The sequence below is a fragment of the Epinephelus fuscoguttatus genome, linkage group LG16, assembly GCF_011397635.1.
Source record: "Epinephelus fuscoguttatus linkage group LG16, E.fuscoguttatus.final_Chr_v1".
Taxonomy (NCBI): domain Eukaryota; kingdom Metazoa; phylum Chordata; class Actinopteri; order Perciformes; family Serranidae; genus Epinephelus; species Epinephelus fuscoguttatus.
This window is the reverse complement of record NC_064767.1, coordinates 10611901-10724689: the sequence shown is the minus strand read 5'-3', so window position 1 is coordinate 10724689 and position 112789 is coordinate 10611901. Positions and strand designations below refer to the sequence as shown.

The 112789-nt window shown below is 41.5% G+C and overlaps 1 long non-coding RNA gene across 1 annotated transcript; it reads left to right on the top strand.

Annotated features, from left to right (window-relative positions):
• Window positions 1-43761: 43761 nt before the first annotated feature.
• Window positions 43762-112331, top strand: LOC125903221 (uncharacterized). Its single transcript, XR_007451250.1, has 5 exons — window positions 43762-44376; window positions 44519-44606; window positions 68725-68974; window positions 111848-111920; window positions 112267-112331. It is a non-coding gene; the product is annotated as an uncharacterized LOC125903221 (long non-coding RNA).
• The last annotated feature ends 458 nt before the right edge of the window (window positions 112332-112789 follow it).

The window sequence follows — 112789 nt, the reverse complement described above, 5'->3', positions numbered from 1 at the left end:
GGTCATGTAAACTTTAAGTGTTTTGTCTAATGCTCTCATCCATCTATCCCACCATCACTTTCCCCTTTTAATTGCCTAAAACACTTCAACCACTAAACCCTCAACCCGTTCACATTAGATGAGCTCTGTTTGTGCTCTGATAACCTCTCTCAGGCGGCTTCTCAACAGGAAGGCTGATGAGAGGGTATATTAAGGCTGTTAAACAGTTGAGGAGGGCTGGGGGCTTCTGGGAGCCCAAAGAGACAAGAACCTTTATTGGAAATGTAATTTTTGTTTGTCTGCAATTACCTCCCCGCTCATTTGTTTTACAGACGCTGTTGTTATAGTGAGGAGAGAGTACGGTGGATTCTCCCTAGGATTGCTCTTCTGAGAGGCTGCAGTTTATTACAAATGGGAAAGCTTTCATTGCAGATAGAGGTACGTGACCCATCTCAGGCATCTGGGGTCGGCTCTATAGGGGCTGAATTTACTCAGAGTGCACACACAAGACGTCGATTGTGTTTGTGTACGTTTGTTGACATATGCATGTGGATTCTGCGTATGAGTAATGTGTTTATAAATGAGTTACTATGAGCTTTGGGTTTGGCGGCATGAAATTACTGTGAGAAAAGTGTGTTTGTCCAGCACACCACGAATTATGTGCATATGGTTTATGCATCCATATGTGTGTATGTTTTATGCATCCATGTGCTTTAACTAGTGTACTATGGTGAACAGTGGGCTGGCTTACATTAAGCCTGCATGAATTTCTGTCTTACATAACATAGATATTTTTATTTTAGTAAAGATTTTTATAATTGCACATGAAACATGTCACCAGAAGTACTGAAGAGCTTGATTTTTAAGTGTTATGCAACCCAAAGTATGGTATTTGTTGGTATAATATAGAAAGGGTTACTCATAGTGACGAACCAAGTTTCATCTTGTTGTTTTGGTTTCATGGCTTGCAACTTTATTGTTTCACACTTGCTGCTCCCGTTAGTGTACTCTCAGCTGTTTTCAGTGTAAAAAGCTCTACAAGTATACTGTATGCTACTTACTTGGCGCAAACAGTTAGCGACTTGTTGGTGAACACAGTGGGATATTGTGCAGCTAAAGAGTCAGATATTCCACTCTGGAGTTGACGGACACCAAACAGAGCTAAAAAGGAGAGTGATTATTGGATCTACACCCCCCCACATGGCCACAAACATGACAACAAATAACTACTAATGTCGCTCCATATCTACCAGATGGATACGGAAGCAACAGTTGGCTAAAAGATTCGCTTTATCAGCTTCATTAGATGATAATATGTTGACAGGTGCATTTCCACCCACCTGTTTCCATGTGTATTTCCAATTTGCAAATAAAATCCTCAGTGGAGAAAAAAATCTCTAAAGTTTCTCAAAAAGTTATGACACTTGGAGGAGGTGGAAAAGATGGTGTATTAATAGAAGGCAAATGCGTACCATCATTACATTGCCTCCTGTGAGCTCTGCCTGTCGTCTCTGCAGGCTTTTAACAGCTCTTCCAACAGCACACAGCTGTAATGTTAGTTGTTTCAAACTCTGTATTTCCATTGTCCAGTATGGTTTACCATATTATACATCCATCATATTTCCTCGTTTGAGGTTTGACTGATGCTCTTTTAATTACGTCATCTCATTACGCCCTCTTCTGCAGTGGCCCTGATTGGAGAATTAGTGCCACGTTCTACTTATCTCGGTGAATCAACTCCCAATATTTGCACAACAGTAGTGGATGGGAAAGCACATTTGCATTTTCTTCTGGCAATTTTCTTTCTATTAAAATTTGTGCTACATTTGGATGGAAACCTATGTTGTGTTTACAGTTTGTTGCACTGCCCCCTAGTGGCCAAAAAATAAAATAAAACCACTCTAAATGTAGGTCAAAATATGACCCCCTTCATTTAAGTAGTATTGTATTCCCATCCCATTCAGAACTATTTAAAGACAAATGAAAACAAATGTTTTAGACATAAAAAAGGAACAAAAAAGCCTGTCTGTGGTTCTGTTTTCTCATTTTCTGCCACTATATACAGCTAGTAACGGCTAATCTCTTTATCATCAGTGAAAATGTCTTTAATAAGGTCACTGCCCCTTGACCTCTGCCCTTATAAAAGAACAGGAGAGTTGTAGTTATTAGTCTGCCCCACACTGGGAGGCACCATTATCGCTCTGAGGATGATGGGAGGTTGGGGGGGAGCTGAAGGGGTTGGGGAGGGGTCTGGGGAGTAGGTAATTTGATTGGAGCAAAATTAGGGACTCCTCTGCCGAGGCATTATGGGAGAGTTCCTGGTGGGTCATTTTAGCTTCACTTCCTCCATATTTCTCAGCTTGATTAAAAATTGATCGGCAACGGCAATGTGAATATATTATTGGGGCCATTATTCACCCCTGACAGATAATTGGATGGTACACACAACTCTATTTTCTTTGAGGGCAATGCCATCACTTGTGTGGCTCTGGTCTGTGTGTGCTGTGTGTGTGTGTGTGAGTGAGTGTGTGAGTGTGTGAGTGTGTGTTTCAAGATGGAAGAAGAGAGTGAGTCAGTCCTGGGTGGATAGATGGTTTAGCTGAATCCTTTTTTCCTTTTTTTATTCTAAGTCAATAAATCACTCCCTCTGCTCTGCTTTCGAGCCATCCCTCCATCCAATTCCAACCCTGCTGTCACTGTCTATGGCCACGTATGATGGATATGTTATTGAAACATCATGCAAAGCATATAATCATTTTTCTGGTAATCATTCATAACCTATTCTCATAAAAATTTGGAATACGGCCATGAAATACATTGTTAGATAAACCCAACATGGATTTGGATTTGCTTTTTAGTTTGTGCTCATGCTCCATCTCCAATTCACTTATTACCAAAGATTGAATTTTGCTCTAAAAAGCACTCGAGCTGTGGAAAATGTCTGTGAATAAGCCAGTCTGATAGCAGTTAGCTAGCATAGCTGCAGGCGCAGATGGATATTGGAATGAGCAGAATGCAATGTGTGCTTGGTGGCTAATGCTATTTGCTCTTCGCCCAAGGCTTAGCTTGCTGCCATTTTCACGCCTTCTTAATGTCTTAAACTGCATGAAGAAAGAGATGGCTTGCACAACATGGTGTGAACCCCTGCGCAGTTGTCTGTTGGTCTGCAAATAATGGAGGGTGTGTTGTCAGCAGTGTGCTGCCTTTAAGGGCTATTTTGACATTTTGCATGGTTGTTTTGTTTTCTTTGCGGGCCACATTTAGTTGTGAGGGAAAAAGTTTGTAATTTTTTCCCCTCAGCTCACTAAAAATCTTCTTTCCAGCCATCATACCTATTATAGTTTGGGCTAATTACACAGTTCTTCTTGTTTTTATTCTAAACAAAATAGTGATTCCAGTGTTTCAGGGTCTGAAATATACTTTTGGTGGTAGCTGGTAAAAAGGGCCATTTTCCAGCATTATGTGCTGGCACAAAAATGGTCAACATGTGACAAACAACAAATATGTTTGACCTTTAACACAATATTTTGATGTATTGAGTATATCTATGAATTTTACATTGACCTACATGACATCATTGTGCTTTTTTCTAATTACATGTAGAGCTACTCTCTATAATCTCTGTCTGTCTGTCTCTGTGTGTAAGCTCATCTCTCTCACTCTGTTTAGATACAAATGATGAATATGTGGTATAGTTAGGCAACGTAATTCAAAAATACCATAACAAGCATAAGCGATATTAGGCTATTTGTAATAAATATAGTTCCTGGGCAGATTTTGAAATTTCATCATGTGTGGGGTAAAAATCCAGGGAACTAAAACTCCAGGAGAACAGCGGGGACTGGGACAGGTAAATCTAAAGGGTTGGCAAGCATTGGATGCATATTTTATAATTTACCTGAATCAGATCAATTATATCATATATTATATGTCTCATGCATGGTTTGTAGTGATTATCAGTGTGTTTTTTGCCAGGTTTGCTTACGGCAAAAATAGACCAGATGCTCAAACTATCGCTGCAGATTGTGACCTTCAGCCTCAGCCAGAGTAGCAGAACGAGCAAGTACAGGATATAAGATATAATATGTTCCATTTGCAATGGACAGTTGGAATTTCCAAGTTCTCTGTTAGAAATTTTAACTGAAGCGCCCCAGAAGTTAGATTTCTAACTAAGAAATTTGCAAGAACCTCACCAGTCCCAGCTTCAGAGTCCAAGATGGCTGCTCTCTGCATCAACAGTCGAGGAAAGTGTAGTAATGTACTGTTTATTAGACCGTCTGTCTCATTTATGTCTCATCAAATCGGTCCCACACGAAAACAATCCACTGCATATCTGTGGACATGTTGCTACGGTGTTTGTATGCCCAGAATGCAGCGTAATGCATTGTTATTAACTAGCATCACGAGCAATGGCTAACCTGGCTAGAACTAGTATTGCTAAAATTTTGGTTTTCTGACTTGTACTGGAACACAGTCAACTCAAGTGTGCCGACATTCCCAAGCAGCAACCTTCAGGGCTTAAAAAATGAAGCCAATGCGGAAGTGCCAAAAACTGCAGTTCCTCTAATGTCCACTCAAGGCTGGCTCCAGAAGCCAGTCAATCCACACAGACACCGATGTTAAAATGCCCAACTTTACAGCTGATATAAAGATGTTTACAGCCTGGTACAGAAAAAGGTTTTGGTCTCTAAAGCTAATTCAACAATCATGACAACTGTACAGGGCTAAATTTTTATATAACTCATGTTTTATTAAAGCTTAAAGTTATGCATATTTAAAGGCGTGGCCGCTTTGAGTGACAGACTGTCTGCAAGGCGTCGCTACAGTCTGTGAGTCAGATCCACCCCTACTCATTCACAGCTCCACCCCCTCGCCCAAATATCGTTGCCCCTGGCGATGGCCAAAATGCGTAATTAAACGCTTCAAAACAGCTGTCCACAAACGTCATGATAGCTACGTCCATCATTTTATAGAGTCTGTTGTCTTTCCTACCTTCAACTGCCGACTTCCGAGACAAATGGAACACAGCATTACTTTACCAACACAAATGGCGCCGTTCTCTTGCATGGATAAAAAAATAAAAATAAAAAAAATGCTGAAATGGGCGCCAGATATACTTTGGCGACTGTTAATATACCTGGGCGACACGCCCAAGTAAAGTCTATGTTTGGGAAACACTGGCTGACGCTGGATATGTAAAATATATCCTTTCCTGTGTGTGAAAGGATTTTTCCAAGGAATGTGCTCCTTAATTCTGTGAGTTTAGAAACTGCAAAAAAATGCAAATGTAGACTCAGGAGCTAGGTACAAGCTCAATCATTTTTGTGTTACATCAGTGTGCAATAGAAGCAAGGAAAATGGACGGATTTTTTTTTTTGCCAAAAAAACCCCCCAAACATTCATTTTTACATTTTCCCCCCAATTACTAACAGAAACATCTTTAGAAATAATAACAAAAGTTGTCGATCCCCTGTAAAGCTTTATTAGAGCAGATCTGGCTCAGTCGGTTTCGCAGCAGGGCAGAAAAACAGGGCCTGTTTTAACATCACAGTATTTAATTAGTGGAATATACAGATTCCTGTTGGGCCGTGTTTCTGATGCCAAGAAATAAAATAATAGCAGAGCAATCTAGAGTGAGATAGAAGGAAAGATTCCTGGAGGTAAGTTGGCAGCGTTGGTTGTTCCACACTTCTGACACCACAGAAGTCATGACTGGCAGCTCTCGCCATTTACCCTAAGTAAATCTTTCTCTACAGAGGCAGTTATACCAACCCCCTTCCCATGTACAAATCAAATTAGCAGCTATGATCTCACTGATGGAAAGGCCTCTCAGGAAATGACATGTGTCTGTAACATTATTTGCAGCCATGCTAGCTCCCACATGATCCATCCAGTGCTGTTCAGTTAACTTCTCTCTCTTCTCTTTTCTCATCCTGACTTTCTTTTTACTCTGTTCCTCACTCCTCCTCTCTTTATCGCTCTTTCTTCCTCTTCTTCTTCTGCATGGTTCATTCATTTCTCCTCCCTTCTCCTCTCATAACTTTAATGTAATGGCACTTCTCCAGCATCACTCCCTACTTCTCCTCCTCTCTCCATCTCTCCCACTCTCTCCTTCTCTCCTTGTGGGGGGGAAAAACACTGCTTTCCCCTCACAAAGACGCTTCTCCTGAGTGGAAATTACCGGCGGAGATTAATAACGACATTAGGCAGTAATGATGCTGCACCGAATGAAATATTTATTAAAGATCCCTCTGCTAGCAATTAGCATGGCATGTAATCGTTCAGCACAAGAAATCAAGATGATTGTGCCGCAGTCCCCCATCCCCTTATCGCTCTCTTCTCAGACCCCCTCCCCACACTTGAAAACAACCCCCTGTACAGCCTCGACTCTCGCAACCCCCCCCCCCCCCCCCCATCCCTTGCTACCATCACTGCAAACATTTGCAGCCTCTTCCCCTGATGTCTTCTCTCCATGACAACAGTAGCTTTGGGAGGTTATGGAAGTCCGTATGTCTGTGATGAAGGGTGGAGGTGCTGGTTGTGGTGGTCCAGGGCATCCAATCTTAATTACAAGCACTTTGCCTTAAGCTGGGGAGAAGACTCCACCAGGCAATTACATTGTCAAGGATGCAGACTTCAGGAATTGCTGTTGATCGGCTCAGGAGGATGTTGAAATCAGACCGCAGGCACGTCAAAGAGTGCCGGCGTTTCGTCTTCGTTCCAAATTCCTGCCAAGTTGTCCAGGGCAGAAGCGAAGTGAGAGAAAATCTTATTATTGGATGCCTGTCTTGGGTCTTGGAGTCCACTCACTTCCAATGCCGAAAGGGACAGGTTATCACAAGTTGCATAGAAGTTTTTTATCTCAGAGCGTGCAAACTTTTTGAAAAACTTTTGAAGATGCACAGAGTATGCCCCATGTATGCACCAAGGATCCACCGGTTATTGTTACCATGCTTTGCTGAATGCTTAGTTTGATATTTGGAAGATGATGTGTCTAATCAGTGACATGAAAAGAAAATCATGGCTCAGAGGCGGTAAAATCCCGCACTGAATCATTTCAAGGATGGGCTGCCCTTGAGGATGCGTGCCCTTGTTTGTGTTCACACAAGCATGACCTCATTTTCAAGTCGTCACCTGAGAAGGACAATGGAGAGAAGGAGGCGTGAAGGGGACGATGAGGAGGACAAGGAAAGGCAGGAGGGTAGGTGGGTGGGGGGGTGAGCTTGTTGTTACAGAAAAGGTCAGAGGTCAGATAATCAAAAGTGTCCGTTTATTGGCTACATCATCAAACCTCAAGGAGCTCATCAATGTAACCAGTCAGGCGTGTGGCTCCGCTAATCAGCTCTCAAACCAGTGTTTAGCCATGCCGATGCCGTCCACAGAATGACAAGAAAGAGACAGAATGAGTGAAAGGGAAGACTGGAGAGGAGGGAGGGGTGGGGGTACAAATCGGAGAGTGGGCTAATGTAATAGTAGTTCACTTCACAAACCCTGACAAAGGGTGGCAGGGAGAGACGGATCAATTTGCAATATCGTGGGCTGCGGCCCTGGCAACAAAGGCAGGACATGAAAGCAAGCACATTAAGTGATGCTCTTGTATGAACTCTGGCAATCAATAAACATCAGGGGCGGGGGGGGGGGCAGAGTGTGTGAGGGAAAGAGAGGGAAGTAAAGGAGAAAAGAAGAGAGGAAACGGCGAGGGAAAGAGGGTGAAAGAGGGACGAGAGAACAATAGCTCTGAGAAAGTGATGGTTGAAGATAAGGCTTTGATATCTAACGACAGAGTTCTTTGTTTGACAAACTTTGTCGCTGTTCTGCACTCATAATGTTAATTAGATGGTTATCTTTAGCCCTCTGATAGATTAGATAAGCTGTTAATTAATCTTTGAATCTAATTAACTGTCTTGCTATTAATAGTTTTGGCCACATTATTGTACCTTTGACAATCAAAGCACTGAAATGAGAGTTCATATCCGCAGTTGAGGAGTGAGGCTTTTTGGGCCGTTGACCGTTTTAAAAAGTTTTGTTGAAGATCATATTGCTGTCAGTAATTTATCATTATTTTAGAAACATAAAAAAAATCTGTTTAAACAAGTAAATGACTGGCAAAGTGATCACTGATTGATATCATATAGTGTGCACTGTAGTGTTTTATAAAAATCTAAATTGAACACTGTGTCTTTATGCCTTCATTCCAAGTCAGACTGGTTTTCTGATGTTGATCAAGTGTTTTTACATCGTCCTCCTCTGCTTGTACAGTGCAGTGAAAAATAAGTTCACAGTAATTACACAGCTGAATTAACAGACTGTATTTTAAAAAGTATGTAGTATTTAACCTCAACACCGGGTAAACGGATACCCACACTGTCAGTCTTCCTCCCAGCATAATTTACCACCTTGTTTCACATCTCTGTCTAGAAAGATCCAGTGTGTATATTTCCTTTCTCCTTTGTTCAGTATTGACTTTAGCTTCCACCCTCGAGATATATTTCTTGTTGCCATGTGGAGACAGTATTTCCTATAACCTCTCTACAGAAGTAATTTCCCTTTGGGACAATAAAATCTACCTTGACCTTGATCTTAAGAATGTGGATGATATGGGGGGAGCTGACGGAGAAGAGGACAAGGTGGAGTTAAGTGAGAATGAAAAACAGAAAAGGTTTTTTCACTCCTTTAAAAAAAGCAATGTCCTCCGTCTTTTATCCAGATGAATCCTGCTGAGATCAAAGGTCACTTTTACAAGGGAGCATTGAAAGCTTTATTTATAGAAATGTCTTCATATTTCATTTTACCTGATGACATATTGAGAAAGTTATGACAAGGAGTCTTTATAAAGCCTCTGTTTAACAAGGAGATGACTGAACCTCGGTGTGCTTGCATATATAGCTAATATGGTACATCAGCATTGTTTCAACATTGAGGTGATACGTGTAAAATGGGAGGTTTGGGGCTCTTATGCAAGAAAAATTGTAGCATCAAACATTCTGGTGAACTTTGATGCACCAGTTTGTGTATTTTGTGCCTCAATTTATGGTGTAAATGTCTCAAATCTTGCCAAAATAAAAGTCCTCTGCTACTGACAAATGCACATGTTCCAAATATTGAGGGGGATATTCACGCACAACGATGCAGTACATGGTCATATACATGTAGGAAAATAGGTGGTATTGACGCAAAATTTGATTTAAAATGTTAATGATTGATCAATCATCAAAACTATCTTCATCCTGAGAGAAAAAGTTGTAGGTATTTGAGTGAATCTTATTTTAAGACATGAATAATTTCACTAAAGACGGGTGGATATACAGCATCTTACTGCTACTGTAATAACTCATACTGTGTATTTGCATAATTATAAATACTTGGACATTTTCATTTGAAATTAAAAGTGAAGTAAATTTGTGATTCATGTAAAAGACTGCTGAAGGGTTGCCTCCTGGAAGTGGAAGATTCAAATAATCAGTTGGAAACCCCTTAGTTGATTGAGACTCTTCAAGCTGAGCAGTGTGCAGTGTACTTATGGGGGTATTTTGGTCCTCAGCTGCTCCTCGCTTTTACATTTCTTACCTGTAAAGGCAGCTGCTGACCCAGGGTGAGTCTGAGTGGGACGGAAACAGCCACCTGGAAGAGGAGAGGCTTTGCCCTTTCAAGCTCCAAGATAATGCTCTCTGCTCAGAAGAGGTGTATAGCTAACAGCTCAATACGAGATAGTGTCTGGCTTTTGTTTGATATCTAGCACGAAGGTCAGAGAGCTAATTTGGCTTGTTTACTATATCACTTGAGCGTTGTTGTCATCCTTGACGTCCCGCCAAACCCTGTCTAAACTCTCAAGCTCTATATGAGGGGAAAAAAGGAATGAATAGTCAAATATTTGTAGTTAACAGCCAAATCTGATTCGACTGATGTAATTCTGAGCCGGGCACAGCCCTAGATTACAGCAACAGTGTACACAGCTTTACTAAAGTAAATGAACAGCTAAGTACAGTGTAAAACAACATACATACAACATACAGTACTTTAAAGAGTAATATGTTGACCCATGGAATAAAGTTTCTGCCTGTATTGTGTGCCATCAGACCTGGGGAAGTACATGAAGTGAGAAAAAGGAAAAGTGGGCTTGGAGGACAAAGTGAAAAGGAAAAAGCAGTATTAATAAATTGTTACCGTAGGCAAGTGGAGTTTTAAAATAACTCCTTTTATTAATATGAAAGTTTGTAGGCCTCAGTTTACAAGCTTGTTTTAAAATTCTTCAGTGCCTTTGCTGCGGTGTTTAGAGAAGAGAGAGGAATACAGGGTCAGTGTCAATTCCCCACTTTACTTTACATGGTGTCATATCTCAGTCTGCACCAATGGACCTCTGTTGTTCTGTGTGCGTGTGTGTGTGTGTGCGTGTGCGTGTGCGTGTGCGTGTGCGTGTGCGTGTGCGTGTGTAACTGGACCTGGTCCTGAGCCATTGTGTTAGTGTGACAGAAGCCTTTGCCCACTCTTTGATGCCCCCTCCAGAGCTTTCCAGCATTCTCTGTCAAGGGCCTGGCTATTACACACACACACACACACACACACACACACAGAGTATTTCCCTGCTGCGACCAGGGAGCTTCATTTGCATTATGATGGCAGGCAGATTAAGTACATTCCACTGCACACTAAAGGGACTCAGAATAACACGCACACACACAACAGTACACACATACACATACACACACACTTGTCTTTGGGCCAGTAAGGCAGGCTTCGAACAAAACTGGTGCCCAGTACAGGGTACCAATCCCATTACTTGCCCCGTCCTCTGTTGCCCCCTCCCTCTCAAGAGAACAAAGGACGGAGACATCGAAAGGATCTAAACCTCACTGAATCAGGGCGGGAGGAGGAAGAGGAGGGCTCAGAGATGGGGGGGAGAGGGGAGAAAGATGAGAGGAAGGGAGGGTGTCAGGGTGGGGCTGGTGTTGTAGAGGGAGAAATAACTCTGACAGGCAGCTAGAGGGACTAAGCTCATTTAGATAAATCGACATCCCCAGCTGAGATAAAACCAATGATGATTTGTACTGTATCTTCAGGGGATAAAAGCCATTCTATTGGATTTCATAGGGCCCCGGCGTCCTGGGATTTCACAGGCCTCGGCGCAGAGCGATTGTGTGGGTCTCAGCATGGAGGGACAGGCTGCTGGAGAGGGGAGGAAGGGTGACTCCTGCTAGGAGAGGGAGAACATTCCCATCATTACTGGGAAATGTCAAACACAACACACGAGGAGGTGATGCCAGTGTTTCTGTCTGTCTTTCTGCCTCTCTCTCAGGGCAAAGGACTCAGTGAGTAATCTGCTGTAGAAGTGGTGTTAAGGGTTCAACATTCAGCCATGGTCATGTCTGAGACATGGATGGATTACTGTATGGGCCTACAGGGCACAGGCCCAGGGGTCAAATGTGGAAGGGGGCCCCCTGGGCATCACCTGCAAAATGTCAATCTTATATACTTGTACTGACCAAGGAACTGCAAAGAGACACAAAAATCTACAAAACCAGGGAAAACAACCACAAAGAGACACAAAATGACCTCAAGGAGACACAAAACCTCACAAAAAATAGGCAAAAACCACCACAAAGTCTGTCTGTGCTCTTGTGTAGGAGAGGTTGGGGGGCTTTTGCATATCTGTGTCCAGGGGCCCACGGCTTCAAAATCTGCCTGTGGTCCCAAGTGTGAATAATGTAGTGGCTGTTTTTAGTCTGCATTGTTTTCATCTTTGCCTTAACTCACTCCTACTAGGACGTATTCACACTGGTGGTATGTGGTCAGCTTTAAACGAACCCTGGTCCGCTTCCACGGATAGTTCGGTTCGTTTGGAGTGGTGTGAACGCTCATTTGAACTGTGGTGTGGACCAAACGAGCAAACCCTGGTCCGCTTGAAAACTGGGGATCTCAGTTCACTTGCAAGTGAGCCCTGGTGTGGTTTGCTTACAGTGGGAAATGCAAACGGACTATCTTGGAACCAAAGAGAAGAAATGACGTAGTGTGCAGTGCATTTTTGGTAGAAAAAAGATGCGAGCAGAGGTAAAAAAGAAAAAGTTGGAAAATGTCTCGTGGGCAGATGTGGAGTAGTGAGGAGGTGCAGGCGCTTACATACACAGTACAGGCCAAAAGTTTGGACACACCTTCTCATTCAATGCGTTTTCTTTATTTTCATGACTATTTACATTGTAGATTCTCACTGAAGGCATCAAAACTGTGAATGAACACATGTGGAGTTATGTACTTAACAAAAAAAGGTGAAATAACTGAAAACATGTTTTATATTCTAGTTTCTTCAAAATAGCCACCCTTTGCTCTGATTACTGCTTTGCACACTCTTGGCATTCTCTCCATGAGCTTCAAGAGGTAGTCACCTGAAATGGTTTCCACTTCACAGGTGTGCCTTATCAGAGTTAATTAGTGGAATTTCTTGCTTTATCAATGGGGTTGGGACCATCAGTTGTGTTGTGCAGAAGTCAGGTTAATACACAGCCGACAGCCCTCTTGGACAACTGTTAAAATTCATATTATGGCAAGAACCAATCAGCTAACTAAAGAAAAACGAGTGGCCATCATTACTTTAAGAAATGAAGGTCAGTCAGTCCGGAAAATTGCAAAAACTTTAAATGTGTCCCCAAGTGGAGTCGCGAAAAACCATCAGCGCTACAATGAAACTGGCACACATGAGGACCGACCCAGGAAAGGAAGACCATGAGTCACCTCTGCTTCTGAGGATAAGGTCATAAGTGTCACCAGCCTCAGAAATCGCAAGTTAACAGCAGCTCAGATCAGAGACCAGATGAATGCCACACAGAGTTCTAGCAGCAGACCCATCTCTAGAACAACTGTTAAGAGGAGACTGCGCGAATCAGGCCTTCATGGTCAAATAGCTGCTAGGAAACCACTGCTAAGGAGAGGCAACAAGCAGAAGAGATTTGTTTGGGCCAAGAAACACAAGGAATGGACATTAGACCAATTTTGAGATCTTTGGTTCCAACCGCCGTGTCTTTGTGAGACACAGAAAAGGTGAACGGATGGATTCCACATGCCTGGTTCCCACTGTGAAGCATGGAGGAGGAGGTGTGATGGTGTGGGGGTGTTTTGCTGGTGACACTGTTGGGGATTTATTCAAAATTGAAGGCACACTGAACCAGCATGGCTACCACAGCATCCTTCAGCGACATGCCATCCCATCCGGTTTGCGTTTAGTTGGACGATCATTTATTTTTCAACAGGACAATGACCCCAAACACACCTCCAGGCTGTGTAAGGGCTATTTGACCAAGAAGGAGAGTGATGGAGTGCTGCGGCAGATGACCTGGCCTCCACAGTCACCAGACCTGAACCCAGTCGAGATGGTTTGGGGTGAGCTGGACCGCAGAGTGAAGGCAAAGGGGCCAACAAGTGCTAAACACCTCTGGGAACTCTTCAAGACTGTTGGAAAACCATTTCAGGTGACTACCTCTTGAAGCTCATGGAGAGAATGCCAAGAGTGTGCAAAGCAGTAATCAGAGCAAAGGGTGGCTATTTTGAAGAAACTAGAATATAAAACATGTTTTCCGTTATTTCACCTTTTTTTGTTAAGTACATAACTCCACATGTGTTCATTCATAGTTTTGATGCCTTCAGTGAGAATCTACAATGTAAATAGTCATGAAAATAAAGAAAACGCATTGAATGAGAAGGTGTGTCCAAACTTTTGGCCTGTACTGTATATATATATATATATATATATATATATATATATATATATACATACACCTGAAATGGTTTCCACTTCACAGGTGTGCCTTATCAGGGTTAATTAGTGGAATTTCTTGCTTTATCAATGGGGTTGGGACCATCAGTTGTGTTGTGCAGAAGTCAGGTTAATACACAGCCGACAGCCCTATTGGACAACTGTTAAAATTCATATTATGGCAAGAACCAATCAGCTAACTAAAGAAAAGCGAGTGGCCATCATTACTTTAAGAAATGAAGGTCAGTCAGTCGGAAAATTGCAAAAACTTTAAATGTGTCCCCAAGTGAGTCGCAAAAACCATCAAGCGCTACAACGAAACTGGCACACATGAGGACCAACCAGGAAAGGAAGACCAAGAGTCACCTCTGCTTCTGAGGATAAGTTCATCCGAGTCACCAGCCTCAGAAATCGCAAGTTAACAGCAGCTCAGATCAGAGACCAGATGAATGCCACACAGAGTTCTAGCAGCAGACCCATCTCTAGAACAACTGTTAAGAGGAGACTGCGCGAATCAGGCCTTCATGGTCAAATAGCTGCTAGGAAACCACTGCTAAGGAGAGGCAACAAGCAGAAGAGATTTGTTTGGGCCAAGAAACACAAGGAATGGACATTAGACCAGTGGAAATCTGTGCTTTGGTCTGATGAGTCCAAATTTGAGATCTTTGGTTCCAACCGCCGTGTCTTTGTGAGACGCAGAAAAGGTGAACGGATGGATTCCACATGCCTGGTTCCCACTGTGAAGCATGGAGGAGGAGGTGTGATGGTGTGGGGGTGTTTTGCTGGTGACACTGTTGGGGATTTATTCAAAATTGAGGGCACACTGAACCAGCATGGCTACCACAGCATCCTGCAGCGACATGCCATCCCATCCGGTTTGCGTTTAGTTGGACGATCATTTATTTTTCAACAGGACAATGACCCCAAACACACCTCCAGGCTGTGTAAGGGCTATTTGACCAAGAAGGAGAATGATGGAGTGCTGCGGCAGATGACCTGGCCTCCACAGTCACCGGACCTGAACCCAGTCGAGATGGTTTGGGGTGAGCTGGACCGCAGAGTGAAGGCAAAGGGGCCAACAAGTGCTAAACACCTCTGGGAACTCCTTCAAGACTGTTGGAAAACCATTTCAGGTGACTACCTCTTGAAGCTCATGGAGAGAATGCCAAGAGTGTGCAAAGCAGTAATCAGAGCAAAGGGTGGCTATTTTGAAGAAACTAGAATATAAAACATGTTTTCAGTTATTTCACCTTTTTTTGTTAAGTACATAACTCCACATGTGTTCATTCATAGTTTTGATGCCTTCAGTGAGAATCCACAATGTAAATAGTCATGAAAATAAAGAAAACGCATTGAATGAGAAGGTGTGTCCAAACTTTTGGCCTGTACTGTATATATGTATATATATATATGGTCAGAGGACTATAAAACGCAATCCCAATTGATGAGCCAGGTTTTCTTCTTCCTCTTGCTTTTTTTCTTCCTGGACAGTGGTTGTTTTGGGCAATACCACCCCCAAATGAGCATCTGTTGTAACTGCGTGACGTTGTCCAGGTGGTTTGGTCCGCTTTAAAAAGTGCAGTGTGAAAGTGAACTGAACCAAATGAAGGTGTGAAATTTTTCGAACTCAGTCCCCCGGACTATCCTGGTGTGAATGCGCCCTAAATAACCACATCTTAATGACGACAGAAGACTGCTTTACGCGGCTCAGCAGCAACGCCAGTGGAATAATCTTCAACTGAACATTTCACAATAAAGGCTTCACTTCCTGTTCATCACATATCTACGATAGCCACACAGGGCCAGTATAGATTTGCAGAGGTCAGAATATACAGGAACAAAGTAACCTCTCACATTTAACAATCTCTTCAATATTACACTGAACGTATTACTCTCAGTATTATAGTAAGTCATACCATCTAACAATAAAACAAACGTGTCACTGATAAATGGTGCTTACAAATAAGTACTTAATAAATGTAACTTTGCGATAAGATCACTTAAGAGTCATACTTCTTAATGACCAGCAGTCAATCCCTTAGTTATATAAAAATAATCTTTATTACCATTTTAGCAAAATATATAAAAGGAGTTTTTTTGGCACAATACAAAAATAGAAATTTGAAGAAAGGAGACAAACTGGACCTTGTTCCACAAATGACAAACACTACCGTACTAGCACTATAAGTGCAATAGTGCTTTAAGGCTCACAGGGCAACTAAGCTCAAAATGAAACACATACAGTGGACTGGAGCAGATTACTGGCTCGACGGTCACTGTCAACACAAACAAAAAGTTCCCTTTTAAACCCACATAATGTATCTTGTTGTAGACAAATGAGCATACACTAAGTTATACAGTCAATTATAATAAACAAAAAGAGATGACATAATTTACATATTAAATATATCGCAACAAAAAGGTGCACACTCACCTCGCTACGGTGCACTCATAAACACATCCAAAAAGCAACTCAGGACCTGGGTCTGGCAACTGGTCTCACACTGTGCAATCAAAAGGAACCACACAGCATTAACCTCATGTCACAATATCACAAATGTCATACAGAAATAAAGAAAAACAAAAGTTCAACAATAATCAGAATACCTGCGAACCCCTGGCTCGTGCATACCGGCTACCTCCCCTTCAGTGCGACTGCTTGGCCGACAGCAGTGCCCTGAAGAAAGTTTTACACTCGGTTCAACCATACACTTCACTATACTGCGAGCACGTAAATGTGATACAAGCAAGTAAATACAACAACACATATTATTATAAAGACGTTTTTAAAACGCTAAAAGTACTCACACAGCAATACAACAAGACGCTAACACGATGCCTGGCGTCTTAGCAGACCGCGAGGAGAAAGCGTTTTACTTCCGGTGTTGCAGGTAATTATGTCAGCCCCTGGCCAGTCAGAATGTCCCACCTGGCCACATAAACATTTGTGAAGCAGTTTGAAGCAGTAGTTGTTGAGATAGTTTAGAGGTTCCCTACTTCTCTGAGCCCTGCCTCACGCCAGGGCCACACCGGACGCGGAAGCGCTGCATATAGCCTCGAAGCGCCGAGAAGTGAAGCCAGTTTCCTACACATTTCCTAACTGCGGGTCATAATAACTTTGCACTTGCCATCTCAGCTGCAGAGATTAGGAAACATGACTCAATGTGCAAAACAGCATTTATGAGGACAAGCAGGCCACGCCTCCTAAAAACTTACATTGCAACTTACAGTTGCATTTTTTCAGTAAAATAATAAGAAGATAAGAAAATACAGGCAAAGGCAGAGTCTCTGCAGAAAAATACACCACCACACACTTCTAGTGGGTCATAAGTGATGATTGAGAGGGATTACTTCTGTATGAGTCTATACATATTTTTAAAATCCTGCATACTTTACAGCAGAACCAGAGGTACTGTCTTTTCTATTTCACCAGTTCCTCTTCCATTTCAAAATGCACAGTGCAACTCAACAAGTTTAGTTGGCGGTCAAGTGTGTAGCCTTGAGCTGCTACAGTAGCCTTGAGCAGAGATGAGGAGCGGGCAGCAGAGGTCTGAAAAGCTAACTTCTTTCTAACTCCACACCCCAGTTTTTTTGTTTTGTTTTTAAACTTGTAGTCTTCAGACCCAACCGACTCTGACTCAAGTGAGGTCACGTGACGACTTTTAATAATTGAAATTTTTCACAGCTCCCTCTGGAGTCTCAAAAGGCTTCATGCAACATTTTCCCGCACATTATTTGTAGTACTGCTCACCAAGAAATGGTTTACAGAGCATTTAAATTTTAGATAAATAATTTTAAATGCTCTTCTCTGAGTCCAAAGGAATGCAGCTCCTCAAGTTAGCTATTGTAGCTGAAATTAAAAAAATAATTGATCATCCCTAAACTCTGTATATTTTAATATGTTAGTGCAATTGAGTCTTAGCATCAAGTACCAGCAGGTGCATAGTGTAGCAGCACACACATATAATTAGTGGGCAATAAGCGGACATTATAACAACATGTTCTTAGTTTTCCATTAAGGATTTTTATTTATGAGATAATAAAATAGTGCTTGGCTGAAAACAATTCTTTGTAGATTCTAGATATGGGAAAATGTAAGTACTAGCTTAGTTTTGCAAAATTTGGGCTGCATTTAAAAACTGAAAACTAGAAAACTGTTTCTGAAGTAAAAAAAAAAAAAAAAAAATTAAAATAGTAATATTCAGATTTTTTCCCCATCATTGAACCTCATGACACACTCATTACTCTGAAAAGTTCCTCTGGGTCTATTTGGTTTTGATGGCAGCAGTGCTTTACTCATTAATAATGTAGGCAGCGTGATCATTTTCTACATCAAAAACTTCTACATTTAGATGTAGATCTTTCCTCCCCACCTTTCGCAGCCTCAGGTAAAGAGCCCTGGGTCTGAAAAATTAAAGAGTCTGTAAAACCCTCCCTACAAATTAAAAAGTAATTAATGTCTCTACCTTGAACGTACAGTACCGACCTCACTCCATCCTCACTGAAAATATGGGTGCACTGTAAAGTGGTCCCTTCACAATCCTGCGTTTAAGTAGAGACCTGGAAACTAGCAGACTCCACCTTGCGAGGAAAAAAAAATCACCATTGCATTAGGGCAATTAGACCATCTTGGCCTAAATAATAAACTTAAAACCCCACAGTCTATGTTCAATATTTCATCTTTTATTCAGGTACTGGGAGTGCTTCTATAGTGAATACACTTTCTCCACAGCATGGCTCTGTAATGCAGGTATTTTTCTTGGGAGGCTTTTAGGGGGGTAGTTAGGTAAAAGCCATTGAAACAGCCCTCCCCTGCCCATTCCTGGGGCTGAATAATGAATCTTTTACCTGAGTCCTGCACAAACGTTTCTCAGGCATATTTGGCTGGCCAAATGGGAAGGAGAGTTAATATTAAAGGTCAGTTTCTCTTCAACAGACTGAAAACTGCAGGAGTGCTGTGAACAAACTGGTGCTGCATTGTCAAATAAACCCAGCATGATTTACATTTAAGTAGGTAGTGGTTCAGTAACTTTTTCAAGGGAACATTGGCTCTAGAAGACATCGAATGTACAGTGGTGGAAAAAAGTTTTCGGACACCCCATGCATTTGTGAAATATTGCATTAAGAGTCACTCTTCAAGTGCAATTTCTTTTAGTACAGTCACAGCTGAAATACTAAATAAATCCTAAAAAAGCCATTAAAAACTTAAAATTGATTGGTTCCATAAAAATACATAAGAAATTTTGAGTATTGGGTCATTTTGGTACCAGTGATGAAGGTCGTTCTTTTTATTAAAAGACACAATTTTTGTTGCCAAGCTTTGTGTCTACATAAAGCCAGCACATTTGAAAGTTCTTCAGACACAAAAATGGCTAAAACAAGGAACCTAACGCAGGAAACACGCCTGAAGATAAAGATTCTCAGCCAGGAAGGGTACAGCTGCCGCCAGATAGCCAGGAAGTGCAGATGCAGTCCTTCAGCAGTTGGATACACTCTGCAGAAATACAGACGAACCAACAGCTTGGAAGACAAACCAAGATCAGGGCGTCCAAGGGTTTCTCCAGCAAGAAATGACCGTATCCTGATCCACATGTGCAGGCAAAGCCGCCGAATGACATCACAGGAGCTTCAGCAGCAGTGGTCAAACCAAACTGGTGTCCAGTGTTCCACCCGCACTGTACGTGGCCGACTTTTAGATCATGGCTTAAGGTCCTACAAGGCTATCAAGAAGCCCCTGATCAATGAGAGACAGAGGTTAGCCCGGCGTCGTTGGGCCCAGGCACACAAGAACTGGACAGCCAGGAACTGGAAGAAGATTTTGTGTTCAGATGAGTCCAGTTTCCAGCTTTATCTTCCTCCTACTAATGTGAGGGTACGCAGAAGGCCAGGCGAAGCATTATCTCCAGTGCTGCTGGTGTTGGTCATCTCACTGTCTGTGATGGCACATTGAACTCTACCAAGTATTGTACCATTCTTGAAAGCCACATGCTCCCTTCTGCGCGTGCACTGTTCCGTCGAGGTAAAAACTGGATGTTTCAACAAGATAATGCCCCTTGCCACACATCCAAGGCCAGTAGAACTTGGCTGCAGGAGCACAGTATCCAGGTCTTAGAGTGGCCAGCTCAATCCCCGGACATGAGCCCCATTGAAAATCTGTGGTGGATTATCAAAAGGTCTGTTTCAAAGCATAAACCAAAGAATTTAGAAGAATGAAAAGCAGTAATTCAAGAAGAATGGGACAAGATTACCCCTCAACAGTGTGAAAGGCTCGTGGGGAATATGCCAGCCAGGATTAGAGCTCTACTACGTGCCAATGGCAGGACTACTAAATATTAATTTGATGATGTGATGGTTTATTTATTTTTTGTTCAGTTTTGAACACATTCTCTGTTATTTGTTGACTTTGATACTGACAATGTTGAGAACTGACATATTGAAACTGTCAAGAATTTAGTTTTGTTAGTTTTTCTTGTAAACAATAAACAAAACAACATAATTTGTATTTGTTTGTATCTGTCTAATGCAGCCACACCTTTTGAAACACAAAAAAGATTTTTCCACAAATATTTCATGATAATATTTGAGATTGTGTAAAATTTTAAGGGTGTCCGAAAACTTTTTTCCACCACTGTATGACTCCTCAGTAATGTCACAGTCTCCTCAAGTATGTGACCATCCAGACATATCACTTAATGATTTCAAAGTCTTGATAAGTGACAAATCAAAATGATGTATGCATTAATCTTTGCAAGAATGCAACTCAAAGATATGCCTTTTCTTGTAGAACAGGGTAAGTTAGCTAGTTTACAGTACCCAACTTGAAGAAGAGTAAGGCCCTTGTCGGATGGAGTGTGTTTTAGCAGCCTGGGGTTGGCTTTTTGCAATTACTTTTCAATGACAGTGAAGCATTTTGCTGCTGCTTTTGTGTTACTGAGGACCTCGTGTTTTATCGCCCTGTGTCTTGCATTTTTCACGCCTCGAGTTGAAAAAACTTCAACTCGGAGTGAAAAAGTGCTCAGCGTCATTAGCTTGGGCCTTCTGTGGTGGTGATGACAATAAGTTGTTGCATACATGATTTGTGTTATGCTAACGTTAGCCCACATTCAGCTTTGCCCTATGTAGGCGGCCATATCTGAACAAATTGCTGCCTCAACAACAACAGAAAAGGTAGTGTGGTGCAGGTTGCAGAATGCGCTCTGTCTGTTCGGGGTCTTTAATAGTGAACTTGCTGCATAGATGGAGTGTGACCAGAGTAATGACCAACACCTACAGAAACTCAAAAGTTTGTAATCTGAAAATCAAGGGTACCAGAGATGTCAGACAACACATGTCTTCCACAATGCTGACTTTGTCATACTTGACATTCATATTAAACATTAAAAGAGCAATGTACTGCTCTGAGGTGGACAGTCTCTCCTTAACTTTAAAGTGCGAGACGTTTATGAGAAAAAATAGATTGCAGAGACATATCAAAACCACAATCACAGTCAAAAGAAGTATTGTTCTTCAATATATGGGTGGACAAAGGGTTCAGCATGATCACTGCAAAAACCAGCTAGGTTCCCAGAATAAAATGCTGGCATTGTGAATTTCTGCAAACCACGGATATGATTTTTATGTTTCATTATATGTACATATGTTTCTAAAGTGACATAGTTCTGAGCTGACTTTGTCATCAGAAAGAGATGGGGATAGTAGATGGTGTCACTCCTAGGCGAGACGGATGCCAAGCCTCAGACCACTGTACAAGACGCAACAACAAAACCAGTTGTTTCTTAGCGGGACGTTAGTGGCCTTTCCAACTGCGATTGTGCCACAAAAGCTTGTGATTTTAAGTGAGACATTGCAATGATTTTAGCCTTGATTGTGGCACCAACCTCATGTTTTTCAAGCCAAAACATGTTCTTTTTCTAACCATAACCAATTGGAGTTTGTGCCAAAACATAACCACACGTTAACCACGGTGTCATTGACACTTAAAGACAATAAGTTTCAACATATCAGCTACATAATAAGTTACATATTCATGGTTTGCAGAAACATACAAAACATACAAAACCAAAACCAATATTTATTCTTGCAATTGGGTTGCACTGGCAATCGGGTGAGTACTGTCTGCAAAAATGATAGTATACACACACAGAACAGAGATCTACAGCAAGCACACAGGATGGTAGAAACCAGGAAGCTACATGTTCCTTTGTTAAAAGCTTATTTTACGGTGCGTGAAACCATTGTACGGCACTTGTGTTGTCTTGCCATCTTGTTTCCTTGTTCTTTGCATCCTTGAAGATCAGTTGTCTGTCTGATTTTTGTTAAGCTTTAGAAGGAGGTGAAAGAGAATGTCATCAAAATGAGTAACAAGTGTTGCAGCGTCCCTTTGCTTCGCTTCTGCATGCCCGCAAAAAGTATGTAATGGTAGAGGTTTGCAGGTGCACGTGAGGGTGAGTGTGAGAGACATGCAGCAGGCCTAAGCATTCTTTTAAAGTTACTCATGAAGAGGAATTTGTTAGTTAACAGCAGTATGGAGAAACACCTCACTAGGTAAACCTCAGACTAACACCCAACAAAACATCCACCAGCAGGCCAAGAGGTGAAGGAAAAGCGATCCAACACAGAAGTCTTTTCACAGAGACAGTGACCAAACTAACATAGAGTAGTGTGCGGGGTGAGCAGTAATTAGCACTGGTGGGTGCCCCGTTAAATTGAATTTAACGACAACACAGCAGTCTTACTGAGTGCGAACTAATCCCGGACTCTGGAGCATTATGGTTAATGGGCCCGAAAGAAAATGATGGCCTTTCAAAAGCAAAACCAATTAACACAGAGTGGAGATGTCTAGTGCTGAGCTTTCCAAATCTCATAAGAACTTCTGCCCTCGTATTATATAACTGGATTTCTCTTCATTTTGAATAATGAAGGAGGTAGGGAAGCATGACATAATATAGCTATCATAACTCTGAGTCCAATGAAAGAAAAGTGGAATATGTTTCACACAGCGACAGTGGAAGCCAGATAGTAATGTTTTACTCCTGCAGATGTCCTGCTGCTTCACTTAAGTCTGAGTATTTATCACAAAAGAAATACTTAAGAAGAATCAGGGACCCCATAAAGCCTTCATATTCTCTATTATCTATATCATCATTATCTATTCTCACTTACATGGTGTACATTATAGTCGGTAAAAGCCAGGCAGAACTACCACAAAGTATTTGAAATTACTTAAAAAAAAACTTTACTCTGGGCAATTAAAGGTGCCCTCTGGAGCTTTCTTGTAAACAAACAAGAGTTATGTTAACATTCAGAGTTACTTACCCAAACACATTGTGTGTATCCCTGAGCGCTACAAATGAATGCATTTCTGTCCCTTATAAAACATTGGCACAGCTGATCCAGAATTGTTTACATCCATGTTTACTAGCTTGCGGTCTTCTTCTTTCCTGGCTTTTCTGGCATATTGCAGCATATCTCAGCGCCTGCAGATCAGTGTAAAATTATTGGCATGGATGTATTGGGCATGTGTGAGTGTGCATGAGATAAACAAAATGGGGACCCAGCTCCATAGTGCAAGTAGAGGTTAAAACTAGACAGAGAACATTGAAGTAAGGGACAGAAAAATCAGTTGAGTTAGGCTTTAGGCACATTTTACCTTAGTAGAAAGTGCCTTAAGTATTGAGTTTTTTGCCCAGCTGATACTCCAGGCAGACAAGGTATTATTTCCTGTTACTATTTGACTATAAAGTCTGATGTTTTGGTTATTCAGAAACCCCTCAAGGGCCTTTTGGAAGTCCTTCTCCCCGTCTCAGTTGGAGAATACATTTTGAAGTGAACTCATGAATAGTAATGAAACACAACAGTACCTTTTTCAAGTCTGTTGTCACCCAGTCAAGTTGCTTTTTCCGATCTCACCAAGACTTGGCCTCAATTTCCTATCTGTCCTGAGATTCTCTCTCCCACCTGCTGTGCGGAGAAGCATGCTGGGATTGAAAACACTATCCACACTTCCAGTGGAGAGTTTTAGTGTCTAAATGTTGTTTCAGAGGCGTCTTCACCCTGACAAGGAGGAAGCATCGTACAAAATTTAAAGACTTGTAGGTTTTGGTTATAGAACAGCTAAGTGTACAAACAGTGCGATGGAAAATTAAATGTAATATTGGTACAACATATTGGCTGTCAGCTGTTTCAGGACAAGAGAGCTGGCATTGTCTCTGACTCTTACCTACTCTGCAGAGATATGCTCGTGTGTGTGATATAGAAAGTAGGAGACTGAAGTCCGGTAAGACTTGGTGAGTTTCTGTGGTATCGAGGCCCGTCCCAGAAGCCATATATCAACGTAATTAAAGGCTGGTGTAATGACGCAGGGCCTCGGCAGCATGATTTCTGTCTGATCGCCACGCTGCTTCATTAAGACCACTCAAGCTAACGAGCTGTGGCTGTAATAAAGTCCTCCCCCCGGTCTGCCGCAGTGATGAAGGAGCTACCCAAAGCAAGCTGAGCCAAGGCCCTAGATAGAATTAGTACTGGAAAAGCTTCAGCTGAACTTACTTTGTGACTGCTGGTGGCCTGGTGACAGGGTCAAGGTGCTTTTTGTACTAGACTGTCATAGAAAGGAAGGTATTTGAACTATTTTGTTCTCGGGGTATGACGGAAACATACTGATAGGGCGTCTTAGCGTATTTGGCAATAACCTACTTTGGAAGTGTGCTGGCAGGTTTAGTTTGAGTTTCTGTTGTTGCTGTTTCATATAACCTGAACAACAGATGTTAAAATCATGCCTATGCTTTATTTCTAAGAGTAATTAAAGCTATGTGATGTGTTGTGCAACTACAGTACAGACTACAAATTAGCTTGAGTGTAAATTGCAATAAGTGTACCTTATGAATGAGGTGAAACGGTAGTTACCCTTTTAATGCCAATTCAGCATTCGTGCAAAGATAATTGTTTGGTTGTTCAAAGACGGGATTGCTTATCTTTACTGAAAAGCACCTTCCGGTTTATTATATATCCGGCATGCCTTACATTCCTTCGTTGAAAAGTTTGTCCACACCACCAATAAAGCCATCCATCCATCCAACGATCCATACTCCCTTCCTTCAATGCTTACAGTACCTCGTTGGGTTCGCAGTCGCAGCACACTCAGCACAATCGCCCCAGCCTTTTTCCCAGCCACGTCCAGCTGCTCCTGGGGGATCCCGAGGCGTTCCCACGCTGGCCAGAATATGTCGACCCCTTCAGCATGTTCTGGGTGTGCCTTAGGGTGTTCTTCCCGTCAGACGTGCCCGGACTATCTCCACACTCTGGCAAACATCTACTGGCATCTAATGTAGTGTGATTCTCATTTTATGTTACTGGATGAGACCAAATATGAACATGAAACCTTTCTTTAAGTGAGGTCCTAGTTTGATGTTAAACTGAGTGGCACTGAATCAATGGGAACATTGCAAGAAAAGAGAAAGATGTTGATAGAGACAATTGAAAATGTTGGTTATAGCTGGTTTGATTACACGGACATTTTTAGGGGCGACACAGACTAAATACTGGTACAGTTTCACATATTGTCGCTGGAAGGTGAAGTCTCTTGCTATAAATGAAATAATCAGTTTATACATCTGGATTGGAAAAGTGCTACCTAACATATAATGTTACTGAATAGATCTTCAGGTTGTGTGGGATTAGGTGAATCTATCCAATGAATTTAAATTCTCCCAAACTTGCATGTGAAAGTGCTTTAATTGAATAAATGAGGAAACGCGTGGAGTAAAGTAAGATCATTAATAATTAAAACTTGTATTATGGGACAGGTGACGTTCTGATTGGCCAATAATGGCTGTATAATGGGTCAAATAATTGTGAACATTCAATAGAATTTGGAACTGAAGGATAAACTGAATTTAATAGGTGTATAGGTGTGTTTACATGGACCCTAATATTCCACTAATAATCAGAGTAATGACTCAATCATAGTAGAAATGTCTCATGTTGCCACCTTGATCCAAAGAGACTGGCCCAACTCAGATTGGAAGGAATTTTCAATCAGGTTGAGATTGGTGTTGTAAATGTTTTAAAATCCTTTCAGTAGGAAAATATTTGCTCTTAATAACCATATAAACGTTTAATCCGATTGTTTCTGTCTGATAAGAATAAGTATTATCTCTCTGTGCATGATTGCCCCACGTGGGGAAAACATTAGGTGATATGGAGGTGTAAGAACCTCTGCTGATTTGAACAGAATTTTGTTCAGAAATTCAAAAAACTATTTAATGCTCTGCTAGTGCTTCAATTAATACATGTATTCTCTCATGTTGAAGCAGCAGCCTTATCTAACGTCGCTACAGTCTAAATTGTGAATTGCTGGACATAACAATCCTCTGTCACTACCAGTAGCCTTCGTATGAGACGTTTAAAGAAAAAAAGGCGAATAATAGTGTCTACCGATAGTCTGCATGTGAGGTGTTTATGTTACTTACTACCACTGTTTGAGGGTTACTGGTTCGAACCCAGGGTGGAAGATGGGATTTCTCCAGGTACTCCAGCTTCCTCCCACAGTCCAAAGACACGCAGGGTAATTGGTGACTCTAAATTGTCCGTAGGTGTGAATGTGAGTGTGAATGGTTGTCTGTCTCTATGTGTCAGCCCTGTGATAGTCTGGCGACCTGTCCAGGGTGTACCCCACCTCTCACCCAATGTCAGCTTGGATAGGCTCCAGCCCTTCCACAATAAGCAGCTACAGAAAATTAAGTATGAAGGAGATTCGGTGATGTTTCAGCAGATTAGATGCGTCACAGCGGGTTGCACCACTTTGTGCAAGTCAGAAAAGTTAGATTGTGATTAAATACTTTGGGGTATGTAAACGCACATCTTATCAGATCCCTTTATGTAGCAAACAGTTAAGTTGGAACCTCAGTTGGATTAAAGAGATATTGTCCATGTATCGGCATCTTATGTTTGGTTGATAGTGTGTGTGTGTGTGTGTATAATACAAATATTTACTGCAACCGAGGAAGTTTCCTGCAACTTCTTTCTTAGCTTGCTCTGCTCTGACATCAGCTGTGAATGGATACTATTGTGAAGATCCCCTGCAAACATCAGAACATATTTTTTTTTATTTTTACCAGAAACGACTATTCACAGCGTTTCCAATTTGTTGCAGCAGCCCCTGATTCCCCCCCGATTTCCTACTGGTTCATCGAAACGGTTGGCTGTGATTAGTCACACAATACGACATTAACCTGTAAATTAAAATTCCTCCATGCAATTTGATGGGTGATTTAATTCCAGCATCGTGCCACCCCTCCCTCCCTTGCATCCTCCCACCCGCCCTCCCTCTGCCCATTTCTCCCTGTCCTCATCCTCCAGACATCTACCCACACTCTCTTGTCTCTCTCTTTTTCTCCATTCGCCGTGGGCTAATCCCATTATGAATTCTTTATATAGCCTTTTCCCTTAATGATCAGTGGGGCCTACTCCAATCCTGATTACTATTGTACACTTAGCACTACATAAAGCAGGGGATTAATATGCCCCGCTAGGATCGTTGCTATGGATCCACTCGTTGCCTTCCGAGGGATGTTGCTGCCGCTTCAATTGGCCATAAATCGCTCTCCCCAGTGGCTTCCCACGTACCAGACAGGGCATGGAAGAATAGGGGGTGAATCTCTCTCTCTCGTGGTCTCTCCTTCTCTCCCTGGACCCAGACGAAAGTGATCTGCTCTATAATTCATGACCCAGCGTTTTCTCTTTCTTCTCCCCTCAAATTTTTTCTCTCCTTCCCAAAGACGCTGTAGTAACCCTCCCTCCTCAGTAGCCTTTGCCCCCGTGAAAAGGTACCGTAAGAGTGGGTGGGCATCATACACGGACACAGATTGTGAAAGAAAGAGGGGTTTTGAAGATGTAATGTATTCAGAAAAGAGCTGTGTGATGTCAAACATGAACATGAGGATGGAGGGTGTTAATGGGCTCAGCTGTGTGTCTTGGTTTCAGTGAGGAATTCTGTTGAGTGCTAACAAGCCGTTTCAAAGCAACTGCAGCGAGGAAAAAAAAAGTACAGTAAGAACTTTTTCCCATGAGTTTCTACTGAAGAAACGCCTTCAGTTTTGGTCATGAAGATGTATAGGTTAGACCTTTAGATGACTTGACACAGGTAATTCCAACCAGCTAGCCCTGTTTAGAATTTATGACCCAGTGTTTCAAAAATGCAGGTGCTTCAATCTTGAAAAAATGTGTTCTTTAGATAAAGGTTGGAAATATTGACTCATACTCCTCCGAGTTTCACTTTCAAGTCGGGCAGTTGCAGTATTTTGTAAAGCTATTTTTACCTCTTTCAGATTGAGAATGAGTCATCCCTGGGTGAAACTCTTTATAGGGGAAGAAATGGAGGAGACAGTGGAGGGAGGCAAAACACAAATGGGGGGAAAAACTGAGGAGCCTCCTCAAGCCTTTATGGTGTCCTGTTGGCTCCTGTAGCGGCCAAGGAAGAGTTCTCTTTTTCATTTGGCGCGAACACATCCCTCCCCTTTCTTCTGCGGTTTAAAGTGAGCACTGAAACAAGTCAAATGGCGTAGTTTGAGGCAAGGCTCAGCAAGCTCTGGGGACACCTGCCGAGAAACAGCAAGAAACACCTCTTTCTGATTCTTGTTTCTTTGTAGTTACAGTCTACCCTGTGAGTATCTTCATCACAGGCCGACTGCTTCCTGCTGTTCTCTGCTTCTCCTGTATTTTCCTGAGAACATGAGTGGTAACAAACGAAGATTGTATTGCACAGCGTTGAGCTCTGTTATTTCTCTGTGAGAAGGGATTGTGATTGCGTAATCTTTTCCATTGTGATCCCACCTTCAAAATGGACTTCCATGGCTATATGACACAGCAAGAGAACAAAGATGTGTCGGCACTGTGATAGGGAACGTGGCTTTGATCACGCTCGAAAATCAGGCACAACCCCACATGAACTCACATAGTTTCTTTCCAAGCCCAACAAGGCCGAACCACAGCAGCAGTTTTGTACCCAAACTTGATTAAAAACACAAATTTCCACTGTAAAAATATTTAATATTTAAACATTCATTACAAGCTAAGAGCTGAAGTGTTTTCTTGCACCACTCCTCCTTCTCTTCCTTCTGTTATTTCTTGCCTTGCACCCTCCCCTTTCTCTTCTTTCCCCTCCAGTCTGATGCGACTCTTGATATTTTCGTACGAAAACTCCCAGTTTGACGTGTTTCCTGTGCAATGCCATGGAGTTTGTGTGTGGTATTTGGACAAATGATCCCCTCATTCTTATGTTTTGTCAGCTTAAATCCATTTGTAAATCTCAGCATGTTCATTAGTTATAATGGGTTGATGGCAACACAGCTCATACATTGATCATGACATTACACAGACTATAAGGTATGCATTAAAAAAAACACTGGCAAGGTGTCGCAAACCCATCTCAGTTCACCCGAGGGAATTTTGAGACCCAGCGAGTTGGACCAAATTGAGTTTGGGCAGAGAATCAAAGCTCTAATAGGAACCTTGTTTGTTCACTTAAAGTTAGTGTATTCACAAGCTGCCTTTTTGTAAAACAAAATCTGGAAGACAGAACAAGATGATATAGATATTAGAAATTTTGTATTTAATAGTTTGCTGTTAAAGAGCACTCTCAAAACTTACGTTTTTGAGCTTCAGACATATACTGTACTTAAATCAACCAACAAGGAAAGTTTTGAAACAGTGCCTGCTCTCAAGTGCTTCACCATGTGTTGATAACACTGTAAAGCACGGTTTATATGTGATGCAAGGAGGGAACAGGACTCTGGCCCAAGGTTTGACAGTGGGCTGCAGATATACTTATAAAACTCGACCTACATCCAGGTTACTTCTATTTTGCCTTGTCTCGTTTTACTGAGTAGTCTACTGCGATGTCTCCAAGTTTTAAATTTGCTGTCAGATCTGCAACAGCTCTGCTAGATGTATCATACTGAAAATGAGCAACTAACTGAGCCTTTCGTAAACTGTGTGTTACCTTCACTGTCAACAATCTCTACTGGATATCCATAGCTGTTATACACCCAACATGTAGTTAAATTTTTGCAGTGGTGCACGTCAGCTACAGACGCTACATACTGTGCTGATATAAAATTAAGCCACTGGCTACCTTGAGGGCAGGAAGCACACATTAATATATGTATGTATGTATATATGGTCATCATTAATCTGCAGTAGTCACTGTAGTTGACACTGACGGAAAGCAACAATTTAGAGTGGTCGAAGCACTTGTTTGCATCACTTTCTACTGTTTCAGTTTTTAAAAGCTCTCGCTAATGTCGGCTTTAATGTTCCTGCTTAGTTCACAACATTTTATGAGACATCTCTATGCTATGCAACCTTTGATTATTCTTTGTGAACTACAGCACCCTTCCTGCTTCCTCAAACCCTCGTTTTCCTTTCCCCAGTGGGGAGATTGGCTCTCTTGGTGTAGTGGAATCATCCAAGGTGTATTAGCTTTTGTGCAATAGCCAAAGCAGCAGCTGTGTGTGACCATCCGGCTGCCTCTCTCTCTGACACGCCAGGTCACATGTTCAAAAGATCGATGCCCTAGATGAAGTAAACAAGTGTGAATACAGAAGGCAGGTTTCAGAGCACATGTGCTGCATTGTATTTCCATGCTGTTTGATTACTGTAAGCTGCCGCTGATCTGCTCAGTGCTCATTGCTTTGGTGTTTTGGTACTGTACCTCCCAGAGATTGCCTGTCAGTTAAACAGTGTGGGTGGCACCATGATAAATTGTATTTTCCTTAGATTTTTCTGTTAAAGATAGACATTCTGCAGGTGTCTCTTTAGTTGTTGTAGCTCTCACGGCTCATGTTAAACACCCATTTTTTTCCTTAAATGTAATCGTAATCGTAATTAAATTTAGCCAAGTTGGTAATAGATTATATGAAATGTTTTGCATTATTACTTTAAAACAGATGTTTCTGCAAAGCACAAAAGCTCAACCTGCACTTCACTGAGTTTGCCCTCCTGTCCCTCCACCTTCCCTTCCTCCACCCACTCCTCTATCCCTCCATCCTTGAACCCCTACAGCATCTCTGCACCTCACAACCTGACAATGTCAAGCCTCATTGCCCTCCGTGGGTGTGACGTAGTGTGGTGACTCCAGCGCAAGACAGTGAGACCCTAGAGTTGTGGTTATACAGTATATGTAACACCCCATAACACACACACACACACACACACACACACACACACACTGTCATCCTGGCCAGGTCCACCACCTGCCCTGGCCTGCGCTGCCTTTCCCCCAGCCAAGGAAGCTCATGCCTGGGCACTCTGGGCAGCGGCCCAGCCTTTCACATCCAGGTCCAGGGCCAAGAGACAGGGGCCAACAGCTGGCGGTATGCAGAAAGAGCCTGGAGGCTTCCACAGCAGATGAATCACCACGGATTAATATTTAACTCCAGACTCCTGCTTCCCTCTAGCATCTCTCCTTCCTCCCCCTCTCTTCTTACCACCGTCCTTCTCCCTCTATCCATCACTCCATCCCCCAGTCCTGCAGGTAACTTGGCGTACGCTCAACAGATACTGTAAATATGTGATGGGAATGCTCTTTTTCTAATATAAAAGCATTTTCGAGCATGGTAGTCTTGTTTTGGAATTTCTGAGAGATTAGAAGCAGCTTGCAGAGCGGGAAGGTATGTTACATTGTTGAATAAACTATTTGCAACCCAGCTTATATGGCACTATATGAGAAAATCAAACCTATTCCTACATGTTTTGATATTTTTATTACAGTTTAGCCAGCGGTACAACAAATGGAAGGAACTCACAGATTTAAACAAAATAGTGTCTATAAACAGATATTTGCATATGTATGCAGAATCTGTATGCAGCAAGACAAGATTTTGGAATCTGAAGAGTTCTGGTTTCCTTTTGTAGTCTGTTTGTAGTCCGAGTAGTTTTGACCCATCACGTTTGAGTGGCAAATAAACAGTCTGTGTGGGGGGGCGAAACGCATTGGCTGAGATGTAATCTCGAAACCTATCAGCTATTGTGTAACAATTATTTATCTTTATTATAGCTTTTTGAAAGGTATCCACATTCATATGCAGATATCTTTTTATAGAGATAAGCCGAAATAGCTGGCACAAGGAAAAGGAAGTCTTGGCCTGGGTATCCGCAAGCTACACCAGATCTCCCAAAATATTGGCTGTTGCCCCCGGAGGCTTTATCATCGTCACACGACAGCCGATTGGTTCTGAGATTGAAACAAAAGCATCAAGCCAGTATAATGAGATTTACAATGAGTAATAAACCATAAATGAAATGAAGTGTTTTAGCAGCTGAGAGTCGCTCAGACAATTTTAAATTTCCTGCTCTGCCCAGAATGGTTTTCCTGATTTAAAAAAAAAAAAAAAATTAAATGGGAATTAAAAGTAGAGCACAGAGGAGACTGGAGTGGTGCTGTTCAGTTGGAACAGCATTGGGAATAATGTATAGGTGAAAAATTGTTGGTGTGAATGCAGGTTGGATGGTGAAGCTGGTTTAGAATTGTCTACACTCAGACATGTCTGTGTTTGAGTGTTATTTTCTGAATGAAAATGTTCGTGTTCAGCTGAGGTGGGCAAAAGGCAAACATTTCACACATGCTGTTTTAAGGCAGCAGTTTTACTTGCAGTGCTACACCACTGCAGCCTGGGAATCGATGAATGCTCAGATATTAAGCAGGCACAGTTTTTTAGCAGGTACTAACGGCAGGTCATGGCTGAAGTAGAAAGCCTCCGCGCTGGTGCTGTAAGCCCAGTAGCGTTCGCCACAACCAGAGCCAGGCCTGTAATAGCATTCTCAGATGGGATCCGTTATGATGACTGCATGCCTGCCTCGCTCCTTCAGCTCTGATTTTGCGATTAAAGCACCAGACTGCTTTTCTTCCAGACTGTCTCTCTGCCTCTGTCTCTTCTCTTCTCCATCACAGCCCTCCCTTTTCCATCTCTGAATCTTTCCCTTTTCCATCCTGCTTACTTTTTTGTCTCTCTTTATCTCTGTCTCTGGATCTTTCCATCTTCTTTTCTCCTGCCCTCCTTCTCCCTTCCTTTCTCTGGCTCTCGCTCTCTCTCTATGTGCATATATGTTTGTAAAGATATATCGGTCCCCTGTGGTTCCCTCTCATTCGCATGCATGTTCTGTGAGCCTCAGCCATTCGAGTGTACATAAAACCCGCTCTTTATGGCCAGACATAAAAGAGAAAGGAGGGAAGGAGAAAAGAGATAGATTTTCTTCTGTTCCTTAAAGAAGGGACGCTCTGATCTTGCTTGTAACGGATTAACCTTTGAAGCGCCCCCTTTTCGTTTGGCTTTTTGTTTCGCTTTTGCTCTTCTAACTTTGGACACAAAGGCAATTTTGTCCTGACTAAAAAGGGCAATCTACTGTTATCTGGGTCATGTTGTGACGGTGAATGAAATATGATTTTTTTTTCTCTCTTTCCATCTCACTGTACGCCCCCCTCTCGTCCCTTTATGACTGCGTTCAAGGGGAGCACGGTGGCGCATCGCTGAATAAGTAACCAACCAACGGGCCAGTGGAATTGTGGGAATTCATGGGAATCGCCGTGGGGACGGGGGTTCTCGCAGGACCACTTCCTGTCTGTCTGATTCAGGGACACTCAGGGGTGCTTGAGCTTCCCTCCACGCCATCTCTGACTAGGCCTCAGCGGAAAATTTGTGTCTTTGTATGGGACGGGGCTGAATGCACTCAGAGGGGCCAGCAAACTTCGGAGTCCCCATTGTCTTTCACACCGACCAGGGTCCAAATATGAATATGCATATTCATAAGCAAGAGTTCAGTTTTCATGGCCCCCACAACCCCTCCCCACCTCCCTTTATTCATCTTTTTATAATATCCCTCCATCTCATTTTCTATTCCAAATGAGGCATTCGGCATATGAAAGGTTATTGTGTCACACCCCTAAAGGTTTTACAGTGGTAGAAAAAGAAAAAAATTATAATTACATCCTTTGCCTATGTGATTCTGTGATTAGTATCGGGTGATTATTTCCGGAGATTGAACATGTGTGGGTTGATACCACGAGGTGAGTCTCAGTGGGCTTCGGAGAGACAAAAGTACTTAACTGCTCAGTTTTTCATGAGGTCAATATGATATTATTTCCTCTGAACTCGTCTGTGTAGTTAAATTGTGAGAGACCAAATCCCACGCTGTCTGGCACAGGGAGCCCTCACTTTCTTGTCAGCACTCATACTCAGTGCAATCATGAACACCCTAATAGATCCTGATCTCTCTCACTGAATGTGAAATGTGCCCTTAAAAAAAAAAAAAAAAAAAAAAAAAAGAGGCAGCGCTTTAATATCTCCTACATGTTTTAGTTGAGCGTGGAGGATTGGAGCAAGCTACTCAGTGAAAATCAATGGCGCTATTACTAATCATAGTTAGCGTCTTCTCCACAGAGTGATGAGAAGCTGCTGGGAAGGCCCTCATCGCTCCGAGGGATACAGTTACATGTGAAGACAAGGCATGTCAAACTTACACAGTGCAGACAACTGAGGGGAGTTGTTAGATCTTTTCACCCGTGGAGAGCATGTAGATGGATACGAGAGGACGGCTGGGAACATCTTGTTGAATTTCATTTTAACACTCAAAGTCACTTCAAAACACTTCTTCAAAGATTATTTTAAAGGGTTCCTGCCTCATAAAATATGACAGGAATATTTGTACAGAGACAGAGGGACAGAATTTATAATCTGGATCCAAAACCACAACATGTACATGCACTGTGTATACCTTCGTCTGTTGATCCATGTGAACTCAGTACTGCTTTTTAACTGGGATGTAGTTGTTTCATCTGAACACTGAGTACATTCATGAATGAGTGTATTGGGGACAATTGAGAGTGAGTGCTTTTAGAGATCAGATGACTGTATTATTGTGATATCTTTATTTCTTGTTTTCCCTGAAGGGATAATTAAGGTTAGCTTGCACCTTGTTTAAAACTCCTCGACACCTGCAGAAGCCGGTGGGAATCGGCTACAGAGGGCTTCTTTGGCTGTTTCTTGATTATACTCATCAACCCCGTCTACAGTGTGGATACATACTGGACATGTGAATATTTATGGGACGTAACAAACTTGTCAGTGCTTATTTTTGCCACTGACAAGCTCAGACTGTTATTAAAATTGTCTGACAACATTATGGAAAGGATCCCTACAGAGATAGACCTTTTTATTAAACAGTAACACCCTTTTTGTTTAACCAGAAAAAGCTCTGAAATCGCTGATTCCACCAGGCTCCATTTAAGTAGTTTTAATGTACATACAACCAGCATATGTTCACAACTAACTGGGTGAATTGTGGGTTTATTTCAACCAAATCAGAGTTGGTGATTGTTGAAACAGTGGAACGATGAAAGTTTTTGTGAGTTTTATTTTGTTTCTGTCGACTTTGAATGAAGTGACATCATTCAAAAGCACATGACCCATGTACAGCACTGTCAGTTCTCATAACTTGGTGCAGGTGATGGCAGGAAACATCAGATTGATAATAAAGATTAAATTAAAAGAAGAAGAAATTCAGCCCTCCTTTGAATGGAGTGTGTTTTACGACACTTAATTGTCAGACACTTAAAATAATAATCTGAACATGTCACCAGCAAAAGCACTATAAATTGGCAGTGCCAATATGCTCTTAATGCTTACATTGCAGCTTGTCTGCAGTGCTCTCGCTCAATACTCTACCAGTTTCAAGAACTGTTGATCCCATTTGTCACTTAGACACAAAAACATGGGAAGGCAGGGTCCAGGTTAAAGTATACTAAACCTACTATGTAATGACCTGTGACACTTTAAAAAGTGACTTATCTTTCATTTGTTGTTCCTTTCCAGCAGTTAGTCTTTGTGTTCACAGTTGTTTTCATTTGCTATTTTCATAAGCTTTTGTCTTTCCTTTGTAAAATACTTTGACACTGCTGAAAGGCAGAGATGCTACATAGATCTTGAGCTACTGAAAACTGAGGACATTTAACTGAAAAGACATCCTCACTGAGGAAACTGTTTGACTGGCGAGTATATTTGCAGAGTTCGGTTCAGAAACGCCACAGCACTAAGTGCTGAAAGGTTGAAGATCAGGTTCTGCTGCAGAGCCGTAGTCTTGGAGGACAAAAGGAAGTTTTTTTCCTCTTCTTAAAAAAAATTGAGTTGCCTATAACAGTTATTTGGTGCTGATATTCAATATTGCATATTTTTCCAATTTTCACGCCAAAAAAGCAACATGTCAGTGACACCGTGGAAAACATTTTGAAAGAGCATTTTAATTGTCATGTGATACTTACAATGGACATAGACACAGACTACTGAAATTCTTTTAGGTCTGTTTTCAGCTCTATAACCCTCAATGTCCCCCGGACCATGTCAATCGCAGCTCTGTCGTCTCCAAAGTTTGTGTCGCAGGAAAAAATAATGCTATGGTTTTCCTTCTGTTGATGCACCATTAAAGAAATACAGATACAAAACAAAGATAAAATGACGTGCTGCGTGCTGCAGTTTAAACAAGCGAAATACAGCCACATAGTATCTGTTACCACATCTTTTATAAATGAGCTGCAAATGTATTCAATATGCTTGTAAAAGTCAAGAAATGCAAGCAAAACAACTTATAAACAGTCTTGGAAGTGTGGCTGCAGAATAACAGACTAAAGACACTCAGTTTCTGAAATGCTTCCAGTGGACATTGGAACCACGATGGAGATATGACCTCGCTGCGGCACATCCAGTGTGACAGACCAGCTCAGTCCCCAAAATAAAATGCTGGCACTGCAAAACACGATTATCTTATGACGTAGTTCAGATTACATGTATATGAACTTCTTATCAGGAAGAGGATGGGATGGTAGATGGCCTGACACCTAGGCAAGATGACTGCCAAGCAGTAGACTGCTATTTGAGACCAACAAATGTAGGTATTTTTTAATGTCAAGCCAAATTGTCACATTTCCAGTGACAAATGCAGGTATTTTTTAAACAATAATGTGGAACATTCCCAGCTTTGTCTGGAGCAAAAAATGGGTATTTTATAACAAGTTTGGGACATTTCCAGCTGTGTTTGTAGCAGCAAATGCCGGTATTTCGAAATGAAAGTTTGGGACATTTAAGGCTGTGTTTGTAGTGAAAGAAGGGAGTATTTTTGAATGGGAGGTGGGAATATTTAAGCCACATCTGTAGGGACAAAAGCGACTATATTTTAACAAGAGGCCAGGACATTTTCGGCTGTGTTTGTAGTGACAAAAGTGGGTATTTTAAGCCAAGACATGATGTTTTCCTAAACCTAACCGAGTGGGTTATGTACCTAAACCTAGCCACACATTAACTACAGCATTGTTTCAACATGAAATCGAAAATTGAAACCTATAGAAAAGTAAAGTTTCAACATATTTGCTTCATATAAAATGTACAACTGTAAGCTATCTGTGGTTTGCAGAAATGCCAACATTTATTCGGCACCTTACTGGACAGAACACCGCCAATGAGTGAAGAATTAATGCTCAAATTTTACTGACCAGTTTAAAAAAAATCAAAGCCGTTTTTATGTCGCAGTGGAAGCTCCATTATGTCACAGGTGGACGTGTAACTGGCCAGTATCTGCAGTTAAAGGACAAACCCAGTTCAGTATGTTGACGACACTGCGTTTTAGTCTAATGCAGGCTAGAACTTGGCTGCGTATTTTTTTTTACCCTACTACCCCAGTTTTGAATTGGACTTGATGAGCATGGGATGAGTGTGTGAGGTCTCACCCTGGCTCTTTGTGTCTGGTCCACACACAGTGACAACAGCCTTTTGTGGGTGGGGTTTGACATCAGTGTGTGACACTAGAAATCTGGACGTGATCATTACTGAGGCCTGAAGTCAAGGCCATTAGCTCCACTCCCCCTCCGGTGAATTATGGGTCGTCTGTCACGGGGGCCCAGTGTCCGAGACCTGTCATTGTGAAAGATGAAGGGGTCCTTGCACTCTCCAATGAGCCGTCCGTGGAGATGCCCGCGACAAACGACCCATGAGCAGAGACACACCTTTCATCAGTGAGAGCAATGGGAGCAATGGGACGACTCTGTGTGTGTGTGTGTGTGTGTGTGTGTGTGTGTGTGTGTGTGTGTGCGTGCGTGCGGAGGCAGTGTGCGGATTTGACCTGACCCTTTAAATACCCTTCCCCCTTCTCCTGTGATCCATATTTTTCCTTTTTCTTCAAGGCAGAAAGGCCTTGGGATTGCTCAGAACATTTTCTTGCTCCCTGCTGACAAAAATGTAATCAGGCACTTCTGTCTAGTTTAAGAGCGTAGTATCAGTGATTCATACAGCACGAGTCCTCATTATATCGCTCCTGCTACAGTGGGAACAGAGGAAGAAGAAGGATGCAGATAATTAACTGTACTTTAGTGGGACTGGCCCGACTGTATGCACAAAGAATGCTGAATGTAGATATAAGTGGGGTGGACAAAATAACAGAAATGCCCAGCAGTATGATACAATCTCAGCCGAGGAATTACTTCCATCCACATCACAATTTATGTCCAGTGCCTACATCCCAATGCAGGAAGTAGTGTGCCCTATATGTAGAGAGGCAGAAATTAAGGGTAGCTTATAGGCATTTCCTCCAAAATAATATTTGAGACCATAGTTTGTAGGGGTAAAGTATGTATGGGATTGAATTGTAATCTATGGTATTCTAGTGAATTTGTCTACCCTGTGTGTGCAGTGTATATAGGAGCATTTGTTGCAAAGTGAGGGATGTGTGTTTTGATGAAGAATGAATAAAATAAAAATATCCAAGTCACAATCAAATCTTTTTCATGTTGGCATGTAGCAACAAAAGGGCTAAATCAATGCTTACGCAGAACATTTTCTGGCTCCCTGCTGATAAAAATGTAATCATGCACCTCTGATTAGTTTAAAAGTGCTGTATCATTGATGACTGATGTGGGTGAGTGCTTTTAGACTTGAAATATCTCAGCATGCAAAACAGAGCTGCAATGATTATTCAATTTGTTGTCAACTACTAAATAAATTGGTTCGTTTGAGTAATTTAAGGAACAAAATTCTCAACTTCCATCTTCTTGAATGTGATTTTTTTTTTTTTTTCTGTTTTTGATTTTTTTACTCCTTGACAGTACACTGAATATCCTCCTGAGACCCGAGCCTTTGTTTTGTATGCATTATTAATTTCTTCTAGATATTTGGGATCAATAGGATCTGATAAGTATAAAAAACGAAACATTGTCAGTGATAATGAAGTCCCAGTGTCCTTCAATGAGCTAATGATAAATTGTTAGTGTTATTAAAATGAGTACTTCCTAATTATCAGAGTCTTAGCTTTTAACTGTCACTAAAATTGGTCAAATTTGTTGCCATATCAAACCGCAAACATTATTAATCATAAATAAACTGGTAAATGTGATCAGGTTTTGGACCTTGTCCACTTTTGTGACAGGATCGCCTTCAGACTGACTTGGCAGAGATGGCTGCCATCTTGTTTTTACATGGATTAGTGTATTGTGCTCTTACTACCACTAGATGGCACAAAAAAAGTGTCCACAAACGAGGACAACAGGTCTGAGTTAAGCACAATGAAAGGTCCAGTAAACCCAAAATGTAATGTCCTCATATGAGGACACTGTCTCAGGAGGATGTTTGGGTTGTGGACAAAGCAAGACATTTGAGGACATCATCTTGGGCTTTGGAAACACTATGTGACATTTTTTACTATTTTCTGACGTTGCAGACAAAAGAACTGATGAATGAATTGAGAAATGATAATTTGACAATGAAAACAGTCATTAGTTGCAGCCCTGATTCAAAAGATTCCACTATTTTATTGTACTATTTCTTCCCTTCTTTATAACCCAGGAAATAGAAGTTATAATTAATAATGCAGGTCTTGTGCAGTTTGGTCTGTTGGGGGTGTAAATAGCTGCATAATTTTATGACTTTTTAATTGTCACCAATTAGTTTCTTTACTTAATTCATTTTATTTTGATTTAATGAATGATTTCTTCCTCCAGAATACATGCATGGCATTTCAAAGTGATATAATTTACTGGATGTCTTCACTGCCCGTTTGTCCTTGATCCGGGCCCTTGTGCTACCAGCTTAACAACGATACTGTTCCAAGACAAATCCCTGTTCATTTACTACATAAAACATGTATTTTCATGCTACTTACCGCGGCAACTAATTTGGATTCAGGAAAGACCGCAGATGTATTGGAACATGATTCATAGAATTATTTTGTACGGTCTCTGAATACACACAGTAATTACACCCTGAGTCAAAGCAAACAACAACAACTACGGCACATGAACCCCCTGAAGGGCTGTGGCATGAATCACTGAATATATAGACTATCAGTTTATTTACAAACAAGCGGTATATCCCTCATGCGTATAAATAAACATGACCATTTTATTATTTTCTGTCTTAATAAATGTTCTGAGCCAATACGTTAAAGGCATGTATGTGTTCATGGCAGTCGTGTGTGATGTCATCATTTATTTACATATTTCCAGGTATCATTTTTCATCCTGTCTGTCATAGCGGAGTAAAAATATTCCCCGGTGCGGTTTGGGGCTTCTCAGAATATGCAGCAGGAACTCCCGGCAAGAGGAAGTGGCACTAACTAATGCGCTTATTTGGAAAAGAGCAGCCAGCACCCCCCTCCTCTCGTTTGGCAGGAGACTCCACTGTTGCACTGGTTTCTATTAGGACTCACTGACTCTCTCCAACCCTGTTTCTGTCGGTCTCTCTCATTCCTTCTGTGTCTTTTACTCATTTTTCCCTCCTTGTGTCATACAGCTTGATTTCCTTCCCCCCACATCCCTCCATTTCTTGTACTTTCAATCATTATCTCATCCTCTTTAATTGCCCCCCCCCAAAAGCTGAGATCGAGACCACACTCCTCTCTCGCTCCTCATTCTTATCCTTTCCATCACACTTTCCAGTTTTACCCCTTTACCCTCTTCCTAACTTCCCCTCCATCTCATCTCATTCTTCATCCACCCCTCCTGTACCTCCTTTCCCTCGTCTGTAGTGGTAGTGTGTAGACGGTGCTGCAGTACGCTCCGGGCAGAAAAGTAGGCCAGGATTACTCTTGCTGGCTTGTCCCCAGTGAAGCGTGTGTTGCATGTGTGTGTGTGTGTGTGTGTGTGTCTGTGTGTCTGTGTGTTTGTGTGTGTAGGTGTGTGTTCAGGCCTGGGAGAGAGTGGGCATACAGGCTGGCCAGCCAGCAGTCAGCCAGCAGTCAATGTAGAGCTGGGCATATGGAGCCTGAGTATTGGGCCAGCAGGTATTTTTCAGCGTCTGCTCTCTCCTCCTTTGTTTAATATTTCCCTGCTTCTTGGCGTCCTGGCCGCAGAAGCCTGTTTGCACTGCCAGCACAGACCTACAGTATGGTATAAGCTCAGATGGAATATCACTTCTGTCAGATGAACATCATGTACGATCAAACATCAAAAAACACAGCCTTTTGAGCATGTGCTTTACGATGGGTTTGAATTGTTTGGACAGGATCCTTCATGAAAGTTCTCTCAACTAGAAATGACCAGGCAAACTCTGAGTATAACAAACACACCAGAAAATAAACTTATTATGATTTTCTTTGTGGTATCAGTAGGGATATGATGGCAAAAAATAGGAAGGTATTAGAAAGCTGTTTGAGTCATGTTTCTTTTTATATGTCACTAAGTATTATAGCATATTTCTGAGATGTCTTAAACTGGTGATAAGGGGCAAAGCAAGTCTGTATGTGTACCATCCTTAAAGAATGAGGCAATTTAAAATGCTTTACATGATGTATCACGATGTCCTGGGAAGAGTGTATGATATATACATCAAAGGTGTGGACTTGAATCACATGACTTGGACTTGGACTTGGACTTTGAGTCAAATTTGATGACTTGCAGCTCCACTTAGACTTAAAGACCAGTGACTGGTGACTTCACTTGGACTTGAGCCTGTTTACCTGAAAATATGGTGAATGGACTGCACTTGTATAGAGCCTTTCTAGTCTTCCGACCACTCACATTATACACTACATGTCACATTCACCCATCCACACACACATTCATGCACACTGGTGGCCGAGGCTACCATACAAAGGGCCACCTTCTACTCAGTAACCATTCACATGCTCTCATATACTGATGGAACAGCCATTGGGAGCACTTTGGGGTTCAATATCTTGCCAAGGATACTTCAACATGTGGGCTGGGGGAGCCGGGGATCGAACGGATCATCCTCTGATTAGTGGATGACCCGCTCTGCCTCTGAGCCACAGCTTTGATACCTTTCCCAAAGCTCAAATATTAGAGTGTATTATTCAAAAACAGTGCCACAGATCAATTTCCATACATTTCCAGAATCAGCTAATGTGAACGCTTTTCATTCCCAGCAAGTTGACACTAATTCCCCGGATGATCCACTTTGTTTGAACGATCCAGCAGCATCCAATCATGTTCCAGGAGAGAACCAAGACAAACAAATGTTATGTTAGAGAGCGCCGGTTGGAAAAATGATACCAAAGATAATTATGTTAGCGTACGAAAACGATGTGGTGGTCAACAAAAAACGAAATCAGAATGCAAACGTGCGGGTCAAAAATTACAGATAGTGACGCAAAAACTTCCAACTTCGTTTGGCATTTGAAGTTACACAAGAATAGTCTGTGGAGACTAATAATAAGATCGCAATGCTTAGCTAATATTAGCTTAACAGCTCAGTCACTTTTGAACAAACTTGCTCCAACAAATGAATACAAATTTTAAAAACCATTCATGATTTTGTAAATTTAATGTTATTGCTCTGTTGTTAAAATGTCATTACATTTGGTAAAGAGCACATTAGGACTTGTTTAGGACTTGAGACTCAAAGTTTAGGACTTGGGAATTGATCGTAAAGATTTGAGACTTAATTTTGACTTGCAAAACAATGACTTGGTCCCATCTCTGCCATACAGTAGAATGCAGTAAGACAAAATATGAAAGACACAAGATGATAAAAATACACATAAATGAGATTAGAAAAGAGCAAAATAAAAAACATCTAAAATAAATTACAGAGTTGTGCAAGATAGGAGAAAATAGGCCCAAATTTAATCCAATAAAATGCAGTGGCAGACCTCAGCTCCAGGATAACAGGGCAAATGCCTGACATTCTGGCAACAGGCTTTATCTTTAGTCAGATACTATGATGGTTACACACACACACACACACACACACACAGAGCGGCCCTCATTTCCAATCCTCATCGCCTCAAACTTAATTGTTCTCTTAATTAGGTTGCAGAGCAGTGCTTATTGCTGCAGGGAACACGTGTATGTACAGTAAGTGTGTGACTGCGTGTATGCATATCTGTGTATGTGTATCCGTGTATGCATACAAGTGTGTGTGTGTGTGTGTGTGTGTGTGTATATAGATCTGTATACAACGTATTTCTATCACCTCTGTGTATTGCATGGTGCGCCTGGAGGAAGTGGAGCTCTGATGTGTGAGCACCAGTAGCTCCACAGAGAGCGATGCATGCCAAAACCCAAATTCCCCCGTACAGTCTGACACTCACCCCCCCCTCAACCCCCCTCCTGAACATTATCTTCCCTAGATGCAGTGCTACAGCTCTCTACTTCCTCCCTCTCAAATTGTGAGTCTTGAGTTGTTTTGTCCACTATCAATCTGTAATGCACTGCTTTTTATTTACATGCCTTACTCAATTTGCTTTTTGGGAGTAGGCTACACCACCTTTTTGCATCATGAGCCATGCAGGATGCTAGGTTGCTTACATTTTAAAGCTGCCTCTATGCCTCTGTGTAAGAGCCTAAACCTCCCTCCCGATGGTCAGACCCAGGCTTATCTGTTATGTGTAAGGTATTTTGGCGTTTACCTTTTGCTTTGGGCTTGGAGTTAGTGGCCACAGTAAAGGTAACTCACCAACAACAATGAAGAAAAAAAGGAAAACAACATCAGAACTAAATGTGGTAGAAACATTGTGAAAATATTCTTCTGTTTTCCAGGAAAAATGTCCACACTGAGGATGAAGATTTTCCACTTCTACAATCGCCATCCCCTCCTGAGAGTCACCCCCAGAGCTTTCTGAAAATTGCTGCCTCACCCTTCCAAGAATCCCAACCTTACTGAGGTGAATAGGTTTGCATGCCTATCTGGTTGGTCCCAGGTGAGGGAGCTGGACTCAGAGCTGTTCAAAGAAATATTTGGAAGAGTGCATGTCGGAAAGAGGAACCTCATCCAGACACCGAGGGATACTGGAGCCCTCTATACCCAGGCTGGCGGGGAGCTCACCTGATAGTGCCTAGTGTCCTGGCCTGCACACATGAAATCTGGTGCCTGTTGTCATGTGGACTCATCACCAGGAAGATTAGATGCAGCGATCTGGTGCATCGCAAGTTGGCATCTTGGAGTCCTGATTCTTGGCTACAAAAAAATTGTGATGTGGATTGACACCACTCTGGTAGGAAAGGAGCTGGAACATTGAGGAGATGAAAGAATACCAACTAGATGTGGTTGGGTCCACCTCTGTGCACTGTACCAGACCTGGAACTGAACTTCTAGATGGAAGCTGGACTTCACTGGAAGGAAGGGGATCAAGACCAGCTTGCTTCACATCCTGCCTCTTGCCTAAAGGTGAGAAGTTTATAATCTTATAGTGCATCCAGTGTTGTAGTGCTGGTAACACTGTAAAATATCTATTAGGGTTTAATGAAGCATACATGAGTCAGTATGCTGCCTTAAAATACATACTCATGCGGTGTATTTCCCCCCTCAGCAGCAAGGCCTCACGACCAGTTTGCTATGAAGTGGATATGCACTGTCCACAGCGCGCGCATCCCCGTAATTATGATGACCATTTTCAGGTCAGTGTTACCCTTTGACCAACACTGTTTCTTCCATGAGTTTACAATTATCCTGCATCTGCTGTGGATGTTTTAAGTTCCTAGAGGATGAATCCTTATATTTTTGCTGTCCACCTTAACTTTCCTCTAAAGCTGCCACTTTCCACCTGCCATCAGGCTCTCCAGGGGATAAACCTTCTTAATTTTAACAATCCCATGCCTTTGCTCTACTGACATCCTCTAGACAAACATAACTTTTTTAGCCCCAGTTTTAGCAACGTTTTTCTTCTTTGTTTGCTGCTCTGTTTTAAAAATTAGTACATGAAGCATGTCGTGTTTCCCAAAAAATTACAATCTCTGTGGCATTTTTAATCAGTCAATCCAACCAGAGTTGGTCAGATTCAATCCATAGATGAGAGGAGCAGGTGTTTGTGAGTAAAAGCAAACTTTAGAACCAGTGCACTGAAGGTTGAGTTTCACTTTGACTACACCTACCGCTGCGCTGCTCCAACTATGGAGCAAATACTATATCCTCCTGAGACCCTCTGTCCTCATATGAGGACATCACATTTTGGGTTTACTTGACCTTATACTTCTTTCTACTTGACTTAGACCTGTTGTCCTCATTCGTGGACACTTTTTTGCAGCCATTTCTGCCGAGTCAGTCTGCAGCCGATCCCGACACAAAAGAGGACAGGGTCCAAAACCTGATCACATTTTATACTTAATAATGTTTGTAGTTTAGTATGGTAACAAATGCAAACAATTTTAACAACAGTAACAAGCTAAGACGCTGTTAATTAGGAAGCACTCGTTTGAGGACGTTGGGACTTAACTGTCATTGTTAAGTGTTACGTTTTTTATACTTATCAGGTCCTACTGATCCCAGATAGCTTGTAGAAATTAAAAATGCATACTAAACAAAAGTTTGGGTCTCAGGAGGACATAATGAGCAGTCCAGCTCCAAAAATAGAAAATATAAATGTGGCGGCAGATGTTGATGATGTAGCCACCACAAAAAAATGAATGTGTGGGAGACCCTGGCATGAAAATGTCATTCTGCTGATCTGTAAATGAAATGTGAATTAGAACATGTTGTTTCCAAAACAGCCCTATTCTTATACTATCACAGGCTACCCTGCTTTGCACCACTAACAGGCAGCAGTGTCTTAAAGTTGGTAAAGGACTGTCTATTTTGCCATTTAAGACACTACTGTAGTCAGAGAACAGTTAAAACCGATTATTGAACCAATAAGTCTGTTGCTCTTTGAGATCTGCCTCTCAGCATTACCCCCAAATTGTCTTTTATACCACTGCTGTACGTCTGCTACAAAGTACAAAGTCATTTCTCCGCAGTAATTCGGCTCCCTGGTGGAAATATGATTAAAACTTGAAAACGTGGCTCCGTCCAGGTGAAAGTGTTTAGCGCTGGGTAGCATTGCTGTGCAGGTGAAAGTGTTTAGTGCTGGGTAATGCAACCTCTCTTGGCCCCCTGCTTTTCCAGCTGCGCATAATTATAGTCTCTCTGTCTCTCTTTTGATTGTTTCCCCATGTATGTACAGATTAGCCAAGGAAAAGACATGTTATACAGTAAAAAGTACTGTGTGCTGTATTGATCCCTTCATGCTGATAACCTCAGTGCAGCCATCATTGTCTTTCTGTAATAGCTAATCAAAGAGGGCTGCATCACTTATGATAACCCTGTGTGAAAGTTTTTATTCAAGAGTGCCAGATCGGACTGGTTCCACTCTGACAATAGTACAAAAGGCAACGGTTACAAAACAAAATGAAAGCTCTGAGTCCGAAAAACTTCAGTTAAAGCTTAGAAAACAGCACAATAAATTATACAGTATATTCTCTTCCATTTGTCTGTTCATCCGTCAGTGTTTAAATTAGTTCTGCCTCCTCACTGGTCTCTGTGTGTACAGTATACACAGATCTGTGTGTATAACAGTGGGTGGAAGGTCAGGGAGGGGGTGGTTCCATCAACCTCCAGCCTGTGGCTTTCTGCTGGCTAATTAACCATCATTTTACCCAGAGCCTGAGCTGCACTGATGGGGGATAAGCTAGCCTTTGACGGGGTAAGGCAAGCGTGGCGGTTCCTAATCAGGGGGCCTGCAAGTGGGGCGGAAAACACCTGTTCTGGGTACAGGTGTACACCCCAGCACATGGCTGCACTCTTTTGCCCCCTTCTCCCCCCGAGCTCTTTTTCTTTCTCTCACTCTTGTTCTCTTTTTACAGGATTTCTGACTCACATTCCTGCGCTCTGTTTGACTCATTTTTATTCATTTTTCTGCTTCTTCTGCATGCATGGAGTAACCCAGTTGTTGGCCAGTGTTGAAGGAATATTCCACCCCTAAACGCTGTTAATTCAATTCAGTTTTATGTATAAAACCCACTATTACAAATCACAATTTGCCTTTGAGAGCTTCACAACTTTACCGCTTTATGACATCTGTCTGTCCTTGGACCCTCACAGCAGATAAGGAACCCCCCTCCTTACTTGCAAATGGAGAGACAGAGAGGGAGAGAGGAGCCAGGTGTATCATAGTGGGTCCCCCAGCAGACTAGGCCTACATCAGCCTAACTAGTGCAAACCAGAGCCAGCCCTAACTATCAGCTTTATTTAAGAGGAAAGTCTTAAGTTTAATCTTAAATGTAGGGATGATGTCTGTTGTAAATCAGCTATTGATGAAGAGCATCTGAATTTTTAGTTGTGGCGCTTTAGTGGTTCTGGTCGAGGCTAAATTTATACAACTGAGGATGTGATATTTGCAGTATTTGATTGCAGAAAAATCTTAAGCAGTGTGAGAAATCTACTGTAATCATTAGGTTTTGGAAATCAATTCTAGGACAAACCAATTTCTGCACCCGGTGCAGTTTCATTAACCATAACATAATGCAGTCAAAAGAGTCACAGCAGTCACTGACTTCTTTAAATATAAGTTCATACCCCCTCACATGGCATTGTTCAAAGGTCTGGGTAATGTAGGAATTGGCTAAGTGAGGTAGGCATAAAGACGTAGGTCAAGGGAATAAGGACACATAAAAACTTACAAAGTACAACCTCAAAAATAAATTTGTGTGAAAGTAACTGAAGATAAAATAACAAGATTTTTTATTATAATGTAAAATTAAAATTGTATGATGTAGGGCTGCACAATTATTTGTATATTTATCACGATCACAGTTAGGTTCTTGACAATTAAGTGGACACGATCAACTGTGAAACTGATGTTTAAATTGTGTCCTCTGCTCATAGAAAACTTCACTGCTTATCAAATCAAGTGCCTTCTAAACTAAAAGTCAGTTTCCCAATTTAAAGAGATGTTATGCTGCTACATATACACCCTGCTGTGGCAGCCTGTGAAAAGCTTAGATGAATGTTGCAACTGTGGATGGGCAAAATGAAAACCATTCGTTCAACAAAAACAATCAACAGCTGTTGTTTGGAAGTATTTCAGATTTAACAGAGAGAAAATCATATGCAAGGAATGCGACTTGTGACCAACACAACTAACTTGTTAAACCACCTGAAAAAGTACCTCAAACTGTGATACAATGAATGCATGAAGGCCAAGACAATTAATGTTGTTAACATCACCTTACCTTCCTTGTCCAGCATCAACTCAAAAATCACAAGGCTGTAAAGCATGTCATGGTATAGTGACTGCTGGAAAACTAAAATAAAATACAGCGGTGGATACTTATCCATCCAGTTCTCAAAGACAGTCTGGAATTAGCAATGCATTTTCTTTACATCTTTGTTAATTTGCAGGAATGCAGCACAGTGTGACAGTAAAAGCAGCCCTTTGTTGATGTAGTTTGGCCTTATTTTGATGCAAAAACATCAGCAGGAATGTAGCACAACATGGAAGTGAAAGCAGCTCTTTGTTAATTTAAATGTGAAACTGCAATGTAAATAATTTGTCCTATAAATCAATGAACAATCATGATAAATAATGGTGATCTCAGTGTTGACCAAAATAATCGTGATTATTATTTTGGCCATAATCGTGCAGCTTGAATATAACAACATTAGTTTATCATTTTTAATATTGATTAGTATACACTGCTCATTCTGCTCATCTGGAAACTGTGAAAACAGGTGATATTGAACTTACATGATTGTTTACTTAAGACTGGAAAACAAGTCAGAAGAAATCATATGCTCAGCTGACATAACATGTTTTTGTCTTTCAGTCTATGTTGAGAGGTCAAGTGCTGCTCAGCTGACAAGCAGCCTGTGTTTTTACACAATCAGATTTTGTTAAAGTTTCATGACATTCATTATTGCATTCTGTGTCATAAACATTTACCAATAATGCTATGTCAGACAGTGAAAACAAATATATGAGTAAGGCGTCATCCTATCATTCACATTAAGGCACTGGCTCTAAAACTGTCTTGCATGTGATCACTTATATCTGACCAAAGTCGACTTATGACCCCTAAATGTAAATTGTGAGCAGTTCAACTACATGGGAACATTTTCTTTTGTAGATATATTGGTATTTGTGCATATGGCAGTTGATTCCTAACAAGAAGTTGCAGTATAGAAATGGCAAAATGTGTTTGAGGCAATTTAGAAACTGTCAGCTTTAAATAGTGTGTCATAATTCTTTAAAAAAATTAAGTGACTTTCATAAAATAATTTGATAATATTAAAAAAAGGCGATTTGTTTCTGCCTCAAAAACCCGGTCAGTCGGTTGAGTTATATTCTTTATCCCTTTAATCATCTTGTGACTCGTCATATTTATCTTGAGATCTTGGGGTTGCGACTCGCAGGTTACACTGCTTAAAGCAGTTACATGATGTTTTTATCCAGAACACCTTGAATGAAACGGTAAAAAGTTTTCTTCTGAAAGGCATTAAAAACATTAGCAAAATACATTAAAGGGAGATAAAAGCGGGAATGAAAATAAAGAGAGAATGGGTTGAATAAGGACCACAACAAATCAGGCTTTTTATGTTGCTGCAGTCGGGGTCAATACTCCATCAAACTGTTTGCTGACAAAATGAATGGCAAACATTGATCCAGTGTATCAGCAAACTGATGTGTTGCTCAAGCTTTACTGTTAAAAATAAAAATAGAAATACTCAGTGAGGTCTACTGCATGTTAGGCTGTGGTAATGTTGAGTTTATAACTTGTATTATACTGTGTTTCTTTAAAATGAGTGAGCAATGTAAGTAGTGATGTTCCTGATGCATTCAGGGTCCTGATGACAAGGCATTAGTGCTCTCAGAGAAGGTGTATACTTGCACGTCTGCACCGTCTCTCCCATCCTGAATTTCCTTCCTCTCCTCTTTTGTCTTCATTGGAAACAGCCTGCATCTTGCTTTTCACTGAAGGAAGCAGTGCATGGATAATATGGTTACGCCGTTACTGATGCATAAAGCTGCGTGTCTGGTTCTTGTCAAGACCTTGCCACCAAAGTCAATTTGCCCATGCCCTGGCAGAATGTAATATTTCTTTAATCAGATCAACACGGAAATTACGTCGGTGGACTGTATTGATACGAGAGGAAATAATTAAACTCGGGGCTCCAGGAATAATTTCACCCTCTGAGCATTACTGTAAACCCCATAAAAATAACAAATCCGCCCTCTCCTCCCTCCTTTGCAGGATGAGATAAAGAGGAAACCAGGAACGTAGATAGACGGATGAGATTTCATTTACGCAGCCTCTGTTTTCCCTCCAGCCTTTCAGCAGGTTCCTCTCGCCCAGTCTTCCACTACTACATCATCATCATCATCATCATCATCATGCAGCATGATGTCCAAAACCGCTGCGAGTTTCAGCAGTGAGATGTGCAGTTTGAGAAAACACTAACACACACTGAATACACTTTAACATTAGTGAAACAAGTTTATACATTTGCTAATGCTTTTCAGTGCCAGAGGACACAGAGATCTAATGGAGAAGTTACGTCTCTGTATAATGAACGAAAAAGCCTGTTGCTCTGTTGTTGCTTCTTGTATACCGTCCCACTCTGTGTAAGGTTGTTAACTGTGACGCTCAAATGAACCAGACCAGACCTCTCTAATGGCTCTTATTGGATCTCACTGGGAGGAAAGATTGGCCCCACCTGGGTTACCATCACCAACCCTTACCCATCATGCCTCCCTAGATAATACCAGGAGGGGGTAGTGTCAATGACACAAACCTTCTTCATGCTTTCATCAAGGTCATAGATAACAAAAATGTTTGCACAGAGAAATAGCTGCCTATATTTAACAGGAAACTAACAGTTCTGGTAATCTCGACAAACAGCATATAAATGTACAATCTGTAGTCAACGGGACAAGATTTCTGTAAGTGTTAAGCCCAATTCAGACCAAAGATTGGAAAGAGATGAATTGAAACAGGCAACAACTCTCTGTAGTTCTGTTCTGATTTCAGCTTTTCAGGCTTATTTTGTGGCTGAATATAATTTGTAGCTTCCTAAAATATGAATGAGGACAGTGATAGTGAGATACTGGCTACAGTTGCATTTGTGGTAGTGATGAAACAGTATAAAAAGGAAAATCAGACGGACTGTATTCACAATAAATATGCCACAGTAATATAAATAATGAGCGCCAATTAGTAAGGCAATGAATGTGTTTGTGCAGGGGACATAAGCGCATAAAACGAGCAGCATCAACCCACCATCCGACACTAGTACACGTACGGTAACAGAGGGTTTATGCTGTCTGTGGTCATTTTACCTGATCAGTGGACTTCACTACAAGCTGATTGGCTGCAGAAACAGGTGACGAGCTTCACGTTCTAAAACCAGTTGCGGACGATTTGACCAGCTGAGTTGCAGGTGATACCATCAGCCAGCTTGAGTCAACCTCAGACAGCCAGTTCGCACCTCTGCAACTTTTTTCCCTGCTTCCCTGGTTCTGAAACTGCTTCATCTCATCATGAATCATTGGTCTGAACTGAGCTTTAAGTGGTCTGGTTTCCGTTTGTAGTCCAAGTAGTATGGTCCAATCAGGCTTAGGTTGCATGCAGCATAGTAGTGTGGAGAGTGAGATGGCCAGAATGCAATCTTGGAACCCATCAGCTATCGTCTGATGATGATTTAGCTTTTTCTTAGCTTTTTTAAAAAACTGATCTGCAATCTTATACACATATTCATTTACAGAGATTAGTCAAAATGTTGTCTGGACCTGTCTCAAGTTGCTAATCGAACTGTAAACAATGAGCAGAGTACAGAAGAGGAAGTCTTGGCCCAGATATCCATTATCCGGATATTCACTGGCTACACTGGAGCTCCTGACATATGAGTTGTTTCCCTCTGTGACTACATTGTCCTCGGATCAAGATCGCAGTTTTAGCAACAATATCAATTCATTTTAAAAAGCCTTTAGCAGTGGCATTATATGAAAGGTATAAAGACGCTCGCCAGCACTTTCACTTGTGGCCTTTTAAATAGAACTGGCATGTGCTGTAAATTTTAGAATGAAAGATAAGAAGTTTATTTTTTATTGATGAAACTAGTTTTTAAGTAATGCACAGGTGAAGCCTGGCACCCCACAGTATTTGCCTCACTTTGGGCGTTTGCATAGATGCATTAGCTTGAGATAGATGTAATTTAATTTAGCTGGTGACTGACAGTTCTCTCCATCTGTTAGACATCAATAATTAGAGGCACCTTTTTAAGTGTTATCCTGTACTTGATGACAGCCCACAAGCCTGATGGTTGTCAGGGGCACCCTATTGAGTGTCATCCACTTAATGTTTATTTTTTGTTTATTTATTGATTGGCTGTTCTCTTTTTTCCTTCTTTTTCTCTCTGGGGATATGTATTTAGTATAAATTCACACGTACAAAGTTGAGACATTATGTATTTATTTCGATGTATACTATGCAGTTGTGAAGGTTTATACATGGATACAGTGGTATGGTACATTCACATATACTTTAAGCACTTTGGTCACATGTTTGCGCATGCATGCTCCTATTTATTTAGACATAAGTGATAATCCTTCCTACACCTGACTGGAGGAACTAACTCCTTCCTCTTATAGAACAACATGGCAGCTGTTCAGGAAACTGAATGTCACAGCAGTCCTAGATTATCCACCAGCATCTCTTTTTTCCCCAAATACTTGAGGCTTGATGTGAGCAGTTGGCTAGGTGTACGATATGTAATCATAAGATATGGGTCATGTAATGTAAATGCTCTTACTGATTGGTTGGTACATATCAGATCTGGCTCGGCCCATGCATGTGTAGTTGTTTCCAGACTGTAGTCTCGTAGCGAAAATTGAGCTTGTGCGATGTGTTCTGGCTGCGCGAGGCTTTATAGGTCAACACAACAGCAATGTGTCAGAACTGTTGCCCCCTAAACATCTTGTTTTTGTTGACGTACATTGGTTCAACTTCTCACCTTACTGAAGCAAAGTACACTTATGGCCACACCCAGAGAGGTGAGGTCAGGGGTGAAATGAGTTTTAAACTTTCAGCCAGAGTGGGCAGTTAAATACTGATTTTCAGCCTTGTGTTGAGTTACTCTTAAAGGAAACACCCTAGAAACCATCGTCATGCATGTCCTTTTTTAGTAACACAATGCTTACACACACACACACACACACACAGGCTGTAACAACCCTAGTGTTTTATATTTGGTCTCACTCGAGGGGCTCTTGATGCTATTTGTTAAAATAGAAGAAAGCATTATTCATTCAGTCTCCCCACAGCACCTAATGGGTTTGGTTACGACCTGTTTGCGTTGTGTCAAGGTGACTGCAGCTGCGGTGACGCTCAGCTGCACTTGATACAGCTTGTTAGTAAATGAAGATTAAGTGTTAGCAGGGATAAAACACAATACACCTTGATCAGGCTCTCAAATGGAAGATTAATTTACTGTTCTCTTGAATGAGCAATCCTCGCGGTCCGTAATTATTTAAGTTCCATTTTGGGTTAATTATGGTCATTAGCATTATGTGTTCTAAGTGAGGGGGCTAATTTTGAGAGAAGTGGCTTGAGATTTAAAAAAAAAACAAAAAAAAAACACACGAGCTTTGAAATGAACAGATCATTTGGTTTTGAGGGGCGGAAATTGGTAGAAAACAGCAGGGAAACAGCTGAGGAGGGAACAATTATTCTAATGGTGTGACAAACGCAGATGCTGCAAATTAGATTTAGTTTAGCATAGGTGCTCCCCTACCAGTTACTATTGGGAGGCTGAAATTGGTGATGGTGTGATGTGTGCATTTCTGTGTGAGTGTATATGAGAACAAATCTTAGTCTTTAAAGATGGAAAATTCAGTGCACCTGTGCTGAAAGGGCTGTTGAAGATGTTCATTACAAAATTTGGAAGTTTAAATGAGTAGAAATGTATAAGGATGCCTTTGATCATATCACACTCATCATAGTACAACATAAAGACAGTAATGCCGACTTTATGCACCAAACCTGCGAACTCAAATCAAATGTGCATCCATTGCTCTGCTTGGTGTTCCCTGATATGAAAGGTTTGGGAATCCTTGTGCTAACAGAAGATGAAATAGAGCGTGTTGTGTGCAGTGAAAGGAAGGTTGCAAGGGACAGGATGATGAAGGCTTGTTTGGCTCTTCTCGTTTCTCCTCAGTAGAGCAGCCCAGCGTGAGGAAAAGCTTGTTAAAACCCTAATAGTAGCTATCAAAGGCTATTGATTATCTTTCCTGCCCTGTTTGGGTGACAAAGTGAGCATTAGCTGGAGCCACAGAGAGCTTTTTAAGACACGTTTCCTCAGAGGCCGCCCAGTCCCCCTGGGCTGTCCGCTGCTGAGATCACACGCACGCACACACACACACACACACACACACACACACACACACACACGTATGCGCGCACATGCACACAAACATCCACACTTACTTGTGTCTCTTTTTTTAAAGCTAACACACTGCTATCCTTTCACCCTCCTGCCACCAGATAATCCATTTTACAGCCAGGGATCAAACACTGAGCCCTCTGGCTGTGTGCTGCAGTGACTACTGTAATACACACGCACGCGCGCACACACGAAATCAACCATGCACACACAGTAGTAAGCTTTCATAAACCTTGGTTAGGGAAGTTTTTTGCCCCATGCTGTTCATTCACTGGTGTTTTATCTTTTTCTTTTTTGTGGCCATGATGCATAAAGGATGTTGTCCTTGAAGAACCCAAAACGAACATAGCACTAATACAGAGAACAATGAGCACTCTCTCGTAGGTCCCGGCCGGTGATGTACAGACCAAGCTGCATAGCTAATGAGTTCCCATTCTTCCTGTTTGAGTGCATTTTTCCTCTGGTGGTGTCAGAATACTCAAGGAAATGCAGTAAAGTATGTTAGAAACAGGAGGGGAGGTTATGTGAGGCAAGTTATACATAAGGCATTATAACAACCAAATTAATGGATGTCTGTTGAAATATTCACAAGATTAACCCCCAGATTTAGGGTGGGCTACATGGAAATTTAGAAACTTAAAAATGGCGTGTTTGTGTCTTTTTCGCTCGGCTGATCAGCATCTAGTTTGCAGACCTGGAGATGTCAGGCTGCTGCGAGCACACTTTCTGTGTATGAAGGACTTTGACGTTCTAAAACAGGCAAAGTCTCTACTGTAGTGTTTTTTGAAGGCTGTATATTTTAGCACAAGGCTTCATTTGTTGCTGGGATACAGGAGAAAAACCTCATGTGCCTCATCTGTAGGTTAGTGTAAAATCCTTGCTTCAGTGGTTCTTAGTCAGTTTCTGGGTTATATTGTGTTTACACATAAGTATTGGGCTTTATTTTAACCTGCTCAGGATGGCAGGTGGAGCATTTACTTTGAGAGCTTAAAGGAATACTTTGTGCCCTAAATGACCATTTATATATCAGCTACTCGCCCTGTGTTACATTAGAAAACTTGTTTTTCTGGCATGCCTGCACAGTGAACGAAGAATCCAAAAACAGAAAATTCTTGATCAAAACTTTCATTTACAAACTGTCACACAACTCGTGCAGTATAATCCAAGTCTCACTCAACCAGTCGTATGCTCAGTACTTCCCAAACACATGCACATTTGCTAAAACCTTATTATTTCAAACGGAGCTGGAAGTGAGACTTATTGATACTCTCTTAAAAGCCAGACTCCACTGACAAAAACAGTAATTTTACCACGCTGAACATGGGAGCTGATGGTCTACCGCTGCCTCGATCAGTTACTTTGTGTTATTGTGTGACTTTGGTTAACACTATCCCCGCCATTGACCTGATTTATTTTCCGTCATTTATGACTGAACGCTTTCCTGCCATTGATGAGATACTCCGGCAATTTGTGTTTTCACTGTTATAAGACAGAGGATGAACAGCACTGCAGTGTCCAAAAACAAACGAGGAAGAATATCCACTGGAAACTGGAAGAAGATATTGTTTACAGAAATGTAGCAGCTTGTATACTGCAAGAAAATACTGTTGCAGACGGAAAACTTTAAGGTTGCGCAAGCCGTGGAGATGGTGATGGACTCAGACTCCAACAATTTCTGTTTAGATCAACATTCCGAATCCAATTTGGACGAAGAAGCAAACGAGTTAGGTGGGACGAAACGGGATCTCCTTGGCGGTGACAGTGACACATGGACAAGACTATCATAGCAGAGAGGGAGAATGCACAAATTCAAGTATTGATAAAAAAAGAATGGAATAAGATGGAATAAAGTTATTATTTTTTTTTTGTATTTAAAAACAGGGTCTGCTCTTTAGTTTTGTTACCGTTTACATGGTCACAGCACAAATTATTCTGTGGGTCTTGAAAGATTAGTGAATATGATCAAAAATGCTAGTGGTGGCTGGCAACTTAAAAATGATACTCTGGTGGGAAAAGTTTAATCTGAACTAACCCTTTAACACAACAAAATTGCACAGTGACAGACACAAACTAACTGACTGAGGCAGTGTTAGACTAGCAGCTCCTGTGTTCAGTCAGGTAAAATGAGGTCTGGCTTTGAAGAGAGCAAGTTTCAGTTTTAGTTCAGTCCCCCATCAGTAAGGGTTGTCTGTTTGGGAAGTTAGTGAGCATGCGACTGGATAAAAAGGACTTGGATGATGCTGCACGAGTTGTGTGAGAGTTCGCAAACTGATGTTTTGATATAGTTTTACTGCCGTCAAATGTGGTTGCCTATGACTTCAATTTATAAAGATTTTCTCTATTTTTGGATTCTTCTCTCTGTGAGGAGGCACACTAGACAAAACAGTTTCCCTCACAAATCCAATGTAACATGGGGTGAGCATTTGATATGCAAAATAATCATTTTGTGGGTGAAGTATTCCTTCAATACAAGTAGTGAATTGTGCTTGAGATGAGTAAGTGCACAAGTCACTGCAGTCCCACTTCCAAAGTTCATATTTTTTAATTAAAATCAATCATGTATTCACTTTTTCAAATTATATTAGTGTGACTTTAACTGAATTTTAGATGTTATTGCCTTGAACTCTTGACTGCGTGTCTCCTCCCTGCACATTGACTGAATTTACTTAAAAAAACATGGGCCTTCACTCCACAAAGTCTGTGTATCTTGGTAACATCACATGACCTAAATGTTTATATTCTTACTGTATGTGTTGGTGGGAAGCAACGATCTGTATAGAACAGGCATCACCCAACCCACTCTAGCGTGACACTGCAGATGTATTTAGTAGCTTAGTAAGAGGATATTCAATTTATTCATGATGCAAACCACGGGGTTGATGTGTATGTGTGCGTGTGTGAGAGTGTGTGCAGGCGCATGGTGAGTGTGTAGTGAACCATGAAATGAAAACACCCTATAACCATTTCACTGCATCTCTCAATTAGGACATCATCTATGCAGAGGGAGCATTCATGAGTGGCTTCTTCTTTATTTACAATTACACACCGCAGTGCAGACAAATGGGGTGCTGAGGGGGAAAAGCTTGTGCGATCCACCCCTGCGAAAGATCCAGGGAATAGAAAAACAGACATGTGCTGTATGACTCGCTGCAATATCTTCTGCAACTTGTGGGCTGGATACTTGTCATGCTTAATAGTTAATATCAACTGTCGGAAAGTCTGGACATACTGTATATGCTGCAAACTTTTTCAGCTCATCTGAGTTGATGCAGCATCACATTGGAACTCATGTCTTATTAAACACTAGTTTTCTTATGCCCACCATCCATTTTAGGTCCTTGTCCATACAAGGAATGGCAATCCAACTGGCAATCTTATGCAAACTTTTCAATTTAAGGACACACAAGTCCCTATATTTCTGGAAATAATAATGTACTGGGAACTATATTCTTATATAGTCTAATCAACAAACGTCATTATTTTTAAAAGGTAAACCTCAACTTTCAACACTAAAAATTATGTTTATATACCACTAATTTTTATTGCCAAATACATTTTGAGGGAAAACGCAAATGCTGATTAAGCTCTGTGGCAATCTTTTTTCAATTCCAAGAGCTACCTCATTAACCACACAGAATTTATAGGGGAATAGGGTGGATGGTGGGTGTAGAAAGCCTGTAGACCGGGGTTTACGTTGTGAGTCTTGCATGTGGTTAGATTTAAGCAACAAAAGCACTTTGGTTAAAGTTGGGGAAAGATTGTGGTTTTGGTTCTGTGTTAATAAATTGTGTCTCGTGCTTCGAGTCACGTTAATTTTGTCAGTATTAAATCAAAACCGCAGACTTTCCCTAACTTTAACCAATTGCTGTGTATGTCTAGCCATAAAAAAAGAATGATAATGCTATAGTTGCTACAAGTGGATTGTATATTCTGATAGTGGATAAACAAATGAAAAACAAATGAAGTACTGTGAGGATTTCCTAATTATGTTGATAAAAAAACAAAATCTAGATGGCATTTTGTTCTGCCAAAATGAATTTGCTGTTGTATTATTTTTTTTTTTTAATTAATCTTTATTTAATCAGGCAGTCTCATTGAGATCAAGATCTCTTTTTCAAGAGAGACCTGAGAACAAAGCAACATCCATAACAACAAAAACACACAGACACAAGCAGGAACAACACAACAAGGAATTAATAAAAACAATGACATGAATCATGAAAAACATCGGATAGACAAACTTTAAAAACTCCAAGAGGAACAAGAGATTCAAGTTTGAGGGTCGATTGTAACTCGTTCCATTTAAAAGGTGCATAGTACCTGAAACCAGATCTACCAACATTTGTGCGCATGCAGGGGATATCTAAGGTTAGGTAGTTACTGGATCGTGTACTGTAGTTACCGGATTTGAAAGAGAGAAGAGATGTGAGGTAGTTTGGTAGCTTTAACAGTAGAGCTTTAAAAATAAATAACATGAGATGGATATTTCTTCTTGTCTGTAAGGAAGTCCATCCAACTGTTTGATACAGAGAACAGTGATGAGTACGAAATGCGCCATTTGTGATAAACCGTAATGCACTGTAATACACAGAGTTTAACTGCTGAAGTGTTGATGGAGCATCATGACAATACAGAATGTCACCATAGTCCAGAACAGACATGAAGGTTGAATAGGCATGAATAGTTTTATGGCTGGAAGAAGACAGACAGCCTTTAATTCTATACAGGAAGCCTAGTTTGATTTTTAATTTTTGAGTCAACTGTTGAATATGAGTCTTGAATGTTAGTCAACTGTCAAGTGTAATTCCTAGATATTGTAGGACTCAACCTGACTAATATGGCTGCCATTTAAAGTTTTGATGGCAGGATATCCCGAGTCACTAGTGGAGGTAGAGAATACCATGAACTTGGTCTTTTCTGCATTTAAAACTAGTCTGTGATTAATGAGTGATTGTTGAAAATCATCAAAGGCAGACTGTAGATGACTCAGAGCCTCAGCTGGAGTGGAGCCTGAAGCATATAAAATAGTATCATGGACGTTGAAGTATTGATTAGGAATAACCATATTATTTATGTATAACGTGAACAACAGTGGACCGAGGATAGACCCCTGTGGCAACCCGTTTCTGATTAATAGCTGGCTTGACTGGGTACCATCAGCGACCACAGTCTGAGTTCTCTCTGTAAGGTAAGAGTGGAACCAATCAATTGTGGCTTCATCGAGACCTATGGACTGTAATTTATGGAGAAGGATTTTATGATCTACAGTATCAAAAGCTTTTGAGAGGTCGATGAAGAGGGCGGTTGTAAATTAGTACAATAGAAACAGGGGACAGTGTTGAAGTGTATTGCCTGCAATTAGTACTGAAATAATAGGTGAGGATTTTGATAGGGAGGCAGTGAACACATGCCTCTCAATATTTAGAACATGGATTTGAGCCATGGATTTGTCCCCTCCCCAATAAAAGCATGAGAGTAGCAGAGGACTTTAACTTTGACAATATTAAAGACATTTACACCATAAGTTGATGCACAAAATGCACAAATCGGTGCCTAAAAATTGACCAGAATGCAGAAATTGAATTGTTTCATTTTCAAAATTTTGTGATGGAGAAGCCCCAAACCCCATTACGCTGCTCAGAAGCATTTATGCAACACACTTTACACTTCTGTAGGTTTGACATATTGTCAGTACTGAGATAATGATGACAGAAATATAAGAGACAAGCCTCCAGTGTACCCCAATTTAAAATATTATTAGCTATAAAGTAAGCATAGTACTGCCCACAACTATTTGCAACCTGTTTTTGGCTGTAGAGGATCTGCTTGTTTAACTCTGAACAGCCTTGTGTACAGAGAAGCACATAGACTCCCAAAAGACAGTTTTAACCTCAGAACTGTCCAGGGATCAACAAAAGAACTCCTCCATACTGGCCCTTCATCATCCATTAGGCGCTGTGGGAGTGGCGCTGTAAACATCGCCAAGTCCAGGTGTTGACGTGCTCCATAAATTCCAGCTAAGAATGCAGCGGTCCATTCAGGCCTCTTTGGAAATGCAGGGCCACTCTATTCCTCTGATATTTTATACATGAAGCGAGCCATTTACAGTCTGATGAGCAAGTCTGGCTTATTAATGATATGGCCGTGCTCTTAGGGTGTCGGGCGCCAAGCAAATACTCATGTAAAATTAAACACGATTTGTTTACATAGCCGTGCAAATCAGACCACTCTGGGGCTTTGTTGCAAAGCCTGATCAGGGCTGCGAGCACCGATTTCACTTAGTTGTGAGACACGTTTTGGAGCTCACACACTTTTTAAGGAAACAGCCGTTTGAAACTCTGTTTAAAAACATTCAAATGTTCTGGGAATGTGATTCCTGTTTGAGTATTTTTTGGCTCACACATCTGCTAAAGGATATTCAGCTTGAATGATGTCATAAGTCTAGCAAAGTCCTGACAAGACTAGAAGGCTGAATTATTCAATGATGGCTCCACTTTTGTGGAATTATTTTAAGTATTATAATTGCAGCTGGGTTCGCCTTGGCCTGCTGAGGGAGAGAGAGTGGGGCCCTGTGGGGAGCGATCAGCATCAGTCAATGGTATCAGGTTACCATGAGCACACCAAAATACTCCCTTAATGATGGCCAAATTGAAGGGAAAGCATTGACCTAAGCTGAGACCAAACATAAGACAATATTTCTTTACATGGTGAGGCCTGTGTAGATGGTCCTCACATGGCCTTGTAAGCTGCAGACGTAGAAAAACACAATGCCAGACACCTTTGTCACCAATAATAACACACAGTTTTCTTCCTAACTGTGAGATTACTCACCCGTAACTTCTCACATAAATGTTCCAGTGTAATGTTTTTTCTACCAGGATTCAAGAAGTCTTTATTTAGAGAGGCCTGTCAAAAATATATTTACAGATTAATCAGAATTATTGAGGATGAATGATTAGAAAAACACACTATAGTTCCGTGTATCAAACTTCTTCTGAAACGACTAAAAAGGACTCTAGTTTTTCGAATTAATGTTTAAACATGTTTATTTTAAATGCACGTGCAGAAATGCCAGCTTCAGGGTTTCTGTAACGTTTATTTGTTCACTTTTACGAGTAGGCTACTGACCCCCTATAGACTTCAATTGTATTCGCTTAGCTAAGCCGCAGTGCTAACCGCTGAGACCCAGCCACTGGACATAGGCCTACAGACACAAAAAAGATATCAATCATGTTGTCTCACTTTGAAAATGATACAGAAAGGGCATAACTTCCAAATTGTCGGCGTATTCCTTTAAAGTTTAAGTAATTAAAATGTATTTATATAGCACCTTTCACAGACATAAGTCACAAATTGCTTCACAAGGGCATTATACAACAAGAAAGAAATCATAGAGACAAAGTGACTACATGAGCCACGTCGTGAAAAGTATGTAACGAGCAAAACTAAAGCCAATGTAAGCAACTCATGCTCCTACCCTGCTGGTCTGCACTGATATTAAAGGAGAGGAAACAAGTGCTGCAACTTCACACACTCTAAGGCAGCAAGTTGTAGTGGTCAGAAATCCATCCAGAGCGGGCAGGAGTGGGATTAGGAAAATGTTCCCATGCAGTTGTCGACAATGTAGCCCTAACACTTCACCCTACTCCTCTGTCCCAACACAAATCGACACACCCTACTCTTAAAACATTAAAACACAAAACGGAGAGGTAAGGGCTAAGTGGTAGGGGCAAGGGCTGTATTGGAATTGGGCCTGAGTGTTATTTTCACATCTGATGCGGCTCCAGCAAAGTGTCAGAATATGACAACCTGGTGCGTTGTGTTACCCACAGGGACAAACTTGACAAGTGATTATTTTATCATCAGGTGCAATGAAGAGCACGGGTTGGTATGAGCTTAAGAGTCCAATATTACATCTGGCTCTTGCTGCTACATGCGAATTAAAGAAAATACTCAAGTTATGCCAACGAGAGATCTCGCATGGAACCACAATTCCGACTCAATTAACCCACCGTGGCTGTGAATCAAGACCAAGATATTCAGTGTCGTTGAAACCGAGGTTGAAAACCACCATGTTTACTCTGCAGAAGTTGTTAAGTCCCCCCCTTCTCTGGCCCGATGAAAACGAATCATTTTTTCCACCAAACTTCATTAGAGATGCGCAGAGGTGTTTTTGATCCACTGGAGACAAAAGATTTAAAAAGAGAAAACATGTTTGTGCCTCGAAGGTTACCAGTTTCTTTAGGTAGTGGAAGTGAATCTGGAAATGCTTGAGCAACACTGGCCCACAGAGCTATACAGTATACACCACTGCGCTCTCGGCAAACTTTGAAGTCAGACTGTATTTGGATGCAGTCCTTTCTCCCCCTGCAGCTACTGGCCTCCCTGAGGCTACATTTGTAAATAAGACACTGACCTACCTGGTTACAAAAGAGTTAAAAATAGACCCTTCTTGATTCAGAAACGGAGCCTACTTGTGAAACCGCTTGTTTCCTAAACTTCTGTGATGAGTTTGTCATCCTACTCAAAGATAATTATGCAGTCTGGGGAAATTATGCCTACATTGTGCTCTTGAGGAGATAATTGCGGTGCTGAAGCCTATGTATCACATGAGAATCGAGCCTCATTCCACAAATTAAATGCATGAATGTCACTAACAGCGTTATGTATATTTTCAGTACTGCTTGTATTACACTGTGTAAGTTCCTGTGTTATGGCATATTTCCCCTGATGATAACAAACGAAAAACAAATTTATTGTGTTAATTGAGCTGTTGTCAAGAGATGAATAATCATGCATGTCAAATTCCTCAAGGGAAAAACAACAGTCAAAATTAACTTTAAGAGAAAATGTAATTTCCATAATTTTCATTTTGCAACTTTACAGTTTTTTCCTCTTCACTGTGCTGCATGTTTCATTAAATTTCATGCTGAAGATTTCCTGGAATAGACTTGTTAAACAGATAAATAAGCTGCTCGGCATTAATGAATTCCTCAACTATGAAATCACACTCCCATCGCAGGTGTGAAAGCAGGTTGTGATTTAGGTTGATGGACGACTAATCAGGAAATCAATTAGGCCCTGACCCAGAAACTGAGACAAAAGGGGAGAATTATTTTCTTCTTTTCTTTCCTCTGGCTCTTTCATCTCTTGACTTGGACCCTCTGGTGTCTCTGATTGGACAAAGAAAATCCTCTGGGCTTTCAGAGGTTTCTCTTAACAGAGTTCATCAGGAAATGGCTCTTGTCTTTTATAACTATAAATGGATCTATTTATCAAGTGTGACCTTTAACAAGAATAGTACGATCAAATCTAAGTCTGATACATTAGTTTGTCTTTTCATATATCCAATTGATTGCCACATAACTGACATGTTTTCTTTAATTCATCAAATTGTTTCCACTCTGCAGTTAGTTCGTTTTTCAATGTCTGTGGAGGAATCTGGTCTGTAAAAATATTATCTTGGGACTCGAGACCTTCCTTGTTCTTCCCTGTTCTTCTATGATTAACTCCTGCAAATGTCACGCTGCATTCATGGCATTATTCACCATAGTTTTAATTACATCAGCAGACACTTAATACCTAAATTATGGGATTTTCCTATCTGTCAGGGCAGACAACAAGATAAACAGCCATGTCTCGCCAGGTACCTCAGGCTGTGGAAAAACAGCTGGGTGGGGTGCAGTGATGGAGATGCCTCCATACACACACACACACACACACACACAAATACACACACAGTCTCGTATCAGTCCGACCCTTGGGGTCAGACATAAAGGCCGGTCTTTTCAGCAGCATCCACTTAGTGCTGAGAAGGAAGACAGACGTTTTATCCGTGTACCTTTGTCCATCATATTCACTTTGTATTGACTGAGTCGAGCAGAACAACTGTCTCTTTATGTGAGCAGAGGTAAGAGACTCGCTGAGGTTTCTCTGATGGCTGATAAAAGAGGAGACTGAGACGGAGGAATATGATTGGTGGCAGACATAGATCAATCATTCTGACTTGCCACGGACAGTGGAGTTTAGTTTTGTTCTATCACAGTTTGACTGATACTGGGCTTTTTAGGCTGATACTGATACTTATATTTGAGAATTTAAAGAAATATGTTGGCCATTTTTATTTTTACTTTTACATAAACATCTAACATTAACAAATATTTTTTTGACAAGGATCGGTAAAGTTTGGTTATTCAGGAATTCCGGCTATATTCAGTCTACCAGTCAGCTAGCCCAGCATCGCCAGGCCAATTCACACATGCCAGTTATGGTGTGTTTGTTTTGTACTCGGAGGTCGGGAGTGTGAATAACGTCACCTCCGAGTTGTCAACATTTTTTGCATTCTAGTTGACAACGGCGGACAAGTTGGAAAAAAACATGGATGCCCACAAGAAAGCCTTTGTTGCGTATAGACAGCTTCAAACCATCATGCACTCCAACTGATGAACGCCGCAGATGAGGCTGACCTAATGTAAAACAAATAAGATAAAATTGCTATAAACAGTACTTTAGCAGAGTGTTTACTCACTATGTATGTGACCGGCAGCCATCTTGAATGTGTAAGTCGGGGTTGATGTGATTGCTCCGAGTTTCCGAGTTGGAAATCCAATCTCAGGGTGCGTTTGAGTTTAAACTTCTGACTGGGAACTGAGAATTTCCGAACTCTGAGTACAAAACGAACGCACCAACAGTCTGAAATCTCTGTTTATTTTTGATTTCCATGTGGTGTTATCAACAGCTTTAGGCCCCGATCACACAGAAAGTGTTTTGTCGATTGCAAAATGCTAGTAAAAAAATGCTTGCTGTGCCTATTTATTATTGCCAGGCAACCACCCCATTACATCCTTACATTAGCCTTCACGTGTATACAATCTAACGTTTGTTGTTTTTTTTGTTTTTTTTACCCCAGTAATCAGTATCTAGTTCCTAAATTGTTGAGGCAGAGGGTACTGTCTGTTGCTCTGGTTGAGGGTGAGAGGCTGTCAGCAGATCAATAGAAATCTGTGTGGGTACATGAGACCCTAAAAAAGAGGGTGGATCACGGGGAGTACCACCAGTTGGTCCAGGACCTTTGCCTCCATGATGGCTGTTTCCAGGCATGTTTTAGGATGACTCAAGGGCAGTTTGACAACCTGCTGTCTATCGTCGGGCCGTATAGCTCTGGGTATCCAGCAACTGCTACCACCAGTTTCTCCTCCATTGTTTACCAACTGTAAACTTGTTGTCGTGACCACCACAGAAGGCCCACCTCTCAAATCATCTGACTGGACAGTAGGAAAAAAAGATGATGAAAAAGTGATGACATGGGGTGCCTTTTGTTCCTCCTTTCAACTTGAGGAGTTCAGAGCGCTCTGCCAAAAACGTCAGGCCTGTTGCAAAGCAAAAACCGCAAGCTAAAAGCTTAAATTCACATGAAAAACAATTACAAAAAGCCGCCTCCAGCTGCATCTGGACACAACTGGATAGACTGACAACCCATCAGAGCAGCAAAACGTGATGTAGCACTGAGCAACAGACAAATGTAAACATAGAACAGTGGCAAAGATGAACTGTGATGGTGACGCATTGATATGTCTTGAAACAAGTGTTGCTTTTTTTGCTTTTAGAATTTGAAAAAAGTACTTTAGCAGAAAATTCCAAGTGAGTTGCAGCCATCTTGGTTGTTTTCGAATTGTTACAACAGCGCTCATCTTCACTAAGCTAGGTTTATGCTCACTGTTGTGTCCCCGGTGCAAGGGTGTGTGAGCCAAAAATTACGTTATCACATATTTTGCATCAAGCACGAAGGCTCAGCAAGGTGTCAGTCATCGTATCAAACCTGCCTGGTACTAGTTAGAGACTGGTAGAAGAGATTGATAGATAAATGGCTGTGATTAGCCTGAAGTGGGCCAGGTCGGGTGGAAATCTGTCTAAAAGGGAGGGAGACAAGATGCATCTGCCAGAGCAAATAAAACATGAGTCTGCAGAGTCATCTGGTTCCTAGGCAATATCTCTGGTGGACAATCTATACAATAGCACACTGTCTCTAAACTATGTCAGTAAGTTTCAGTTATAGTTACTTATCTATTGGATTATAAGCCGATTTATCCGTCATAAGTTAAAATTGGCTGTCAGTCAGGCTTTGTTGCTATGGTGATGTTTGTGATAATCTTTCTTGCACTTCACTACGATGTGTGAACACTACTTTGACAAAACACTAACAAAATGTTGGTCCTCTACGTTTGTGTAAAGGGGCACTGCTAACGCAGTCACAGTGGAGTTTTTGTTTGGCATATTTGGTCATTTTGTTGCTGCTTGGTGACACCAGCAGTACGACTTTTATTATTAGTGTCTTCCAAAATGGGTAGTAAGATGTTCCTACAAGTGCTGAAGCTCCTTGGATGAAAGACATCAAGGACATGGATAAAAGAAACCAGAGTTAGGAAACTGGAGGCGACAGCGGTCTCTGTCGGTCAGAGCCGGACACCCAGTTGCTCCTGCACTGCTCCATCCAAAGAGATGACAACTACAGTATGCAGATGTGTCAGCCGGTGACGCTCACTTTAGAGGTGTCAGGTTGTGTGTTTTCCAAACTCTGCCCGAGGGAATTGGCAGTCAGTGCGTTTGTGCTGTTGGATGCCTCCATCTTCAGCTGCAGATGTGTGTGGTGTGCCCACTGAGCTGTTATGTGTCAGACAGGTTTTTGATTTTGTAGACACCTCATGTCAACGGGATTTTAAGACACAGAATGTGGGTGTCCTGGTGGGCTAAGGTGTGTCCAATGTAAATACAGGGAGTGTTGCGTGTCATTCTCTTCTTTTTCACAGCCTATTCTGTCTTCTGCCACTTTGAACTAATAGTGAATGTGCCAGAAAACTTTGTGTGTGCCATTAGAGGAGATTTAACTGTGTCTGTGAAGAATAAACTTTATTAACTCTATTTTAGGTTTCAAGTCCGAACACTGGGAATTGGTTAGATGCAGTTTGACAGTTCTGCTAGTTAAAGTCGTAGCTGTAATTTGAATAAACTCGAATAAATTGTGGCTGTCACCAACACTGCCCTGGCTAAATTGCTTAAATCATTCAGCCTTTGCACACGCATTTGATTAGAGTTATTGAAACATGTTACATTGTCGAGGGTGGTTTTGGCTTACACCGGAAAAACAACACATTCATCACCACACTGCATTTTGTCAGAGACACTTCAGATATATTATCACTTCCAAACGAGAATTCCCTCAGTCCCTGTAAGTAAACCCTGCAAATCCCCAGCTCTCATCCCTATTTTCTTCCCAAAAACGAGCATTAGAAGGATTGCCCTGCTATTGTTGCTCCCCTTGGGAGCAAATCTATTTCTGCAGAGATGGAAATTGTCGGTCCCCACAAAGCTGCTGACACACTCTCAATGGAGGTGTCAATTCTCGAGGCCTCGCCATTGTGGACTGGATAATTTAATTGGAGAGGCACGACGGTGTGTCCCCGGTCGGGGCATTCAAATGTTGTATCACCGCCTGTCCCAGTGCTGGCTCCTCTCCTGCTGCGGAGATTCAAAATTCGACCCCCCCCCCCCCCCCCCCCACTCCTCTGCTCAGATGCCTCCCTTTCCTCCAAATGCAGGTGGGGGGCACGCAACACAAGCCCAGGCCCCTGAGAGAGCCCTTTGTTGGGGGGGGGGGGACGCAGCCTTGTGGCCTCAAAGTCTCCGAGCGGCTGTTCTGGAGAGGTGCAGGGGAGGAGGGTGAACCTGCTCCGCCATTACCTGGGAGTCGTCTTGGGGGCAGGCGCAAAATTAGTCAGCAGATAATGAAGCTGTCTTTGATTGCAGGGGAGAGTGAGGGTTGGAGGGGGTTTGACGGGGGGTGAGTCTCCTGTACAGGGGGCCTCCACAGGGCATGAGAAGCATGTCTTTGGAGGAGCGCCTGCTGTCAACGGATGCTCTGTTTCTCCGAGATCCTGGCATAGTTTAGGGTTGAAAGATGCACAAGGGTTATAGAGGAGAGCAGCCAAACACATTCCTTTGTACGGCTGCTCCAGGTGAATGGGGTTCAGACACAAGTGGATCAGACATCAGTAGACAAATACACACAAAAAGACCTACATTAGTATACACATCGTACCTTCTGGTTAAGTTTTGGAGGCACTCTTAAATTTGGAAAAGCCATGTTTGACAACCTCGATAATATCCTTGTTCAAACTTTTACTTTTCTCGTATCAGCCCCTCAAAATGTTTTATACATTGGTCATTTTTAAAAGACATGCCAGTGTTCTTTTGAAACACAACATGAACTCTGATGACTGTCTTCACCAATTTTAATGTGTCAATGTGTCTGTTTGTCTCGCTGCACAGTTGTCACGACAACCTGCGCGCCTGGCTCATGGCTGCCCTCCAAGCGCAGACAAAGCTGTCGTCGAATGAACCAGGTGTGTGTCCACCGGACCTGAGGGGTGCCGCCACCGCTAACAAAACACACAAAGACCCTCGCCCCTGGCACTGGCCCTCACCCCGTCTACCCGCTATCCTGCCCCTCCCACACACCGCTGCCTGCTGCTTTGTGCCTGCTCCAAGAAGAGGAAGTTCCCCTCATCTCCTTTTCAAGGTAGCCCTGCCACCCATGCCCCTCTTTCACACAGGCAGAGTCGAGAGAGTACACACGCACACACACAAATTGGAAAGCCTTGCAAGCGACACACTCTTCAAGGTAAAAGGGTTCATATGGTTTTGTTTTTTCTGTTTATCTTTGCTGAATTAGTTTTGGATTTTGGTGTATACACAAAACACATAAAGGCAAATAGGCTCACACTTTTCTGTTAGCCAAGCTTCATGCGGACATTATGTAACTTTACAAAAGACATTTATGATTATATTTGCATAGAAGCAAGAGGGTCATAAGTGTTTTGCTGCTGTGAGTTTGGTGCTCCTCTTAATCTCCCGTCTCTCCTGAAACTCAAGAAAAACATGCAAAATTTCATGTTTAATTTGACTTGCTGAGAATAAACACTCCTCCAGCAAAACAGTATTGCACTTCCATAAAGATGAGGGACTGATAAAACAGAGTGGTCAAAATAGAGGCTACAGAGGCCCAAACAACCTTAATTTTAGTCCCTGGTATGGATCAGTGATGCTTAACTTAACTTATGGCCCATCCACAAATCATTTTGTCATTTACAATAAAAATAAAATGATTTACATTGGGAGCTTTTTTTGCTATTTGAATCTAAATAAAGTACCAAAGTGCTTAAAAAGAAAGAGAGCCTGAGGTCCCAAACAGGCAATTCATTTATTATATATGCCGATAAATATCATGAATATTGGTTTATTAACTGGCTCCCTGGCCTCCTGTCATTTGGCAGAAGTAGATCCCTGGCAAAGCAAGTACAGTATCCCTGTACTAGATCCTTTATCTTCCATAATGCAGGTTGATAGCATAATTTTGTCAGAACCTCCATGCATGGTAAAAGCAAACCCCCAGGAAAGTGGAATCACAGCGACCGGGTCTGTCACGTGATGCCATGAGGCCCCCATGAAACGACTCATTTCGCTACTGGGATTTGATCCATTCAGTCTGATAACATTTTGAATGTCTATAAGAGCCGCTAAACTGGATGTCAGCTGCTCGGCTGCCGTAAGTCTCTCGTGCGCTTGCTTTATGGGCCCCATAGTGTGGGTGATCTGGGTAATTTCATGTTGTTAAAATTGAGCTTATTTTGCCTCCTGTGCCACTAAGCAACTTTCATAGGAATGAACGGGGCCCTGTCTCCAATGCTGTATCCAGCTCTCTCTGCCTCTACTTAAGCCCCCAGTTAATGCAAGCTTTTTGGACATAATTGTTTTTGTCGTCTCTTTATCAAAATTAACCTTGATGACGTCACCAAGGTTTTTTTGTTTAGACTCAACACAACTCATCAAGTGCCACAGAAGACATTTTACATCTATTTTCACAGGCAGAGTAGTACTCATTACCACTAAACTAATCTTGATGTGTCAAATCGGTGGTGTTTCTCTTTAATAACAAGGATAATGCTGATTTCTTCCTCTCATCAACACACAACGTGAAACTGCTCCACACGTTGGCTCTTTCAGGTCCGCTGCATTTAAAATGTAAAGTGTGTGACAGGCTGTGTCAAGTGGTGAGTATATGTTCTTTGGTATGTCAGTCACTCCATAGTATAAGATGTGACACTGAGCTCACGCATTTGTCACAACAGTGCCATGTCAACTCATAAGCATACCTGTATATAACTCAGGGTGACAGATCGTTCAGGATTGTGTGTCGAGACAACTTCTGTTGTGACTGCTCAGGCAGAGCAAAACCAAAGAAACGTGTTAAATCTCAAGTGAGATTTTCTTTTCTAGAACAGCTCCCTCCTCTTTCCTCTCGCCACCGAGCCTGTTTCTCTTGTACTTGATTTTTCATTGACCTTTTAGTAATTATGCGTGGCTATACGTACTGCTGCTGTCTTTAACTGTGATTTAATTTAATTGTTGTTCAAGTTTCAATTAAACTTACGAGAAACAAAAGTTTCCAGATTCTGAGGCGTTCAGACCTGGAACATATGTTTCAGAGCTGGTTATCATCTGTTCAGTCAACAGAATCGTGGATGTGTTTTCTGTTGTCAGCTTTGTTGCCGCAAAAAATCCCAAACTAATGTGTGATTGAGTGTCTGATGTTGTCTTGATGAGGCTGCTGAAGGTGTAGAAATGTTTGTCTCCGTCTCCTCCATAATGGATTTCTTCCGTCTTGATTTTTGATTGTGAAAGATGGCAGTTCTGAGAGAATGACATTAAAACCTGTTTTTTGTTTTCAGTATTTTAGATAGCTGAACACATTATTATTTTGGTACCAGTAATATAAGACTGTGATTCCCGAACTTATAGGTTTGATAATTTCTCTATGACATAAAGACAAATACTCCAAACAAAGGGACTGAAGGGTCAGGAATAGAAAATGAATGCTAAAGGTACATCCTACACAAACACTTTATTTCTGCCAGTTAGAACATTTTGAGAGATTTCTGTGTGCCTCATCTCCTCTCATTGATCTCGGTGGACGGGACCCAGTTCGAAAAAGCGTGATGTGTGTTCCATCAGGATTTAGTAACACTTGAATCAATATGTGATGAGGTTGATTGCTTATTCACACCCAGTCCTGATAAAGCAGATTAGCTGAGTCTTACACCTGGCGCAAAGTGACACGCGACGCAGTGCAACTGTCACTGACAGTTTCAGACGGACGCAGTTGTCATATCGTTGGCCAGCACCCATGTTGTGTAAGTAGCAAATGTACTTGTGCCCCTCTGTGCACCCGGGGGCATGCGGTCTTAAGACAAGGCGTGGTCTGTCATACTTTTGGTGAATCACAATTTTGTGGCAGCAGAAAGTGAAAGTTACGCCACTGACCAACAAATCCTGGTCTAAAGTCAAAGTGGCAAAGTGTTTTCCTTTTGTTTAAAGGGTGTTTACTTCAGATTGTAAGAGGCGTCAACATCACCTGGCGCGTACGAGGAGCAGCGTTACTAAAAGATTATTTCTGTTTCCTCTCTTAAGTTTAACTACAGTTATTTTATTTGCTGCTAAAATACCCCACAATATTTGCTGCAGTGGCATCACTGCTTGTACTGCATTACTCTCAGAAAACTGCTCGCTTCTCCAGTCTGCACAATCTACAATGTACAGTAAATAGCAGTGCGTCAGGTGCGCCTGGCTATTAAAGGGAATGGGAGATGACACTTTGATTGGTTGAGTTCATGTTATGCCCAAAATGCACGGATGATTAATTAACAAACTGAATACAACCCCTTTGCCTCTTACACCTGATTTTGCCCTCAGATTATGCAGTGTTTAACTCAAAAAAGTAGAGCTCACAGCGCCCTAAATGCACTTCAGATCATTTAATTAGGGCCCTTTGGGTTAAATTATTAATAGAGACTTAATAATGTTTTTGAACTTAACTTATATTAAGAAAGTTTTTGAAAAGTTTAAGTGGCTTTGAAGGTTGCAGGATGTGGTCTGTATCTGGCCAGAAACAATTGCCAATAATTCAGGAGTGACCTTCATCTTCTTAGTGAAGTCCATTTCCTTCCTTTGATGCAGCAGTAAAGTTTATACAACATCAGCAGCATCAGAACAGACTTCATCTTCAAACAGCATCTCTGCAGTGAAGGTTATCCAGTTAGTATCTCACCAATGATGTCACGAAGGTGGATGAAAGGGAGTGAAATACAGTTTGGACTCGGAACAGGGCCTCCAACCTCTTAATGAATATGACCTCTGAGTCCTTCCCACAATTCCCCGGGCTCTCATTCTCCCTCTCCAAAAAAACCTACAGTGTTTAATGATTCCAAGGACTCTGGGGTGAGCTCCAACTCTAATCAATGAGCCCCATCTACGGGGAGCCAGTATCCCTGGTGACGCCGTTGCCAAGACAGTCGTGCTTGGCAACCCAGGTTCACCATGGTGATGAGTTCCCGTTAGAATAGTTTTTTTTTTTTTCCCCCCTCGATGTGGAGCGTCTGGCTGAACTGGCAAGACAGAGTCATTATGTAAAGTTTTTTTTCCTCCTCATTCACCACGTCTGCTCTTTTTCTGGTGAGAACAAACAGAGTTTAAATATGTAACTTGTTTGTTTGGAGGTTTCATATTTTGTTTACTGCTTTGATGAAGAAACATGCCATGTCGTGCCAGTAGAGTTTCAAACTAAAAAGTGAGAGTTGAAAGTGATAAAGAAGGGAGTTGACTAGAAAGCAAAGTGATAGAGAATCATCATTTCATCTTTTAAGCTGAACATAAGTGAGAGAAAAGGAAGTGAGCTGGCAGCATTTTGTTTTGGAAAAGTGAGTCCCATCTGTTAAAGTGCTAGTGGAGGTGAGGAAGAATGACTCTTTGGAAATAGAGATGTCTTTCACAGTCTGAGACGCAGTGGCATTTCATGATGGCGTCTGGGAAAATGTGCAACTGGATCCTGGTTTACTTTTTGTTTTCTTTGTCTATCTTTCTTTGTTTATTTCAGTCCCTCCTTTTCTAGTTTTGGCACGATTGCTGAATATGTTTTTTTGTTTTATGATAATCCCTGCATGATTTTGAAAGCTATGTTGCGAGCATTTGTTTCTGAATTTGCTTTTCAAAGACAGTTTTATGTAGTCACACACTTGCCTCTTTTCAGCTTCTTCTGCTTTGTCATTTTTAAAAGACCAGAAGAGCCCCCTAAGAAAGGTTTAAAAAATGGAGGGAAGAGCATTTTCCACTGCTCCTCTCATTGATGAAATGTTTCCTCTTCCTCTTCAATTATTTAGGCCGTTTTCATTGGAGAACTCCCAGTGGCACCCGGTGAGATTTGCATCCTGATTTATTTGTCATATATCCTTTATATCTCTAAATTCTTTATACCTCTCCAGTGGCCCCATGCATCTTTCATGGGCTCCTCAGCAGTGTTTGCAGGCCAGATCCAAACACATTTTACACGTCACGCTGCAGCCGCAGCTTGCCTACTTCACCTTGGGTGTGTAGGGTGAATGAAAAATTTATTGTCTGGTGTCGTTAATTTTTTTCTCCTCACACCACCAAGTTTTTGCCGTTGTCAGTGTCAAGAGTCGCCACCTCATAGGCTGGTTTTTCCCCCACTTTCTGTCTCCCTCCTTCTTTCTGGTTTGTGCCGAACTTTGAAAATTGCAACAGAAGCATCTCTCTGACCTGGAAAAGGCTGTTTTGTTGAGGATGAGTGACTGACACAATTAGGTGAATATGGAAATGATGTGTTGATGGCACCCACAGGGCAAGTCAAGTCAAGTCACATTTATTTATGAAGCGCTTTTAACAAAACAAGTTCATCACGAGGGGGGAGTTTTGAGAAAGTGAAAAGTTCATTCACAAAAATTAAACAAATGTGGAAATATTTTATAGTCCTGCTCTCAGTTGTTTGACTAATGATGACCTTTGACATCTTGACATTCATTTAGGAGCTCATTGTGATTTTAAAAAAAGTAGACGGGACCTCACATAACCCTGACTTTTTTGGCTAAACTATTTCCTTGTTTATTTATGCCATTGACGGACAATGGCAAAAAAACAAACCCAAAAAGCCCAGAGGGAGATAAGTTTGTGACATGGTTAAATGTGACAATGCTTTGAACTGGCATCACACAGACTTTACCCCCACACCGCAGAGCATAGGGATAAAGATAAACATGTTTGTAATGGTGTAAATTTAATTCTCCATTTGGCCTGCATTGCAGCTACTCTCACCCACGCAGGATGGCATAAGGGAGAAGCATTCCCAACTGATTAATTCCCCAACAATTATTCCCGTATCTCCCTCTGTCTGCCTCTGTTGACATGCTGCCACTCCAAGCCGTTCCGCTGATTTTTATTTCCCTAACACGGGCACAAGCTAAAGAGCCACATATGTGGCGCACAATGTGGGAAATGCTCCGGCCTTTTCCCCTGGATTGGAGCGCAGCACGCAGAGACAGATTGTGATGCTGGAATGCGCCACCGATCCTTACAATCCCCATCTGCTTGGGCAAGTCGTGGATGAGCGAGGGGGAATGGCGGAGGAATGGAGAGACAGAGAGAGAGGAAAGGAGGCAGAATGATGGAGTGGCTATTAAATATACAGCAGGCAGTGAAGAGCATGCAGGGTGTTGTTGGGAGGCTCCTGCATTATGGTGGCGCATCAGTGCTCCATCTCTTCATTTCTCTTTTTCCTTCTATTTCAGTACTACAGCTTCTGAGCAGCGTTTTGTCTGTTGCCCTGTTTTTCAGTCTTTTTTCCGTCACTCCTTTTTCGACTTCCTTAATTTTTCCCGCAGACTCTTTCCCTCTCCATCTCCCCCTTTCTTGCCCTTCTTCTTTTCCCCTCTCTTTGTAATTTCTTCTTTTTTTCCCGTCGTCACATTTCCTTCCTATATTCATGCCGTCTTTCCTTACCCTTCATTTTATTTTCCTTCATTTCTTTCGTCTCCCTGCATCTGTTTATATGTGTTAACTTGATCTTTTTCTTTTTACATTTTCCTCTTTGTTTTACTTTTCTGTCTCCTGTCTTTTTTAATTTCTTCCCTTTCTTTTCCTTTCCTATTCTTACTGCATCTTTCTTCTTTCTTTTCTGCCATCTGTTTTCCTCACTTCCTTTCCTTTAGTTATCTTCCTCACAATTATTTCCTGTCTCCTTCCTTTCTTTCTTTCTTGACATGCTCTCGTTGGGATGTAAGGCCACCTATGTAACATGAATCCAAGATGAATCCAGCCACAGGGTTGAAATGGAAATGTTTTATTAGAATAAGTCCCCGAGTCCTTGGCGGCAGGAACCAGCTGATGTGAATTGAGTTGAGGCTAACCTCGATGTTAATTCAACCTTTTATGGAGTGGCTCCGGCGGTGGCGGGTACGGGCGCCGTCTCAGGCTTCGTGACAGCTCGCTAACGCAGCTCCTCTGAGGTGTCTCTCCCACATTTCCTCCCCGTTTGCCATCTAATTCACACGTCCCCGAAGTACACTCCAAAAAAATTGGATGGTAAAACATTGTGAAAACATCCTTAGATGACAGTCGTACCATGGCGGGGGATGGGTGGGGCGAGTGGGAGGGTATGTGGGTCATGTATCTGTGTCCAGATCAGTTGGCAGATTTTTTTCCATCTCTTTCTCTCTTTTTCTTTTTCATTCCGGCAGATTTCTTCTTCAGGTTGGAGGGAAAGCGGCCTTCTGTCACGAAACACTGTGTGTACTGTGTAGGGTGGGGGGTGGAGATAAGTTGGGGTGGGGAGGAGGAGGAGGAGGAGGTGGGTGGGTTTGGGGGGCAGTGAAGCAGCCTGACTGGAAAACCATGTTCGGCTATTTTTAATTCATGGGATACCACCTGGCTAATGGTGTTTTTGGATCCGCCGGCTCCCCGCAAGCCCAGAACAGGACTTGTTTCAAATAATCAGGCCTCCACCAAATGCGCTGAAATTATTCATGCAGCCTGCATTACGAGCCGTTGATCATAATATTGGAATATTAAAACAGTTCGGAAATGTCAGGTAGCATTAGGATGCATTGATGGCAACCCAAACAGCTCATGTAAGTTATATGGGAAAGTAAGGATGAGGGTTTTCTCCCTGCTTCTTAAGATTTTATAAAATAACTCACAGTATGCACATAAAGTTAAAATGAAAATACAAATGTTTTAGGACAATCTTAAGACGTTAAAACTAAAAAATAAAACTGCAAATCACTTGATGTAAAGATAAAATATAAGACAGGTAGAACTTTTCTTTTGTCAAACATTAAGAGACTCTGTAGTCTCTCGGGTACCATTAGAAACAGATTGCTGTATCTAAAATTTTCCCTCAGTGGGTCATAACAACATTGTGATGTCAACATTACAGGAAACGTTAACATAGTCATGCTGAACTTACAGTAACCAGCAGGCCACTGATGTTATCCTGCCCATTGATTTCCTCTGTGGCCCTAAGTACTGACGGCTTCAGCTTAAGATAGCATGAGACCATAAAAGGCAGATTGACCAAACACAACATCATATGATTATATGAAATATTGATAAGAGTGGTCTCCTCTCCCATCAGGCCTTATGGACAAACAAATGGACAACTGACCAGCCCTGGCTGGACTCAAGCAGCTTGTATAATGAACAGAGGAGCGTAAGAGGAAAATACAGCTGAGTCTTAAGGCTGAAAGCTTGTCTGGTGCAGATTTTTCTGATAATGTTTTCTTTTATTATCAAATTTTTAAAAGATAATAATAGAATTTTATTTTCTTATTGTGCACATTGGGCCAAAAGTCAGCTTGGTCTGGCAAGTTTCCACCCATACACCAATATACTGTTGTTAATTCTGTCACAGTTATGAAAGTTTGTTTTTCCCTGTATGTTAAAATAAAATTCAATTACTTCTTAAACATATGATATTGCAAGTATTAATGCCTTTTTTAGAGTAAAGAAAATATAAATTAGTGGACTTACTTGCCAGACCAAGCTGACTTTATCTCCAGTGGACTTAATTGAAATAAATTGAATAAATAACTAATGGAATGAGTAAAAATAGGTGGATAAGACTTTTTAAACTACATAATCTTCCTTTTAGAACACAGCTCATGTTTCAGATAGCTTAGGTGAGAGGTTTGAGAGATACCGGGGTCTGTAATTATCAGGGAAAAACTACATAGATTTTGGATGTGATCAAAGGAGTCGACCTGCACGTGGACATTTCTGCATGTACAACACACAGATGAAGTGGTGCACACTCACTTTAATGCCCCCCTTAGGTATTTCCTTCAAACCTTCTTTTTCTATTTTTGCTCAACTAGGAGACGCTGATATACACTGCTCAACAAAGATGTCTTATCAGAGATGTTTATCTTGATTTATGCTGCAAAGAGTGTAAAATCTGAGTAATGAAAGATAAAGTTATCTGTCTGAGCGATGTTATGTCTGTCAGAGCGATTGTCTCAGCTGCTATCTGCAGTTTATCAGGAGCTTGTGCAAAAAATATTACAGTATTGTTTTGGCACATTATCTGCAAAATGCCAGCTCTTTATTATCTAAGAAAAACAACAGTAATTAGAGACTGATAACCTTTCATTGCAAAATGTTTAAATGGGTTTTCAATAGCTTTCCAAAACCTTTAAGAACATACGCTGTGCTCAGCCTATAAAAGGATTGTGTCTGTCTTAAGTTCAAGTAAAAACAACTACATTTTCTTTCTTTGACATCAGCAGCAAAGACTGTTTTAACTTCCCAAAGAGCGTGATTCATTAGCCGCACACATATTTCAAACGACAGATAGGGGAAAAGCAGTTTTTAACAAGCCTTTAGTTGTTGAGAGGAATAAGTGTAAGCAGTCTTCCATCAGCTGCACACATTCCCCTGATGAGACGATAGCGGCTAAGACGTTTATGCAAAGATGCAACCTCACGCTTTCAACTTTCCCAGTCACATGGACGACAACTTTGATGCCATATTAGACGTGAAGCAACAAACTTGATACGGGTATTTACCAACAAAGCCTTGTTCTCACATGTGGGTTTGTGCAGAGTAAGAGGATTAGTTTTTCTTTCTTTTGCTGTCAGGGTTTAGGGAAACTACAAGTTTTGAATTTAATTGTTGTTCCGTTGTCTTAAACATGAGAACCTGACCTCATACATTCATATCGGGAGAGAGTTTGAGGGTATATGTAAAGCTTTAAGGGTGGATATAAAGCAAATGGTCTTTATTTTTAAAGGAATTTGGGGTTAATATGTCTCTTTTGCCCCTTTTCTACTCAACTACTCACCATACTGCGAGTATGCTGCATTGCTGTGTGGTGATGGCTGACTTTTTCCGCACTTTAACGCTAAATATTTGGTTGTTTTCAGACCAGTCCTTTTTTTCCTCAGACAGGAAAAGACAAGGCTTTAAAGAATAACCCACAAAGGCCTGCGGGGGACAGTTGTTGTCTTAATGAAATTTAGGAACAGAAGAAATTTACTCCCTACTGATGACATTTCTGTTCCTGCAGTATTACATTTTGCAGATATTTTATTAATTTTTAAGCCCTTTATCTGATTTCTGATTCTCATAAAAGTCATTTTCCAACATAATTTCACAATCTGGGAAAGAAAGTATATTCTGTATTTCAATATTTATCAAAGATTAAAGAAAGCAACTCATAAAAAAATGTCGTTATACTTGTAACTGCAGCTTTAAAGAAAGTTTTTGGTCTTCATTTCCCATTTGGATTCAGTGTCTACATTTACAAACTCTTGGACACCCACTAAACAAGGCAGAGGGAAGAGGAAGATGGAGGGGGATGAAGAGTGAGGAGGAAGAGAAGAGGGCTGGGATGGGTGAGGAAGGGAGAGGAGGAGGGAGGGTTGTGGCAGATTTTTTACCTGAAGGCAAAAGCAGGGAGAGGAACCCGAAGGTTCAGCAGGGAACAGTCGTGCCCGCCCCAGTTCCAGGAAGGCCCTCTCCGCTGTGATCCATTATTCAGCAACGAGCACAATTAGCCTCTGTCAAGCTATTTTTACACGCTCCGATAAGATAGATTCAATGTACAAAAGAATGTGCAACACCCCCCCCCCCCATCCCCCTCCCGCACATCACCACTTATTTATTTATTTGGCACGTTAATGCGTTAGAATGGTATCGATGTAGCTTTTATCCCTTCACTTATTCATCAGGGCTTTGAGAGAGTTTGTTTAGAGCTGTTTAGTGAGGCATCAACGTCAAAGCTGCAGGGATGAGATACGTTAAGTTGGCTCATATATCTCGATGTTATGATATGTGGGTGTAATTTCTGTGTTTGAATGCAGATGGTTTTGCATTTGAAAATGAATTGACCTCAAGGACCTTAACGAGCACTTAGCATCAAATGCAGAACGTTAATACTTAGCCACACTAAGTGCAGGTGCCCATTTACAGAAGAGCTCTCTCAGTATCAAAAACTGCTTTGTAGTTGTGAGACCTTGCCGATGATCTCACTCCGGACAATTAAAAGTTATCAGTGTACTGTCTGTATGCAGTGTGACAACAGTTTAATCTAAATAGATTAAAGTTTGCGTTAGTTTAGCTGTAACTATCTCTTTGTTTGTGCGCTCATTCTATCACTCTTCTTAAAACTACGCTCCTTCTCCATCCATATGGTAAATGCATATTTCTGTGTGGGAAGACATTACACCTGAACCAAAACATGTATGATGATTGAAGAACTGTGTGTACCCCGAGACCAACAGCATCTTTAGAGGTGCTACCACCTGTCCCTTAAGCCTGTTTCCACCAAGCAGTGCAATACGGTTCAGTCCAGTTCGGTATGCAATGGAACTGTTCTGTACCGTCCCCATGTTTGGTCCCCCCTCTGTTGGGGTACCCAGCACACAGATCTGGTACTAAAAGGTGGAGCTGTGAACACTGCAGTCTGATTGGTCAGTAGAGGATGGTCACTCTGCTCAGGGCTGAGTTGTGGCTGGTTTTGAGGCTCATGTAACCACTGTTCATACTGTGGAGAGTTTTACATACATTAGTAAACTGTAACTATAAAATTAAATGATGTTTTGTTGCCTCTTGCAGCAGCTGGAGTCTGAGAAAAAAAAAAACTTAATTCACTGGGCCGACTGCCGGTGGAACGTTAACTTGTAATGTTACTCAACGTATGAATTAGCGACGTGAATCAATCAACACACCTTATATTTCACTGTGACACCTTTGACCATCACTTTAGTTTTTATATGACATACACTTTTAGTAATGACTGGATCTTCAAGGTCCTCAAATATATATTAATTTTAACCGGATTACGCATACATATATTCTAAAAAAGTGTTGCTGAGCGTCGTTCCTGTGGGCTACAGCAACACTAAACCCCTGGGCTTTCCTGAGAAGGACTAAATGCACAAACCCACTATTTTTAAATATCCCATGGAGAGAGACTTTTTTTGGCAACAATTAAATCGTAGGCAACTGGACTTTGCCTACGATTTAATTGTTGCCAAAATGGAATTGACCTGGATAAATGAGAATATCCACAGACCCATGGAGAGAGACTCTCACTGCAGCCTGTTTTATTTTGTTCTGAAAATGTCGGCGTGCAGCCTCGTTCTGTGGACGATAAACGTGGTGCAGACTGATAAAGGAGGAAATGCAGTGAGTGCTGGACGGAGCAGTGAGTGACAGCAATCCTGCCCAAATTTAAGAGTACTGTCTGCGGTGGAAACGCTAGGGTCTAGGTACCATGTCTGAAGGGTTACTGTTGGTTCCAAATGTACCATACCGAAAGTGTTTGGTGGAAGCGGGGCGCAACTGCTCTTAAAGAAATAGTTTTTTGGAAATATGCTTCTTGTTTTTCTGGCAGGTCAAGATTTTATATCAAAAGCATTACGGTTTCCGTTTGTAGTCTGTTTGTAGTCCAAGTAGTATTGACTGATCACGTTTGAACAGCAGGTGACCAATCTGTGTAAAGAAATAGAACTCAGTGGCCAAAATGTAATCTCAGAACCCTTTGGCTATCGTCTGACGATGAGTTAGCTTTTCTTTTAATTTATCTGGATTCATATGCAGATAGCTGGTCATAGAGATAGCCGAAATGGCCGGTGCATGGAAGAGGAGGTCTTGGCCTGGATATCTGCTTTTTACACCAGTTCAGCCCGAAATATTGGCCTTGCCCCCCAGAGGTTTGAGACGATAGCCGCTGGGTTTTGAGATTGGCCCTCTGAAACTCTCTAATTATGTTTAATATCTCGTTTGTGAAGTCTGCACAAAAATCGATGTGTAAAAACATCAATTTGTTGTTTTACAGGGGAATATGTGCCAGAACTTCTCATCTAACTCTCCATCAGAATATTAAAAAGATATTTCCAATAATGGAATTACACATATATATGTGTACTCGCTCAAACTGTTCCTTTAAGCTGTGCTCTGCATCAATGTGTAAAATATGTTCAAGAAATAGAGCATTTCTTCAGATGTTTCCTCGTCAGTGTGAAGATAATCTCTCTCATCAGCATAACTTTAGTTTAGATTACTGCACTGTATCATTATTCATGAGACTGTACTGTAATGGAGAATAAATGTATGATAAGGTTAGACTTAAGAGCAGAAGATGCCTGAGCTCTCTCCACATTTCAGAGCTTTATGTGCAAATTCCAGACTTATATGCACAACATAATTCAGTCCAAATTGGCTCACCTGCCATTTTCAAATAGGGAAATGGAAATATTTTGGCTGCAGTACTCTTTTACCAAACGACATTGGCTCCTTGTCTCCTTTTTCCGCCCAATTTTCCCCAATTTACTTCATCACTTTCTCTGAAAACTTTGTATTTGGTCACGGCTTTGGGCCCGAGGCAGTTTTGCTTTTCTTCTTTGCTCTTGTCATACCATACACGCTTTTATCGGAGCATCATTTTATCTTAATAAACGTTAATTTGATGAGATAGCAGTTTGAGAGCTCCTCTATCTACCATCTGCTTTGATATCCTGGCTGTCTGGGAATATATTCCCTGCATATATATATATATATATATAATACATTCACTGTATAAGAAAGCTGTTGTATGATCTCTTGTATAGAGAGGGATTAGTTTCATTCAAATTACACAGATAAATATACAGTACAGGTAAGGAATTCAAACCAGGGTCCTGAATGAGGAAATCCAAACAGGCCTGGACTAAATCACTCTTACTTTCTAGGGAAATGAGAGTTGAGTCGCTCAAACCATTGAATTATTACAGCTCAGAATTCTTCCTGTGGGTTAGTAAAAATCAGGTCTGTCCTCATGTACCCACATTCTTCCTTCGCCAATGCAAATGAGCCTTATACAGTACTTCTTGCATGTCAAATACTGATTATAATTGCTGTGCACAAACGCATGTGCTATACGTTCAGTCGTGTGAGATTGATACCCACGACCCGGCATGTGAAGCCGCCGTCCAGTGCAGCGCTACTTTCAAGATGAAAAGATATTGCCTGGTCTATGCATTACTAGTGATCTTTTAAGATCACATGCTGCCCTATTAGCATGAAACTAAACACGCAACATGATTAGCTCTCATTAACATGAGGTATTCCCTAACAAGGTTGTTAGCACATCCCAACTGCGTGCTTTGACCCCTCAATGCAGGTGCTGTCATTGCACCAGATCAGGCAGGTAATTAGGCTACTTAAGTGTGTGTGTGTGTGTGTGTGTGTATGTGTGTGTGTGTGTGCGCGCGCGCGTGGCGGGGGTATTAGTGGGGTTCATTAGCCCACCCTCTCACTTATCCACCCCTCTACCCAACCCCAGTTGATCTTTACAAGACCTCCCTCCCCTTTCATTCTTTGCCTCCTCTCTCTTATCTCCAGCAGCGTTACCCCTGACCCCCTTCAGCCCGCTTATTCCCCCCAGTGGTGGGGTGTGTGGGGTTAGGGGTGTGTGTGGAGGTGGACGGGTGCATCCATTGGGGGCGGCTGATCAAAGCCCCGGGGATCCCCAGGGAGGACATTTTCAGAGGCAGGAGGGAATTTAAACAGCGGTCTAAGCCAGGAAACCAGAGCCGAGGTGAGAGGCGAGGGGGTTATTGTGGCTGTTTCTAACCCAGGAGCAGGGCAGCCCCTGTCTTTAATCCCCCTAATGAGGGAGGGGATCTCACCAAGGCTGCTTTCACCTGTAAAGAGTCCTAATGTGGTTTGCATGGTGATAACCCTTGAAAGCTATTGGTTTTTTAAAAAGGGCATAAGAAGTGTGAGATGTGAGAAATCTCTGGATTTGTAAGAGCAGCGTGAAGTGTATTGAGGATGACAGAAGCATCAGAAACAACAAAGTGGTCTCAAGAGGCTGACAATATCCTGCGTGTGTGTGTTGATGCATGTGTGCTTGTCTTCTGAGCCGAGCCTCTTTTTGAAAGTGTGCACGTTGCAGGCCGTGGTGCAGCTGTGTGTGTGTGCCTGTACAGTATGTGTGTGTGGAGGTGTTTTTGGCCTGTTGTGTGTGTGTGTGTGTGTGTCCGTGTGTGTTCTGTCACGTCAGAGACATGACAGGCGCGAACGCTGATTCAGTCTGGCGGTGGTAGCGTCTGAAAGCGCCAGGGAACCTACCGGGAGCAAATGATATTCATTGGTCTTAAACGCTCGGGTTGGCCGGCCGGCCTTGTTGCAACCGCTGGTGTCATGTTACATTATGACCTGAAGATGACGGGGGGACGACACTGCTCCAAAAAAAGGAGAGGGAGAGAGAGAAGAGGGATAGGAGGAGGAGGAGATGCAGGCAGGGAGGGATGAGGAGTGGTGGCTGCTCAGCTGAGGTCATTTAAAGCCCTAATCCACAGTTTGGTTTGCTGTGAGGATTTTTAGTGGACTGACACAGATAAATATAATATAGTTTATATAATTTTTGCATCAGAATTTCTGTATGTGATTTAATCTAAAAAACTCGTTGTGAGATATGTTTTGCTTTATAATGGGAACATTACACCGTACACAATGCTGTTATGGACTTTTTAACTCAGGTAGTAATCTTGACTCTTGATCGTGTCTTTGATTCGATTAATTTAAGATCAGATAAAACATAAATAAAGCCAGTGTGGGGAAATATTGTGTCAACAGGGGGAGCTGCACAGCAGGTCAGTGGCTTGCAGCTTCAGCTTTTGAGAACATTTCAACACAGCAAGTATTTTACTGGTTATTTAACATATGGAAGCGTTTTACTTTTAATCTATCTTTAGATTGTCTTTGTATCTGTCATGTGTGGCTTTTTTCGGCGGGTGTGTCTCTCTCTTTCTGTGTATGTGTGTGTCCGGGCAGAACCAAAACATGGTTTTGAGGTCCGTTTGAAGTGTCTGGTATCTTCTGCATCTCTTTCAGAGCCTAACCTTGGCATTTATATCAAAAGATGAACCAGATTACATTTTCCAATAGGATTCCCCATTTATTAGCGGGGTGTGCACAGTGTCAACATAGACACTGCCAACATCTGTTTGACAGGACTTAATCTTTGAATCCCTGCGTTGTTTCTGTTGTTTCACAGCCACTTAAAAGGGAAGGAACTTGTGATGCCACTGGGCATAACGTCTGTAGCTGCTCCACAGAAGCTTTTAGAGCCAGAGGGTGTTCGTATGAATTTTTATACCTTAATTAGTTTATTTAAAGAGGACCTATTATGCTCATTTTAAGGTTCATACTTGTATTTTGGATTTGGGTGTCGCAAACTTTCCGTCAGATCAGATCAGTGGATGAGAGGAGCAGCTGTTTGTGAGTGAAAGCAAACTTTTAGATCCAGCACACTCATTGGGTAAGTTTCATTTTCACTGCACCTGACGTTCTGCTGCTCCGCCTGTGCACAAAGTACGCTCAATGCTGTGAGAGTGTTGCATTGAATAACGAAACAGTATATATATTCCAACAGCGCACCTAATGAATGGTCCAGCTCCAAAAATAGAAAATCAATATGTGGAAGCAAATATTTTAATCATGGTGGACCGCCACTAATGAATGAATGTGTGAAACCCTGACATCAGCACCCAAGATTACATGTTTCCGTGATGTTAGCATATAGCTATGTGTATGTTAGCATTGTACTTGCAGCCAGGGAATGGCTGTTACAGAGAATAGTTGCACTCTTTACTAGAAAAATATCACTACCAAAGGCTTTTAAACAAAACTAGATTACTTCAGCAGGAATATGATCCAGAATCAGCAAGAAATGTAAAATGTTTGCAAGCAAGTTTACATGTTGCCCTAACGCTAGCATTAGGGGTGGGCGATATGGCCCTAAAATAATATCATGGTATTTCAGGGTATTTCTGTGATAACAATATTCTTCAAGATATAAGAAATTAATAAAAGAAAATAAAAATGTGTAATTCATTTAATAGAATAGAAGTGCAACAAAATAAGTGATATAGTTTTACAGTTTGCCTTTAAATATTCAGTAAAAACTAAACTAAAATGATCCCTCATTTCTTTAGTTTGTGAATAACAACAGTAACTAAGAGTGAGATTCAGATTGTGTATACAATATTAATAATTCAACAAAATAAAATGAGTTGTTTTTTTCCACCTGGACCTTTACGCTCTGCCATTTCTCCTCTAATCATCACGCTGTAACCTGTGACAGGCTGCTATGATACCACAACTATCACACATTCATATTCTTATATGTAGTTTTTTGTCAAGCCGCTAGCGCCACATAGGTTTACATTACCAAAGGTTTATGACAAAATGACTTCAGTACACCGACTCCCGTGTGCGCGCATCGAAAGAGGAGAGGGAGAGATGCTGTGCTGCTGCCAGAGGAGCCACTGAATGAGTTCCCTCTGAGCGGTAAGGCACTAAAAGAGTCTGAGAAGTCTGGGGCTGTTCATAAAACATTCAGGACGCCACAGTTTATTCCACACTACTGTAGCTCCTCCTCTTTTTGGAGTTGGTAATAATTTTGCTTTCAGCCGTACTTGTTGTTGCTGTGAGTAACAGTATGAAGTCAGTGTCAGAAATTTGAAATATTGTGAGTATCATGATATGAACTTTTCATATGATATTAAAATTATACCAGTATTATCGGGAACAAGATGATATGGCAAACCCCTAGCATGTAGCTTAAAGGATAACTTTGGTATTTTTCAACCTGGGCCCTGTTTCCCCATGTGTATGTCTGCGTATGATTCATAGGTACAACTCGTTTTAAAATTGGTTCAGTCTTTTGGGAGGCGGATGCAGCCGGGAGCCGCGAGGTAGATATGGGGGCAAATGCGTCCCGTATAAGTTTGCGCATTAAAAGTGCTTTTTTCGCCATTGACTGATTCAGATCGCCAGTGCTATCTCTGTAGATAGCATACTAAGCGTTTCCCTTACCCTTCACTTCCTCTGGGCTGTGTGTGACGTCATCTCGCGAGAGCTTTGATTGTTGCCGGAAGAAAACAGAGGAGCCATGCTGAGCGCCGCTCAGCGTGGTGCTGGTTGTGCCGGAGTACAGCTGAGAGTTTTACTGCATTGATTGAAAACAATGGTTCGTGTTTGTGCTTATCCGAATTGCAAGAACAGGATGTCGCGCAACACCCCGTACAGCTTTCACAGGCTGCCTTTGTCGGACGGCGAGATGCTGAAGTTGTGGCTAGTTGTGCTACAAATGGATGCTATCACTCCTGTCCAGACACTGCATCTTGCAGACCATTGGGTCTGCAGTGCTCACTTCTCCCAAGATGACTACTGCCAGCCGAAGAAGAGAAGACATCCAATCCCAAAACACCTCTTCCTCAAGAAAACGGCTATCTCATGAGTAGAGAGAGCTACAGACACAGTGGAGGTAATGTTATATAAACAATGCTCAAAACGCTTAACGAAATGCTATTTACAGAGATAGCACTGGCGATCCGAACCGGTCAGTGGCGAGAAAAAGCACTTTTAACGCGCAAACTTATACGGGACACATTTGCCCCCGTTACCGTTTTAGCTCGTTTCGCGGCTGCCGGCTGCATCCACCTCCCTCAATACTGAACCAATTTTAAAATCAGTTGTACCTATGAATCATATGCACACATACACATGGGGAAACAGGGCCCAGGTTGAAAAATACAGAAGTTATCCTTTAATTTAGCAGTGCAGTGAACGTAACGTAAACACTTGGAGTTGCGTCAAGTGAAGTCATATGATGTCATATTGTAGCTAGAGTAGAAAAAAACAGTTGGAAACAGTGTTCAGAACAGTATGGAAGCTGAAGTTTTTGTTCACAGAGATTACTTCTACATATATTTATCTCATTATTTGAAATTTTGTCCGTGTTTAATGTAAACATCCTCCATGGTAACACTATTTATAAGACAAAAAAAATGGAAAAGCATTATAGGTCTACTTTAATAGATGTTCATATAGTTTTAATTTCAGCATTGGTTTATGCTGTACACTCATAGACACTCATGTTACTTTTCATTTCAGAGGGACACGTGGATCAGGGCAACTGCACAAGGAAAGTGAGGGGAAAAAAATCAAATATGAGTGAGCATCATTGTTCAAAAAAAAAAGAAAAGAGGAAAACTACGCAGTTTGGTTGGAAACGAAACAAAAAAGCATCTGTGCCAAAGAAGAGAAATCTTTATGAAGACACAACAATGGTGTCAAGCTAAAACAAAGGCAGCGTTTATTGGTTTGTGGCACTGAATGGCAGAGGTTTGATTGTGTACAGAGGGGAGGGGGGGAACAGCTGTGTGGCTTTATAAAGACGAGACACTGAGATCCTCCATTGTCAGTCCATACCTTGGGCATGGATCAGTTTTGACAAAGCACCATTATTCGCCGTCACCTTGCTCGTGTGGTCAGATAATGAGGATGTTTTCTCAGGCAAACAGAGAAACAGACTGAGAGAGTCATCAAATAAAACAATGTCATTGTGTAGCCAGTGTTTGGAGTTGCTGTTGTAGGGAGGCAGAATGAATGGATTTGTCTCCACATTTTGTGTGGTGATACAGTTTTTCTGTGGGTTGTTTGTGCCTTTGCCAATGTTGACAGGCTCAGTTTCATTCCCGGCCTTGGCACGACTTTCTGCCAAAGCTTCTGCTGGAGTCTATTAAAGCGTTGCACTGCAGGACCTATTGCCCATCAGCTGTACGGATCCAGACAGACTGAAATCCCAGTGGGATTTTATGGGAGAATGGAGGAAGTGTATGTTCTATCAAGAAAATAAGTTTTAATCTATACAGGGAACAGTTGATAGCTGCACTTGAAAACTTTGCATGAAAGCAGCTCCAAATGGCAGTAGGAGAGAGTTTGGAAAAAGAAAAAACAGAAATCCTGTAATGTGCTGCCCTGACTTCTCACAGCAACACTCCCTGATGCCAAAGTATAACAAAGGGAAGAGAGGCAACATATCTGGCGGAAGAGTTTTGCTTTTTGTAAACATGATGCTACTTTTAATTTGCTTTCAAGTTCTGGTTTGTCATTTCCTGTTGGAGAGCAGTCACCAGATCTGTTGCAGCCCCACATTAGGATTTAATGATGGAATCATACATAAAATCATATTTAGTGGAGCCCTGTTTTAGCTCTTTTGTGCACTTGAGTCTGAAGCCTTAGTTTCTTTACTTCCTATTCTTTTTTGTTTTTCCATAGTTATACATCCCTCTCTTGTTGTTTCCTTCACTCTGGCAGAGTTGACCTCTGCCTCGACCTCCAAATCAGTCAGGTGGATGAGCTAGCTCTACAGTTAGCACCGCAGTATTCCTCTCACACAGTCTGTGCACGTCTAGCACTAGCCGTTAACCCGAGCCTCTCCTCTGCGCTGCAGCTGCGCCAACATCTGTGCTCTGTGTCTTCTTCGTCCGCCCCATTCCCTCCAATAACCTGCCATCCCTCTGATGGGTATGAATAAAGGAGGGAACAATCTGGATACTCTGTTACTCAACATGCCTCTGGGACTGAACACATATCAATAATAGATTTACCAGCATACACCTTCTCCTTAGTTTTCTTTTGCATCATATTTTGTCAGCTGGGACAAAGTACCTATGAAAATATACAGTATATAAATCCTTCTGTGAGCATTTTTGGGCCTTACCAGACCTTTGTAGCTCGCTGCTCAGCCCTGCTGTAGGCTAGCGGCCTTAAGGCTACATTAGCTGCTAACACAACACACCTGAATCCCTGAGTGAATTGCTGACGATTGGGTTGCATTGAGGGAAATGTAGGTACCAGGTTTTGACGAGGAAGAAAGTTGATACTTAAGAACAAAAGCAACTTTATCATGGAGCCTGTTCATACTTGGTTTTGCATGCATTATGGTGATCCGAACACAAGTGGACATCTGCATTGATGACACAGTCCTTGTTGGGGAAAAATCAGGACACATTAGCGCTGACACTACAGAGGATATGCATCCAAATGGATCACATCCAGTGTTGGGCTCATTATTCAAAAACTGTAATTTATTTCTCATTACTTGTTAATCTTTACAAAAGTAATAATATTACTTTACTTATCACTCCCTGCCAACATTCATTACACTATTAGTTATATTCAGATGTGTGCCTCTGTGTGAATGTCTGGGTAAAAATAAATTAAGTGTAGCTAAGGCTAGATAGCTTCTGTTTACCTGGGGGTCTTCACTTGCCTGTGAACAGTACGCTCTGCCTGAAAGACGGAGAGACACTCATGGAGCAACATTTCATCCACCACATATCCAGCCACAAGCTTCATCATTTCTTTGTAGCTGCAGCTGTCCACGATTAAAATACAGTTTTGGTTGTTTAGCCAGTGCAGTGCTACAGCTGACCTCTGTGGCCACGGAGGGCTCACATTTAGTGGGGTGTATTTCCTGGAGCTTCAAGCTGTTGTGCTGTTGGTCATAGTAGCTGAGGTGTTTCAAAATGGGGGTTTGGGGATGTGTTTTTCACAGTGGAAAGAGTTTTAGTCCGACTACCTGCAGTAACAGTGTTCTTGTCATCTTTCCTCCTGACAAAACCAAAGTAATGGGAATATTTCCAGCAGCTAAGGCAAGCGTTTCCAACTAGCTTGCTGCTTTATGACGTGCATGCGCAGCACGACAAAGACTAAAACGAGTCTGCTGATGTGAGGTTGTATTTCAAGTTGGTAGTGATGAGATAACAAAAGTGATGTTGTAACAAGTTGTTTGGTTTTGGAATAACTGTCATATTACTGAAATTTCATTAGTAGTTACACCACTCGTTACTGGAAAAAGTAATATTATAACTGTAACATTTTACTGCCCAACACTGGTCCCAAACCGCCTCAACTACTGGTTTGAGTGATTGGCAGTGCATCTTGTTGGTATTTTACAGTTTATTAGTGCTGTCCTTTTATGGTCTGATCAGTCAAGATGTGTTTTAATACAAGGTATAAACAAGGCCACATAATGTTCTAGAATTGCCATGCTAAATTAGTTGAATGATTCTTGTGGATTGTTTTTTCACCCAACCTAAATATCCCATACTACTGTTTCCCCCAGACTCCCTGACTTTCCAGAAGAGAAACTGAGAGTCTGACAGAAGCTGCTCATGATTGTTTAGCTCTGACTAACAGCTCGGTGTCACTGTCGATGCTACAGTGATCAGTGGTCAGTCTGTCCCCCAGTCGTTGCTCCTCCATTCCTCTGCTGCATTTTTTGCATAGCCTGTGAGTCAGATATGAGGGTGTAGTTTACCTTTTTAAAGGCATGTGAATTAACCGCTGAGCTTTTATTGTAAAATAAAAAAAACCTGCAGCTGCTGTTAAATCCTATTATTTGTTCGTTAAGAACCAAGAAAAGCACAGTCTTACCCTGCACGATACTGCACTCGGTAAGGTTACATGCTGAAAAATCCCCTCCAGTTTCATCTTGGCACTGCACAAATTGGCATGTAGGCGGGACCATGTTAATATGGTGTGAGACTGCTAATGGCTTTATGATTGGATAATTAGAGGAAGGTGGGTAATTAGGAGAGTAGTCTGTGCTTGGCTTCCCTGTTGGAGTGAGTAGGAACAGGAAGACTCCCTGCTGGCTGTTGAAGGGTGTTTATGTGTGTGAGCGGGTAAGTGTGTGTTTTTGGATGTCATTGCTACCGGCTAATAGTATAAATCCTCGCTGTGCCAGTTTAAGATTCCAGACTTTTAAATAGGGAAGGGGTGAGCTGAAGAAAACTAGAACCTGTGGGACATGGACTGGACATGTCGCTAATGCTGTGTGATGCAGAAACTTTCAGGGAGTGAAAGTATGATTAAAAACCCTGATGTTCACACAGTACTCTACACACAAATGTCGCTCATATATAAGGTGAAACTTCTGGCTCTTTGCCTGGACACAAGCTCCTGCATTGCACTTTCTTATTTTTGTGTTTTATTGTTTAATTTATTCCGACATATTATTTTATTTCCAAAATTTGAAATTTATTTTGTGGTGTTTTAAGGCTCTCTCTTAGGAGCTGAGTACTGTTGCACATAGTTGATTTAATGTTATATTCAACAAGGTCACACAATTGGAGTATAGAGAGAAAAACAAGGGGAAAACCAAATGATAAAATAATTAAAAACAATGTAAAACACAACAATATTATCAAAACTTACAGATTTAATGGTAAAATGTAACATTTTCAGTGGTGAGACATTTTACCTTATGTTTTTCTAAATAATAAAGCAAACAGTCACATAATGACGTTGCCCAAATCAAGAACCAATTTTCAGGATAAGATTCTCAGACTGCACTCCCGCTCAGGAGAAAATGAGTCAGGAAATTCTCCAGATTTTGCAGAATTTTACATTTCCACTCCTCTCTGTCCCCTTCAGTGCACTGGTCTGCCCTGCTGCTTTAAGAGCATGTTTTTAATCCTTGAGAAAATGACTGTGAAGCTAACGACTTCTCCCTCCGCCCGTCCACCATCTCCAGACATCATTAAAGCCAGGCTATAGCTCCAGGCTGCACATGAACCCCTTCTTCAAACTGTACACTTTATCCATAATTCAGCTATCTTCCCTGAATTATTCAAGCAAATAGTGGGGAAAATAATGGAGTTCACTGAATCTTACTTACACATAAAACTATTTTAATGTTGATTTGAATTTTTGAGGCTTTCTGATGCGGCGAGGGGAGGGGGCTTAAGTAGCACATGTGGCCTCCTTTGCCTTGGTCCTGATCAGGGGGCAGGGGAGGACGGGTTGGCTCATAAACACATTAGCACAGTCTGAGGGTGGTAAATAAATGAATTTTGAAATAAGCACATATATGCATGAGTGTAGAAATACTTTACACGTCTTCACACATGCAGAAATGCAAAAACATACAGGTCTGAGAGCAAACAGTCAAAACTAAAATAGTTTTAGTGTGTGGTCTTGTACAGTTTAACAACATTTCCAAAATTCTACTTTTTCTGACTGAATTTATAGTTTGTGACAGTTGTTGCCTTATAAAATAGAAAAGAAAACACTAGTATCAGCAGTCCAAGAAAAGTTCCCTCATGGCTACACAAGCTGACACTACGACTTTATATCTAAATATTTACGGCATGTGATAGCATGTGGCGTGACACGGCAGGGCTCCCTCCCTCTCTGCCCCCGTACAGCCTTTTCATATGTTTAAAGGGGACAGGGGGTTAATGTAGCAACACCCCCCCACTTGATACCCTATCAGAAAAAGGCTGAATTAACATTAGTTGCTTACTTACCATACCGTAAGCCTCGGTGTTAAATCATTTACTCCCTTCGGAGTGGGTAAGGCCATGCAACTTTTATCGCGGGAAAAGAATCAGAATTCCCCGGAAAGGAGAAGGGTGGCTCATGCATAAATAAAGCATACAGTACATGTTAGCACTATAACCTTGCTCAGGGGTTTCGCTGGAAGCACAGAGCGCATTACTGAGAGGTTTTATACGGTATCATATAAAGGCTGTAAGCCCATGCTTTATAACGGGGCCTGTGGTGGAGTGGGGCTGAAGTGGAGGAGAATGCATCAGAGGCAAACTCGGGAACTTGGGAGGACACACAGGAGAATGTCCTTGGGTCATACACACCAACACACTTCTGCGTATTCCCACTTGTGTTTACCCTCACTCACGGTCTTGACTGTCTTTTTATTTTTTACCTCCAATAACACACATGTATATACACATACAGATGCATACACTGTAGGCTACCCACACCACAGAAAGCATCTGGTATCATTTGATTTCAGCACTTCGCCTCTTAGATTCAATGCTGGTTACAGTTACAAAATGGAAAACAAAACTGAAGTATTTTGTAAAACTTATGCTTATGTTTCATGTTCATGAGGTACAATCAATAATTAGGTGGCTGTTTGCAACCCTGCCTCCTTAAAATTATCTTATACATTTAATTTGCAAATATACTTTGCTGGAAAACTAATGCCACTTTACGCTGTTTGTAAACATAAGAAGGAACTGTTAATATTGATAAGTTACAAACAAGCAGAGTTACTGTTTACATTCTGTTTCACTTATGAAAATGCATTTAAGGTCCAGCAAATTTGTTGAGTGCACTTCCTTCCTCCTTCCTTCTAAATTATTAGTTTTCCAAAAAGCTTGAAACCTGCATTCTTTGCTTGCTAGCAGTCTTCTTCATCCCTGCCTTTGCTGTGGCATTGCTGTGTTTCTTGGCATGTTACTGCCACTTATAGATCACTAGCAAGAATGTGTACTGCGTCACCATGTGCTTATGTGTGCATCAGAACAAACAACACAGAGACTCACTTAAACTGAACATGGTACCTTTAAGCGAGACTTTCAGTAGCCAGACCAAGATTTTGGATGAGAAACGCAAATCCTCTGGTGCATTGTTTCTTTAACCACCCGACCTTCTCCATTCGACTTCTGTGCCAAATGAAGGTGTTACACTCACTGGTTTAGGAAAAAGAAAATTCAATCGAGGCTATTTTCCTCCAAAACATATTTGGTAAAGCAAATAGGGCTGCTCCCTAATAGTCCACCAAACGTTAGTCGACCAGAAAAGTCATTAGTCGGCAAGATATCATTGGTCGCTGAGTCACAGAAAAAAAACAAAGGAACCAACCAAAAAAAAAAAGAAAAAGCAAAAACAAATGTGAGGAGCTGCGCCTTGTCAAAATACATCAAAACCTATATGACTGGACCATTTGGGAATTTAATTTGAGTGTGTCCACGCTCAGCAGTCAGACAGCAGTCAGGTTAATTTCCAGGGCTGGTACCTGCGGTTATTCCACAGGCTAGTTAATAACATGTCGGGCAGGAAATCCAAAGTGTGGGATCATTTTGAGAAGGTGAAGGACGAACCCAAGGTGATATGTAAAGTCATCTTCATTGGTCGACTACAAACATGACGTATCATCTGAAACATGGAAGTAGCTACATGCCCATTAGCCCACAGCGTCATTAACAGGCGGCTCGCTCAGTGTGTGACGTGCACTTGTAGATAAAATATAGGCCTATATTAATGAAGGTTCATTAGTACGGTTTTGTATTTCTCTGTAATGTAGCACAGTGTTAACAATGTTACTGATACTATTCTTTCTCACACCTAAACACATGTAAACACGCGGGCAACTCGACTAATGGGGTGCATTTAGTCAAAGGGGGTTCAATTACAGTATAGAAGCAATGGTAAAATTAAGAAACAAAGCAAAATATTGATTTCCTTTTATGGCCATTGGCTGTAGTTTCAGTGATTAACTAAAAAAAGTGTGAAAAGTAATTTAACTTTTTGAATCAGGCTGCAAATATGAAGGTAGTGGTGAGGAAGCTACTGCACTACTCCTCACCACTGTTTACAAGCATATTTTGTAGTATATAGGGTCGGCCATGTGTCCTTTTCATGACCATTAAAATCTGCAGACATAAATAGATTAAGCATCAAATTAAGTCTCATTACATTTTAATGTTTTAGCATTCTAACCAGAAACCAGAGATGAACCTTGTGCTCCCAATGCAACAGAAGCACTGCAGTCATATTTTCTCTTGACACTGCAGATTTCGCATACCATGCTGGTGATGTGAATTTGCTAAAGAGGATATATGACAATGCACCTGCTGTGTTTGACCCACTGCCTGTAAACAGCTGCACGCATCGGCCACAGCTGCCAATGCTACTGCTCTCTGTGCTTCCTGGCATTACAGAACTGTAAGTTCGTTTCATTCACCGCTGTCAAATATGGAAAACTTAACTGGCCTAAATCATGAAAATCAAACACACAAAATAGGTGTTCAGATTAATTCGACTGCAATACACAAATGGTTTGCATGTGCATCTGTGAGCAAGGTATGAGATCATACCTTTCCCTGATTTTTACCATTTAACCCTCTCGCTCTCTCCCCATGTACGTCTATATGGATGTATAGAGAGACGAGGGACAGGGTCACAGGAGGAATGGAGCAGTGTATGTGGGAGAAGTGAGGGATAGACTGACTGGGGTGTAAAGAGCAGTGGAGGGAAGGGAGCGAAAGATCACAGCAAGGTGGAGAGGAATGAGGCCCAGACGTGAGAACTAATTTGACACATTTGCCCAGGATTCCAGCACCGTCTGCCACTATCAACACATTTACCCTCTTTGTCTTGTTATCGAGGGAGATGAGGCCTCTGAGGTCTAGCATAGGTCAAAAAAGGCAGATCAAAGAAGGTGCTTTTCCAATAGAGGCAGTCATCCAAACACACAACCTCTCTCCCTCTCTATTCATATGAAGGAGAAAGAGAGATATGGCTAAAGAAAAGTGAGACTGACAGTCATTTTCCTGTACTGGGTAGGGGGTAAAATGGGACTACATTGTATTTCACCATATTGGAAGCATATGAGGTTTAGCTCGGTGTCTGCCTGCCGTCTGTTTAGGTCGCACCGTATCTTTATGTATGTCTGATTTTTTTTTTCCTCCCTGTCTGAATGCCTGTATTTAACTGTGTTCAAATTACTTTCAAACTTCATTTTATGCAGCCATAGTGGTATCTCCTTTTTTATTTCTGTCACTTCTAGCTTACATTTTAAAGTAATATGCAGTAATAATGAAGTCCATTTAGAAAGATAATTACATACAATTGTTCACACACTGACTTCTGATAGGAATCCAGATGTGGATGTTTTTGATTAAGAGCAACCATACTCGGCTTTCTTCTTGAAGTCTGGTGTCTCCTTGTACCGCCATCTTACCTCTCACATGGTTTGGTTCCTGCCACAACATTTACCATACACCCCGAAGAGCTGTCTACCTTGAACTGATGTCTAACCTTAAATCAAGGTGACCAGTATTCATGAGGCCTCCACAGGTGTCGCATCAGCAGATGGTGAATTCATTCTCTTTGCATTAGCAGTCTTGCTTTTGGGTAAAGATGGAATTATGACCTACACAGTGAAGGATATTATAGGTTACAGTAGGTCCTGCATGTCAAGCAAGCAGGTTGGATGATCCAACTTGGGCGTGTTCGAAATGGAAAAGAAAAAACCCAAATGTGACACAGCCACTCAGATTTCTCCAGACCACCTCTGTGTGCAAGACTGGAGCATGTTCCAAAATCAAGTGGTTAGGTTAAGGAAAAAAGGAACAGGGTTTAGCTCTATATTCTTATGGGATGCTAACAGCACTCTCCTCATGGTGAAAGTCGTTGTTTGCTGGACCCATCCACCACTCTTCCTGCCCGCTCCAGTCGGACTTTTGCCACCCTAACTTTCATTGTTGTCCCACCGCCAAACACTGTTATAATATGTGGGTGACCGGCTGCGCATCATGCCGATGTTAAAGGACAGCTTTTTTCATCGGAGTCTGACACCGCAACTCACTGCCCAAACACCGGATTTCGACAACTTTGGAGTGAGACCCGGTTGGTCTCATGCTGCTTTATAATTGCACAACAACAGCTAAATCCACTGCAGGCATGCCCACAACAAATGGCATCTTAAAATGTTAGAAACACCAATAATGGATGGATTAAAATTTCTGGACAGACACAGGTGTGTCATAGAGATTAGAATTTTTCTCAGAAATGAAACATTTTCTGTTTCGTGCGAGGAAGCACATTATCCTGGGAATTCTGGACTTCCTTCTGACTTCCTCTTAAAGTACCTTCAGCTTAAGCAACACTTAAAGGATAAATGTGCACAAACCTATGCGTTCCAAACTTGATTGCTTTAGTGTATTATTTGGTGATATTTATAATTATTAAGGCAAGGGAATGCCATTTAGTTTGATGAACTAGTGACTCACATGTTGGGTGGGTTCAGGTAAGCCTCCTACAAAATGTCACAGGTTTGTATGGGTCAGAAAGTGACAAAGCTGCATCCTGAGAAAGTTATTAATGACTTACAGAAACATGACATGCAATAGTCCACCTTCCACCTTCTCTTTCCCTCTCTCTCACACACACACACACACACACACACACACAAATTTGGTGGGCCAAAAAGACCATACCATCGTGTTGTTGAGTTTTGCGTAGCTGCTGACTCTGAGGATTGCATTGTAAAGGATTTAAGTCAAGAACTTGTGTGATTTTAAGTTTATACTTCTTCCCACCCCTTTTCAAATGTGTAAATCATAGAAACTATACACTGACAATTGTGTTTCATTACTTCTAAATACTACTTTATTTCTGTCTGCTTGTTTGTATGTCTTGTTGTCTTTTTTTTTTATGTGTTCAAAAGAAATATCAATACGTATTTTTTGTACGCATCAGCCTATTTGGTTTACGCCTACAGCATAACTATTTTTTCCTGTTACTCTGTTTTCTTAAAAAATGGGAAATGGTTTGGATGTGTATTTCTGGTAATCCCATTTCCCAGGATTAAACTGTAGTGTGTGATGAATTAACATACTGTTAGATAAACCTAATTAAACCAATTAAAAGTCAGATTTCACTAAAGCCATTAGGAGACACTGTCTGAGATCCATGAATCTTGTACAGTATTTAACAACAGTCCATCCAATAGTTGTGGAGATGTTTCAGCTTGCTCTAAGTAGTGGACTAGCTGACTAAAATTGCCACTATTTAGCTGCTAGCATGGCTATAAGCGACACCAGGCTAACAAGGGATAAAGAGTCACAGGAGCAGATTCCCTCACTGTGTCCAGGATAAAACTCCATCTCACCAAATCAAATTCTTTAAATAACAGTTTAAAATCGAAGCAGTGTACTGTGTGTTCTCTTGTGTGGACATTAAGCTGTTACATTATTAAAGAACTTGAGCGGAAATCTCTGAGCTGCTGGTGAATCCCATGACTGATTGCATCCAGAGTAAAACTGGAGGGGCTTTGTCGCTCCAGCTACATGCTCTCACTAGCCGAGCCTCCTATTAGCAACCTTTGTCTCCCGTAATGAGATATTCACTGTGAAATGTTAATTACTAAACACAGGGCCGAGTGGCTTCCAGTACTGACCCCATTCTGATTGAACTTAATAACAATTACTGTAGTTCTCTGCAAAAGTGGGTTATGAGAAAATTAGGTTGTACAGCGGCAAGCAACTCAGTTACTGAAACAAAGGAAAACCCCATTGTCCAAGTTTGAGAAATGAATCACAGTCGAGCTTTTTTTCCTTTCGGTTTTTAATCTAGAACTTAATAATAACAAGATGTCAGTCACGATGAGACAGGTTGTGTTAGTTTGTCGTTGACTTTGGCGTTGACACTATGATGACATTGTTTATATAGAGCTGACAAGATTTTGTTGTTGGTGTAATTGCTTAAATGGGTGCCAAACATATTAACATTCCTGTATGTGTGTGAGAGATAGAGACAGAGGATGTGTGTGTTTGCCTACAGCATGTGTAGGTCTTAGCGAGTGTTTGCTACCAGCGGAAGATCGACAGCTATTTTCTCCCGTTTGTATGGCTCTAAATCCACACGTATCTGCATGAATCCGGCCCTGTGTGCTTCTTAATGGCAAAGACCTTCTCTGTTGGCTCAGCTATGAATAACAGTAATTGTTCGACCCACTCCCTGTCTATTCCCTTTGTGCCCCTGCCAGCTGGCATCTGGTGCCCGCCGACAGTAATATTCACCCTCCACCCCTGCCATCATGTCCCCTCCCGCCACACACAAACACACACAAACACACACTGCTATACGTCTGTGATCACATGACCCTCCAGCTGTGTCCCCATGATTCCTCAGTCACAGCATAAGCTCAGATGACGCTTAGTTATGATTGTATTCTCATGCATATCGACACATACACCCATGCATGTATACACACACAGATGCCATAAAGAGGCCTACTAAGGCTAGTGTATCACAGTGCTTGAATACCTGTAAATATGCAAACGTACAGCCACACACTCATGCATACACACACTGATTTATGAAGCCATAGACAACTTTTTACACAATTCACTCATGCATGCATACACACACACAGACACACACAGACTCAGAGCTCCCCTCCCCATGCTCTCAACCCCCAGTCCAACGCTTTCCAAATGATCTCATCAGATTAGCCCCAGATTGCTACCTATTACAGCCTCGCTACTTATTTAGCAATTTAGCTGGGGGGAAAATTGCCCCCGCTTGATGGCTAATTTTCAGAGGTGACATTTTGCCACATTGGGCTGCAGCGCTGAGGGGCCTGTTGTTGGATAGACAGGAGGTCCAGTTGTAGTAGAGCCATTAGGACTAAATGATCCCCTCTGACTTGATTTACTGACAGGAGTCCTCACATTGTAACAAGTGTGGACAGAGCAGTGTGCGAGGTGAGGGAGCTGAATGGTGGTGCTGTAGTTGTCGACAAAATATCTGGACCAAGTGCTGTACTTTCTGGCTTAACTTGTCTCACTTGTTTTGGTCATGTAATATGGGTGCTGTCATGGCCAACGGTCAAATTGTTTAAAAAAAAAAAAATCTGACATTTTGTTATATTTTAAAAGCTTGTGGCATCTTGAATTATTGCAACATTTTGAATTAAAATTTTCTAACCAAAAATTAAAGTTGAGTTAATTGTCTTTGTCTGTTTGATGGATGAAATCATAAAAACAACCAAAGTGATGCAAATCAGTAAAGTAAGACATGGGTGAGAAAATCAAATATTAAAACATTTTTTCCTCAGAGAGGTTTATCAATATTGCTGCAAGGTTGTAGCATTGACTATTGGTGCTTTTACAATAGGGGTGTGCCATATCATATCGTTTGCGATAATACTGGTATAATTTTTAATATCGTGAAAAATTCATATTGTGATACTCGGGATATTTCAGCTCGTTGACATATTGACGTCATACCATTACCCATGGAAACAACAAGCATGGCTGAAAACGAAATTATTACCGACACTGCGGCGGTTCCAAAAAGAGGAGGAGCTTCAGTAGTGTGGAATAAACTGTGGTGTTCTGAATGTTTTATGAACAGCCCCGGACTTCTCAGACTCTTTTAGCGACTTACCGCTCAGAGGGAACTCATTCAGCGGCTCCTCTGGCAGCAGCACAGTGTCTCTATCTCTCCTCTCTTGCCACGTGCACAAAGGAATCTGTGTTGTTTTGTCATAAACCTTTGGTAATGTAAACCTACATGACACTCGCAGCTCAACAAAAAACGTGATAGTTGTGGTATCATAACAGCCTGTCACAGGTTACAGCATGATGGTTAGAGGAGAAATGGCAGAGCATAAAGCTCCAGGCGGAAAATATAAACAACTCAATCATTTAGGATTTTACTAAAAGAAGTAAATCACCTGTTGATTTATATATATATATATAGATCCCAGGGGACATTTTTGTATTTGGGAGCTGTTTAAATGTGTAATGTGTGGTAGATTTTTTTTTGTTGAATTATTAATATTGTATACACAATCTGAATCTCACTCTTAGTCACTGTTGTTGTTCACAAACTAAAGAAATGAGAGATAATTTTTGTTTAGTTTTTACTGAATATTTGAAGGCAAACTGTAAAACTGTATCACTTATTTTGTTGCAATTCTATTTTCCTTTTTTTTTTTTTTTTTTTAAACTAATTTGTCATATTGTTATCGCAAAAATACCCTGAAATATCATGAAATTATTTTAGGGCCATATTGCCCACCCCGATTTTTGATAAATGACTATCAGTAATGTGAACATGATGGAGTGGATAAAGGCAAATAACAAAACAACTAGAACAGTCTGGTAAGCTCAGAAAATTATTTCACTTTACTGTAATGCATCCTTTAAAACCAGGTAAAGACAACACTGAGAATATTATGATATCCAAAATCCAAGACACTATCCAGTCGCATATCATGATATCAATATGAAATCTGACATCGATATATTGCCCAGCCTTATAATGCATAGCAAAGGGGTTTTGATGGTATAGTATGCAGTGGTGTTGCACCCTGAACCTAGAGATTCACCAAAATAAATCTTTCTCTCCTGATTCTCACAATTGCAACAGCAGTGATCATTACCTCCACAAATATAAAAATGTTTTCAGTGAGTTCCATGCAGTTCGGTGTACAGATTTTACGAGGTAACATAAGGTCAGGGTTTGCTATGGCACTGAAGAGTGTCTCACCATGACTCAAAGAATGCAACTGATAGATAAAACACAGAATTCCATAATGACATTTTCAAGGAAGCTGTATTTTATGTAAATTGGTCACGTCTGGCCGATACTTGATCCGCTTAATAAGGTCAGTATTGTTGCAGATACCAACTTGATAATTGCGTCCTTACCAGAAATGGGCATTAAAGTGGGGCAGTTAAAAAGAAATTCAGATGTTTAAAATGTATGTAAGGGTGCTGTGTGTTCAGCAGTGTGTGTACCCTTTAATAGCCTATCACAGAGACACAAATTTTCATGCAAAACACCTAAATTTTGATGCACCTTAATCCCCTGTAAAAACACTGCTACAAAGAGGGGTCACATTAGGTTAAAAGCCAGGAAGTACAGTAGTATGTGTCTGTAAATAGTGTGATATACAGGGAGTTTCTCAAAGTCAAGGAAGGATCCTTAAGTAGCTGAATTTCAAGGATGCTATGTTGCCGAATCCTACCTAAGAACTGTTCCAATGACAAGGAGTCCTTCCTTCAGAGAATTTTCACCATTACACCATTACTGCTAATCAATATGCACCCTAATTTGACCCACCTGTATGATTTTATTGTAGTTACTTAGTCACCTTAAAGCTCAAGTCCTTTTTTAATGAAGTACTTATGTTATTTGGTTGTATCCTTTGTACATAACCTGTCTCAGTCTAGCAGCAGTTTGTCTTGATTAGTATAAATTTCACTTATATTGGCCTGAATATCTAGTGCCGAAAATCTTTAACTTTTTATCTTCGACAGTGGTTAAAGTGGTTGAACCAAAACTGCCAGTTTTAGTGGTTTTATTGCCTTTGCAGCCATCCACACTAAGAATATATTTACCCCTGATGCTGTAAGGTGCATTGGCTAATGGCATCTGCTGCACCAAATGGGATATGTTATGCTGATGTGAAAGTGCATCAATAATCCCTGGTGAGTTATGAACTGACCATGATTATGGCCCTGCAACTGCAGGAAATCCGTTTGAGGCTGTAAAATATAAAACCATGACATTATAAATATGCAGGCCATTAAAAACAGCCAGCTGACATTGCCAAAAATAACCCTGACACACTGTCCAAGGCAGAAATATGGATTATTGTCTAATGCAATACAATTCTCTTTATATCTTTCATGATCTGGAAAACTCCCTCTGCTCTCATTTATAATGAATGGAAAAACCTGATGATGTCCATGGAGGGTGGCTTTATCGCTGTGTATTTGTGTGTTTTTCCCTGTTGCCTTTGAGATTATTTTTCAATGGGGATCTTTGGAGAGTGTGTCACACAGTTAAACATGCATTTCAGCCTCAACAAATATTATTGTCACATTTGACATGCTCATAGTTGAACACAGGACCTTACATACCTGAATATCAGTCATTTGTCAATCAGCCATAACTGTCATTTGTGATGTAAAAATCATTGTGCACATTGAAAATCCCATGCTGATGTTATGTTTTTACATAAAATGTGTTGTTCCTGTCTTCAACCATAAACATGCAAGCAGCTGTCGAGCCTATTCTAAATATAGTAATATTCTTTTAAGCACAAAGTCAGGTTTTTCTATGTTAAATCAGGATATCACCAATCTAAAAGCCAGCTATCTTTCCTCTTCTCCTTCCTCTCTGTCCTAATTTTACTAAAATGCTGGCAGCAGTGGAACATATGAAAGACACTGTTATGGGTGAAGGGGTGTATGTGGCAAAACAGTCTCCCCACAAAGTCCATTTAGTCTCTGTTCTGGAGTTTTCAATCAAAAGCACACTTGTTACATAGCAACTAGAGTTAGCCAGTTGTCATGGAATTACAGATTTATTTAGATCTCCATTTTTTTTGTAGCATTAACTTAACACAGTATGGACAATTTTACTGCCCACCGTGGTTGAAAGTTCTAAGTCTTTTTCAGAAGTGTGGTCTTTTGCACCTGTAATTACACCCAACAGTGATGTCATGATGTCCTGGGGTACACTTCTATGTCCATCATTACAGCAAGGTGAAGATTTATGTCGCTGGTGAGATTTTCAGGGCATTTTAAGTTACTTTGAAAAGGTTTTGTATGTAATTCTGGAAAAAGATAGTTGATTGTTGACGATTTGGGTTCGTGGTTTGGTCCGCCCACCAACCCAAGGTCACAGGTCTATGTTGACCTGGGAATGAGACTCAACAGTCAACTGTGTTTATCAAGAATAACATACTGCACCTTTAAAGGTCCAGTGTGTAGGATTTAGGGGGATATATTGGCAGAAATGGAATGTAATATAATGAGTATGATTTCTTTAATGTTTAATCACATGAAAACAAGAATTGTAATAGGCCCGTTTCCACCGCAGGAACTTTGGGGTAATTTTACGGGGCCAGGGCCGTTGGTGCGTGTCTCCACCACAGGAACCACCCCCGAAGGACAGAGTTCCGGAACTTTTACAGGGGCGAAACAAGTCCCTGCCTTGGAGTAGGTACTCAGAACGGCCCTGAGAGACTCCTGGCTGGGGCTTGGGGTTTACTTGGTGCTGATTGGAGATACTCAAGGCGGGATGTGACGTCAACAGAAAGCAGCAAAATAGCCGGTATTTTTAAAATTCAGCAGACGAGGGTTAGCTCGTTCATAGCTTCAGTAACTCACTAAACGGTCCGTGAAAAAAATATTTTTTCCAGCGGATATCTTAGTTACAACATGATTGAGCTAGCAAAGCAGTTTTGTGTTGCTATGTGTGGTATTTATTCAGTTTTGGGAAATCACGATGTCTAGAAAGCATCAGCTGACAGGGACAGCTCACAACAGCAGCAAAGCTAACATCAGGACGTCATCTGTTAAAAGCCTCCTGTTGTCGGATACGACATGAAACTACTCCAGTTAGCTCAATCATGTTGTAACTAAGACATCTGCTGGAATTTTTTTTTTTTTTTTTTCACGGACTGTTTATTGAGTTACTGAGTTATTACAGACACCGCTAAGGGCTAACAGCTAACGGCGTCCCTACGTCCCTACGCCCCTACGGCTCCCCGGTCAAAATGGTCGCGCAACAATTACGTCACATCCAGAGCCCGCTAACTTTGCAGGAACCTCCTCCTACTTCGCTCTCTCAGTGGAGACACGGCGGTTGAGAGGGCCGAGCAAGAGGACGTTCCTGTAGTAGTTCCTGCCCCCCAAATAGTACCAGGAACTTCTTCAGTGGAAACGGGCCTAATGTTTTTGTTTCCTTAGAATGAGCCATTTATATTTTTAATTTTAACCCATATTTAACTGGGTAAGTCCCATTGAGATCAACAGTCTCTTTCACAAGGGAGACCTGGCCAAGACAGCCGCATACCAAAAAGTTACAGCCAAACAACCACAAAATAAAAAACATAAAAGATTTACAGTAAAATGTAGAAATATTGAAACGCCTACGCACAATGACAAAAACATACAGAGTTCACATAGTTTCAACCCTTTTTGAAGGTTATTCCAAGTGAGAGGAGCAGAGCACATAAAAGCTTTCTTTCCCAGCTCAGTCTGTACACTAGGAACAGAAAACAAAACTAAGTCTATAGATCTCAGACTAAAGCTACAGTCAGATCTCTGCTAAATCAAAATACAAATGTACGAAGGGAGTTTACCCAGTATGGCTTTATAAATGAACAAATACCACTGACTGAACCTATTTGTTCATCTGTAAAGACATAGTGGGTAAACTCCCTTTGTTCATATATATTGTGAATATATATCTACATAAGGAGCAGGTCCTTGTCCACGAAGTTCGCACCACCATTTTTCTACAGTAGCCCAGAACAGACAAACCAAACACTTGCTCTGGATAGGGCCATTCACGTCTTGCGTTCTTGTGTCAGCCACTGTAGTTAGCAGCCCCTCTATGATGAGCTGAACAGCTTTGGGTTTACTGTTTTTAGTCACCTGGTCTGTTTGTTTTGGAGAGGAGGAGAGCTCTGTGGATAATTTGGCTCCTGAGCAATGAACATTGAAGGAGTCTGAACTGGGAGCTCACACTTGGTGCACAGGAGAAGTTTCAGCTACTTGGAAACTGCAGCTAAATCTTACACACTGCTCCACTGAGGCCTTCTCATCCAGGTTAGCCTAAAATTTTTAATGAAAGTTCAATCTTGACCTTGGAAATGGTAGTAGATAAACAATCTCACTACAAGGCCCACGGTCTTGTAAATGCAGTTTTTCTTTGCTAAATTAGAAAATATAAAATGTAACCCAAAATTCTGTTGTGTGTAGGGCTTCAGTCATAAGCGGTAAATGGAATCAGGCTTTATAAATGAGTTTTACAAAGAGCAGAGGTTGGGGGGTAATTCCTTAATTATCTCAGGTCCTCACATGTTACGTGTCCCCTGTAAATGAGACTAAAGACAATGGAAGACAGAAAACAGAAAAAGTAGCATCCTTTCTGCACACTGATTATCTGGACTGAGGCATTATTAGAAGCAAAACAGCAGCATTATGGCTCTAATGATGACCAATTTGAGGACCCCCAAGGACCCCAGCTGTGTCCAGGGCTAGACATATTGGCCCATGATGGGCTAAACCAAGGCTATTTACCCATGCTCTTTTTCCCCGGCCTGTAACAGAGCAGCCACACGCAAACACATATGCATAATGGAGAAATAATGGAATCTTCTAATAATTTGTTTGGGCCAGGGAGGAAAGCAGAGGGACGGAGAGTCGGAGGCTGGCTTTCTAAATGACATGCCCCTGTGGCCTAACACGATTAGAATTTAAACTATGAGACCGCCGAGCCCTTCTTCAGGGGTCGAGATGAAATATTGAGATTGACGCCGTGGCTTTTGCTCTCTTCCCGGCTTCCCGCGACATTCCCTCACTCTGACACTTGTCTGCCAATCAAAGTGATGGACAGCTAACACGGAGAGAACAAAGACGGGGTCCGCCGAGCCAGTTTGTTTTAGTCGGTTTGGTGGTGAAGGAGGTTGAGTGACACCTCGACGCTTGGAGAAACAGTGCTTTACTGAGGGGATGTTCTGCAGTTTATTTAGTGGTAAAATCATGTGGAGGAAATGTTGTCAGACTGACAGTTCATATGTGGGAGCTGCTGTCAACCATATTTACTAACAGAGAGCTACAAAATATCACTTTTATTCTTCTCTATTCTTTTCTTTCCCAACAACAACAATCTTCTTGACATTTGTGATCTTAATGACAATATAAAACATCTTTTCTGTTCCATTCTATTCTCATTCATCATTATCCATTACCGCTTATTCATTGTGTTCTATTCCAGCAAAAAGTCCTCTCAACATGTGCAATATTGTCGTCAGTTTAACGTCATTTAATGTGATTTTAACAAAACTTTATCGGGTCAAACTGATGTGTAACACAGAGGAGGATGGAGTGTGTTGGTGGTATGAACCACAGACGCAGTGTTTGGCACAGAAGCAGCAGCTCATAATTATTTGAATATTTTCTCCCTCATGAATAATACAAAATATTGCTTGCTGGACTGGGCGCTGTGTGTGTGCGCGTGAGAAAGACTGTGTATATTCTTGTGTGACTGCATTAAGTGTTTGTGTGTTTTGTGTGCACCTGTGCTTAAGCATGAGCAAGAAACCGAGAGTGTGTTTGTGCATGCTTGTTAATCTTTACATCTGTTTGCACGTGTCTTTATTTTGTGCACATGTACAAGTTTTATTGCACATACATGCGTGTGTGTGTGTGTGTGTGTGTGAGTGAGTGTGAGAGTGTGTAGAGGTTAAAAGGTTGCCAGTCTCCATACTCCAGGGTGCCAGGCTGCCAGTGAACATATGTTTGTCTCTGTGATCTCTTGGCCCACCAGCCATACAGGCTCCCAGTGTGTGTCCCCTCAGACTCTGCCACTGCCAGGAGAGCAAACATGTTGATGTGGAGTCTGAGTGAAGACGCCGCTTCCAAAAAGGAGCTGCAGCAGCAACTTGGTGGATACATGCTTGAGGTTTAAAACCCCAGTCTGCTTTTTGCTGCGCAACACCCTTTCCACCCACAAAGGGTGGTCTGCCTTAAAATTGTGGTCCATGTAGTGGAGTGTGTTATCCAGATACGATTATGAATCATATGGTATTTAGTATATGGGCTGCAATGTGCTGTGGACCATGAAAAAGCTGGTTTACACCATTTGTGGATTGGGCTTTAAGAAGCTATCGTCATGGCAGCTAATAAGATCCTAACTGCACCAGAAGAGTCAGCTCCCATATATACTGTATAACGTACTGTGTATATGAAACAACTGACACGGCTATGACATTTGTACTTGTGCAAGGAAGTAAAGACATCATCACCTGCCATGTCTTTGTCACAGCTCGTTGGATTTTGATATCTGTATTTATAGGGCCAGTGTAAAGCCAACTCTGTCAGTGTCAAGCTTTTCTGACAGTCAAACAGAAATGGTGCGACAAAGTCTTAACCTGATGGTAACCACACCTGCAAACATAGAGCTCATAAGCCTGTTGGTGTGCATTGTGTATACATTTAGGTGTGGTTTTTCCAAGTAGGAATGTTGTCTTGATTAAACTTTTGCGGCAAGGCTATACTTTTATCTTTCAAAATGTTCCCTGACCCATCAAAAAAAGTTGAACTTTAGATTTTTTTTACAGGGTGGAAATTTTGTTTGTTGATCTACTTATTTAAGCTCTGAAATTTCTGTAGACTGCCTCAATAAGTTGTGGATTCCACCCACAATTCAGTGGGTTCTGAAAGAGATTTCTTTATGAATATGAAAAATGCTAATATTGCAATAGCATTTAGGTGATCCATAACTACAGTAGAGATGCACATGTATTATAGGCCTATTACACTTTGTCAAATAAAGCTGCTCTAAGCAATATTTTTCTGTTGACTGTTGTTGTATTTACTGTAAGAAATGTAAGGTGCTGCCTATAGTGACAAACCCACAGAGAATTATCACCCATCTCTGGTTCCCTTCAGTTCTACAGAGCTTTTTAGAGTCTTTCAGCTTATTTTTTGTTGTTGTGATGTTTTGTTTTTTGTTTTTTTGTTACGGCACACAACTTTGCTTCTGCTTTGCTCTCACTGCTCTCATCTGCTTTATTTCCAGATGTAGCACACAGCTGTTTTCAACAAAAAAGCTCTGATAAACTCATTGTACGCCACTGCTCCATCAGCAAACGACAGACCAACACAGTTTGCAACTAGCTGGTCAACATAGTTAAGCATTTGGAGCTAAAAAGACAGTGAATATGGTGAGGTCAGTAGTGTGAGAGGCTGCTCTTGGTCTGCACACCATGGATACCTTACATTTGCACGTTATTATATTGTGTACATGTTGAAACTCCATATTTCAACAATGCTGTCTTTAATGCGTGGTTAGGTTTAAGCACAAAAGCCACTTGGTTGTTGTCAGGAAAAGATCATGTCACTATCTCGGCAGGAAACACAGCATTGTCATGGTAAAAAAACAAACACTTTTTGTAGCACAGTTCCAGCTGGAAAAACCGTGATGGGTCACTACAAAACACCCATGTTTAGTGCCTTAAAAGCAGGTGAAAACACATCAATGACTCGCCAAATCACAACCGGTTTTATTGTTTGTTGGTCTCCAGTGGTCTGCAGCTTGGCAGGTGTCTCGCACCATCCAAAATCCCCCTTCAACCCCCAGTGAAAATCCAGCTCATATACTGCATCAAGTTAGAAACATTGATATGACGCGACTGAAACGTGCAAATGTAATGATATGATGAAAGCAGCAATGCTGCAATGTAGACTGCAAAGCTAAACAGTAGCAGTGGAGAAGTGGACTTGTACCAAAGGGTTAGGGTAGACTACCAGTGTTCACCATGTGCTTTGTCCACTGGTGTGTTTGCAATTCTTGCCTCAAGCTAGACTGTTAAAATGATTGACAGAGTTTTGTGTGGGTCTTTGACCAGCAGAGGAGGGAGCAGGGTGCCCAACAGTTGTATATTGTAGAAACTGGGGAGTGCCAAGATGGTGGGCAATGTGTTTCAACCATGGAAAGTACTTGAATAATTATAAAGTCACTTTACACTTGCCGCCGTAGCCACGAACTGATAATCATCGTAAGTGTTGGGATTATACATTTTACAAGATCCCTCTTGACAGACTAACTGCTGATTTTCTGACCATCACACTGCTCCCATTACTCAGTAAAAACAACAGAGGGAAAATAACTGCTGATCAACGGTTACTTTCACATAAGATGATAGTTCTGCGGCTGCAGATATCATTACAGTTATTTTAATATGGCCTGCAATACTTCGAGAACGCTCACTGGGGAAAAAAGTCAAGTTTTTTAAAACCACTTGTGAATACTGTGCCACAAGAGGGGGCTAGGATAGATGTAATTGTCCATTACCTACTGAAACATGGTGAAAAACCTGATTAAAAAAGGAAATAAAACTCCAGAGACTTTAGCTGAAATGATTATTTTCTTTTCAGTATGACTCAGTTTTGTGCGCAGTTTATTTTTCAGTTTTGAAGTGTTTAATCAGCGTTGTTATTGTACTCGAGTTCACTGGTCTCATAGGAACTCTGATGTGAGTCAGATAAAAGTTTTGTTCTGCGTCAAACTCCTTCCAAACTGAGGCACTCGCCCACTTCAGAGAGCTGTTTTGATAGAGACATCCAGCTCGTTTTCAGTGAAAGTCATGTCTCATTTGTGCTAACTTGGTCTCAATATGGTCAGAGAGGAAGAGAGTGGGGGGAAAATGGAGGGCTGGAGGAAGAGAATGGCCGAGGGATGGCCAGAAGAGAAAAGAGCCATTCCTTATTCATCTGATTCTAATTTGGATGTAAATTGCAGGCTGATGTCACGGCAGAGCGGCATGTTGCTGGGTAATCACAGCGGAATCCAGGAGAATGAAGCCAGAAAAAAATTCTGCTGGACAGGTGCACAACAGAGCCGCTCAATAGAGCTGTCGTTTTATCTGGGCTATCTATCTCGCACTCGACAGAACATGAGCGGCGTTGCAAACGGCGGCGCTCATACACGCTGTCATACAGTACAAGCCTCAAGTTCAATCTGGAACTCAGGCACTGAGGCTGCAGCAGCTGTTACTGCCAACAGCTAACTCTCTTTTCTTTCTTCTTCTGCTTCTGCTTTCCCTCTCTCGCACACACTCCCATACAAATGCATCCCCACCCTCATTCTCATTCTACTCTTTTGCTCGTTTCTTTTTCTCCCTGCTCCTTTTTCTTTTCTTTTTTGCAACGCTGCCGCCCCTCCGTCCACATCGGTCCATGTCTGGGCAGCGGTCCACCATCATCTGCTGATGAAAACGTATTTATTAACAAATAATGATCCTCAACCTATTTATTTGAAGAGCCAAGGCAAAAATGTGGCATCTAATTGTTTACCTCAGTGTGATGTTGCTTTCCTGCTGAGACACACACACACACACACACACACACACACACACACACACACACACACACACACACACACACTTCTCCGCCCTGTCCCTGTTTGATGATGTCAGAGGTGGATTGTGGGTTTTCTGGTTGGGGGCAGGCGTATGCCTAAGTGACTGCGAGAGCCCCCAGTAATCCCTCTGTTCAGGATGGGGCCCGCTGGGGCCAAATGAAAGATGTAATAGGATCCCTCTGTATGACTGCTTCCCCTGCAGGGTTAGAGATTAACACTAGTGTCATATTCGGCTCTGTTTGCCAGAGCTGGACCTCTCTGTCACACTCCCTAACAAGCCTCAACATTTCACAGGCTTCAGACCAAATATGTACATAGATTATTGTAGGGTTTATTTAGGATTATGAATTTTTTATGCTAAAGTTTCAAGCCTTTACGTAAAACAACAATGTTTTAATTTATGTTTGCTTCTTTATGTAATGCCTAATGTTCTGAACACTTAATTTCAGTACAGTATGATGTCATAGTGTGTTGGATTTCTTTACATGTTCATAAGTTACAGTTACACGACTGCAAGTTTTTACATTATGTAGCCTACACTGCTACATAAAGCTACATGCTAACGTCAAGTAAACAGGTAAACTTGTTTGCTTATGATGTTCATTTCTCCCCGATTTCAGATCATATTCATGCTGAGACATGTCTGGTTGTGTTTACAAGCTTCCATTGGTGATTTTTTTTTTATGGTAAAAAGTGCTGTTATTCTCTGTTACAGTCATTTCCCAGCTGCAAACGCTGACCAATCAGAGCAGACGGGGCTTTTTCGGGAGGCTTGCTTCAAGAGACAGGTACTAAAATGGAGTATTTCAGACAGAGGGTTAATGTAGGTCTTCCGGCATAGACAATGTGAGGTAATAAAGTGCTTTGTGACCATTAAAGTGTGTAAACATGTTCTGGTAGAAATCTAAAACACAAGTTTAAACCTGAAAATATGCGTAATAGGTCCTCTTTAACAATAGTTGACAGATTCAAAACATATGTATTCCTAGATTAATTATATTTAAATTGGCAGTAAGTGCCGTCAGTATCGAGTTGGAGGTTTAGCCATATTTCATGTATTGATATAAGCGAGCAGCCAAAATAGCAACCGTCATAACCGAAGGCTTCCCTCCTGTGTCTTACTTATTTTTCCAGGTCTGCCTCCTCTGCCAGAGAGCAAAGGGCCTACAGCATCATTTCCTTTAGGCTGATGACGTCTGTGGAAAAACAGAACAACAGGAGAAGAAAAGGCGCTGGTTGACAGCAGCCGATGCCGTGTCAAACCCCGGAGAGAAATGGCCACTCTCCCCGGTGTCACATCACAAGGGTGAGTACAGGGGATGGATTAATGTAGGTGTCACTCAGCCAGGGCTTGTGTGAGGGCTCGTAGTTCCATATTTCAGATGCCACTTGTTTGAGTGAATGAAACACACACACATACAGACGCAGGCATGAAAAGAAATAAAAAATAAGGAGATACATGGCTGCCAACACTCGCTGCCAACAGCTCTGGAGCCACTAAAACAGCCAGCTTTGACCAGTTTCAGTGGCAGCAGTGACAGAGAGAGGGAGAGCTGTGGCTTCTGAGTAGAAACCCAGTCTGCTGCAGTTTGGCAAACCCCTGGACCTTTACAGTGCGAGTGTGTGTGTGCTTGCTTGTGTGTGTACGCAGAGTCTC